General features: G+C 32.9%; 8 protein-coding genes across 15 annotated transcripts; 3 read left to right on the top strand and 5 right to left on the bottom strand.

Moving 5' to 3' along the window:
• The first annotated feature begins 1,180 nt into the window (after positions 1–1,180).
• LOC113865256 (endoglucanase 5) lies at positions 1,181–5,010 on the top strand. Its single transcript, XM_027499690.1, has 11 exons — positions 1,181–1,387; positions 1,684–1,896; positions 2,165–2,365; positions 2,601–2,687; positions 2,765–2,929; positions 3,156–3,279; positions 3,407–3,570; positions 3,820–4,162; positions 4,261–4,305; positions 4,589–4,630; positions 4,721–5,010. Exons 1-11 carry the CDS (start codon positions 1,181–1,183, stop codon positions 5,008–5,010), a joined length of 1,881 nt encoding a protein of 626 aa, XP_027355491.1.
• A 577-nt stretch (positions 5,011–5,587) lies between these two features.
• Positions 5,588–10,890, bottom strand: LOC113864978 (enoyl-[acyl-carrier-protein] reductase [NADH], chloroplastic-like). The gene is made up of 13 exons (XM_027499261.1): positions 10,713–10,890; positions 9,476–9,789; positions 8,902–9,011; positions 8,686–8,741; positions 8,525–8,609; positions 8,360–8,407; positions 7,416–7,490; positions 7,222–7,333; positions 7,075–7,126; positions 6,938–6,989; positions 6,752–6,809; positions 6,080–6,178; positions 5,588–5,984 (listed from the first exon to the last, which is right to left on the bottom strand). Exons 2-13 carry the CDS (start codon positions 9,750–9,752, stop codon positions 5,830–5,832), a joined length of 1,179 nt encoding a protein of 392 aa, XP_027355062.1. The 5' UTR covers positions 9,753–9,789; positions 10,713–10,890; the 3' UTR covers positions 5,588–5,829.
• A 4,021-nt stretch (positions 10,891–14,911) lies between these two features.
• LOC113864677 (nucleolin 2) lies at positions 14,912–21,379 on the top strand. Of its 3 annotated transcripts, XM_027498669.1 has the most exons (21): positions 14,912–15,114; positions 15,250–15,298; positions 15,603–15,754; positions 15,879–16,010; positions 16,144–16,374; positions 16,485–16,613; positions 16,739–16,870; positions 17,194–17,319; positions 17,436–17,534; positions 17,677–17,709; positions 17,803–17,910; positions 18,036–18,104; positions 18,366–18,446; positions 18,548–18,595; positions 18,685–18,776; positions 18,854–18,971; positions 19,326–19,414; positions 19,497–19,587; positions 19,711–19,802; positions 20,030–20,313; positions 21,066–21,291. In XM_027498669.1, exons 1-21 carry the CDS (start codon positions 15,082–15,084, stop codon positions 21,095–21,097), a joined length of 2,220 nt encoding a protein of 739 aa, XP_027354470.1. In that variant the 5' UTR covers positions 14,912–15,081; the 3' UTR covers positions 21,098–21,291. The 3 variants fall into 3 exon arrangements, with proteins under 3 accessions (XP_027354470.1, XP_027354472.1, XP_027354473.1); XM_027498671.1 differs by lacking the exon at positions 16,485–16,613 and having other exon boundaries at positions 14,953–15,114; positions 21,066–21,379; XM_027498672.1 differs by lacking the exon at positions 19,711–19,802 and having other exon boundaries at positions 14,958–15,114; positions 20,242–20,313; positions 21,066–21,296.
• Positions 21,380–51,025: 29,646 nt separating this feature from the next.
• Positions 51,026–52,084, bottom strand: LOC113865254. The gene is made up of 3 exons (XM_027499688.1): positions 51,845–52,084; positions 51,583–51,706; positions 51,026–51,501 (listed from the first exon to the last, which is right to left on the bottom strand). Exons 1-3 carry the CDS (start codon positions 52,082–52,084, stop codon positions 51,026–51,028), a joined length of 840 nt encoding a protein of 279 aa, XP_027355489.1.
• Positions 52,085–74,372: 22,288 nt separating this feature from the next.
• Positions 74,373–92,748, top strand: LOC113865618. 3 transcript variants are annotated; one of them, XM_027500302.1, is made up of 25 exons: positions 74,392–74,583; positions 75,590–76,198; positions 76,306–76,430; positions 76,569–76,663; positions 76,773–77,030; positions 77,668–77,755; positions 78,456–78,507; positions 80,279–80,344; positions 82,644–82,795; positions 83,596–83,666; positions 83,764–83,958; positions 84,050–84,088; positions 84,932–85,039; positions 85,690–85,779; positions 85,936–86,011; positions 86,952–87,048; positions 87,120–87,189; positions 87,436–87,612; positions 87,712–87,834; positions 88,807–88,890; positions 89,612–89,796; positions 90,245–90,383; positions 90,627–90,686; positions 91,978–92,049; positions 92,262–92,745. In XM_027500302.1, exons 2-25 carry the CDS (start codon positions 75,618–75,620, stop codon positions 92,373–92,375), a joined length of 3,117 nt encoding a protein of 1,038 aa, XP_027356103.1. In that variant the 5' UTR covers positions 74,392–74,583; positions 75,590–75,617; the 3' UTR covers positions 92,376–92,745. The 3 variants fall into 3 exon arrangements, with proteins under 3 accessions (XP_027356104.1, XP_027356103.1, XP_027356105.1); XM_027500303.1 differs by lacking the exon at positions 80,279–80,344 and having other exon boundaries at positions 74,373–74,583; positions 92,262–92,748; XM_027500304.1 differs by lacking the exon at positions 80,279–80,344 and having other exon boundaries at positions 74,397–74,583; positions 90,374–90,383; positions 92,262–92,714.
• A 727-nt stretch (positions 92,749–93,475) lies between these two features.
• On the bottom strand, positions 93,476–119,668 carry LOC113864564 (MAP3K epsilon protein kinase 1-like). Of its 2 annotated transcripts, XM_027498421.1 has the most exons (26): positions 119,264–119,668; positions 118,340–118,474; positions 116,630–116,650; positions 115,857–115,930; positions 115,656–115,746; positions 115,484–115,567; positions 110,129–110,230; positions 109,635–109,766; positions 109,352–109,423; positions 107,474–107,577; positions 103,871–103,958; positions 103,108–103,500; positions 102,190–102,525; positions 102,044–102,088; positions 100,937–101,116; positions 100,749–100,832; positions 100,201–100,292; positions 100,030–100,113; positions 98,166–98,591; positions 98,119–98,132; positions 97,765–98,064; positions 96,717–97,105; positions 96,495–96,629; positions 95,704–96,110; positions 94,724–94,838; positions 93,510–93,983 (listed from the first exon to the last, which is right to left on the bottom strand). In XM_027498421.1, the coding sequence occupies exons 1-26, from the start codon at positions 119,321–119,323 to the stop codon at positions 93,822–93,824; spliced, it is 4,125 nt and encodes a 1,374-aa protein (XP_027354222.1). In that variant the 5' UTR covers positions 119,324–119,668; the 3' UTR covers positions 93,510–93,821. The 2 variants fall into 2 exon arrangements, with proteins under 2 accessions (XP_027354221.1, XP_027354222.1); XM_027498420.1 differs by having other exon boundaries at positions 93,476–93,983; positions 97,765–98,591.
• Positions 119,669–126,383: 6,715 nt separating this feature from the next.
• On the bottom strand, positions 126,384–132,599 carry LOC113864565 (anamorsin homolog). The gene is made up of 8 exons (XM_027498422.1): positions 132,418–132,599; positions 131,329–131,476; positions 128,585–128,751; positions 128,437–128,508; positions 127,880–128,039; positions 127,656–127,789; positions 126,795–126,869; positions 126,384–126,688 (listed from the first exon to the last, which is right to left on the bottom strand). The coding sequence occupies exons 1-8, from the start codon at positions 132,466–132,468 to the stop codon at positions 126,650–126,652; spliced, it is 846 nt and encodes a 281-aa protein (XP_027354223.1). The 5' UTR covers positions 132,469–132,599; the 3' UTR covers positions 126,384–126,649.
• Positions 132,600–137,316: 4,717 nt separating this feature from the next.
• On the bottom strand, positions 137,317–141,244 carry LOC113864903 (GTP-binding protein BRASSINAZOLE INSENSITIVE PALE GREEN 2, chloroplastic). 3 transcript variants are annotated; one of them, XM_027499127.1, is made up of 5 exons: positions 141,135–141,244; positions 140,969–141,042; positions 138,976–140,507; positions 138,668–138,835; positions 137,331–138,110 (listed from the first exon to the last, which is right to left on the bottom strand). In XM_027499127.1, exons 3-5 carry the CDS (start codon positions 140,209–140,211, stop codon positions 137,727–137,729), a joined length of 1,788 nt encoding a protein of 595 aa, XP_027354928.1. In that variant the 5' UTR covers positions 140,212–140,507; positions 140,969–141,042; positions 141,135–141,244; the 3' UTR covers positions 137,331–137,726. The 3 variants fall into 3 exon arrangements, with proteins under 3 accessions (XP_027354930.1, XP_027354928.1, XP_027354929.1); XM_027499128.1 differs by having other exon boundaries at positions 137,507–138,110; positions 140,779–141,042; XM_027499129.1 differs by having other exon boundaries at positions 137,317–138,110; positions 140,779–141,216.
• Positions 141,245–142,517: the final 1,273 nt, after the last annotated feature.

Raw genomic sequence — 142,517 nt, 5'->3', positions numbered from 1 at the left:
ATAAACGAATAAATTAGAGAAATAATTTTCATATTAATGAGTAATTTAAAAATAAATTATGCAAATCAACTATTAATATGATATGTTGTTTCAAAATTAAAATTTATAAACTTTAAATTTATAGATATAAAAAATTTGATATTTTAACAATTAGGTAATTTGAGAGATTGACCGAGTTTAAGTAATAATATTTAAAAAAATAAAAACTAATAAAAGAAGCTACATAATGATTTAGAAGGGAGAGTAAATTGAAAAAAAAAAAGATATTATTTTAAGCTTGTTAAGCTTAAATTTAATATATAAAGATTGTTAATTTGACTAACAAGCCTATCAACATATATTATAATACTATATATGCATGTGATAAATAAATTAAATTGACTTGTTGGGTCTAATAAATTTTAATGATATAGAGTCTGACTTATTTAAAAAAAAAACACAAATTTCCTTTTCCTTAAATGAAATAGCCCAAGATAGTCGTCTTCATTTTTCTAATTACTTTTTTAAAGCATTTTTTAATCAATGTCAACCAATCAAAAATTAAATTTATGGGACAATTTTAAAGCACACATCGACATTCACCTTGTATATTGAGATTACTTACTAATCTAATTTTAAAATCTTCTAGGGACAACTTAAAAAGGCATTCACCTTGTATGTTTAAGGGAAGTAACTCTCAAGATGTGTTAGAAGCCAAGTAGTTAAACATGTTTAAAGGAACATTTGGGCCACCTATTACTGCCTACAGAAGCACCTACCTCGCAACCTACATTATAATTCAAATCTCATATATTTGACTAGGATAAGGAAACATTCTTCACGATTCACGGTTCAGATTAAATAATATGATGCAGCATGTCTTCAGTTTCGTACAGTTGCAGCACAGTATCAACACCCCTCAACCTCATGTATAAATACTATATAATATATATAGTTTACACATAGGCACGTCAAAACGTGAGAACCTCTTCGTACTTCCCAATTACCAATGTCTCCTTTGTCGAATGTCAACCCCAACGTGATGGCTACCACGTACACATAGTCACAAACCCTTTATTAGTTCTTCTTCTTATCATTATATATATATATATATATATATAAGAATTTCAATTTGGATTGCAATGCATGCATAACGGAAACCTTAGTTTATATCTAATTTCCGTGAGGTTGCATATTAACCATGATGAAGAACCTCAACATCTCTCTTTGCATGTTTCTTGTAGCTATTGTACGCTTAGGGGGTAGCGTACCCTTTGGCTTTTACTATGGTGATGCCCTTGACAAGAGCTTGATGTTCTTTGAAGCACAAAGGTCTGGTAAATTACCACTTCAACAGCGAGTCAAATGGCGTGGTGATTCTGCTCTCCAAGATGGTTTACTACAAGGAGTAAGTCCCCATGTTTCAATGAGTCGCAGTGTCTGCATAACTTTAGCCATTCATGGATTTTCTTACGCCAAATAATATCTCTCAGAATTTAGTTTTTAACCAAGTTTATATCCATGTATTCGACCTTGTTTAAAGAGATAAGGTTTTTTTGTTGCTTATGTTTTGTGTGTGCGTTATATTTTGGTTTTAAAAGAGATTTCATAATAAATAATATTTTTGAAAAGTTAGTTTTTGATTGAGTTTAACAGCATCATAATGTTGTTGTGTTTTTCATTTTTGTTCTTGTGTGATGTCAGGTAGACCTGGTGGGTGGGTACTATGATGCAGGAGATCATGTGAAGTTTGGGTTGCCAATGGCCTACAGTGTCACTATGCTTGCATGGGGAGCCATTGAGTTCAGTAAGGAAATCACAGAGTCGAACCAAATGGGACACGCGTTATGGGCCATTAAATGGGGTACTGACTACTTCATCAAAGCACACACTCAGCCTAATGTTCTTTGGGGACAGGTAAGGGTAGCGCAACAAACAGTGATTGAGTTCTTTTGTTTGGTCACCAATTTTCATCTACCCAAATTAATTATTAATTTACTATAGTACCATGCACAAGTTTCCTAGTTAATACCACATTAAGTTTTTTATTGTCATTTCACAACATTGCTATTATTTTTCCTTATTTCAAATCTATATCATTTGTTTTGAATGTATTGTTATTCTGGTTCAATGTTAAGGATGGTTATGTTAATGTAAGACATTTCTTTGCTCTGAGAAACTTCAGGTGGGTGATGGAGCTTCTGATCATTACTGCTGGGAGCGTGCTGAAGATATGACAACTTCAAGACAAGCCTACAAAATTGATGAAGCACACCCTGGCTCAGATCTAGCAGGTGAAACTGCAGCTGCATTGGCTGCTTCAGCTATAGCTTTCAGGCCCTACAACTCTTCTTACTCTAATCTCTTGCTAGTTCATGCAAAACAGGTATGCACTTAATTGGACTTGTTAAAAATCACTAATAGCACTTGAGAAAAACGCATGGAAAGGGTAATCAAGTTATGGTGAAATATTTAGAAATGAGGACTATAAATCTCAAAACATAACAACATGGTATTCAATTCTCTGATTGATAAAGTTTGAGTAACCGTATATATACAGAAATCATTATAATATTTTACACTCAAAGGAGTTGTTATTGATGTGCTTCTATTTGTTGCAGCTCTTCACATTCGCAGATGGGTCCAGAGGTCTCTATGATGACTCCATATCATGTGCTCAGCAATTCTATACTTCTTCCGGTTACTCAGTGAGTAAACATTGCTCTATTCCGCCTTTACTTCCATTGGTATCCAATCACAACTAAACCATCACTGCTTTGTGTAGGATGAATTGTTGTGGGCTGCAACCTGGCTGCACCTAGCAACTGGTGATGAATACTACCTGAAGTATGTAGTGGACAATGCAGTGTATATGGGTGGAACTGGCTGGGCAGTGAAAGAGTTCTCTTGGGATAACAAATATGCTGGTGTGCAGACCCTCATATCAAAGGTAATCATGACAAGATTTTTTTCCCATGTTTGCTAGCCAATTAATTTAAATGCATTTCAGAGGTAATAATAAATTAATCATGACTTTGTTTATGATAAAACAACAATTTTTTGTCTACATACACCAAAGTCAATTAGTTTATTTCAAGGCCGTGGCCTAAACTATTACATATAAACAAATTATAGTTCAAAGAATCATGCAATGAATGGTAAAACCCAATTTGCAGGTATTACTAGAAGGAAAGGCTGGTTCTTACGCTGCTACACTAAAGCAATACCAAGCCAAGGCAGATTATTTTGCCTGTGCCTGCTTGCAGAAGAATGATGGTTACAATGTGCAGAAAACTCCAGGTTAGATGCTAAAGTGGAACATTAGTTTAAAAATCACTTAAATTCCTTGTCAATTGGACTAAAAGAAACATTCATAGAAAAATATAATCATTTAATTTTATCTCTGCTTGTGTTTTCTGCTTACCAGGTGGCTTACTATACGTGCATGAATGGAACAACATGCAGTATGTTTCTTCTGCCGCATTTCTTTCAGTTGTTTACTCTAATTATCTCTCAGCGGCAAAAGCACAGCTCAACTGTCCAGAGGGACAGATTCAACCTCAAGAGCTCCTCAATTTTGCCAAGTCACAGGTATCCATTGGAATCTGTCAGATCCTTAGTTGTGTAATTCAATTATTAAACTAAGAGCATTTTTGGAAACACCAATTCACCAAATTTGTAAATAGCTTATTCTTCAAAAGTTCTATTTGGAAAATAACAAAAAGGAGCGACTGGTTTTTTAAAATAAGCTAAACTAAACACACTGATAAAAATAAGCAATTATTTTTCTAAAATAAGCTAAAGCAAACACACATTGAAACTGAATATCTGTTGACACAGGCTGACTATATCCTTGGTCAAAACCCAGCGGATATGAGCTACTTGGTTGGATATGGAACAAAATATCCTCTTCATGTTCATCATAGAGGTGCTTCCATTGCTTCAATCTTTGCCCTTCAGTATGAGGTTGGCTGTATCCAAGGATTTGAGGCATGGTATAACCGCCCTGAGTCAAATCCTAATGTCATATATGGTGGACTCGTGGGTGGTCCCGATCAAAATGATGACTTCTCTGACGACAGATCGAATTATGAACAAACTGAGCCAACACTTTCAGGTGCTGCTCCTCTTGTAGGCATATTTGCTAAACTTCAGAGTTTATATGGTAATAGCATAGGTGAAGGTGAGGAATAATCGCCATTCTATGGTAATCTGCCCTACTGTCTTCCTCTTCCTCTTCCTCTCTGAATCCTCAAATCATTTTTCTATTGCTTGTCACAGGTTCATACAATGATAAATTATCAGTGCCACAGCCAAAAATACCAAGTGAGTACTATAGTCAAAATGTATAAACTAGGACAAAATGGAAGGAAGAGTCTAAACATAGTTAACATACAATTTGGTCCCTAAAAGTTTAAACTTATATTGCTTTGATTTCTAAAAGTGCTTGTCTATCTAAATTATTAACTAAAAGTATCAGCTTGCTAACAAGTTTATCCTACCAACTTGTCTACTTGTACAAAACTTCACCCATTTAAGGATCAAAGCAACACAAGTCTATGTTCATACAGTCTTTGCACTTCTAGTCTAACATTTATTGGCTTGATAGGTACAAACCACTTGAAAATACCAGCATCTACAACATCAGAAGGTGAGATCTAATGACAGTGATCTTCAATCTCGTTGCTTTCCAAATTTTTTATGCAAACACTAACTGAAGATTGGTAATGTTCAGTTGCAGGTGCCCCAGTTGAATTCCTTCACTCAATTAGTAGCTCTTGGACTGTTGGAGACACAACTTATTACCGCCACAAGGTGATAATCAAGAACACTTCTTCAAAGCGAATCTCAGATCTTAAGTTGGTGGTTGAAGATCTCTCAGGCTCTTTATGGGGTCTCTCTCCAACAGAAGAAAAGAACACCTATGAACTTCCCCAATGGAACAAGGTGTTGAACCCTGGCTCGGAGTGTATATTTGTTTATGTTCAAGGCGGACCCCAGGCTAAAGTCTCCATTAAAAGCTTTCATTGATCATTTGAAAAGGCCACATTCACGAAAAGCCCTTTTTTCACACGAGTTATTTGACAGTTAAATTTCTGTCACTTCATGATTGTAAATTTGTTATATCAACATGTCAATCCAGTCCTTGCCTTACTTGCTATACTTATAATATTGTAGTATCAGCGTCTCAAAACCTCCCTATATCTCCCCCACAAGAAAATCCAACACACAATCACAAATAAAAAACTATAATCTTATGAACAGGTCATATAACTTAATTGTCAAGAAAAATCTATGGTAGACTTTATGTTAATTCAAATGAACTGTGAAAGTGATGTGATAGTGATTGAAAAATCATGTTAGTTTGAAGTTAAGAAAATTTGATTTTAGTAAAATTCAATTTGAGCCTTAAACTAATATGAACCATATATTTTTTTTTTATTAAAACGTGCTTTTTTATTAGAAAGTATGAGAATTAAAATTTTCAAAGTCAAAACAAACGAGCCCTTAGATTTCAGAACAAGATAGAATTTGCTACGGCACTGTTTCTAATGTCACAAATCACAATGTTCTTACCACAGGAGAGGGGGCACACGGGACTACATTTATATTGCCGGTGTAAATGAGCATAGATCAATGTAAAGATTCTCACATTCATAATCATACGACCTGAATTTCTGAGCACATTACAGAAAGAAATGTTTGAAAAAGTCGCTAGGGAAACAACGACGAAAAATAGCCTACAAAAAGCAAAGCAAATACTCAAAGTGGATGGAAGCAGTGAAACAAAAATAACATCATTGCTATACGAATTCCGGAGACACTAGTTTTTAAGGTAGTAGTTGCCTCTTAATGCTGGTCCTTGGGAATGTCAAGATCTTTAAATATTGGACTGTCAACTCCAACACCCATAGCATTCAGACCATTGTCAACATATAGAACAGTTCCAGTGATAGCTGATGCCAAAGGTGATGCTAAGAATGCAGCTGCATTTCCCACTTCGTCTGTTACACAAATTTTCAACTCAGTTGGGAAAATAATCACAAATTGAAAATGAAGCCTGTGTGTTACAAGGAATAATTCTGATGGAAATATTTACCTGCTGATAGTTCTTTCTGTAGAGGTGCATTGGCTAATGAATAATCAATCATCATATCAATGAATCCAATTGCTTTTGCAGCACGACTTCTCAGTGGACCTAGGGGCAAATTGTCAGTGTCAACATGTTAACAGGAAGAACTAAATTCACTAATATGCAAACAAACAACATCACAGGAAAATAGTTAACTTTATCAAGAAAGATGAAATTATATAAGCAATAGGAAAGAGACAACTATAAAATAGAATGAAAGAAACTATAAGATGCTAATTATACACACAGTACTGATATAACAGAATAAAATACCATTTAACCATATGGTATCAGTCCAAGGATCCAGCTGATAATAGAACATTGACAATAATGTGAAAATCAAACCAAGTCCAAACACAGGTGTCCAAATCAGCAACTAATATTTAACAAAACAGATGGTTGTAGCACTCATTTAACAGATACAAGATATCCATAGCATTTGATAGAACCTTGCACATCCATGGGATAGTCAAATTCTTCAGATTATGCCCATTCATGCTAAATGTCACAGACAAAGCAAAACACCTATTTCTCCTTGGCACAATCTTTCACATTAAGAATTATTGCAAATAAGGGGTCACTAAACCTATGAGGAGATCAAACAGATTGATTTAGATCAAAAAAGAAAGTTGCCAATACCAGCAGATATAGTATTCACTCTAATTTTACGCTTTCTTCCTGCTTCAAAAGCAAGCACCTGAAAAGGCATGAAATATGATGTAATTTTAAAAATCAAGGGACAAGTAACAAACACAAACAACTAAAAAAGAAACACACAATAGTCGATCAGTGAAATGGTGATTGGGCAGGGGGGTCAAAGCTTACTCGTGTGTCACTTTCCAGTGCAGCTTTGGCAGAACTCATACCACCACCATATCTGTACCATCATTAGATCATGAATATTGTCAGTCTAAATTATGAACATTGAATTATCAGAACTTTCTAAAACATAACCAACATACCCAGGAATGATCCTTTCTGAAGCAATGTATGTCAGAGAGATAGAAGATCCACCTGGAAAGTGGAAAATAATCAGAAAAGTAAAAAATAAAATGACAAGCCAAAGTAGAAAGCAATATAGTGGAAGCCATATTATATAAGGGACATGCCTGGGTTCAAGATTGGAAGAAAATGCTTGAGTAAAGAAACATAGGAGTAACTAGATGCAGATAATGCAGCAAGATATCCTTTCCTAGATGTCTCCAACAATGGTTTGATCACCTATAACAGAGTTAACTGCTTATTAAAGCCAAAGACCAAAGGCATACAGAAACTTCAGTGGTTATTACTGCATTTACAGTACCTCTGGTCCATTGGCAAGTGAGTGCACAAGGATATCTATGCTGCCAAAATCTTCCTTAACAGATTCAGCAACTTCCTGAAAAGTACAGCAATGAACAGAAGATATAACAAAATTATCTAATACAGTCAGGTAGAAGTCATTATAGCTTGCCGCAACAGTGTTCATATCCATAAACACCACTAGACTTAATACTTCATTAGAGTGCTTGGGTTCTTTAATTCCCACAAAGAAAATACCCTATGCTTAACTACCCAAATGAAAAAGTATTTGTTGGTAACGAATCATCTCTGTTGCTCAAGAATAGAAAGGTAATATAGCTTCAAGTCAGGCAAAAACTTGGCCAATAAGGGGGAGGCAGGAGGGGTCCAGCTTAAACATATTTGGTTATGTTGACATTAAAAACTTAAGCAGTGAAAGCATCAGTTGAATGGCTTATGCGAACTTATAACTAAAAACTAAAGTGTCACTGGATTGCAATAACTGATATTCATACATACAGTCCAAAATGGTACAAAACAAATTAGTTAAATACTAATAACTTATATCAAACTCATTAAACTTTAGCCTTAAAATGCAATTTATAATATTTAAGAAAATAATGCATTCACATTTACAAGGAAAAAAAAAGATAGCTAAAATATATAAGAACAAATTTAAGTAAGGATTCATATCATTTAAATGAAAACACCGAAGAAAATTATTTCTTCAATTTTTTGGGACTTTGGTCTCCCCAATTGCAGATGTCCAATACACTACAGCAACACGACAGTGTGACACCAGACTAGTTCCTTAAACAAAAGCTGCTGAAATTAATATTTAGCATAAAAATAAAATTATGATTTTCACCCCTAAATTTGTACTAAATTACAGTTTTGTAGTAGTCAACATTTTGATCCAACAAGGCAACCAAAAGAGCATTTTTAACCATACAAAAGTGTATATACCTGAACTGTCCATTTAGTGGATCCAGCATAGCGCTTGTTTGTTTTTATCTATAAAATTGTCAGGGCCCAAAAAAAAAAAAGAGAATCAGTATGAGGATATAAATTATGACATGCTCATACTTCATAACTTTGTAATAAAAAGGAAACTAGGCATCTCTTATTTACATCTTCTGGCACATCGTCAAGATTGTCAAAAACTGCATCCAACGGATAAACTTTTGTTATCTCCATCAAAGAACCATCTGGTAATCTGGAAAACAGTCTTTCTTATTAACAGTGTCATATAGTCTAACAAACTAAACAAGAAGCAGTATTTAATGTCTTACACGCGTGATTCATCAAATTTTCCACGTCGTAAGCTGGACTCAAAAATATTCAGAGCCTACAGAAATTGTTCACAATTAGTAAATGTATCAGTACAAAGGACTGGAATAATATGCACTGCAGGGGAGGCTGTTTCTAAAGTCAACAGACAGAAACTAGTGAATTCGAATATCAACTGATAAGTACCCATTTTTATCCAAAATAAAGAAATAACTTACAGGCACCCATGTGCCAACAAGAATTTCAGCTCCTGCTGCAGCAAGAGATTTTGCAATGGCCCATCCATACCCATTGTCATCAGCAACACCAGCAATAAATGCCCTTTTACCTACATAGAACACTATTTTCAGTAGGGCAGTAATTGTTCTCAATTCTCATAATCTATGACAAAGCAATCAACAAAATTTCAACAGTCAATAAGAAAGAAATCTCACTTAGAACTGTTCAACTTTTCAACAGAAATAGATAAATATGAGTATTAGCTAGCTACTCGTGTATTGTACTATTAATAAATGGCATCATTTGCAAAGGCTAACTTTCAATAGTTTTTACTTTTTGCAGCCAAATAAGCACCAGCTCTCATGTGGCTGAGAGGATACAAGTTTGAAAGTATGCTGACTTGTACACAAATATTGAGCACAGTATAATTTGGAAAGATTGAAGTAGTAAATAGGGAATGAGAAGATTTAATCATCACAAATATAACACTTCTACCAAACTGTAGTTAGATGTCATTGAGAAATATATGCAAATAGGTAATATTCACAAGGAGCGTCATAGAAAATGAACAACCTTTCAGATCAATTGGCAATCCTGAGACTGGATTTTTTACACTAGAGTCAGATATTGCCTTCGTAACACTTTTGACAGATTTTATGGACGATGATGAAAAGCCCCGCTGGAAAGGTTGCACTGAAGCAACATGGCATGCACTTGCAAGTTTATTGCATGATCCCACCTTGTACTTGCCACCAAGAACCAGAGCGCCTGCATCTGTGATCCTCTGTGATGAAGGAATACATGATCTTGACATTGCAATTTGCAAGCCAGAAAATGATGTTGTCGCCATCTTCAGTGGTTGTTGTATGGCAGAAGAGACCCAAAATCTACATAAGGAAACTAGCATCAATACCCTAAAAAAACAATGTGGATAAGACTTTACTGGTTTCTCATTTTTCAAATCCAATACTTTTACATGAAATAGAAGAAGAGAAACAGAAGGTTTCAATTACCTAGAGCTCGATTAAGGTTACAGTTCAGACAATAGAGGATGGCCAAGTGATTATTCAGTTAAATAAATTCATTGTAAAACTCAATTTTTCACCGAGTAGTTTGAACCAAAATTAACACAAGGAAATACCAAATTTATCACTTAAGATGGTTAAATTCATCTAAAATTATGGAATTCATCGAAAATAAATACATAAAATTTAACTGATTCAATAGTCCATCGTTGCTTCTCTGAATTCTTTAATGCTTTAACGAGGGAAAAAACAAATCCGACAAATTTGAGACAAAAGATCAAAACATCCAAAATCATAGGAAATCAGCGGCTTCAATGAAACATCAAAAGGTTTATCTATCTATAGTCAGGAGTTCAAAATAAGTAAAGCAATACTGAATTATGCCAACCAACTTGTTGAATTTATTTCCAAAATCTGCCTAAAGAATGCTAAATCTCTTTACAGCAGCACTCCCATAAAATCAGCAATCTAAACATTCTTATACAAATAATGAAAAAAAACGAGAACCACACAGAAAAATACACATTCTGGAGTGTTCAGCCATCTATTAGTCAAATCACTTCTGAAATCTCCAGTTTTCAGTAAATAGTAACTGAATCGTGACAACAACAAAGCCTGGTCCAGTACACAATGCAGCAAAATGCACCTCGGATCAAAAACATTCTCATGCAGACTGAAAAAATCTACATTTCTGACCAAAACACCTCACAAACATTTTTTACATGAAAATTCAGTAATTCAACAAGCAGAGAACGTTAACACAAGAAAGGTAAAGTGGGGTTTACCTGATGGGTAGTAAAAGAGCCAATGTGAGGAGAAAAATGAGGACTTGGAAGAGATGACGCGAGAGTAAGCAATGAGATTCTTGGATGTGCCGCTGCAGACTGCGTGGAGACTTTGGAATTGTCGAAAGCAGAAATGAGGTTTGTTTGTATAACCAAACCAAGTTCAGTTGCCAAGAAGGGCACGTGCACGCCAACACTCTCTCACGTACTGTGTAACGTGTGTTATACTAACTTGTTTGTTTTATAATTAATAATTATATTATTTTTAAGCAAGTTTTATATTTTGAGAGCTTATTATTTAATAAGTAAAATTATTTTATTTATCAATTATTTCATGTATGTTTTATAATTAAAATTAACTAAAAATAAATATTCATGAAAAATATAAAAATTATAAATAAATTAAATAATAATTTTAATATTCAAAGCTTAGAACGAAACTAAGCAAAAAAAATAATATTTCAGCAAGAGATAATATAATTTACATATTATTTTTAGTTTCTTTTAACAATAAGATATGTACATAAGAAACTATAAAAAAAAATAGTAGCTTAACTAAGGCTTCATTCTTCAAATAATATATTTTTTATTATAAAAATAAAAGTTAATTAATCATTAAAATTTAATTAAAAATTTTATTAGCTTACAATAAATTATATTTTAAATTTATTTAATTTGATTAATTATTTATCATTTTAATGCACACTATCGTAATAAGTTGAAGTTTTTTTTTAAGTTATCATTTAAAATAAATATATTTTTTATATATAGTTATTTAAAAGAATATAAATTTTTTTCTTTAATTATTAAATTATATGAATTTTTATTATAAAATAAAACACATATGCATTATACGGGATACTAAATTAGTAAATACAAAGAGAGATAACAAAATTCACCGAATTATCTTATATTATCTTAATAAATGCATAAATTAGTCTTTGAAATAATAAGTATTAACATATTAGTCTCTTATTTTTTTAAATTGTCTTGATGGTTTTTGGTATAACAGTTCATTAGATAATTACATCATTACCATTAACTAAAGCATAAAAAATATTAACTTTTATTGATGTGTCACGTTAAATAATACATACAATATTATTTTATGGACTATAAAGACTTGTTATAATCCTAATAATTAATCTTTATTGTCTTTATCATAATTATTGTCATCATCTTTATTGTTTACATGTTCAAATCATGTTACATTGTTTATTGCTTATTATCATTGTTGGATACTTCTCTACAAAATTTGCTGTTGAGAGTTTTGATTTGCCAAAAAAATTAGGTTGTAGTTGGGATGATTTTGCCTCTACTACAGGCTTCTTTGTTGTGAAAATGAATGTCAGTGGTAATATCAAATGGTTTGATGGCTTTAGTATCAATGCGCAAAATAAATGTAAGTGGCAATAACAAATTGTTTAATGGCTTAGGCATCAATGCGCAGGTAACACAAGTGGCTAGAGGAGGGCTTTGAATGGGGTTGCTTTGCAATCAAACAACAAAAGTTGTCTTTTGTTATAGCAACTTTATTGACAATTGCAGCTAAAAACATCACAGGTGGGAGGGAGGAAACATTGAAGATGACAAGAACTATAGTAACAAAAATCATTTAGATTAGTTTATTACATTGTGACGGTGTTATTGCAGTTAATAAAGAGATATTATACATATTACATAGTAGTAAAAGTTAATATTTTTATGCATCAATTAATGTTCGGACCTAATTATTTGATGAACTATCATGTCAAAAACTAAAGAAACAATTTTAAAAAAAATTAATGTATTTGATACTTACTATTTTAATAAACTAATTTGTAGAAATTAATGTTTATCGTGATTTAATTATTCATTATTATTAGTCCACTAAAACCCAACACACGCAGTAGTATGAATGAGCCAAGTAATTTGTTTTTCTAGTTCTACATTTTTTTTTACATAAAAAGATAAAAAAATTATACTCCAAAAAGACTCACTTTTAAAATTCTACCACTAAAGTTTGCCTATGTTACTTTCCTTCCTTTTTCTAGTTGGTAAATTTTTTGGAGAACCCAGTAGCTTCAATAGTTCTCATTACAGTCACTGAAATACATGTTTTCGTACTCTTTTTAGGTAAATAAATAAATAAAAAATCTTATTTAACATATACTGTTTTCAATTGCAATGAGTTGTTTCTTAAAAAAAAAGTTAGACCATAATAGAAAAAAATATTTTTCACTGACAGTTTAAGCACAACTATAGTTAAAATGAATGGCCAACTCCATAACACTGTTGATAACGATAATAGTAATTTTATAGAATATAAACAATGTATTCAATCCATCAACATTCGTAACTAGCTCATTGCTTTGATTTGGCACACTCATAGAGTATTATAGAAATTGTTAAAAATTACAAAACTTTTTATTAACATATGAAAGTTAAATAAAATATTTTGAGTATTTTTTTTAATCAATAAAAGTTAGATAAAAATACTTTCAGTGTTTTGTATATTGTTCTTTAATCAAAGTGGAGTTTTACACTATAAATCAGTGTTAACCTTTTATTACACCTATTATTAAGAAAAATAATAAAATTACACACCCGTTTAATTTTTTTAAAATAAAACTATGATCCAATAGACAAAGTGCAAAGGCAATGCACCAAATCAATGTTGTTGATCCATTTCCATGGTTCATCCAAAAAAAAAATAGTAATTGATATTGAAGGAATTAGAAGATAAACAAACTAATAATACACATCAAAAGGAAACATACAATGTTTTATTTATTTATTATTATTATTATTATTATTAAAGTTTTCTTTCATTTTCTTCTGCAACTGCAATGTTCCAAACGCAATTAACAAAATCAACACTGATATCTTATATTTAAAGTTTATTTTGATGAGTATCTTAGTTGAATACGTAAACATGATAACTTATATTATAAATTTGACTATAAAACTATTTAAAGAATTACACATTTAGATTTTTTTCAAGGAACTTATTTGAGTTAATGAATTATAATATATATATATATATATATATATATATCTTATTCTATGTTTAAATTTTCAATAAAACTTTAATGTGGAAAAAACATATTAAATTAAAGTTTAATTGAACAATTTATCTAATAAACAACTTAAGTTAAAAAAAACCGTATTTTGACAAATTTCATTAAAACTATTTTAAAAAGTTTGAAAGAAATAAAAAACTGTATAGATTGTTCTAGACACCTCATTAAGTATTAGTTTGACACAAAAATTAATTGTTTTGATATTTATTTGATCTAACCATAAACTTGAATTGACATACAATTCCATTTTTACAATCTAGAATTTAAAACTAATATAAATAAAAAATCTATTAAATTGTCAATGATTAAAAAGATCGTATTAATTAGGGTAAAAATCTATTTATTTACGAGTAAATTTTGATAATTTTTTAATACTTCTATAAACATTAAATTTCATCAATAAAATGTTCAATGGATTTTTTTATTAATTATAATTTTTTAATTTGTGTAATTAAAACTTGATAACATAGACAATATCATATATACTTATTATTTTTTTGCTAATCATATATAATTATTTTTCTCTCCTGTTTTTTTTTTCTTTGGTATACACATATTTAAAAAATAAATTTCAAATATATATGGAACACCTAAAGGTGTCCCTCAACCATACAAGAATTATTGTAACATTCAATATATAAAATTTATAATTTTTCATTCAATTTAAGAATTACTCAATATTTATTAGTCAAACTTTTTAACAGATATCATACATTTTAAAATATGAATAAATATTGACTTTAAGATACGATATTTATAAATATTTGATTTATTTAAATTTTGTTATGTATAATAATCAAAATATATATATATATATATATATATATATATATATATATTATTATCATATAATTACCTGATCAGATTTGTTTAATCTACGCTCCACAAAAGATTATAAATTAGAGTAAATATGGAAGATTATTCTTGAAATCAATAGATCCCCTTTCTCATCAATTACTTTAATGAAAGTTTAAATTAAATAAATTAAGGTTTTGATTGACAACGATTTTCACTGCAGACGGTAAGAGGAGGGAAAAAAATATCTACGTCTACAATTAGACAACGCAAAACGCACAGCATCATTAACACGCGTTGCTTGTGCCGAAACCCAAAACCCTAACCCCTGACCGAACACGCAGCGAGGCGCGCGTATAAAAACATAGCGGCCGTTGGTGCTCAAACTCACTCTGCTCTTCCCAAAACCCTAATTCTCTCATACGTAGGGTTTTGCAGAGCCTCCTCAGCTTTTAGCTTTCGTCCTTTACATCGCCGATTCCTCTCACTTTTCTTCCACCTTCGTACCTAACATGGGCAAGTCAAGCAAGAAATCAGCTCCCAAAGTACGCGTTTCGCTTGCTCGTTTCTATCTTTTCGTGAATTTCTATTCCGTTGAACAATTTTTCTCCCTTAGCATTTTCTTTTGTGTTCTCGCTGTCTTTCCTTGCTCATTGTTTTTTCTTTTCGTCTCGTTGAAGGTTGACGCTGCTCCCGCTGTTGTTCCGCTATCGAAGTCTGCCAAAAAGGGTATGAATATTACATCTATTTTGCAGCTTCGCGGTTATGTCTTGCTCACTATATTGAAATAATGTCTGTAGTTGTATAAGTTGAGTCTTTTTTATTATGGGTTCTCAAGAAATGATAGTTTTATCTTGCACAGTTGTGCAATTAATGTTTTAATGATTCTATGTTTTAGAGTAATTAACATGCTGAAAGCTTCTCTTGGGAACAAGAGAAGAATTAGGGCGTGTAATTGATTTTTTGGCCATTTTTAGGTTTTACATTCTTCTGTTAGTGAAATTTTCCTTGGTCTGTTTTGATCTTGATACAGGCAAGAGGCAAGCTGATGATGAACTCGAGAAGCAAGTGAGTGCAAAAAAGCAGAAGATAGAAGAGGTTGCTCAGAAAAAAAAGAAGGAAGAGGTGCAAAAGAAAAAGAAAGAAAGTAGTTCAGATGATTCTTCATCCGAATCTGAAGACGAGGTACTGTGCAAGACTCTTTTTTTTATGGTTCCGTTTTATAAAAGAACTTAATTACACGAGTGTAATGATCATTTTGAATGCTATTGTTATCTCCTCTCATCGTGGTTTTCTTTTTCGAGCTCAGAAACCTACACCAAAAATTGCTGAGAAGAAGAAGAAAGAAGTCATTGCTGATAAGCATAAGAAGGAATCAAAGGCACAAAAGAATAAGAAGGAAAGTAGCTCTGATGATTCTTCTTCAGAATCTGAAGATGAGGTATTCCATATGACTATTTATGGTGGAAACATGAATTGAAGAAAAAAGCTTAAATTTCAAGGCAGTATAATGATTGCTTTTATGCCTGCCATTGTTATGGCCTTTCTCATGTTTCCTCTATATTTTGCTTCAGAAACCTGCAGTTCCTTTGAATAAGACTGCTGCTAAAAATGGTGCTCTTAGTACCCCTGCAAAGAAAGGCAAGCCAGCTAGCAGTTCCAGTTCTTCTGAATCATCTGAGGATGACTCCTCTGATGAGGATGAAGTGAGTGCAAAGAAGCAGCAGAAGGGAGTGGTTGCTAAGGTGCAACAAAATAAGAAGGAAAGTAGCTCTGATGATTCTTCTTCAGATTCTGAAGATGAGGTATTACATCTGACTTTTTATGATGAGTTTGTAATATAGCTTTCTTAATGTTAGGGTTTTCTCTTTCTGTTATTGTTGTCTTATGGTTTACTTTTTTTGCTGGGAGTCAGAAACCTGCAGCAAAAGTTGCTGCTCCTTCCAAAAATCAACCTGCCAAAAATGGGACTACCCCAGCAAAGAAAAGCAAGCCTGTCAGTTCAAGTTCTTCTGAATCCTCAGATGCTTCTGATGAGGATGAAGTGAGTAAAATGCCTTTCCTAACAGGATGGAATTAGTTAAAACTTCCTAATTATTAGTGGAGGTTACATTATTGGCTGAAATATGTTGAATGCCTTGTTATTTTAATTATTGTGATTATTTTCAGGATCCAAAATCCAAGGTGGTCCCTGCTGCTGTTAAGAATGGACCTGCTTCTATGAAGAAAACTCGGCCAATTGAAAGCTCTGATGAGGATAGCTCCGAGTCTGATTCTGATAGTAGCTCTGATGAGGACGATGTGAGTTTCTATTTGCCATTTGACACCTGCTGCTTCAGCTTCTGACTTTTGTCTTATGCTCTGAAGAACCATTATTTGCCTGGAGACACCAGCTTGCTGCAATTGTTTTTGAATGTCACAGTTATAAAAAAAGTACTTGTTTGGTCTAGATTACTTTGAATTGCATATTCAGCTTCCCAAGAGTGTATGATAAAAATAAATGATTTTTTGAATCAAAGTGATGCAAAAAATGCACGGAGCTGTTCTAATTTATTTAGACCTAATGATTTGCTTTTTTCTCTCATGGAGTGTTTGTTTTTTAATTCCTGAAACTTTGGTATCAGAATAAGAAAAAAACTGTAACCGCACTGGGCAAAAAGGTGTCTGCTTCTTCAGTTACTCTGGGTAAGAAAATTGAGACCAATGAAAACTCAGATGATGAATCAAGTGAAAGCTCTGATGAAGACAATGTAAGTTGTTGTGGGTTATATTGGCTGTAAGGAATAATAATAATTGTTTTTGTTTTTTCAAAACAAAATTATGGAATGTGATTGTGATGTTTTATGCATGATACTTGGATATATAGGACGCAAAGCCAGCTGTAGCTGCTGTCTCAAAGCCTTCGGCTGTTGCTAAAAAGAATGTTGACAACTCAGACTCAGATGATAGCAGCTCTGATGAAGATGTAAAATTTTTAGTTCTTTTGTTCTTATACTATTTTTAGTTTACCTTGTTAAGTTAATATTAATCAGGATGTCATACAAACATTTAAAAATTCTGCACCACTCAATCTTGTTAATGGCTTATGTGAATTTGGGCTTCTACAGGAATCTTCTGACAGTGAATCTGAGGATAAAAAGGTGTGTTTCGACAATCTTATTGGATTACCGTTGTAACTAACGTATACTCAAAGTGACCAATATTCTGAGTTTGAATTCATAATAATATTGCAGAAAACTGTTAAGGTTTCTAATGCAAACAAGAAACTGGCACCTGTTGTGAAGACTGCTAAAAAGAAGTCTAATCAAAGTTCATCAGAGAGTGATTCTTCTGATGATGAGGTAATTTATAGCATAACAACGGCTGTTAGTCATTATATTTGTTTTTTGTGATTTGTACAAGTCTTCTACCTTGCAAACTGAAGGAATTGTTTATTGAAATGTAATATGTCATTTGATAATAACAGGGGAAAAAAATGGACATTGATGAGGATGATAGTTCTGATGAAACTGATGAGGAGCCACAAAAGAAAAAGGTAAAGATTCTTCTGGTACATGAAATAATTACTCTACCAAGTGAACTGTTGAACATAATTGGGACATTTGTCTACATTGATTTTAATTGTAAATTTTTTATTGGAATATGTTTTTTTGGAAAGTAAGATTTGTTTCTTTCAACTTTAAACCATATTAACACTTGTGGGGGGTAATTTTTTAGTTTTTATGTTATGTGAACACTGGAAAGCTAATGTTTATCTATGGAGTTGCAATTTGTTACCTTCCTTTTTTAACTGCAGCCTGTGCAAGAAAGTAGTGATAATTCTGAGGACAGTGAGGAAGAAAGTGAGGAGAAGCCCTCCAAAACTCTTCAGAAAATGGTAAGTATATCTTTCTCTATTTGCTTATATAGCTGCTTGAAATTCCATTTGGTTTAATGTTGTGATTTCCTGGAGTAATACAATTCACTCTTGCAAAACAGGCTAGGGATGTGGAGATGGTTGATGCTGCCTCAACTGGAAAGAAAGCTGTAATTTACTGATAAAATCTATATTTTTCCTTTCCTGCTTTAAAGATGTTCAAATCAGTGATATTATTTTATCTCTGGAAAATTCTCAGCCAAAAACCCCCGTTACACCAAAAGAACAGAGTGGTGGATCAAAGACACTGTTTGTTGGGAACTTGTCATTTAGTGTCCAACGAGCTGATGTGTATGTAACTTTTCCCAAAGCTCATGCTTGCATTTTTCAGCCATTTAATCTACATTTTATCTCATTTTAATGTTTAGGGAAAATTTCTTCAAAGATTTTGGGGAAGTTGTCGATGTCCGTCTTGCTACAGATGATGATGGGAGGTTTAAAGGGTTTGGACATGTTGAGTTTGCAACAGCAGATGCTGCCCAAAATGTGAGTTTTGACTTGGCTTTTTTGCCTTTTGGATATTCATGCATTTTAGTTTGCATATCTTTTGCTGAAATATTTTCCTTATTCTGTGCATTTTTTATTGGAGGAATTTATTATGGTCTTAGAACAAAGTTTTTGTTATTTTTCCTGCTTCAAGGGTTGGAAATTTTGTTGTGTTATTCAGGACATTAATCATAAAGCTATTCTATACCTGATATTTGTGCCTATTTTCTTTGTTAGTGTTTTGCTTATGGTACTATCGCATTATTAAGTTTGTCTTGCGTTTCTGTTAGTTTGTGACTATGTAATATGGATGTCAAAATTATATGATCGGGAAATCCTTTTATTCTATTGTAGGCCCTTGAGTTGAATGGACAGGAACTATTACAACGTGCCGTCCGGCTGGATTTAGCCCGAGAAAGGGGTGCATACACCCCCAGTAGCGGGTAATTTTTGTATTCAAAATTTGTTATTTTACTCCTATGCCTGTTGTTCACTTAATTTTTGTTTCCTTGTTAATAACTGTAGCAACTGGAACAACTCCTTCCAGAAGAGTGGAAGAGGCCAATCCCAAACAGTATTTGTAAGGGGTTTTGATAAATCCCTTGGGGAAGATGAGGTAGTTTTATCTCAAATCTATTGATTGTTGGTTACAATTCTAGCACAAATTTGTGCATCATCTGTAGCATATTTCATGTCTTTATTCATTTTAGCAGGAAATAATGTGACTTTCTTCTTTCAGATAAAAGCTAGTTTGCAGGAACATTTTAGTTCTTGCGGGGAAATTACAAGGATATCAGTTCCGAAAGATTTTGAGTCTGGTGCTGCCAAGGGGTATGTGCCTTTATTGTTTGTTAAAATCCCATTTGTATGCTGCTGTTGGTTATATAACGTGCCCTTAAAAACTCAACTTCCCACTGCCTTTTACCATTGTTCTTTGACCCATTTATCTCCCTTTATTTTCCTTGCCTAAATCCTTTTCAGGATTGCTTTTTATCCCAACATGCCACCTTTTTCTATTTAAACATGTTTATCTGACTTTTGTCTGTTAATATTTACAGATTTGCTTACCTGGACTTTAGTGATTCTGGTAGCATGAACAAGGCTCTTGAACTCCATGAAACTGACCTAGGAGGCTATACCTTGTCAGTGGATGAAGCCAAACCTAGAGGTGATAATCAGGGTTCTGGTGGTAGAGGTGGAGGTGGAAGGAGTGGGGGTGGGCGATTTGGTGGTGGAAGGGGTGGCAGGGGTCAGTTTGGGGGAAGAGGAGGCGGTCGAGGAAGAGGTGGTGGAAGGGGCCGAGGAACGCCAAATAGACCAAACCTTGCTGCAGAAGGCACTGGTATACTTTTATCTTTCATCAGGATTTACCATTAGTGTATTAATTTTTGAATGCTCCTACTTTTCTCCTTAAAATCTGCCTTTCTCCTTAACATCTTAATCATTGGAATATCTCACCGTTGACTGACTGATGTTAACCGTTTTTGAGGTGCAGCAAATAGTTTTGAGACCACATTAACGTTACTTTTATGCGTGCTATTGTTTTTGTTTCAACCAAGTGCTAAAACTTTCAGCTACAGAATTACTATGTTTTGAATTTTTTACTTACCAACTAAGGTCTTGCAATGGTTATTATTATTTTTTATCATACTATTCCATTCTCTTGTTTTGAAATCAACAAAGTGAAGCTTTTTATGCAATTTTTTTAATAAAAATTATATTTTTACTTCACACTTTTTTTGGTAAGCTTCTGTAGGACTATTTTGGTGAATGCTGCTATTACTCGGTTATTTTATGTCATGGCAATACTTGATAATACAATTTCCTATTAATTTTTTAGAAAATAACTTTTGCCAGTAGTCCTTTTCCAGTTTTAGCTTTCCTTTATACTTTGTGTACTGGTATACACATACTCGTTTTTTGGTTGAGCACCTCTATTCCTTAAATTTTTGCTGGTTCTTCATGAATACATTGTTTTTCTTCACATTGTTTTCTTCCATGAGTGTTTTGACTTTTTATTTTTAGCGTAGCTGTGTACACTTCTTGACTCGCCTTTCATTTTCTGATTATTTAATCCTGTGATTAATCATTCAGGAAAAAAGACCACATTTGCTGATGACGACTAAGGTGGCCCATCTTGCGGATACTGAACTATTAATATTTATTGCCCTTTCTTTTCCCAGTAGTTTTTGCTCAGTTTTGGTAATTGTTAGTATGGATTCGTAGAAATCAGTTGTATTGGCAAAATTTTGTGATCTAATACTGAGTCCCATTATATGGATCTGGATTATATATAGTATTTATGTCGCTCTGATGATTTGTGATTGATTCATTTTTTTTTAATCCAATAGAAATATAGATAATATGTACCTGATGCGATTAGTGGAAGAAAGAGGCGTATTGTTGTTTTGACCCCATTCTTTCAAATGCTATCTTCATTAGAAGTCCAACTGCCTTGAAATGCAGGCGAGTGAGCCTCAAACTTGATATGTTTCAAAATGATTGTTACTGGATAGGTAAATCTTTTTCGAAGGTTAATTTTTTTAGCATCGTGATTTTGAAAATAACAAGTTAATACCCATTTTTCGCTTTATTTTAAAATATAGGATTTGATAATTGAATTTATGAAAGTAAGGGATTTTAGTGCACAATATGGGAATATGGGAGTTTTTATGAATTGCCAGTGGAGTATTTCAGTTGGGGATCCTAAGACAGAAATGACATCTTTTACGTCAGCAAAATGCCATTTGCGTCTTATAGGGGCAGGGGGCGGATTTTACGTATAAAAACACGCTAATGGCGGTTATTAGGCCAACGATATTATATTTTATTTGCAAATTTAGTCAAAGGCAATTTTTTTTTTTTAATTGTTGAAAACACGCCATGGCGTTTTTTGGAGCTCTGTATAAGCTTTAGTTCGCAAAAATTGAGTTCAAATATAATAATTATTTTAATACTAATATAATAAACTTGAGTGAGACATTTAAAGTTTGAGAAGTTAATATTTTTTTTATATTTTAAATAATATATTATTTAAAAAATTATATGTTCATATATTGAAATTAAGACTAAAAATAATTTAAAAGTATAGGTGTTTTATTTTAATTTTTAGTTGTTTTATGTGTATTAAACAAATTCAAATAACAAGATAATTTTTAATAAATATTTTGAATACATAGTAATAATATTTTTTAACTCTTACTATTAAATTATATATATTTTAATATTTATGAACAAATTTGAGTTAAATTTTATTCTAAACATAAAATATTATTACTTATAGTATAAATAATAATATAAAAATAAGAATAGTTGCATTTATCAAACTGAGTTTAATGTCATGACTTAAATTATTTAGTTATGCACACCTTTCTTTATCTATAATTTTATTTGATATTTTAGTATTATTAATTTGTGTTAGTTCTTTATTTATATATATGGTTAATTAATTTTTATTCATATTTCTACAACTATAGTTATTTGATTTTTATTATCTTGTTTATTTAATATTTTGTCATGTTATCTTTTGTTGCTATTTTTATAAATATGATTATTTAATTTTTATTGTAGTATTAAATAATTTTCCTTTTTTATTTAATTTTTGTTGGTATTTTTACAAATATGATTATTTGTTTAATTTTAATTGTCTTATTAAATAATTTGTCTTATTTATTTAATTTTTATTGATATTTTTATAAATATAGTTATTTATTTAAATTTTAGTCTAATTAACTTATTTTTTTGTTTCGTAGGTCATTAGGTAGAGAATTGTATATCAAAATGTAATTCGTTGACAAATAAATTGTTATATGGACAATTAAACATTACATTCTCACGATGGGAGTAGATTTTAAAATGTTTAAGTCAAAACCACGTACATTTAATTGTATATGCATTAGTCAAAACCAAGTATGTTTAGAAAAGAATCAATATTATTTAAAAATTTAGAAATGAGGAAGGACAATAGGTCACACATTTGTATTAGGACATACATCATTTGTAGTCTTACATGAAATTGAAGTTGGCTCTATGGATGGATGTGTTTTGTTGCTTAATATGTTGCATATGTAGTGTCAGTAACTGCATTTGTTCGGTTAGTGATGTATTTGCAATGTGGCTTTTGTGGTGGTTGGCCATGTGCTATTGGTTGCTCCAGTGGTTGAGGGGCCTGATCTTCAATATAGTTGTGATCAATGTAGTTTTTGTTGATGGGTGACTTGATGCCTAAACTTGGTTGGCATTGCACCTTTTGATTTGCACACATTGCATTAATGAGTACTAGGAAACTTAAGGATTGAACTTCTCCTTTTTTCATTACAGAGCAGTGGATTTCATCTTATATAATTTGAGCCACATCCATGGTGTGTTCTTCCAAGATACAATAAAAGAGATGATAATATTGCAATGTCATGTTAGATACATGACTTTTGGGCACTATATTTCACAGCACAAATATCATGTAGATTTGAGCCAACATTTTCCTTGAATTCCTTAAAATCTTCATTGGTTTTCTATCTTGATTGGTCTAAAAGTTTTGGTGTTCAATGCATAAGCTCCTTGCTATTTCATAATCATCAAATGGTTCAGTGCGTGAGTTCTTTCTTCAATGATAATCATCTAATATGTCTCTATCCCGCTTATAGGAGTTACCTAGGAATGCATTGATTGCATCCCTTGAGTAACTTATCCATCTTCCTCGAACTTGAGATCTTTTGTCTGATTGTCTTGCACCAACTTGTGGATAAGCATTGGCATAGAATTTCCAAACAATGATGGAATCAAATGTCTCTAATGGGCTGGCTAGTCTTCTCTAATGCCAGTTAGTGATTTCATTATTGAAGGTTGGGTATTCATTTTCCCTCAACTTCACTGCTCTATCCTTAATAAAATTCCAAATCAGAATGATCTTAAATTGGTTCTGACTTTCTTTTCTTTGAAAGCGTTTGTAGTAAAAATCGGCTACTTGAGAAGTGTATCCTTCTTTTTGCTTCTTTTTCCTTGGCCCTTCGTTGATTCTAGAGGTAGTTTTGATCCTTCCAGTCTTGCAATATGCATCAATGACAATGCTTTAATCCAACATTTTAAGGGCATACCAATTTACCGTGATAGTTCTAATCATTTGGACAAGGTACACTCATAAAAGCTTTTTTTTTTATCAAACTCTTAGTATGCTCATTATCATTCTCAGCCACTATATTAACTAGGATATGGTTCAACATCAAAGAACTCCCTATTAATGTAAAATGACAACACACATTCAAATTGCTTAAGTCATGCATTTCATCAAACAGAGGATATACACAAAGGAACATGAAAATAAAAACCCTATCAATAGTTCTAAAGTGCGCTATTTACCAAAATTCATGCAATTTATGTGAAGGTACACTGCAACATGTATTTATTAGCAACTATCCCCCTATACACATGTATTTACCAGTTTGGGATGATGTGGTGGAGTAAAAGGGAAAAAATAGCAGATGAATTTAAAAAACTAATAGAGAAAGAGCACTTACCTTTGGCTCAATGTGGTGAAGATTGAGTGTTGAAAGGAGAAATTGTGTGAGAATTTGTTTGAAAGTGAGTAGGGGCGAATAACACTTGAGTTCTAAGAAAAAGAACAAGGTTATGTTTTAAATTTCTTTAAACCTTATTCTAAATACTGTCCCCGCGCTCTATCTTGTTTGAGCGAGAACGGGACTAGAGACACCTGGTGATTGTTGCTCTGTCTCGCTTTAACGACACATTTCTCGTTTGAGCGAGAAAGGAACAAAAGATTCCTGATGATTGTCGCTTGGTTCTTACTTAAGCGAGCTTTTTTTGCTAGATCAAGATTATTCTAGCTTGAGTGAGACTATGACATAGACAACCCTAGTTTTACTTCTTTGAATCGCTTGAGCGAGTTAGGGCTCACTTGAGTGAAAAGTGGTATTTTAGAACTTACCATATCAGTTTCTCCTTAAATATGTAATTTTTCATGCCCCTTTAATAACTCTCAATCAATTTTTCTCAACTCCACTTGTTACATTTGACCACATGCAAACATATAAACATAATTATACATATAGACATACTATACTGAAAGTTAACAACTAATCAAGCAAAACTAGAAGTAGCATGTACTAAACATTGGGTTGCCTCCCAGGAAGCGCTTGTTTAACTTCACTTAGCTTGATGCTTATTTCTTTAGAGATTGAGGAGATGGATGATAGTGGTGATTCTCTCAATTTTACCACCCAAACTTCAATCTTTGTTAGTTGACACCTAACTTCTATGAGTAGTTGGGTCTTTTAACTCTATTGCTTTGTAAGACTTGACATCTTTGACAAGGAAAGGACTAGACCATTTAGATTTCAACTTTCTAGGAAAAAGTTTCAACTTAGAATTAAACAACCAAAATGAATGTCTTAGTTTGAATTCTCTTTTGAAGATTTCTTGTCATGATATTTTTTCATCTTTTCCTTGTAGAGCTTTAAAGATTTATATGTAATGAACTTTATTTTCTCCAATTTTTGTAGTTGTAATTTCCTTTTTTCTCTTGCTGTCTTAGGATCAAAATTTAAAAACTTCAAGGCCTAGAATACTTTGTGTTTTAATTTCATAAGGAGATGACAAGCCTTCCCTATAGATTAATTGAAATGGAGAAAAACTAGTATGGGATTTGTATGCAGTCCCGTAAGCCTATATTGCATCATCCAATTTTATGGCCTAATCCTTCCTAGAAGCTATGATAGTTTTTTCCAGAATCCTTTTAATTTCTTTGTTGGAGACCTCAGCTTTACCATTTGTTTGTGGATGATAGGGTGATGCAACTTTGTGTCTCACCCTATAATGCTCTAGGACCTTTTGTAGTTGAGCATTGCAAAAATGAGATCCTCCATCACTTATGAGCACCCTTGGTGTGCCAAATCTGTAGAAGATATTCTTCTTTAAGAACTTTATCACAATTTTCGCATCAGCTTTTGAGGATGCAATCACTTCAATCCATTTTGATACATAATCCATTACTACAAGGATATATTCATTGGAAAATGAAGATGGTAATGTCCCATGAAATCGATTCCCTAACAATCAAATACCTCAACTTCAAAGATACTATTAAAGATATCTCATGCTTCTTAGAAATTTCTCTTATTCTTTGATAGCTGCTACAATTCTGCTAAAAAAAAGAGAAGAAGAGCATCTTAAACAATGTGGGCGTGTAAAAACTAGATTGCAGAACTTTAGCAATAGTTCTTTCTCCATTCAAGTGTCCCCTATAGGGTGAATTGTGGCAATGCCACATGATACTTTTTGACTTTGCCATTGTTACACAATATCTTAATAAGCCACCAACTCCTATCTTGAACAAATGAGGGTCATCACATACATAATGTTGTATATCCCTTAGGAACTTCTTCTTTTGGTGCCAGTCAAAATCCTCAAGAATCACCCATGTAGCTGTAAAATTTGCTATGTCTACAAACTGTGTCCTTTTTTTTGTATCATAAGAAGTTTTTCATTAGAAAACTCTTCTTGCATTTCAACCTCTTTACTGGTCACTTGATCATTTAACACTCTTGAAAGATGGTCAGCTATAAAGTTATCGCTGCCTTTTTTGTCTTTTATAACCAAATCAAACTCTTGCAATAGAACCCATTGAAGTAGTCTAGGTTTCAAGTCAAATTTAGTTAATAAATACTTAATAGTAGCATGATCAGTAAAAATAATTATTTTTGAGCCAATCAAATATGATCTAAATTTTTTCAACGTATACACTATTGCTAACAGCTTTGTTTTAGTGCTGGCATAGTTGACTTGAGCTTTATTTAAAACTTTGCTAGCATAATGTATGGAATGAAAAACTTTAGCTTTTCTCTATCCTAAAACAGCTCCAACTGCATAGTCACTAGCATAACACATTAATTCAAAATCAAGGTTCTAATTAGGAGCAACTATGACTGGTGCAGATATGATTGCATGTTTAAGCAATGTAAAAGCATGCAAACAATCAACATTAAAATTAAAAGGAGTGTCCTTATTAAGCAAGTTGCTAAGTCATCTTGCAATTTTTGAGAAATCTTTGATAAATTGCCTGTAGAATTCAACATGCCCCAAGAAACTTCTAATTTCTTGACATTAGTTGGTAGTAGTAGGTTTTTAATGACTTCCTCAGTGGCTTTGTCCACTTCAATTCCTTTAGATGAGATTTTGTGGCCTAAGACCACACCTTTTGTTACAATGAAATAACACTTTTTCTAGTTAAGAACCAGATTAGTCTCCACACATTGCTTCAGTACGATGTTTAAAATTTTCAAACATTTATCAAATGATGATCCAAAAATTGAAAAGTTGTCCATAAAGACTTCAATGCAGTTTTCCACCAAATCTGAAAAATTGCAAGCATACAACATTAGAATGTGGTTGGTGTATTACACAATCCAAATGACATTTTCCTATAAGCGAAGACACCATAAGAACATGTGAAAGCTGCCTTCTCCTAATCTTTTGAACCCATAGTGATCTAATTATACCCTGAATATCCATCCAAAAAATAATGGAAAGTCTGCCCTGCTAGTCTTTCCAACATCTGGTCCATGAAAGAAAATGGAAAATGATCCTTTCGAGTGGCCTGATTTAACTTTTTGTAATCAATACACATCCTTCAACATGTGATTGTTCTATTGGGATCAATTTATTGTTTTCACTACAAATTATTGTCATTTTGCCCTTCTTTGGACCACTTGAATTGGACTAACCTAGGCACTATCAGAGATGGGGTAGATCTTCTCGCATCTAGCAGTTTCATTACTTCCTTCTTTACCACTTCCTTCATTGTAGGATTTAATCACCTTTGGGGTTGAGCTATTGGTTTAAAATCCTCTTTTATGTGAATCTTATGCATGCAATAAAGATGGACTAATACCTTTGAGTTCGAACAATGTCCAATCTATGGCTCCCTTATTAGCTTTCAGAACTGAAATCAATTTTTCCTCATCTTCTTGTGACAATGCATTGCTAATCACTATTGGCTTCTGTTCATAGGCAAGTGTACCTATTGAAAAGTAAGAAAGAGTTCTAAAAATAAGTTCCCGAATTATTGTCCCTTAAGGAGATTTTCCAATTATTAAGAATTTCTTAATTTAATTGTTCGAATTTAAGAGATATGAAATTAAATAAAACAAGAATTCAAATATGAAAGTGATTAAAATAGAATTAAAAATAGCACAACCTTTGACAATAAACTAATCAAGAAGAGCCTAGGGCATATGGTTTCATCCTCATAATTCTTTATGTTTTCTTTTAGATTAATTATAGTTTCAGTTTTTCTATGATTGTCAATCACTCCTACTAAAGCTATTAACACCCAATGGTCATGCAATATTAATAGTCTTTTTCTAAAGCTATTACCCCCAATAGTCATGTAAGATAAAAGGAATAGAAAGCATAAATAGCCTTTGAACTGTTATTTTAATAACGATTGAAAGAGAAAGATTAGTTTGATCCACCCAATCCTTTGTCTCATTTTACCCTATAGATCCATTAACTATATGTGGTATGGTCGCCTACAATATTATTAATTATGATATGTTTAAGAGTTGTCAATTCTAAATATACAAATATAATGCAATAGAGTAAACATTAATCAAGAAAGGAAACATAAAATTATTATTAATAAAAAATATCTTATAATGTTAAGCAAAGAATTCACTATAGCCCTAGCTATGGATTTAGTTAGACATAATATAAAAGGAAATAAAAATAACACTAAATAAATCCATAGAACGCAAAAGTAAATGCAAACTAAATGAGTCTTAAATAGAGAAGAATAAGGAGAGCTCTTGATCTGATGCGTCCCAAAGCTTTTATAGTTGCCAACGACTGGCTAGTGCCAAGGTTGGGTTATGAAAGAGATGTGACAAAGGTGTGGAACGAATGAGATGAAAATCAAATGTGAAAGGTATGAAAAAGGATGCTTAAGTCGCTCCACATGAGATCTCTTTTATAGGGTTTAAAAAGCCTAAAATCTCTTCATAGTTGGACTTCTCGCAAGTTAGCACGGTTGTACAAGGCCATAAGCGCAGCTGTGCTTGTGGTCAAAGCACTTCCATCCTGGCTGTTAGGGTTTGGACGTGCTAAATTTAGCAAAGTCCTATTTTTCAATCAATTTGGACCCAAAATGTACAAAAAATTCAACTTGGCCTTATCATATTAATTTGCACAATAATCATAGAAATTAGTGCAAAACCCAAGTAAAATAATGATCTTTTACCAATATATAGTTTATAAAAATATGTCAACATACAAACTTATTAACTTCTTTTCCTCATATGCCAGGAAAACATATTTCAGATGTGAAGGTAACATTTTCAACTCCATCTTTTGATTTTCATTTTTCACTTCTTATGGTAATTTCTCTATTAGCACTTCCCTTGGAGAGATATTTTTCAGAGCATCAAGATTCTTCAAACATTCTTTAATCTCCTTTTCTTCTTATCTATTCAGCTCTTCACAAACTTTCATTAAAACTTTTTCTAGCAAATTAGACATACAATTGTTTCCTTTCTGCTAAAAAATTTCATCTAACACATCTATGTGAAAACAATGCTGCTTACCCTTTGGAAATTGCATGGCTTCAAAAACATTAAAGTTCACCTCATCATCTTGAACTCTTACTCTAAGCTCTCCATCATCAACATCAATAATAGCTTTGGCAGTATTCATGAATGGTCTTCCAAGGATCAAGGAGACTTCCACATCTTCTTCTATATCGATTACCACGAAATCCACTGGGAAAACAAACTTGTCAACCTTTACTAAGACATCCTTAGCCACACCATAAGGATACTTAATAGATCTATCTGCTAATTGCAACATCATCCTTGTTGGTTTGATTTCTAGGTCTCCAATTCTTTTCATCATAGATAAGGGCATCAAATTAATGTTAGCCCCTAAATCCAATAGAGCCATGCCCACAGTTAGTGTACCTACGGTTATTAGAATGGTAAAACTGCTAGGATCCTTAGTCTTTTGAGGCAATGACTTCTAAATTATTGCACTACAACATACCTCCAGTCCCACGGTTCCTTAAAAGAATTTTTTATCTTTGTAAGGAGTTCCATAACTTTCATAAAGGGAATGTTAATTTGCAATTGTTTGAATATATCTATGAATCGTTGATGTAACATATTTTATATTTACATTTAATGTTTTATTTTGATTAATAAACACTTTTCATATACTTTATTTTTATAGTTTTTACCACTTTCTACTTATTTGAATAAATTAGGCCTATTACAAAGGAATGCTTTTATTTCAAATTTTTGGTTATTTTGACCTCTGACTACTCTTTTGACCATAACTTTTTCTACATATATCATTTTTGGCTGATTCCAGTTGCATTGGATTCTACACATTCAAGGCTTGAAAATACATATATGAATCACTGGATTTGAATTTTTTTTTCTATTTTTTATGATTTTTTGAAGTCGAGGAAGATTTGCTAAATATTATTGTGGGATTGCATTTGGACCCTTGTCATTTAATAATTGTATTTGAGCTTTTAGATATTATTGAAGCCCACATTTTGGCCACTTAAATTACCTTAATCAGAACCTATAAATAGATTAATAAGGTTCTAAATTAGGGAAGAAGGATTAGACACTTTGAGCTTTTGAGATTAAGCCGAAATAAGAATCCTTGTTTTTACTTTCTCCCGAACTCTCTTGTTCATTTCTCATTCTTGCGTGGGTTAAGCATTTCGAGGGAAGGCTAAACCTCTCGTTCAATCTATGGAATCCAAAAGCTGTAGTTTTGACTTAAGTTCTGCGTTAATTACTCCGGGTTTGTTCTCTTTTTCTTTCTAATCTCAGAATTATTTATTGCGATCGTGATTGGTTTTTTTGTTGTTAGATTTCAAATTACGACTCGATTGATGCTTTAATTTGATAATTAATGCGAATTAGGTTAAATAACTCTATTCAATTAGGTTATTTGATTGAATTAATAATTGAATTAGGTAATTGTTCAAACGTGGATTTAAATCTTTAGATGCTGTGATAGTCAGAGTTACACACAATTGGTATTCTGTGGATTGATATTTCTTAATTTATTTTTTACTCACTTTAATTTTGTTCGTAACTTAATTTGATTAATTGCAATTTTTAAAATCCCAAAAACCTTATTTGCATTTTTTAAAAAAGAAAACCTAAAATTGAATTTGACTGAAAATGTGTCTCCGTGAATTGACCTAGGTTTGGCTCTACACTATAAAATTTTTAGAAAATTTAGTTGTTTTGATAGCGACTCAGCAATCGTCTATTAATCGTGCATACTGTCTCTCCTTGTCTTTGATGTAACATATTTTAGGTTTATATTTATAGTTTTATTTTAAATAATAAACATTTTTTATAGGCTTTATTTTTATAGTTTTTATCATTTTCTAGTTATTTGAATAAATTGGGCTTGTTACAAATAAATGCTTTAATTTTGTATTTTCGGTTATTCTGACCTCTGACTACTCTTTTGGTCATAACTTTGGCTACAAATATCATTTTTGGCTAATTCCAATTGCATTGGATTCTAAACATCTAGAGATTTAAAATACATATATGGATTGCTGGATTTGGAGTTATTTTCTATTTTTTATAATTTTTTGAAGTCGAGGCAGATTTGCTGAATATTGTTGCGAGATTGCATTTTGAACCCTTGTTATTTAATAATTTTATTTGGGCATTTATATATTATTGAGGCCCATATTTTGACTACTTAATTTACCCTAATTAGAGCCTATAAATAGACTAATAAGGTTCTGAATTAAGGAAGGAGGATTAGACACTTTGAGCTTTTGATACTAAGCTAAAATAAGTATCCTTGTTTTTAGTTTCACTCAAACTCTCTTGTTCTTTTCTCATTCTTGCGTGGGTTAAGCGTTTCGATGAAAGGGTAAACTTCTCGTTCAATCTACGGAATCCAAACGTTGTCAGCGAGGGGATGAAAGGGTCAGCAAGGGGAGGAACATGTCAGCCCTCATACAGCCCAATATGCCGCAGAAGTGCAAGGGTCCTGACACTTTTACTGTCCCTTGCACTATTGGAAATTCCACCTTCAGCAATGCATTACTTGATCTTGGTGCTTCCATAAATGTGATGCCTACATCAATCTACAGGTCTTTGAGCCTCGGCCCTTTGAAGCAAACTGGTGTAGTCATTCAATTGGCAAATAGGAGTATTGCATTCCCTACTAGAGTAGTAGAAGACGTGCTAGTGAGAGTGGATAAGCTGATATTCTCTGTAGATTTCTACATTTTAGACATGGCAGAAGAGTTCAGCATGCCTACACTGATCCTTAGTAGACCTTTGCTGAAAATAGCAAGGACAAAGATTGATGTGCACTCAGGAATTCTATCCATGGAGTTTGGAGACGATATTACAGTTCAACATCTTTAAGGCCATGAAGCATCCATCAGAGCTGCATAGGACATTTCATATAGATATTATTGATGTTTTAACTGAGGAGTTTTGTACTGATTTTTCTTATATTTCTAGTTGTACATGCACTGAAGGAGATTTGTGTAAAATTTTTGTTGAAATAGATGCATATTTAATAATTGATAATGTTTCATGTGATGCAGCAGTAGGTTTGGAAAGCTCGAGCTTGATGCATGCTGCAGATTAAAACTTCTTCACCAGGACACTTCCCTCTATTATGTAGCCACCTGCACTTGAACTGAAGCCTCTACCCAAGCACTTGAAGTATGCATTTTTAAAGGCTGAGAACAAGCTACCAGTGATCATTTCAGTGGATTTGGATGCTGCAAAAGAGGAGAAGTTGTTGCAAACTTTAGCAACCCACAAGCAAGCAATTGGGTGGACTTTGGCAGACATTCTAGGAATTAGCCCATCCACTTGTGAGACAGCCCCAAAGAATTCTACTAGATGAAGATATAAAACTTGTGAGACAGCCCCAAAGAAAGCTGAATCTCACCTTCTGGAGATAGTGAAGAAAGAAGTTGGTAAATTTTTAGCTGCTGGAATGATATACCCAATCTTCGATAGTGAGTGGGTGAGTCCGATCCATGTTGTACCCACGAAGACCGGCATAATAGTTATAAAGAACCAATTTGATGAGCTGATTCCGACTAGAATTCAGAATGGGTGGCGAGTCTGTATTGATTATAGGAAGCTAAATCATGCCACTCACAAGGACCATTTTCCCCTGCCTTTTATTGATCAGGTCTTGGAGCAGATAGTAGGAAAATTCCATTATTGCTTTCTAGACAGATTTTCTGGTTACTTTTAAATACACATAGCCCCAGAGGATCAACATAAGACTACATTCACTTGTCTTTTTAGTACCTTTGCTTACAGACAGATGCCATTCAGACTATGTAATGCACCTAACACTTTTCAGAGGTGTATGATAAACATATTTGCGGACTTCCTAAAGACTTCACTTGAAGTATTCATGGACAACTTTACTGTTTATGGGTCTTCGTTTGATGCATGTTTAGATAGCTTGTCTAGAGTATTAGATAGGTACATACACTTCAATTTGGTTTTAAATTATGAGAAATGTCATTTTATGGTGACCAAAGAGACTATACTAGGGCATGTAGTGTCAAGTAGGGGTATTGATACTGATAGAGCCAAGATTGATGTAATTTTTTTTTACCTTATCCTACTTCTGTGAAAGAAGTGCGCTATTTTCTTGGCCATGCAGGTTTCTATAGGAGCTTCATCAAGGATTTCAGCAGAATTGCGTCCCCATTATCTACCCTTCTCCAGAAAGATGCTGATTTCATCTTTGATCGGACCTGGAAGGACACTTTTGACGAGCTAAAGAGGTGCCTCACTTCTAGTCCAATCATTCAACCTCCGAGTTGGGAGATTTCGTTCGAGCTTAAATGTGATGCTTCAAACTTTGTAGTTGGTGTTGTCCTTGGTTAAAAAGTGGAGAAACAACCCCATGTCATAGCCTATACTTCTCGGACATTGGATAAAGAACAAACAAACTACACCATTACAGAAAAAGAACTTTTAGCCATTGTTTTTGCTTTAGATAAATTTTGTTTATATTTACTTGGCTCTAAAGATTGTTTTCTCTTATTATGCAGCTCTGAGATACTTGCTTAAAAGTCAGATTCTAAACCAAGACTAATTTACTAGATGCTTCTCCTGCAAGAGTTTGACATTGAAATCAAAGATAGATGTGGTGTAGAAAACTTAGTGGCAGACCATTTGAGCAGAATTCAGCAGTCACTGGAGGATTTCCCCATTAGAGACACATTTCCAGATGAACAACTTTACCACATTGAAGGGCATGATCCTTGGAATGCAGACTTGGTGAATTATTTGACTGCCAAAGATATTCCTACATACTTTTCCAAAGCTCAAACTGCCAAGCTGAAGAGTGATTCCAAATACTACATTTGGGATTATCCATACTTATGGAAGATGTGCAGTGACAAGATTATTTGATGATGTGTGCCTGAACCTGAGTTCCAGTTTGTGCTTAGATTTTGCCATTCCTTGGCTTGTGGTGGATACTTTGGACCTTAACGTACAGCCTAGAAGATTTTAGATTTTGGACTATATTGGCCTACAATCTTTCGGGAGCACACAACTTTTGTAAGACATGTGAGCGATGCCAAAGGACTAGAAACATCTCGTGCCAGAATGAGATGTCCCAACTACCTCTCCTTTTCTGTGAGGTGTTTAATGTATAGGGCATAGATTTTATGTGTAAATTTACTGTTTCATTTGGCTACACCTATATTTTGTTAGTAGTGGACTATGTCTCCAAGTGAGTGGAGGCAAAGGCCACTCGTACTGATGATGCTTGTGTTGTTGTGGATTTTGTAAAGTCACATATGTTCTGCAGATTTGGATTTCCTAGAGCATTAATTAGTGACCAGGGATCACACTTTTTTCAATCGCACAATGGCTGCCTTACTTCGGAAGTTTGGGGTTATGCATAAATTTTCTACAATATACCACCCTCAGACTAACGGACAAGCAGAGATCTTCAATCGGGAAATAAAGCAAATTCTAGAGAAGACTGTCTAACCGAACAGAAATAATTGGAGTCTACGCTTGGAGGAAGCTCTGTGGGCTTACAGAATCGCCTATAAAACACCTATAGGAATGTCTCCTTATCGGGTTGTTTTTGGTAAGGCATGTCATTTATCAGTAGAAGTGGAGCATAAGACATTCTGAGTGATCAAGAAATATAACCTAGATAAAGAGGCAGCTGGCTCGCATAGGAAGCTTGAATTACAAGAGTTGGAGTAGATTTGTAGAGAAGCATATGAGAACTCCAACTTCTACAAAGAGCGCACCAAGGCTTTTCATGAAAAGCTAATAGGGCGTATGGGATCTCAAAGGAGCTTCAAGGTTAATGGGCATTGGCTCAAGGTTTTTCATGAGAGCTTGGGGAAACATGAACAAGAGGAGGCCACTTTTGAATTGGCCACCTACCCTGATTTATAAGGAGTTTTCTTACCTTTCTCTCACTTATTGAATTGTTTGAATTGTCCTTATGCTTATTGTGTTTTCCATTGAGGACAATGTTAGTTTCAAGTAGGGGGGAGTATTATGTTTTTGGTGTGTACATAGTCTAATTAAGTAATTATTTTCAGGCTTTGATGGATTGATTGAATCATTATTCGGTTTGATAGGTGGACTTTGATATCTTGTGTGTTTGATTATTTGGGATAAAATATATACCTTGTGAGGTTTTGAGTCACATAGATGACAATATCATGCCATTTTACTTTCCTTCATTGTGTGATTGCACTCATGGTTGTGTGTCACTAGAACTTGCCTTGAGCCTTTTTAAGACTATATTTCTATATGTTTGCATTAACATGATAGAGGCATCATTTCCTTCTTGCAAACTACTAGCCAAAAAGCCAACCTTGCATTATTTCTATTGTTTAAGCCCCATTGAGCCTAATTGCCCTATTTATTGTGATCTTAACTCATTTCAAGCCAAAGGTGTAAAACAATAAAATGACCAAACCTTAGGGGATGCAAGAACTTTGTGGAATTATTTTGGGAATGGTCATAGAATAAGTGTGGGGGAGATTAATCTAGAAAAAGCAAGAGAAAAGAAAAATCAGCTACTTAAAAAAAAAAAAAAGAAAGAAAGAAAGAAGAAGAAGAAGAAGAGAAGGATAAATAAAGAAAATGAAAAAGTAAGTAATAAAAAGGAAAAGAAGCATTGGATGGTTAGCAAAAGTAAAAGAGGATTATTTTTGGATTGTATTAAATTATATCTTTATTTAGGGGATTTACTTTCATGCTTACTTTCTTTGGATTCATTCCCCATTGTTCTTATATCCTCTTTGGTTTTAGCTTAATTACCGTAGTAATTTTTCCACCTTCACTATGCCCCTTTATAACCTAGAAAAGTCTTCTCAATTTTTGTGTGTATGTGTGAATTCTAGTGGAGAAGTAGGTAATGGGTAAGCTTTGTCTACTCTTTTGGTCATAACTTTATCTACAAATATAATTTTTAGCTTATTCCAATTGCATTGAATTCTACACATCCAGGACTTGAAAATACATATATGGATCGTTGAATTTGGAGTTGTTTTCTATTTTTTATGATTTTTTGAAGTCGAGGCAGATTTGCTGACTATTGTTGCGAGATTGCATTTGGACCCTTGTTATTTAATAATTGTATTTAGGCTTTTAGATATTATTGAGGCCCGCATTTTGGCCACTTAATTTACCCTAATCAGAATCTATAAATAGACTAATAAGGTTTTGAATTTGAGAAGGAGGATTAGACACTTTGAGCTTTTGAAACTAGGCCGAAATAAGAATCCTTGGTTTTACTTTCTCTCAAAACTCTCTTGTTCTTTTCTCATTCTTGCGTGGGTTAAGCGTTTCGATGGAAGGCTAAACCTCTCGTTCAATCTGCTAAATCCAAACGCTGTAGTTTCGACTTGAGTTCTGCGTTAATTACTCTGAGTTTGTTCTTTTTTTTTCTCTAATCTCAGAATTGTTTATTGTGATTGTGATTGATTTTTTTGTTGTTAGATTTCAAATTAGTACTTGCTCTAATTTGATAATTAATGTGAATTAGGTTAAATTATTATTTGATTTAATTCGTAACTCTTTTCTATTAGGTTATTCGATTGAATTAATAATTGAATTGGGTAATTGTTCAAACGTGGATTTAAATCTTAAGATACTGTGATAGTTAGAGTTACACACAATTAGTATTCTGTGGATTGATATTTTTTAATTCATTTTTTTACTCACTTTAATTTTGTTTGTAATTTAATTTGATTAATTGTAATTTTCAAAATCTCAAAAACCTTATTTGCATTTTTTTTAAAGAAAACCTAAAATTGAATTTGACTGAAAATGTGTCTCCGTGAATTGACCTAAGTTTGACTCTATACTACAAAATTTTTAGAAAACTTAGTTGTTTTGATAGCGACTCGGCAATCGTCTATCAATCGTGCATACTGTCTCTCCTTGTCTTTGATGTAATATATTTTAAGTTTATATTTATAGTTTTATTTTAATTAGTAAACATTTTTTATATGCTTTATTTTTAGAGTTTTTATCATTTTTTAGTTATTTGAATAAATTGGGCTTGTTACAAATAAATGTTTTAATTTTGTATTTTCAGTTATTCTGACCTCTAGCTACTCTTTTGGTCATAACTTTGGCTACAAATATCATTTTTGGCTGATTCCCATTGCATTGGATTCTAAACGTCCAGGGCTTAAAAATACATATATGGATCACTAGATTTTGAGTGTTTTTTTTTTTTTATGATTTTTTGTAGCTGAGGCAGATTTGTTGAATATTGTTATGAGATTGCTTTTAGATCTTTGTTATATAATAATTGTATTTGGACTTTTAGACATTATTGACGCTCAAATTTTGGCCACTTACTTTACCCTAATCAGAATTTATAATTAGACTAATAAGATTCTGAATTAGGGGGAAGATTAAACACTTTGAACTTTTGAGATTTAACCGACATAAGAATCCTTGTTTTTACTTTCTCTCGATTTCTCTCATTCTCTTCTCATTCTTACATGGGTTAAGCGCTTCGATGGAAGAATATACCTCCCGTAAAATTTGCAGAATTCAAATGCTGTAATTCCAATTTAGTTCTGAGCCGAATTGCTCTAAGTTTGTTCTCTTTTTCTCTAACCTCAAATTTGTGTATTGATGATTCATATTTTGTACTCACTTTTATGGCCTTATGGCCTCTTCTAAAATACCTTTTTTCTCTTTATTTATTGCATCTAACATTTTTTGCATTTCTTGCATTAAATTGTAGTTTTCATGAATACTTGTTATTTTTACTTTATATTTCGTATTTTCTCTATTCTGAGCCTTGTCCACTATTTCGGTCATACCTTTTTTTTGGATGATTCTTTTTACAATGGATTTTTGACTTTTTGGGCATCAATTTGGACATATGGATCATGATGTTTAGATGGAGCTATTTTCTGTTAATGTTTGAAATTCAGACTTAAAATATACGTTTTAATTTAGAGTTTCTACTTAGGGCTTTTATTTTATTTTTCGCAGAGGCCTTGGCCCATTTCATTTTGTTTTCTTTTATGATCTGTATTTATTGGGGGTTAGAGGTTGACTTTCAGGGACCTAGCAATTTTTAGTTTTAATTTCCTTTTCATAATTTCGTTGTAGAATTTTATTGTTCCGTAAGGACCTTCTTTCCCGTTTTTGAGAGTAAAATTTATTTCATTCCATTCGCTTGCTTGCATCTTTTCGGATCCTACTATGTTCTCAATTATTTATTTGTCGCGAATTATCTCATCTCAAGCGTTGATTGCTAGATCGATTGATCGCTCTGAGCTTGTCTTTTTGCAATTCTTGATTAAGATTTGTGTATGCATAATTCGATTGAATTTAGTTTTTATTCTTGAATGTAATATTGATCGATTGTTTTATGTTGCATTTGAGTTTTGGGTAAATTCGATATTGTAATCTTTGCTTGTGTCTATGATTCGTGGGTTTAATTCGTATTAGTTTAATTGCATTGCATTCGTTGCCGTTTTCTTTTGTTTTCATGTTAAATTTTTGTTTTTAGTTTTTGTTTTTAATTTTTAATTTTTTTATTTTCATTTGTTTCCATCTTTTTTCATTTAATTTTATTTTAATTTATTTATTTTCAATTTGTTTCTAAACATTTCAATTCAGTTTTTAGATTCATTTTTAAATTTTGAATTTTGAATTTGTTTTTAGTTTTTAGATTGGTTTTCAAATTTTAAATATTATTTTTAAATTCGTTTTCAAATTTTAAGATTGTTTTTAGATTTGTTTACAAATTTTAAATTCGTTTTTGTTTGAAGATTGTTTTTAGATTCATTTTCAAATTTCAAATTTGTTTTCATTTTAAATTGTCGTTGCTTTAAATTGCTTTTGTTTTAATTCATGTTTAAATCATAAACCCCCTAAAGTATTAACCACCGTTGCATGTTTAAAAATTGAAATAGAATGAAGTTGTGTCCGTGTGAGATGACTTAGGTTTTCTCCGTATATTGCATGCTTATTTGAAAAATCTAGTTTTGTTTGAAACAATTACGACATGGTTGTCATGTATTGCGATCAGATTAACTTTTCTGTTTTTAGAATTCAAATTAGGATTCGATTGATATTCTAATTTGATAATTAGTTTCGGTTAGGTTAAATGATAATTTAATTTAATCCATGATATAGTTCAATTAGGTTATTTGATTGAATTAATAATCGAATTGGGTAAACGTTCAAACTCGGATTAAAATCTTTAGATACTATGATAATCAGAGTTACATACATTTGGTATTCTGTGGATTGATATTTCTTAATTTGTTTCTATCCAATTTTAATTTATTTATAATTTAATTTAATAAATTCGTAGTTTGCAAACCCCCAAATTTATTCGTATTATTTTTAAAGAACCTAAAATTGAATTTAACTAAAGTTGTGTCTTTGTCAATTGACCTAGGTTGAGCTCTATATTGCAAAATCCTTAGTAAAACTTAGTTATTTTGATAGTGACTTGACATCGTCTATCAACCTGGTGTTGTTTTCGGGGATACGTTGTCAGTTTTGATTTGTTTTAGGGTTTATTATTGCTTTTTCATTGTTTTGGTTTGTAGTCTTTGTTTTTTTTTGTTTCTGTCTCTATCTGCTATTTGGTATTCTTTTTCGTGTTGCATTAATTTGTTTGTTTAGATGTGTTTAATTTTTGTCATTAATAATATTAAATAATAAAAACAAAAAAGTTTTGTATTCTATTACTTGTTAAATTTTGCAAGTTAGTTCTGTCGCCTGTTTCTATTGTTAATTTTTGTTGTTTTAGTATTTAACTTTGAATTTTGAATTTTAAATGTTGAATTTTGATTTTTTGGATAATTGGATTAATAGGATTGTTGCAGAATTGTGTGACACTTAGGGATTTCGTAGAGATTTTGTGTAGATTTTGTAATGCCCTGAGTTTTGTAATCTATTTTAATTTTAATATAAATTTTAGAATTCTATTTGAATGTGTATTTGATGTATATGATGATGTGAATATATGCGTATATATGTGTAAATATGGGTGGATATATATATATATATATGTGTGTGTGTGTGTGTGTGTGTGTGTGTGTGTGTGTGGTTGAAAAGTGAATGTGGACTTGTGAATGGATTGGAATATAGGTTAAGTGTGTGATGCATGGACATTCTCGCTGTAGTGAGAGGATTCTAGCTATAGCAAAAAGGCCCTGGCCGTAGGGCATGAATCTGTTGCATTCTCGCTATAGTGATTGAAATATAACGTAGAAAATCGGTGTGCTTGATGGAAATTTCATGTTATTTGTAGTATAGTAAATATTGGATAAATATGCATGATGAGGGTGACTAGAATGACATGATTGTAATTGTATTGTAATGGAAATCTTGGTGTGGAATGTGTAACACCTTTATTTAATTTCCAAGTAATAATTTTGGAAAATAGAGTAATAAGATTTTCATTTAGATTAAAATCATCCCATCATAGAGTTTCATAAAACAGTTCAAAACAATAAAGGATTATAAATTTATATCAAAGACTGCTACAAGACTAATTCAGTTACATCTTAGTTTCAAAATACAATTTAAGTCCTAACAGTTCATCCCTCCTTCACTGAATCTGCTGCTGATCGTTTTGGTCATCTGAAAAATAAATGTAAGGGTGAGTAATCTACACTATCCGACACACATAAACATAAAGACTCACCTCAGATACTACACATTTATTAACATACTTAAATCATGCATTCATAAGACAAGCATGTCAATCTCAGTAACAATTATCATTTATTCAAATTCAAAACAGAACCGGTACACTCGCTGCACCAACATTTCACAGCCGTGCACTTACCACACCTAGCCATGCTCACTGTGGCACTGTGATCACAGTTTCACACCATGAATGGTCGCCGGTTACCTCTGCCTCACAGATACCGCATAGGCAGTCACGGGTCCTCAGCAAAGGTAGTGGTCTAAGGTTTAGTTTGGAGGAGAGTGTGTGGCCCGTGGTGCACCTACGCTCACTGTTGGTGTCACCACCACTCTCTCTTCTCCAAGGTATTTCTACTGTCCCCATCTTCCACACCTCCAGTGATCGCTGAACCATCAATAACATCATTAAAACGAAGTTGAACATGCCTCATTCACACACATTTTCAATTACACACAATATTCATATTCGTATACGGCATACGTTGCCTACATTTATTCACATCACACAACACATAGGCCCACATTCCATTACACATCATTTTCCACACATTCACATTTACATTCTCAATTGAGGGTATATCAACCCTGAAATCAAACCATATTATATTCAACACGCAATAATTTCCATCACATCACACATCTCCTACTCTCTATCTTAGCCACATTGTAACATTTAACGAAACAAATAGTAAATTAAACATAATAAGATAGGGTAAAGTCTCCCTTTACCTCAAATGAAGACCCACACACAGAAACAACAAGGTAGGCGCTCCTCCACATGAACTTTGTCCTAAATACAAGGAAGAATCCCATGAGAACCCTGAAAAATTGAGAAATCAGAGGAAAGGGATAAGAATCAAAACCTTAACCAGTAAAACTCACCTCTAAGCGTTCCTTGCACAAATCCAACCTTCAATCTTGCTCCTAAGCAGGTTGGAAGCTATTTAATCGGTTAAATAGGGTTTGTGAGTGAAAGAATCGAAGAAATCTCGAAGGGAAAGTGAGAAATGAAACCCCAAACCCTAACCCCTTTAAATCCTCTTCTGGTCGCGATACTCTCGCTACGCTACAACGACACCCTTTCTCGCTACAGCGAAAATCTCAGAGGGAATTGCATTCTGGTTTCTGCAGAATCTCGCTACAGCGAGACTGCAACCAAACTGTTGCTTTGTTGCTGCAGCGAGGGACCTCTCACTACAGTGAGAAGGCGACAGTTTCATGCCTTCCTCTCAGGACCTTCTCTCTACAATGAGAATTCTCTTGCTACAGCGAGAATACCCCAGAATTATACCCTTAACCTGTTTTTCAACTCAATCAATCCAATCCAATCATATACAAGTATATTTATACATGTCTCTAAGCATTTATACACACCAGCATTCAAAGTTCATCACACGCTCAAGTGCAAATTCCAATATCCATTCACATCATACCTATATATGTATTATGAATACACAACACGGAAAGGTCAACGCATACACTTATATTAATAATCAACCTATATTTCAAAACTCGGGGCGTTACAACTCTCTTCTCCTTTAGGGAATTTCGTCCCTGAAATTCAACCAAGTACACATAGGAGTTACACAAAAAAATCTGGGTATAACTCTCTCATTCTAATCTCTATTTCCCATGTGACATCTCTCTCATCACTTGAGCTCCATATCACCTTCACCAATGAGGTCTCCTTACCCCTTAGCTGTTTAACACAGTGATTCGCTATCCTTACCGGATACACGTCATAAGACAAGTCTTCTCTTACTTGAACCGGGTCAAGATCAATCACATGGGAAGGATCCAGCACATATTGCCTGAGTTGTGACACATGGAGCACCAGATGTAGGTTTGAGAGGTTCGGAGGCAATGCTATCTGGTATGCTGTAGGGCCAATTCTACTCAGTACTTCAAATGGCCCAATAAACTTAGGAGATAGCTTCTGAGATTTCAAATCTCTCCTAATCACGAGTGTCACGCTCGGACAAATTATTAAGAACCGAATTGCATAAAAATTATGTAGTAAGGGGTGCAATCCGAGTTGTCTCCCAATGATGATAATGTTATATGATTATGAATTTGGACGGGGTTTGATTTATAAAATAACACTGATTAGAATGAAAAATTAACAAGAATTGAAAACTCTAATCCAAGAATTTAGAAGAACTATGACCATTCTATCACTGAATTCCAATAAGATGCATCAGCCAACAAATTAGTGATTAACATTAAATTTGAATGACACCTCAATTCAAATCAAGTATTCACATGAAGACGCTCATGCATTTGATTAACACATAATCGCTAAAAGTTCAGAAACCTCTAAAACCTAATTGATTTGTGTTAATTTAATTCACCGATGCCATTAATCTTAGTTCTCAAACCTGAAAATCTAATTCATATTCCTTCAAAAATTAATTACATATATCAACCGAATAATATATAATCAAACAACTGCACAATTATCAATCCAAATGAATAACTTCAATTTAAAAATCTAATTAGCAAAAGGAAAACGAAGGAAAAGATGAAACCGGATTTGTTGTTGAATGAATTGCAAAGATGATCCTCAAGAATGCCTCCATTAATGGAAGAAAATGAAAGGTAAAAACATGAGAGAAGATAAGAGGCAAAGAAGAAGAGACAAAAACCCTAAAACTTGTATTATTCCTCTCGAAAAAACAACCAGCCCTTTTTTAACTTGCTGCCCTAATTTAAATAAAGGCCTTTTTAAGGGTCAAAACGTAAAAACTAATTAATAATTATTCAATTACATTAATCCTCTACTCAATAGCTATCTCTGGAATCCTTATTTGTTCAAGTTTGAATTTTGGAGGGAAAGTTATGCTTGTAATTGCTGCCCAGTATCCATGCTGAATCTGAGAAGATATTGTGTGGTATATTTGGCCATGAAGATCTATCCGTTTCTATTTCTGATATGAAGAGAAATTGTAGCCTTGGATGTTAGCTTAAAAAAAAAACTAGAGTGGGCTTAAAAAAACATCTGTGGACTGAGATATGGTCCAAATACTGTACCAAGGTCAGAAACAGCTAATGCATCTTTTCAACTTTTTCCAGGCCTAGTTCCAACATCTTATCATCAGAATTGATTTCTAACCTCTTCATAGGAATTGTGTGCCTTTCTCTCAACTTTCCTACAAATCAAGAATCATAATTAAATAAGCTCTACAACTCATGATATGGCCCAGAAACCAAAATAGTATCAAAATTTACCTAATGCTGGAAGAATTAAAAAAAGCCCAAATAAAATTCAAACATCATAAAATGATCCAATTCAAACCAATTAGGCATAAAAGATGATTAATGAGCTAGGAATGAGAGGAAATAAGATTGTAAAGATTCCAATTGATCATCTCCCAACTCCGGTCACAGGTGAGACCTTTAGAAACACATGGTCACCCACCTGGAACTCCAGAGGCTTCCTCCTTCTATCATAGCAGCTCTTCTGCCTATCCTGTGCAGCCTTCATTTTCTCCTTGATCATCTTGATCTGCTCATTCTGCTTCTGGATCATGTCTGGTGCATATAGAGTCGCCTCTCAAGTTTCATACCAAAATAATAGAGTTCTACACCTCTGCCCATACAAAGCCTCAAATGGCGCCATCTCGATGTTGGCGTGATAAAATGTTATTATACGTGAACTCTACCAATGGAAAACATTCTTCCCAAGTCCCTTACTGCTCAAGCACACAAGCCCTCAGTAAGTCCTTAAGGGACTGGATGGTTCTCTCTGTCTGGCCGTTGATTTGTGAATGGTACGGCAAACTAAGCTTCAACTTCGTGTCCAATGCCCTCTGCAGGCTTTCCCAGAACCTTGAAGTAAATCTTGGGTCCCTATCAGACACCACACTGGTCAGCACCCCATGCAGGTTGACTATTTCCCTTACATATAATTTTGCAAGTCTTTCCAACTTATACTTCATATTAATCGGGAGAAAGTGTGCAGCCTTAGTCAATCGGTCCATAATCACCCAAATAACATCATGATTATTTCTGGTCCTTGGCAAACTAGAGACAAAATCCATGGAAATACTATCCTATTTCCACTCAGGGATTTCTAACAGTTGCAACAACCCAGGTGGATACTGGTGCTCTACCTTCGTCTTCTGAAAAGTTAGGCATCTAGTCATATATTCAGCTACATCTCCTTTCATTCCATTCCACCAAAAACTCTTCTGGAGATTCTGATACATTTTGGTCGCACCGGGGTGAAAACTCATCTTACTCTTATGCGCTTCTTCCAGTATCATTTGCTTCAACTCATTCACTTGGGAAATGCACACTCAGTTCTAGAACTTTATCACCCCATTATCATCACAGTGGAACTCCAAATTCTTTCCCTCATTCTTTTGCCTCATCATATCTTGCAGAAAAACATCTCTCTGTTGCGCATCTTGGACATATATCAGGAAGTCATTATGACCTGTTATTGTTCCAAGATACAAACTCTTCAGTCTTACTTCCATGGCTAAGTTCATGTCCTGAAATTCCTCAATCAACTTCATCTCTTTTACTATCATTGCTGCCACGTGCAATGATTTCCTACTCAATGCATCGGCCACCACATTTGCCTTGCCGGCGTGGTAAGACAACGAGAAGTCAAAGTCCTTGAGGAATTCCGTCCACTGCCTCTGCTGCATGTTCAGCTCTCTCTGATCAAACAGATATTTCAAACTCTTGTGGTCACTGAACACCTTAAACCTTGCTCCATACAGGTAGTACCTCTATACTTTAAAAGCAAAAACCACCCCTGCTAACTCCAAGTCATGAGTTGGATAGTTGACTTTATGCGGGCATAACTGTCTTGAGACATAGGCAACCACTCATCCATCTTGCATCAAAACACACCCCAAGTCCTTGCCTGGACGATCACAATACACGTCAAACTTCCTCTCCGGGTCGGGTAGAACTAATACCGGCGTTGACTTTAACCTTATTTTCAGCTCTAAGAAACTAGCTTCACACCTCTTGGTCCACTTAAATTCCCTACCCTTGTAGGTCAATTTCGTTAAGGGCAAAACTGTGACACCCTTACTACTTACTAAGCAATAAATATAAATACAATCATAAAATAACTAAGCAGTAAGAACATCACATGCATGGGTATATATATATTTATTCAGATATAGTGAAATTAAATACATTACCATTACTAGAAGTCTTCATTTCATACATACACGTCATCTGTTAATTTATACAATCATCCAGTTATCTAAATATATACATAACTGAATTACATACGAAATAAAGTGGGGTCACGATCAGAGATGACAACCCAAAACAAAGACCTCACGAGCTTTCCCTTGGATCCATGATCATCAAAGTGCCCATTTCCTCCCAAAATTCAACAACGGTAAGGTTAGGCTTCCTATATACCCCTTTTTCTTTTCAGTCAAAAGTACTTACACCTACGTATATGTATAGATTATTCCTTACTCGACTCTATCCTACTCTCCTTTTCCACTAGATTCCTACTCAGAGGAGGTAAAATTAGGAAGGAGTCCTGATTGAGAAGCAGTCCTCTTCCTTCCGATAGCAGTAGAGGTGTTTGAACAGTGAGAAGAATCAGGAGAGTCTGAAGAACTAGAGGAAGACGAAGAGGAAGTGGATGAGATAGAGATAGGTCTTGCTAAAAGTGTGTCAACTAAACTAGTCCGTTCAACAGGTGGTAAATATGGTATAGAAGGACGTAAAGGTCTAAGAAAACCTGGGGGTAATACCGGGGGTGATAATACAGGGACAGGAGGTGGGGTAGGGGGTCACACAAACTGTACATCTGGAGGAAATGGAAAAGTAAGTCTCATGGGTACTCGGATGGGGATAGGGTAAGCTCGTGGGCCTGGCCCATTTCTATCTAACAAAAAGGTAATAGATCCAGTGTGGGTGAATCGTTGTTGCTCCCAGTCGTGCACCCATCTTCCCTCGGGATCATATCTGATCAAGACGCTGAATTGGTACGGTGGTCGAGCCATCAATGTTCTTACCTAATAAACATATTCACACACAACACACATAGCAATAAAAGGGTGAGACAATTCGATTCAATCTCCAGCAGCAAAAGACATATAAGGGTTTCAATCACACAATTAATTATCAACACCCGTAATCTACCAAGCAAATGCATATGCCATGAATGAGAAATGATGCAAGTCTATTATTATAACTTAGTACATTTTGACACATGCATGTGGGCCCAGAACCATTAATCTGTTTCTTTTACTCAGGGAAGGATCAGGAGTTTCACTGTTACTTAACTGCCAACTTTGTTAATCTCATAATACAGTAACAACTCTACTAATACAAGAATCTCTCGGGACCAGTCAGGATAGTAAAGTTTTGCAGTGAGAGTCCACAGCACAAGGTGGCGAGCCTTGGCCACTGTCAGATTCAATCACACGTCACTATCCCCAAGACTACCCTGGAGCCGCCCCTAGATTTCTTATACTTCCCTGTCCACTCATCACACTATCACATGTTCATGATGCATGTCTTCATTCCTAATTAATTTAATTAGAGAAAAAATTTAATTTTTCTTTTTTGTTAAGTACAATCCTTAACTTTTTCTTTTCTCAATGAAATTCGACAGAGTCTCCTCTGTAAATCAGATATTCCAAAATTTTCTTCTTCCTGTAAAACAACCAGAAAAAATCCAGAATACTTCTAATTCATTAAATTCCACCTCCATCACCTCAAAATCCAAGAAAATCGTATCTTCCCCTCTTTCTTTAAATATGTTTTCATGCTTAAAAATTGAGGACTTAATCATTTAAAAAAAAAATGATTCAAGCCTTCCAAATATCCAATACTACTTTCTCAGTAATATAATTTATTTATTTATTTTTATTAAATCCATTTTCCAAAGAAGTCAAAAGATACTTGTACTATATATAAAATACATAATTATATATATATATATATATATATATATATATATTTACACCTTAAAAACATATTTTCTTCTCTCCAACAAGTCTGAATGGACATTTAGATTATGTCAATCTATATGCTCACATCACATAAAACTAAATTACTTCCAATCTTTACCATTATATGGCATTCATACCAACAAGAATATCTACACAAACACATAATGAGAATTCAACCAATTATAAAGAAATAATTCAATACAGCACTTCAACCATAAATCATTCCAATACATTAATTTAAATACACAAAGGAGCTTACATATAAGGGAGAGTCCTTGTTCAATCAATTTCCTGGTCTAAGGCAACCTTTCATACATGTCCAGTACTATAACAAAATCTTCTAAAAATTATGGGTTAGCTCTAAAACAACCCAAATTCATTTTATTTGATTAGAAAAATAGAGAATTATTCCCTTATGGTTCTTAATGCCACCTATTGAAATAAAATCATCCCACCCCTTACCTTACAAATGTTCTTTGATGAAGGTATGGATGAATTTAATTTTTTTTTCTGATTCTTTAGAAAAACTCGAACAATCCAATCTTTGAAACGATTAACCTAATCAATTAATCATGCCTAAACATAATTAATACTAAGGAGATGCTAATTTTATACTCTTATATGTATATGTAAAAATTGAAATTTTCTAACTTTTGCTATAAAAGTCCGATTAACACAAAATTAGTTTCTATCATCTAACTAATATAAAAGGAATAAAATGGAAGTGAAAAACACTCACTTCACCTTCTCTAAAACCACATGGCAGCCAACCCTTGTGAGGGTTTAGTGCTTTTTAATCACATTTTTGAAAAACTAATTATGTAAACAATCTAAGCCATGCATAGTCTACATATAGTACAAAAGAAAGCAAGTTTAAAACCAATAATTTTGAAGCAAAGTAAGACCCATTTTTACTGTTCATGACAGCCAAAAAAACATGGAAAAATTAAAATTTTAATCGGATGAAATGATAATTAACAAATAATTAAGCTTAATTAAGGATATATATTAAAAACATACCTTAAAACAAGCTTAAATGAGTGGAAGAAAATAAAAATGGTGAAAGGGAGAAGAAGGGGTTATGGACTTGGAGAAGAAGAAGGTTCACGTAAGAAAGTGGTCAATTTAGTCAAATAGGTAAAGAAATAATAATATAATAATCAATTATTTTGCTATTTTAATGTAATTAAATAAAATAATTATGAATAAAACTCAAAAATAAAAATAATTGATGCCAAACAATTAAAATAATTATAACATAATTTTTGACATCAATATCTCATTGGTTATCACTTAAAAAGAAAAAGAAAAAGGAAAAAAACTAATCACACAGTTCCTGTTAACACATAAAACAGTATCAACCAAAATCTAAAAATAAGCAATAATTACCAAAATAATTATTTTTACACTCCAAATATTATTTCTAATTAAAAATATAAATTTTATTATTTAAAATAATTCTTCGTAATTATAAATGTTATTTTTATCCTCATAGAGCAATTTTAACCGGTATAAATGAGCAATTATTTTTTTTCCAAAAAAATTGAAGAATTATAATCTAAATTATAATTATATTAACAAATTAACTGTTTAGAAAAATGAGGATGTTACAAAAACTATCTTCGAAAATCCTTCAATGAACTTCCTGTAATAACCTGCTAGTCCCAGAAAACTGTGAACCTCTGTCACATTCGTCGGTCTCGGCCATCCAGCCACTGCCTCCACCTTTGCGGGGTCTACCATAATTCCTTCCTTCGACACTACATGCACCAGAAACTAGATCTCTGACAGCTAGAACTCACATTTGGAAAATTTTGCATACAGTTGTCTCTCCCTCAAAATCTGCAAAACAATCCTCAAGTGATTGGCATGCTCTTCTTGAGTCTTTGAATAAATTAGGATGTCGTTGATGAACACCACCACAAACTTATCCAAAAACTCATGGAAGATCCTGTTCATGTAATCCATGAATACCGCAGGCGCATTGGTCACCGCAAACGGCATCACCAAATACTTGTAATGACCATACCGCGTCCTGAACGCTGTCTTGGGCATATCCTCATCCTTTACCCTGATCTGATGGTACCCTGACCTCAAGTTAATCTTAGAGAATATCGCAACTCCTCTCAACTGGTCCATCAAATCATCGATCCTTGGAAGTGAAAATTGTTCTTGATCGTCACCTTGTTCAACTGTTAGTAGTCTACACACATTCTCATGCTGCCATCCTTCTTTTTCACCAAGAGCACTGGTGCTCTCCAAGGTGATACACTCAGCCTTACGAACCGTTTTTGCAACAAGTCTTCCACCTGCTTCTTGACCTCCATCAACTCCACAAGTGACATCCTATAAGGTGTCACAGAAATCGGGCTTGCTCCCAGAATGAGGTCGATGGAAAACTCTATCTCTTTCTCAGGTGGTAACTTAGAAACATCATTAGGGAAAACTTCCAAGAAGTCCCTCACCATCGGGATATACTCTGGCTCTACCACGCTTTCGGCCTCTATTGAGAACATAATCATAAAGGCCTTGGCATTCACTGTGTTTTCCATGCATCATGACTTAACAGCCTCAGAACTTCTGACATCGATGCACCAAAGATCAGTGTCTTCTCTCTACAATCCAGTAGCACATGGTTGGCAGCAAGCCAATCCATTCCTAAGATTATGTCTAGTTGAGAAAGAGGCAAATAGATCAAGTCCACCTCAAACTCCCTACCATGCACCATTATAGAGCATCCCAAGCACACCCACGACGTCACAACTAGCTTACGTGGCAAATCAGTCACATGCAGACTCAGACTCTTCACACAGTCCACAGAAACAAAAGAGTACGTAACACCCGAGTCAAACAACACATCTAGCAATCTGCCCTTAATTATACATTTATCTCAGATCAGTTCCTCAGATTGCGAAGCCTCCACTCCACTCATGGCAAAGACTCTATCTGGAATGCTCAGCTTTGGCCCTGTACTCAGCCCTATGCTCCCTCTGGATTCTGACCTCTGAGCTGTACTTGAACTGCTACTCCTCTTGGTGGCCCAACACACATTAGCAATGTGCCCTAATTTCCCACAGTTACTGCAGCATATCTTTGGCTGTGGGCAGTCTCTCACCATGTGTGGCCCTCCACACCTAAAGCACTTGATTAGTCCTCTGAAAGAGCCTGATTCTGAGCCACTCCCACTACTTTTCTCTTGTGATGAGCTCCCTCTAAACTGAGAATTACTCGAGCCTGAGTATGGCCCCTTGGAGAATCTAAAGGGTCTTCTATCTTGCCTCACTGGACCGGCTCCCCTAGTATCCACTGACTTGTCCCTCGAGTTAGCTTCAAAGATTCTACTTTTGCTCACCAGAATGGGCAAGTCTGTCAGCTGGAACACACTGACTACAGCTCAGATGTCTGGCCTTAGCCTGTGCTCAAACTGAGCACACAAGTCCTCCTCACTATCCTCATGTTGGTAGTGAGCCCAGTACTTCATCAACTCTTGAAATTTTGTTGCATATTTCCTCACTGTCATGTTTCCTTGCTTCAACTCAAGAAATTTACGGGCCTTCTGCTTCCTCAAATCCTGGGGAAAGTAGTTCCCTAGGAAGATCACCTTAAAGGTCTCCCATTGAATGTAGCCACCTTCTTGTGGCAATGTCTGATCGACAAATCTCCACTAGTCTTTCGCCTCCCCACATAGCAGGTAGGTGGCACAGTTCACCTTGTGTTCCTCACGGCACCTCATCGCATTGAAGACTTTCTCTGCATTAGCCAACCACCTTTGGGCTCCCTCAAGGTTGAATCCTCCCTCAAACTTTGGAGGATCGTGCCTAGTGAAGGCAGACAACCCTCGGTATTCGGCCGACTCTCCACCCTGGTTATGCACCAAGGTCTCTGGAATTTGAGCCATGCGCTCCATGAGGTCATTAGTATCTCTAACCCTTTTACCTCTACCAGCCATGTTTAATCTAAGCTATAAGGATTCAGCAAACCACAATTCAAACCATCAGGTTAATGACAACATTTATAATTCAGGTAAGCAAAACAAATCAACACTCAACTTGGTCGCTTTAGCCCGTTACCCCAGTCCAGTTTGAATGAACTGCTCTGATACCAAAATTGTAACACCTTTGTTTAATTTCCAAGTAATAATTTTGCATAATGGGAGTAATAAGACTTTCATTTAGATTAAAATCATCCCATCAGAGTTTCATAAAACAGTTCAAAATAATAAAAGATTACAAATTTATATCAAAGACTGCTACAGGACTAATTCAGTTACATCATAGTTTCAAAATACAATCTAAGTCCTATAGCAGTTCATCCCTCCTTCACTGAGTCCGGTACTGATTGTCTTGGTCACCTGAAAAATAAATGGAAGGATGAGTACTCTACACTATCTAACACACATAAACATAAAGACTCACCTCAGATACTACACATTTACTAACATAGTTAAATCATGCATTTACAAGACAAACATGTCAATCTCAGTCACAATCATCATTCATCATTTATTCAAATTCAAAACAGAACTGATACACTCGCTGCACCAACATTTCACACATGTGTGCTTACCGCACCTAGCCACGCTCACTATGGCACTGTGATCACAGTTTCACACAATGAATGGTCGTTGGTTACCCCTGCCTCACAGATATTGCGTGGGCAGTCACAGGTCCTCAGCAAAGGTAGTGGTCAGAGGTCTAGTTTGGAGGAGAGTGTGTGGCCCATGGTGCACTTACGCTCACTGTTGGTGTCACCACCAGTCTCTCTTCCCCAAGGTATTTCTATCATCCCCATCTTCCACACCTCCAATATATCGCTGAACCATCCATAACATCATTACAACGACGTTCAACATGCCTCATTCACACACATTTTTAATTACACACAATATTCATATTCGCATACGACATACATTCCTACATTTATTCACATTACACAACACGTAGGTCCACATTCATTTTTAACACACAACACAAGTGCCCATATTCCATTACACATCATTTTTTACACATTCACATTTACATTCTCAATTAAGGGTATGTCAACCCCGAAATCAAACCACAATATATTCAACACGTAATAATTTCCATCACATCACACATCTACTATCTATCTCAGCCACATTGTAACATTTAACGAAATAAACGATAAATTAAACATAATGAGATAGGGTAGAGTCCCACCTTACCTCAAATGAAGACCCATACACCAAAACAACAAGGTAGGCGCTCCTCCAGATGAACTTTGTCCTAAATACAGGGAAGAACCCCATAAGAACCCAGGAAAACTGAGAAATCAAAGGAAAAAGATGAGAAATCGAAACCTTAACCATTAAAACTCACCTCCAAGCATTCCCTACATAATTCCAACCTTCAATCTTGCTCCTAAGTAGCTTAGAGGAAATTTAATCGGTGAAATAGGGTTTGGGAGTGAAAGAATCGAAGAAATCTCGAAGGGAAAGTGAGAAATGAAACTTTCCCAAACCCTAACCCCTTTAAATCCTCTTCTAATCGCGACACTCTTGCAGTGAGCGTGGCTAACATGCAATGAGTGCACGTAAGTGTTTTATGTGAGTTATTTGATGATGCAGTGAGCGCACCTGTGCGTGAATAAGAATGGAATGATGAAATTATTACCTTACACTAGTTGATGCATGATTCAAATTATGTTAGAAAATGTGTGGAATGGGCAAGGTGAGACTCTATGCTTATGTATGTGTGTGTGATAGTGTAGAGTACTGATAAATTCACATTTTACCGTAATTTTTAGTATAGTTTTGTTAATAAATAAGTAGTAAAGTGCGAAGTAAACTTGGAAATATCATAAAAATTGCATCAATATTCATAATTGTGTAAATAGTTTTGAATTTTAGCTTTTTAGTCTAATTCTGAACAATTTGACTTAAAATGACTTAATCCTTGTGTAGAAGCTTGAGATGAAAATTTGAATTGAAGATTGAAGTGAAGAAAGTAGAGGATTTAAGCTTAAAAGATGAAGAATCAAGTGTTATATGTAGGGTGTAACCACTCTGAGTACATAGAGTTAACACTTTGAAGAAGAAAATCCAAGAAGACCAAGAAAGTAGCAACTCTAAGCGTACAAAGCAGCTACGCCCAAGGCCAATTCACTATGCACAGTGCGCGTAGCCACTTCAATTGTTTAGAGTAGCTATGCAGTAAGCACATAGCCACTCCAAGCGCTGAGAGTAGCTACGCATGAGGATCTTCCCATGAGAACACTTGCACGTAGACACTTCAACCACTTGAAGTGTCTACGCAAAAGTAACAGAATTTTAAATATCAATTCTAAGTATCAACTTTGGACGATTTGAGTTCCTAATTCAGTTATATAAGCTTCTAGAAGATCTTTTATGCTAGAATTCTCAGAGATTAATGTGTGGAAAGGAAAAAGGTGAAAAAAAACATTATAAATAGAAGTTAGAGGTTCAGAAAATGGGATTTTGGTTCATTTTTGTTATTTTTACTTTGTAACTGTTTTAACTTCCAGGGGAAGTCAGAGAGGGAGATTGGGAATGACTTTCAAGCTTCATTGCTAGAGGAATCAATGTGAAGATTGGGTTTTGGAAGATGTTCTTCTGCTTCTTGTCTTCTTTTTCTCTTACTTCTTGTAATGTTGTTCTAAACCTTTTTGGTTAGGATATATGGATCTAGATTTGATATTGTGATGTAATTGATGAATCCATATTTTTACTAGTATTTTACTATAGTTTTAATCCATTTGATAAGAAAAATATGTTGGAAAAAGCAGAAAAACTCATAAAAATAGAATGATTGAAGGTTTTCTTTAAATACAAAGTTATTTTAGCATTCATGTATTTTCTGTATAGAAATTAATAATTCAAGCATGTTTTTGTAGAATATCCTGAGCAAAGTTCATGAAGATGGAAGATCAATGGAAAGATAGAAGAAAAGTAGCAAGTCTGGACTCAAAGAACAAGGTTTAATGGAATGTAAGCTCGGCGTGATCACTATTGTCAGTGAAAGTGATCTTTCCAGAGGAACCCATTCACAACAAAGAGCACGTTACCACTCTTACTGGCGAAAGTGGATGTTCTAGAGAAGTTCCATACATAGCGAGAAGTGCGTAGTCACTCTTACCAACGAAAGTGAACGTCCCAGAGAGACCTTAACTTGGCAACTTAGCGTATAGTCACTTTTACTCATGAAAGTGAACACGCGCACAACACCATATAAGCCTCTGCGTGGCTACTCTTGTGAAGCAAAGTGATAACGCGCAGAGGCAAAAAAATCTTTAAATTGCAAAAATATTCAGATTTTACGATCTTTTGTTCATTTTTCGTTCTCACCTTGTTCCTTGGTGTGGAGAGAGTCTGAGAGAGGGATTGGGGATGAACACCGAACTTCAACCTAGAGGAATAAGATTGAAGATCGGTTGAAGATGCTTCTTCTGCGTTCTTTCTCTTCTTCTCTTTCTTTTTCTTTCCCTGCTGTAATGACTGTGTAATTTCTTCATAGTTAGAGATTGTGGACCCAAAATGAACATGTTGAATTGATTCTGGATCTGACTTTTGAGTTTTGGAATGGATTGAGTGATTGATTCTGCCTTTACATAGTGATTAAATGGAAATTTGATTAACTAATTACAGAAAAACTCTTGTCAATGAAAATTGAATTTGTTCTTCAGATTTGAATCAATTACCAAGATTATAGATGTCTTAGGAATAAGATAACTTGATTCTACAATCTTCTGGTTTCTAACACCTAATGCAACATTTAATTAAACCAAATCTAAGGAATTAGAGTGATTTGATTGAATGTTAGGTTCACTGAGTTAAGGAATTAACCTCTAAACAATACAACGTGAAACTGATTTTCATTCTTTCCAATTACTTAAAAGTTCAGCACCTTATTGATTCAACATTGAAGTTTTAGTGAAATAACTCCCTAATTATGGTTTCTACATCTATTTTCACACATTTACTTGTTCATTGTTCTGTTTTTCTTCTGATTTTAATATTTGTCAAGTTTAATTCCAAACACTCTCTGAAATTCATGAAGCTCAATTAATTGTGGCCTTGTGAAGTGGTAATTGAACAATTTTATTCCTTGAGATCGATACTTGGGACTGTAACACAGTTCTATCATTTTTATAACTTGTTACAATAACACTAGTACACTTGCTAGTTAATTCAACTTTTGTTTGAAGTGTGTAGTAATTGTGGATTTGGATCTTGAGATTTTAATTGAATTGAGTATATGATTCTATTCTTAATGCAGTTGTGAACTAATTCTTCATTCAATTGAATTTAGAGGAGTCTTCATCAATGAAAATTGAGTTTATTTCTCAAATCTGAATCATATGCCTAGATTATTGAGATCTTAGAAATAAGTATCATGATCTAGTAATCCTATAATTTTCATAACTTAATACAGTATTTGATTAAATTTCACCTAAGGAATTAGGGAGATTTAATTAGGTATTAGGATCAATGAGGCAAGGAATTGTCCTTTGGTTAAAGTAGTGAAATTGACTATCAATCAATTAAAATTCTCAAGAGTTCAGAACATGATTACATTGTAATTGAAAATCTAGTGAAGTGATTCTTAACTATTTTCCATATAGCATTCTTAATACAAAATTCATACTCTGTTTTTACAGAAAGTTTATTACCTTTTATTGTTCTTATTTCTTGCTTTTACATGTTACAAACCTTTCAAATGAATTATTTTGTTCAACTAATTGTTAAATTGTGAAGTGGTGATTGAAAATAAGATCCTGGTGGATGATACTTGGGACTCATATTGAATTCCAAATTTTATTACTTGCTACAACTACCTAGTGTACTTGCTAGTTAGTATCCCTTTCAAAATTTACGTAACAACAGCCAACGATCGAATCTAGGGTTTGATTTTCATTTTTTTCCTAGCTTTCTTTAATTCTTGCATTAATGTTGGTAATTTCCTTTTATTTTCATTTGATAATTGTAAGACCCATCCTCATGGAGGGCTAAACTCTTTTGTAATCCCTAGAGAGTTCATTTAGACTCTTGAATTCCTGGGTTTTGAATGTTAATGTAATTCCTTTCCTTTCATGAATTTCTTCTTCCTAATCTCTTGAATTGAATTAATAGGTGAATGAGGGGAGCATTGCATAATGAACCCTAATTTGTTTTAATGAAATTCTAAATTTGAATTGCTTAATTCTTGTTAAATTCTAAGATTATGTAATCAAGGAATGAGAGATTGGAGTTCATTAGATTGCTTAATTCATATGAAAACATAAGGTTGATTTTCGCTTGTTCAATTAACTTAATTATGGGAGGAGAGGAAGAGTATTAAAATCTTGAGAGGAATGAGGATAGAGTCCATATGGACGAACTAGGGATTACTACTTTTTATTAATCTAACTTTATAATTATGCTTCTTGTTCTTAATTTCAACCTTAGAACTACACAAACCCCCTTAATTAATTGCTTTTGTAATTAATGTTTTTAACATGTTTGATGTATATTCTCGACCATTGTCGTTGGAGTCGACTTAGGTCAGCACCCTAGTATTATATTAATTTCTGTTTATATTTTGATAAGGATTCGTGACAAATTTCTTTTCATCAATGCTTGATTGATATATGACATAGTTAATGTACTTGAATAAAATGGAAAATGATGAACAAAATATTATTATGGAAATATCGAGTTAGAGTTTGATGAGAAACATGAAAAGAAAAGTGGAATGAGAAAGAAAATGATGAGGATAAGTATGGATAGTTTAGAGATACACTAGGAGTGTAGAAGATAGAGGTGATTGAGAAATCTTGGAGAAATGAGGCTGGTGAATGCTTTTCTTAAATTGCACATAACAATTGAGAGAGGCCTCACACTTGTTTTCTAACTTGAACTCCTGACCACATTTTTGCTAAAAGGGATCGGGTCTGCACACGTTGTATTTGTATAACTATGGCTATCCAACAACTATCTATGCTAAGGAAGACCTCAAGGAATCCCAGGGGCAGTGAAAGTGTGAAATGAGAACTCCAAGTATTAGTACAGGAGAAATGTAATAAACTAAATAATTAATGATTTTGCATGTATATGAATATAATTTTGTGACATGGTTGATTGTTGTGTTGCCTTGCTCGTATTGTGTGACTTAATGGTGGATCTATGCTTGGTAATGAGAATAGAGGCTCATTCTTACATAACCTTTCAAGAAACTAGTATGACAGCACCCAGAGAGAGAATTAGACTTATAGATAGTTAGTTCTGTACGATGTAAGTTAAATTATGTATTTAATGAATATCAAAGGACTTGTCATTTTAAATTTGCTATACATGTAGACGATATACCTAGGAATATTATTATGATGGAAATGGAATTATACTATAGTATGCCTTTAGATTTTTCTGTAAACAATAAGATCCACCACACCTATGTATGTAGCTTTAACAAGGCACAGTTAGAACCCTATCAGTTGTGACCCATTTGTTCACTTATCACGATCATGACCTTCTTAGGAGTTTAACTCAAGTCTCCTTTGAGCAAGTTTTGGGTGTGGAAGTCGTTGCAGACTCCAGAGATATCTATCTCAAATCAAATTATGATCTCGATCCCAAAGACCTTGTTGAGGTAAAAGGATGGCATGGGGACGACTAGTATCGTCTTTAGTCTTGTAACATCCTCATTTTTAAATGGTGTTAATAATGGATTATTAATTGATGCTGGATAATTTTGGAAGGTATTTGTCACTCTCTCAACTGAAGTAATTTTGACTAGCAAGTGTACTAGTGTTATTGTAGCAAGTTATAAAATTTTTAGAACTATGTTTGAGGCTCAAATATCGTCCTCAGGGAATAGAATTCTCAAATATTACTTCACAAGTTCATAATTAGTTGAGCCTAAAGTAATTCATTTGGAATTTGTAATGTTTGAAAGCAATTAAACCAATAAAGAATGCAGAAATTGCAGCAAAGAAAAAGATACGAATTTCTATATGGAAACAGATGTATGAAACATAGTTAAGGGTTTACTTCACCAAAACTTCAGTGTTAATTCAATCAAGTTCTGAACATTCAAGCATTTGGATTGAATGACAATCAGTTTTACGATGTGTTAATCAAAGGTTAATTTCTTAACTCAATGAATTTAACATTCAATTCAATCATTCTAATTCCTTAGATCTGGTTCTATTAAATGTTGCATTAAGCATTAGAAACCAAAAGATTGCAAGGTTACGATGTCTTATCCCTAAGAAATCAATAATCTTGGTAATTGATTCAGATATGAGAAACAAATTCAACTTTCATTGATAAAAGTTTCTCTATGATTAGTTAATTAAATTTCCATTCAATAACTACTTAAAAAGAAGAATCAATTACTCAATCCAATCCAACATTCAAAGTTCAAATCCAAAATCAATTTAACACTTTTATTTCAGATCTATAAATCCCTAACTACAAAGAGTTTAGAACTCCATTACAAAATGAAAAGAGAAAGAAAGAGAAGAAGATGAATGAATAAGCATCTTCAAGCCAATCTTCAATCTGATTCCTCAAGATTTGAAGCTTTGTGTTCGTCCCCAATCTCTTTCTCTGACTCTCTCAACACCAAAAAACAAATGGAAAGTAAAAAATAAACAAAAGATCCCAACAAATATGAGCTAACTCATATTTATGGAATTTTTTCCTTTTTGGCGTGGTTACTATTTTTCACTATAGTAGCCACACAGAGGCCTTTCTGTTAATCTTCATGGCTGAAATGATCACTATTCTTCATAAAAGTAGTAACGTAGAGGTTCGTGGTATGCGCGTGTTCACTTTCGTGAACAATAGGAAGCACGCGCAGCTTGCAATGATGAAAGGCTCTTTGGAACAATCACTTTTATGAACAAAAGTGATAATGCGCAACTTGCTTTCCTAGAGGCTTCTCTGGAACGATCACTTTTGTGAACAAATGTGATAACGCGCAGCTTGCTTTCCTAGAGGCGTCTCTGGAACGATCAATATCATCAGTGATAGTGATGACGCGCATATTACTTTGATGAAAGCTTCTCTGAAACAATCACTTTTATGAACAAAAGTGATAACATGCACCTTGCTATGCTAGAGAGCTTTCTGGAAAGATCACTATCATCAGCGATAGTGATAACGCATAGGTCATCCTTCAATATTAGGCTTTGGAACAATCACTTTTGTGAACAAAAGTGATAATGCCCAACTCATGCTTCACCAGACCTTGTTCCTTGATTTCAATTTTTGCTATTTTTCTTCTATCTTTCTCTTGATCATTCAGCCTTATGAATTTAGCTCAGAATTTTCTACAAAAATATAATTGAATCATTAATTCTTACACAGAAAATTCATAAAATCTAAACAACTATATATTTAGAAAAGACTTTAAACATTCTGTTACTTTTATGAGTTTTTTAGCTTTTTCTAACATGTTTCTTTATCAATTGTATTAAAACTAAGGTAAAATACTAGTAAAATATGGATTTATCAGTATTAAGGAAGATTTTAAGTGTTTAGTAAAGTTCTGGTGCAGGGGAATCTTGCTCAAGCGAGACATGCCTTGCTCAGGCGAGATTGAACGCCCAGGACCATTCCTTTTTGAAGCATTCTCGCTCAAGCGAGAATAGATCAGGATGCCTCAACCGTCACCTTGCTCAGGCGAGATGGAGCTACGCGAGTTATCGCAAGAAAATATGGAGCTCTCTAGACACCTTTCGCTCAAGCAAGAATATAAAAAAATGCGTAAGGAGCCACTGTCTGCACAGCTCATCCAAGCGAGATGTGTCTCGCCCAGGTGAGGTACTCCTTGCCCAAGCTAGAATTTCTCGCTCAAGCGAGAGCGCCCAAACTGAAGGTTATTTAAGAAATTTCCAAAGTGAGATATTTCATTTCACTTATTCCCCATTTCGATTTCTCTCATTTTTTTTGGATTCCTACTCTCTTTTCTTCGAAAAATGTCCTCCAAACTTTGATTGTTAGTCGAATCAAAGCTTGGATGCCTAATCCAAGTAATCCCAAGTAAGTTCCTTTGAGATTGTAAAGTTATGAGATGTGTGTTTACAATATGTGAGTTCTAGCCAATTAATTGATGTGATTATGATACAGGTATTGTGACACATTGACGAGTGTATTCACAATATATGTATAGTAATACATTGAATTATATAGTCATAATACGTGTATTGTAACATGCTGATATGTGAATGGTGTATGGATTGATGAGAAAGGAATTAGTGTGAATAGCTACAACATACACTGGGAGTATGGAATATGGAGCTGATTATGGAAGTCTGAAGAAAACCTGTGTGTGCACAATTTATAAAAATGCGAATGCACCATATGGCCACACACTCGTTTCCTAACTAACACTCCTGACTATACTTTTGCTATGAGACTCTATAAATGTGTATGTTATATTCGTATGCATGGGTTAACCGGCAGCTATTCACATATTGTGTAAGACCTCATGAAATGCTGGAGGCAACTATGAAATGTGATCACATTGTATGATAAATTGTCGAGCTAAAAATGAAGTGAATTGAATATGTTATTGATATGTGTAAGAGTGGTGATGTGATTGGCTCATAATTAATAACATGGTGTTTTATTTGAGTTCGATATAGGTGTTATCATAAAAATTGATGTATTCATCCTTGTATATAAAGATGTAAATAGGTTTACATATGCATTAAAATATATCTGTTATTTATGTTTTAATGATGAGGAAGGAACTCATCCTTACAAAATATTTTAGGGAACAAAAATGACGATTAGGATCAAACTCTCAACATTTGGGCATGGATTATAACTACTCTAAGAAGAAAAAAATTTCTCTTATTTTTGGTCATATAATGATGTATTCTAAATCAAACATATATTTGGGTTAACAGTCTGTAAAAAGTATACTTTTAAATACAACTTAAATTTAATACTGGACACTCAATATTATTTAAATTTAGTTGTTATCATAAAAGGGCAGTTAAATTTCAATTATTTTATTGTTTAAATTCATTACGAATTTATTCAAGCAAGAAAAGTTTCAATTTCAAAATATTTATACTACTTGTTTTAATGAAGAATCGATTTAGTCCTTTGGTTTGCAACAAATTACTATTTATTTTTAGAATTTAAAAAGTAGGGTGTTACAAGTCTCTTGGTGGATAAACTGCTCATTAGGACTTTTAATATTTTGCATTTTGTAAATGATATAGATGAGTCTTAATGTATTTTGAAGTATACTTTGCAAATGTTAACCTCTTGTAAACTTTTGAGAACAATGTATATTAATATTATTTCACGTTCCTTTCTAACTTTGTTAAATTCTCATTACTTTGTTATTTAAATTTTTATAAGTTGAGTAAAGTAAATGAAAGGTTTTACAATCCCACACGTTGTATTTGGCTCACAAACGAATTTAATTTAGTTTTTCCTTCCTTACTCTGAAATTATTTTCTTACTATATTAGACAAATTAAGTATGTTATAATTTGGTATAAACAGTTCTTCTAAACCGAACTGGGGTATAGGACTAATTTATCTATGCTATGTGCTCTTATATTCTTGTTTAATAAGAATGAGTTGATTGATTGTTAGAATAGCTTGTTTGGTTCTCCAAATAGGAATGTGTGTGACTTGTTTGCCTTGATTATTTATGCCCACCGACGCGAATAATGGTTGCTGATGAGTTTGATTGACTTCTTTTGATATAGAATCATAGGTTATAGAGGTAGGCCCACGGGAGTCACGAACGAAATCCTGAACCGCATGATTCAAGTACTAGAAGCTTTAGTACAAAATCAGGACACTGAGCCGATAGAGTACCGAGGACTATTGTCCTTCACAAAACACAACCCTCCATGATTTGAGGAAAAGTTTGATCCTAAAGGAGCCCAAAGGTGGATCCCCAATATAGAGAAGATTTTCAATGTGATGGGCTGTCGTGAGGAACAAAAGGTGGATTATGCCACTTACATGCTGAATGTTGAAGCAAAAGACCAGTGGAGATTTGCTAGCCAAACCTTGCCTCAAGAAGAAGGGTATATCTCTTGGGAGGCATTAAGGACTTGCTTTCTGGGAAACTACTTCCCGAGAGACTTACAGAAGTAAAAAGCAAGAAAGTTCCTTAAGCTGAAGCAAAGAGATATGTCAGTAGGGGAGTATGCGACCAAGTTTCATAAGTTAATGAAATATTGGCCCCACTTCCAGCACGAAGGCGATGAGAACGATCTGTGCGCTTATTTTGAAAATGGGTTGAGAGTTGACATCCGCACTATAGTGAGTGTATTCCAAGTGGCAGACCTTCCTACCTTGATGAGTAAGTGTCAGGTCTATGAGGCCAACTCGAAAGGGAAGTATGTGGACAATTGAGTTGGAGGACCAATGAGGCAAAACAGAAGGCCTCCAAGATTCTAGAGAAAACCTTACTCGAGTCCAGCTTAATCTCAGGAAAATGGGATCGCACCTCCTAGAGGTGGTAGCTACAACTCCAACATCCCTCGAGAACCATTAAAATGTTTCCAATGCGGGGAACCTCATATGATCTAAAACTACCCCCTATTTTCTGTATATAATACACACTATATGTTTGATATTTAGTCACTTACCCAATGATTTCTGGGAGGACGGCTTAGGTTTCATGGCAATCATATACTACATGTGAGCAATTCCAAAGAGCAGGAAATGTGATCACATGGAAGTAGCAAATGCCCCCACAACCAATGTTGTATTGTGATATTTTTTATGGCTAAGGTATTGATTTGATGGGCCCTTTTCCATCCTCTTTTGGTTTTCTGTACATCTTGCTTGTTGTGGATTATGTTTCAAAATGGGTGGAAGCTAAAGCCACTAGAACTAATGATGCTCGAGTTGTTGCAGACTTTGTTCACACTAATATGTTTTGTAAGTTTGGTATTCCTCAAGCCACTATTAGTGATCAAGGTAGTCACTTCTACAACAAAACCATGGAGATTATGCTGAAAAAGTATGGGGTAAAGCACAAAGTATCTACAGCTTATCATCCCTAAACCAATGGGCAAGTTGAACTCTCTAATAGAGAGATTAAGAAGATTTTGGAAAGAATTATGCAGTCTCATCGGAAAGACTAGAGTTACAGGCTTGATGATGCTCTTTGGACTCATAGGACTGCTTACAAGGCACCTTTAGGGATGTCTCCATATAGAATCATTTACGTTAAGGTTTGCCATCTTCAGTGGAGATAGAGCATCTAGCTTATTGGGCAGTGAAAGCTTGTAATTTGGACTCTAACCAAGCTAGGGAAAAGAGGAAATTGCAACTGCAAGAACTTGAAGAACTTCGCTTAGAAGCCTATGAAAACTCCAAAATTTACAAGGAAAGAACAAAGAGATATCATGATAAGTTGATAACTAGGAAGGAGTTTTCTATTGGTCAAAAGGTTCTGTTGTTCAATTTTTGCTTGAGTGAGACATGTCTCATCACCCCCTGCACCACACCTCTATCAAACAGTCATTAAATCAAATTAAAACACATTCAGATTAGACCTAATATCAAATAATTTATCAAAAATAAATAAGTAAAAAAAGGGTGTTACACCCCTTGTCATAATGGTCTTCATACCATTTTCTTTAAGAATTAGTAAAATTTCTAGTACCTTTTATTTTTAATTTTGTTTTAGATAGCTTTCACAATCCTTCTAAGATTGTCGCTGTCAATGAAAATATGATTACTCTAATTCTGAAATCTGATAGCCTTGAATATATTAATATTTTTAGACCTATATTCTTATGTAATGTTAGTTACAAAATTATTACTAAATTAATTGCCAATAGAATTCAAGGATCTCTAATCCATTTAATTTCTCCTAATCAAACTAGTTTCATTCTTGAAAGACAAAGAGTTGATACTTTCCTGATTCTTCAAGAGTTAGTTCATTCTATGCATAAATTAAAAGGTAAAAATAGGTATATGATTATTAAATTAAACTTAAAAAAAGCCTACAATAGACTAAGATATAAATTCATTACTAATACTCTTATTAAAGTTGGTTTTAATGCTAATTTGGTGTCTTTTATCCATCACTACATTTCTTCTCCATTTATGTTTTTAAATTGTAATAATAATATTTTTGAATCATTTAGGCCTACTAAAGGCATTTGCAAGGGACCCTATGTCCTCTAAATTGAGAGATTAGTCCACCTAATAAAAAAAAAGTCTTGAGTAATAATTAACTTCCTTTTTCTTTTAGTAATAATGGCCCTAAAATTTCTTATTTATTTTTTGTTGCTGATATTATCTTTATTCTAAAGCCAATTTACAACAAGTTTCGGTCATTAAAAGTATTTTAAATACTTTTTGTGTTGTTTCTAGTCTTAAAATTAATTCTAGTATGTCTTCATTTTTTTCTTTTCTAAAAATATTGATTTTGTCTTTACTCAAGCCATTAGTGAAACTTTGGGTATTAACCTATCTAGTCAGCTAGGCAGAGATCTTGGTATTTCCATTAATCATCATAAACCTACTAGAAGTGAATTTTCCTTTCTCCTTTATAAGATAAGAACAAAGTTATCTTTATGCAAAATGAATTTCCTATCCTTAGCTGAGAGGTTATTCTTGCTCCATCTTATCCTATGAGTATTCCTTCCTATATTGTGCAAATTATTAGTATCCCTAACTTTGTTTGTAATGAAAATGATAGTATTTGTAAACAATTTATTTAGAGCTCTTTAGGAGGTAGAAAGTGCACTTAATAGATTGGCAAAAATATTGAAAAGCCAAAGTTAAAAGGTGGTCATGGTTTTAGGAATCTTAAGATGCTAAATAGAGCTTAGTAAATGAAGCTGTTGTGGAGATTAATTACTTCTCCAACTACTATGTGGGTCTAAAATTTTATTAACAAATATAATTTTGCTCTTGGTAAAAACCCTTAACCTTAGAAAGAGTAACAATTTTCTCATATTTGGAAAGGTTTTAGTTTCTATTTGGCCTTTATTTAATCATGGGTAATAAATTCATATTTTACTAGTATTTTAGTTCAATTTCTAGTAGGTTTTTAATAAAAAAAAAATTGAATAAGAAAGCTAAAAATCCCATAAAATGCTAAAATATTCAATTTCCTTTACATAGTCTAGTTAGTTTAGGTTTTATGCATTTCTGATATAAATTACTGAATTGGAATAAATTTTTGTACAAATTATGAGCTGAGAGTCATGAGGCTGAGATTCAAGAAGAGAAAGTAGAAGAAAATGGCAAATCTGGACAAAAAGAATGAAAAATCCAAAGTTGTATATTGTGAGTAATCACTATTGGCGTATAAAGTGACAACTTTGAGGTTGAATTAGTAAAGAAGAATGGACATGCTCACTATTTCTAAGGGAAGTAAACACTATAGAGCCTTTTGTCCAGAAACATGAATGAATGTATTCACTATTTCCAACCAAAGTAAACACTACAAAGCCTATATCCAGGATAGAAGTTGTGCGTGATCACTTTCTGTGTATATAGTGATCATGCATAAGCCTGTTAGAGGAAACAAAGTTACACATGACACCTCTCTGCACCTAGAGTAAACATGCGCATCCATTCAAGCCAAGCATAATCATTTTCTGCATATATAGTGAACACTACAAAGAAGCATGACATGAATAGAAGTTGCGCGTGATCACTTTCTACATACATAGTAAACATGCGCAAGCCAATTTCTATGAAAACACTTTTGTGTGACCACTTTCCATAGATAAAGTGATTACTTCAGCATGGAAAACTCATAAGAAGCCTTTTGCATGGTTACTTTTTGCAAAAATAGTAACCATGCCCGAAAGGCGAGAAAACTATAAATATGAACTTAACTCAGAGATTTAGGATCTTTGTCATTTTTTCGTTTTCATTTCGTTTTCACTTCTTAGGAGAGTTAGAGAGAAAGAGAGATTTGAAGTGATTTCCAAGCTTCAATTCTTGAGGAATCATATTTGGGATTGCATTTGAAGATAAACTTCTGCTGCTATTCTTCTTCTCTTTCTTTATTTTCTCCATCTGTAATGTTGTTCTAAACTCTTTTGTTAGGGATATGGATCTGAATTTGAGATGTTGATTTGATTTGGATCTAAACCTTGAGTTTCTGGTTAGATTGAACAATTAATTTTAGTTTTAATGCATTTGTTGGATGACAATTCAATTAATTGAACTTAGAGAACTCTTATTAATGAAAATTGAACTGGTTTCTTACATCTTAGTTAATTGCCAAGATTAATGGTATCTTAGGGATAAGTGCTAATAATCTTGTAATCCTATTATTTCTCACTCTTAATGCAATGTTTAATTGAATTACACATAAGGAATTATGGTGATTAAGTTAAACATTAGGATTATTAAGTCAAGGGAATGACTTTTAGTTAAAATTAAGTGAAATTGATTATCAACTAACCAGAACACTTAAGAGTTTAGAACTTCAGTAAATTGTCATTGAGAATTTGGTGAAGTAATTCCCTAACTACATTTCATCCATTTCATTCTAATACAAAATTTGTAGCTTTGTTATACTTTAAGTTCATAATTTTCTACACTTGATATTTCTAATTTTTATATAATGCAAACGTTCTAAACATTCATATGGCTCAACTAGATGTTAATTTGTGAATTAATACTTGAAAAAACCAATCCATGAGGACGATATTTGTGACTCAAAAGTGATTCTATATTTTATAATTTGCTACAACGTCACTAGTACAATTGCTAGTTGATTTTGAGTTGCATTCTGAAAAGTAACAATGGGTTAAGCTAGACTATTGGGGATGAAATGTCTATAAAATTCTTAATTGATAATTGGAACCCTTAGTTTCCTAAGTTGTCTGATCTTTCTCAGTTCCATGTGCCTGAAACTAATATGGATATTTCTGTAGTTTTCTTTTCCTCTAATCGGACTTAAGTTTGGGTCAAAATAACTAATTTTCTTTCTGCTCAAATTTGTTAGGCTATAAATCTTAGAGATGTTCATGGATTGGATTTCCAAAAAATCAATCTAAATCCATTTAAAATCCAATTATATAGATTAGATTATAAACCAATCTATTTTAATTTTTCTAAAAATCGGTTTAAATCCGGTTTTAAACCGTTTTTACATATGGTAAAAATATACTATAACTATTTTTTAATTATTATATTAAAAAATATTTAAATTCTATAATAAATAATATAACATTATATATATATATATTTGTTAAGCATCAACATTTATTAAAGATAACATATGAATATAAGGAGTATTCTAACCTATTACATTAACAATACATGTCAAGAGAACATATGCGTATATTTTAATTTATTAATAATATTTTTTATTTTTATATTTTATCAAAGTAATAAATATTTAGATATATTCTACTTTTTTATCATCTATTCATCACACAAATTAATTATATGAGTTGAATTTTAAACTATTTTATTTTATTTTTTTAATTGGTTCAAAAATAGTTTTAAAATTTAAATTTAGTTTAAAATCAGTTTTTAAATTTGATTTTTATTGAAACTAGTTTTAAATTTAGTTTTACGTTGAATTGGTTTTAAATCTAATTTTAAATTTAATTTTTAACACAAAATTGATTTTCAATACATTTGTGAATTATATTTTTAAGGTAAAACTAATTTGTTGTATAAAATGTTGCATTAAATTAGTGCATTTCAAAAAGATTTTAACAATATTTATTAATATATTATATTTTATAGAAGTATATATGTAACACCTTAATTTAATTTTCAAGTAATAATTTCGTAAAATGAGAGTAATAAAATTTTTATTTAAATAAAAAGATCTTATCATAGAGTTTCACAAAACAGTTCTAAAATAATAAAGGATTACAACTTTATATCAAAGACTGCTACATGACTAATTTAGTTACATCATATTTCAAAATACAATCTATGTCCTATAGCAGTTCATTCTTCCTTCACTGAGTTCGGTGTTAATCGTCTTGGTCACTTGAAAAATAAATGTAAGGGTGAATATTCTATACTATCCAACACACATAAACATAGAGACTCACCTCAAATACTACACATTTACTAACATACTTAAATCATGCATGCACAAGATAAGCATCTCAATCTCAGTCACAATCATCATTCATCATCTATTCAAATTCAAAACACAACTGGTGCACTCACTGCACCAACATTTCACACATGTGCGTGTACCACACCTAGCCACGCTCATTGTAGTACTGTGATCACAGTTTCACACCATGAATGGTGGCCGGTTACCCCCGCTTCAAGGATATCGCGTGGACAGTCACGGGTCGCTCAGCAAAGGTAGGGGTCAGAGATCTAGTCAGGAGGAGAGTGTGTGGCCTGTAGTGCAGCCATACTTACTGTTGGTGTCACCACCACTCTCTCTTCCCCAAGGTATTTCTACCATCCCCATCTTCCACACCTCTAGTGTATCGCTAAACTATTCATAGCATCATTACAACGGCATTTTCATGCCCATTCACACACATTCCAATTTCACACAATATCCATAGTCTTTAACATTACACGACACATAGGCCCATAGTCGTTCGCACACACGGCACAAGTGCCCCCATTCATTCACAGTATACGGCCTACTAGCCCACATTCCTTTACCACACATGACACACACGCCATTCCATGCACACAACATTCTGACACGTCATCCATATTCGATTATCAATTCTTCATAAAAACTTACTCAAAATCAACTTTCAAATCATCACTATCATACCCACCACACATTATCTATCAAAATACATCAGCCTACATATTCTACCTCAATCACATTACAAAGCATAGTAAATAAACAGGTTTTCAAGCAAAATGAGATAAGGTAGAGTCTCCCTTACCTCAAATGAAAACCCACACTCTGAATCAACAAGATATGCGCTTCCCCACACAATCTTCGTCCTAAGTACACGGAAGAACCTCATGAAAACCCAAGAAAATCAAAAAATCAAAGGATAGGAATGAGAAACCGAAACCCTAACCATTAAAACTCACCTCCAAGTGTTCTGTACACAAATCCAACCTTCAATCTTGCTTCTAAGCAGCTTGAAGGCAATTTAATAGGTGAAATAGGGTTTGAGACTGAGAGAATTAAAGATATCTCAACGGGAAAGTGAGAAATAATCCTTCCCCAAACCCTAACCCCTTTAAGTCCTCTTCTGGTCGCGACATTCTCACCACAGCGAGATATTCTCGCTGCCCTCGCTGCAGCGACATCCTCTCTCGCTACAGCGAAAATATCAGAGAAAATGCACCGTGGTTTCTGCAGAATCTCGCTACAGCGAGACTGCACCCAGAAATGCACCCCAAACTGTTGTTTTATCGCTACAGCGAGACACTCTCGCTACAACAACAAGGCGACAGTTTCACGCCTTCCTCTAGGGCCCTCTCGCTACAGCGAGACATCTCTCGCTGCAACGAGAACGCCCTACACCAGAACACTTAACCAAATTTCAGTTTGATTCCGGCATACACATGTATTCTCATCACCCTATATATATATATATATATATATATACACACACACACACACATAATAATTAATAATAATATAAGAAAGTCAATGTAAACACTTATATTAATAATTAAACTATATTACAAAATTCAAGACGTTACAATATAAAATATTTATTATTTTTTAACTTATTTTTATAACAGAGTTTATAGTAAAAATTTAAATTAAAACCTATAAAAAAATTATCAATATAAATAATAATAAAATTTTTATGTTATAATATTTTAAAAATTAAAAAATAAATATAAATATAAAAATAACAATAATAATTAATTTAAAAATATTTGTTATATTGTAATATCTTTAATTATTTTTAATATTTAATTTTAATTATAAGAATTAAGATTAATAAAAAAAATATTAGTGATAAAATGTAGTTACAATAAAATTTTGTAAACTAATATAACGCCAAAATTTAATAAATAAAGATATAAGATTACTTCATACATATGGATTTAGATAACTAAAAAAAATTCAGTTTTAGAAAATGGATTTAAACACTAAACTGGTTACACAAATATAGTTAATAAAAAAATCAATTTAATATGGATCTAGATTTTTAAAACCAATTTAACATTGGTTATGGATTAGATTTATAAAATTAGATTTTTTGAAAACCCCTAATAGATCTTATTACTTGTCTTGCTAGACCTAAGGGTCTAGATTCAGTTTTCTGGAATAAGACAAGTAATGGTATTTTTTTTTTAATATAAAGTCAGCTTATTAGATTTTGTATAGGTCTACCCATGATCCTAATTATAGCCATGAGGTTTTTAAGTTAATACTAATTATAGCCATGAGGTTTTTAAGTTAATTTGACTTTAGGATGACACTTATAAAATAGTTTTTTTTTCCTTTGGAAAATGGATTATGAGAAACTTCTTACTAACAAGGAAAGATGGAAAAAAAAAGCATGACTAATTGTCCTATTTATACTAGATGTGGGGATGTTCTTAAAACCATTATGCATGTTCTTAGAGACTAGTTTTATGTCAAAATAGTTTGAGAACATTTTATCTTTCCTCAATAATGGGTGTATTTATTCTAGTAAAGGAACAATGGATTTGTTATTATTTAATTTATCTAATTGACATAAAATTTTTGGGATCATTGTGTGATACTTATGGAAAGATAGGAATACTTTTATTTTCTAAAACTTTTCTCTTCAACCTAATTTTCATTGTATGTTTTCTTGCTATAGAGGCAATCCAAATTACCTTCCTACGTTGGTGGATGACCAAACAAGAGTCAAGTGGATGTTTCCTCCTCTTGGTCATGTGAAGCTGAAGCTGGATGGTGTTGTTTCCTATCTCATGGTGAAGCTACTTATGGAGGCATGATCCATGATAGTAAAGGCTATTTTTTAATCAGTATTTGCAGCAAAATTGGCCACTATCCTCTCCTTGAAGCTAAACTTTGGAGCATCTTTTATGGGATTCAACAAGTTATAAAGAAAGGCTACCATATTGTTTGGATTGAGAGTGTTTATAAGAAGAGTATTTGTTTAATTTGAAATATTCAATCTCAGTCTCATCTTTTATTTGAGGTGCTTAAGAAAATTAGGGATTTGTTAAAATATATTATTAAATTCATTAAATTTGGCCATATACAAAGAGAGACTAACCAATGTGCTTATAATTTAGCCAAATTAGGCCTAGAGGAGTCCTTGTAATTTTCTTATTTCTATGAGGTCTCTCTTCCTTTGCTTTCTTTTTTGTGTCTTGATGCACTGGACATTTGGACATATAGGTCTCTTTGTATTTGTAGTTTATTCTAGGTCGTTTAGCCTCTTTAAATAGCAAACTAATAATAATAATAATAATTACTATTATATTTTATTTACATTAATTTTTATAAACTTAATCTATTAAGATAAAATCTATTAGGAACTTTTAAATTAATATCAAATTTAACATATAATTAAGTAGTTTTTATGATAAACATAATATCAATAATAACATTAAAAAAATTAATATAAAAATTAATAGTTCTGCGGTTTGAATCAAAAAAATTTTAAAAAATATGTGTGCAAAAATTTATAGTTGAATATAAATATTTTTTTAAAAAAATTTTCCTTCCTTTTGTTACTAAAAATTTTGCCTTTTTTTTTATGAAATTAAATAGATTTTCTTCTCTGTCATTTTCTTAAATTTAAACATAATTTTTTCCTCTTTACAATTTCTATTTTATTTTTAAAATAAAATACATTTTACTAATTTCTCTCTTTTGTCTTCTTTCTCAAGCTCTTCATTTCTCTCCTTTTGTTCCATATGACTAGAGCCGGCAAAATGGGCTAACTCGATAGATTGGGCCCAAAAAATCTGTTAAATAGACGGGTTTGAGCTCTAAAAAATAAGACTTGAAATTATCTTGGGCCATTTTGGCCCAGTCCGAATAAGCCTGGTATCCAATAGGGCTTTAACCGGGTTGGCCCATGCGGGTAAAACCCTAAAATTACAAGTCTAAATTATATACTTTTGCACCACTACAAAAATAATTAAAAAAAAAAAGAAATCAGTGGCCTTTTACAACTTAAAAAAATAAATAAATAGTATAATACAAAAATTGGACATAAAAAACGAGTGGTCTATTAAATTCTTGCAAAATTAGCTTAACATGATATGTTACAAACACTAAAAATAGTAATAAAAATAATAATTTGTTATTATAAAAACAGTAAAAAAAATGACATGTTACAAAAATAAGAAAAAAAAATTATTTAAGTTGTCGGGCCAACCCGTAGAAGTCCATAGCCCGCATAGGGTAAGGCTTGGGCAGTAAAAATATAAGCTCATTTTTACCTTGAACTAATTAAGCCTGACCCGTTTGAGCCCGCTACCCGTATTGGGTCAAGCCTGACCGGGCCGGGCTGCCCGTTTTGACAGCTCTATATATGACATATATAAATTATATAATTTTTTAACTATTAGAAATTGATGTTTATAAAATTAATTTTAATTGATAAAATATTAGTTATTAATTAATATAAATTCAAATGATAAATCATTTAATAAATTTAGTAGGCAAAACTATTAGTAATTGATTGACGATAATACATTTTTATTAATATGTTAGGTTAGTATTATTTTAATTTTTTTCTATTGTCAACTAATCTTCTGTATCTTTCATTCTTATAATAGTCATGTATCATATTATTATTATTATTATTATTATTAAATACAGTATTAAATATTTTTTTCAATTACTCAATGATTTTTTCGTTACTTATTTTGTCTTTCTCTTTTAGTATTGTATTTCTTGCACTCCTTTCTTTACTTCACAACTTTTTTGTTATTTTTAATCAATTTCTTTGTTTCTAGGTGACTTTATCAGTTATATCATTTGATCAATTAATCTTTATAATTATAAAAAAAATAGCTTATGATAATATAAATAAATAAAGAATTTAGAGCATTGATTATAAAATTGATAAAAAGGAGAGTCAACTTTCAAATATGAGAAAAAAATGTAATTTTATTTCCTTTTCCAATTTTAAATATGAGAAAAAAATCAATTATATAAAAATAGTATACATTATAAAAATTCTATTGTTTTTTGGGTCAACATAGATTTCAATTCTTAAACAAATGAAAACATGAGTTTATGAGATGTGGTATCCTCATATCCAAATTTTAATGTCATAAGAATAAAGCACTTGACCATGAGTAAATACGGGCCTAAGTTGGGCCTCAACTGAAACCGGGCCAACAACTTTCTAAGACAACAACAAACCTACGACAAACGAGGGGAAAGAGGAAACAGTGGAACACCGCACACGTTGTGAAGTTAAGTTTTGCACTCATTAACGCAAACGCAAAATCACAACACCTTCTCTTTTCCAACTTCTATCTCTTCTCCACGCTCGTCTCGCACATTCTTTCGCTCCCTCTTTTACCGTCTCTACACTTTCTGTCTTATGGCCACACTCTGAGCTCTCCTTCCACGCTAACACATCTAATAAGGTCTTTTTCCCTCTCTCCCTGTGTTTTGAGTTTGATTGGATCTTGTGTTTTCTCTTTTCAATTTTGACGTTCATTAATTTCTTTTTATTACTCATGTCTTATGATTGAAAAAAAATATTTAATACTGTATTTAGATCCTTTAAATTGAACTCTACATAACTTTTGGCACTTCTGGAGTGCATTTTTTTTTAAATGCAAGGTCCTTTTCTCTCTCTATCTCCTCCGCGATTGCTTTTGTTTTATTTTCTGATAATGTTGTCGCTGATGGCTTATTTTGATATGGAAATTGTCGGTGTTTACTTTGCATATGTTTGATTCTTATACTATCAGCGTGTATGTAAGAACTGTATTAGCCTCTTTCAGTTGCAATTTAAGCATTCGCTATTTCATGTGTCATGTGAGTGGAGGATTACTAAATGCGTGTTGGGATTCACGTTTTCTTGGCCACGGATTCATATTTACTTTAATGCTACTAATTATGGCTTCTGCATTGGATCCGCGTTTGTAGGTTTTTCAATGTGTTTCCAAACACACACTAAGAGTTGAATTTTGTCTTGTCATTGTGTTGTTGACTTAGAATTTGGCAGTTCTTTAATTTGGAAAGAGAGTGGGTTTGCCTTAAAATCATAATATATTATTTCCGGTTATATTAGACTTGATGAAAAAAAAATAATGGGAATTTATTTTTTCACTCTTTGTGTAGTCTTATGCGGAGAAAAAAAGAGAATATTAGAGCATGTTTATTTCCCTTTTTAAAAGCAGTTTTCTGTTTATATTTTATTTTTAAAAACAGAAAACTGATTTTAGAAAGGAAAACAAACATGCTTAAGTGTCTAAATGAGTTTGTTTCTCTATTTTAAGATGTTCTACGCTTTTTTTGTCTTATAGAAATCCGTTTGATGCTGTGTTCCCATGCTTTTAATTGCAGTTTGATTGTTAAAACTGTTGAATAATGAACCTTGGATTTTATGACTAAATTATCTAATGGATGGGAATACTTCTGCAGCACAAGTTGGAGAAAGACAATAATTTCAATGTACTTGAGGAGAATACAGTGCAGAGATCGGAGATGGGCCTTAGTGTTGCATCCATCAAAATACTTCTTTAGGCCAAGATTCTTTGATCATCCATGCTTTAAATCTTTGTCCCCTAAGACCACTTTGAAAGATTATTCTTCACATTGCAGTATCATCAGAAAACATCTTTTAGGTTCAGATTCATGTAGGCATACTTCATCTAGAAATAGTTTTACTGGTCTGGACAAAAGGAGTAGTTTATGCCTTAAGTGTACTCAGTTACATGCTTATAGTTCTGAAAGTGATGGAAGAAATGCAAGTGAGGATAAACACGTACATGTTAACAATGGAGCTAACTTTGATAAGGGACAGAATCAAGAGAAGTTAGGAAAAGATGTCAAGTACTGCAACACCCATGCACGACTTGGAGAACAGGAACAAGAGGAATGGCTTAATAATGAAAAGCTTGCTATAGAAAGTAAAAGGAGAGAATCACCATTTTTGACCAGAAGGGATAAGTTTAAAAATGAGTTTATGAGAAGAATTATTCCTTGGGAGAAACTAAACATTTCCTGGGACACATTTCCTTATCACATTCAGTAATTACTTATTATTCGTAGTCATTGTGTTTTTTTCCTTTTCAATTTTAAAGTCTTCTCCTATCTGAAATTCATTCTGGATTTATGTCTTATGTTTCCATCTGTAGTGAGCATACCAAAAATCTTCTTGTGGAATGTGCTGTTTCTTATTTGAGACATAATAAATTTGCTTCAGCTTTTGGCACTCGCCTCACATCTTCAAGTGGGAGAATATTGCTTCAGAGCATTCCCGGTCTGTCATTAATTTCATGAATTTTTCCTTGTTATTCTGTTTAATTTATAATCTTTATTTTGGATGCCTTTTCAACCAATATCTATACCCCAGAATTTTTATTATTGTCCCAAGTTGATGTTGTCTTTTTATCTTCAGGGACTGAGCTGTATCGTGAGAGATTAGTTAGAGCTCTTGCACAAGATTTACAAGTTCCTTTGTTGGTGCTTGATAGCAGCATCCTTGCTCCTTATGTAAGTCTTGGAAGAATTTATAATTTTTAACTTATGCAATGATTTCTTAGAATAATAGCAGTGGTGCCAGAAAGCAAAAGAAAATTATATTGTTTGAATTGTGATGCAGGATATTGATGATGATTTATCATCGGACTATGAATCTGATGGTGATAATGCAGAATCTGGGGAGGAGGGTTCTCTGGAGTCTGAAAATGAGGATGATCATGATGCTAGTAATGAAGAAGAGTGGACTAGCAGTACTGAGGCAAAGTCAGATGCAAGTGATAATGAAGATGCAGTAGCATCTGCTGAAGCACACCTTAAGAATGTTAAAGCGGCTGTTCTTCGGAAACTTGTCCCTTACAATGTTGAAGAATTTGAAAAGGTGTATATACAGTGAACTTTTTTAAGGGTAATGGGTGTTTTATTTGAATTTGTGACTGATAAAATTTAGTATCTGGTAACTGTGGAAATTTTTACTCAGTGCTTATAACAGAACTTAATGAATATCTAAAAAGTGTTATTCTAATGCTAATATTAAGGCAAATCTATTTGTTTGTTATTTTTAAAAGTCACCCAAGGGTCTTAGTTTTATTCCATCAACACAATGATTGTATTTGTGTTGTTTGATTGCTAGCAAAGATTATTAAGTTTCCTTTCTATATGAGTATCTTATATTTGTACTGATAAGGTTATGAAACACATATTTCTAATTTTTTATGATCATATGTGCTAAGTGAGGTTGAAAAAGAGTAGATCATTATTTTTGAGGAAGGGAAAGTTTGCTTGTGTTGTTGTTGCATTATACTTAAGTAGGAGAGTTGAAGTTGATTTTTGGTATTTCAGTGATGACAATTTTGTCTAAAGTAAATTTAAGGATAGATTTTTGGTAGTTATCTTAATTGAAACATGTTATTCTTCTCTCAAAAATTATTAATATACAGGAGTATAAATAAACTTTGAACTCATTTTGGTACTACAGATTGTTTGATATCTCATCCCTACCCCAAATTTTTTGACAGATAGTGTCCGGAGAATCTGAGAGTTCTGAGCCAACCACGTCTAATGATGTCAATTCTACTGACAAATCTGGATGCCAGCTAAGAAAAGGTAACATGTTCATCTAGCTGGAACTTTGATAATGCGTATGAACTTGCTAAATGTGATTTTTAACTTTATCTACTTGCAAGAAGAACTAAGATGTCAATTGTCTTCATCCTATCCGGAATTATAACTCTGCTAGTTAACCAATTATTATGAAATTTAGACCTCAGGCATGGTGAACTGTTTTTGCCTATTCTTTATTGATGTCTTGCAAATAGCAAAGTCATTTCATTATTAAATTTGAATAGATTTACTATGCATATAAGTTGGAGAATGCTAAAGAATGTCCTAAAGACATTGGTTAAGGAATAAAAAATAGAAAGTTTTTCTTTTGAAGTATTATAAATGCACTCTCACCATGATACCAATGCATCTTAATTTGATTTCTAATAAAAACTTTTTATAATCGCTTCTTTAATTAGTATTAGCCAACCTCACCTATTGAGATAAGATTTAGTTGTTGTTGTTCTTTAACTAGTGTCCGTAGGCCACTTTTTACAATGCCCGCCCATAAATTAATTATATGTTGCAGCCTTTTTTTTGCTGGAAGATAACAACATTTCTATTTATTATGCTTATGATATTGAATGAATTGAAGATCTTGCAAACCTTTAACTATTCATCTTCTAAGCTAGTTACTTTTATTTTCCCATTTGTATTAGCATTAATGTGAATATCTGCGTTACTGCTTTGTTACATTTCTTAGGTGACCGTGTGAAGTACATTGGGCCATCTGTTCGTGTTACAGCTGATGATAGGTATTAAAATGATTTCCTTCTTTTTCCCGCTTATTCCTAATATAGCCCATACTTTGTGATCCATCTCTTCCACAAAATTGCATTTTGTGGAAACATTTATTTGATTTATTGAGTAAAGTGTGTCTTATAGTGTACATAAACTTGCTTACTGTGCAATTTTGTGGAAACACTTATTTGATTTATTGAGTAAAGCGTGTCTCAGTGTGCATAAATCATTGTGTGCATAAATCAATATGACTGATTTTGATAAATCATTGTGGAACATTTTTCTCATATAACTATATATTTTAAACATTCTGACAGACAATTTGATGATGAGAACAACAAAAGGAGTAGAAATGAATAGATTATTGCTTCAGTTTTTTAGAAAGAAGAAATGTTAATAATGCAACTGAGGGATGATAAATATCTTCATGAATTGAAGAAATGAAAGAAAATAAATAGCCAAAGAGGATATATAATATATAATAATATATTCACTATTTGCAAATCAGATGGTGAAGTTCCTTTGAAACAGAACGGAACCAGAACACCATAGAAAAGGCCAAAAGGCATAAGCACAACTGGATACAAAAAAATATGTAATGACAATCGAGTAAAGAGATCCCTCGTTAATGCAGGCATTTATACACCATATAAATGCATAAACGATGCACTGCCAATGTCATAAGTGATGCTTTCAAGGATTTGATTTGAGGGCGTCAAATGCGAGGAGTGAATGGGATTCTTAGTTCCATTCTTCCAAAAAATATAAAAAGGAATGGATTTTTGGTTCATTAATAAGACATTTAATATTACACAAATAATGACAATGATCGTGGGCCTGATGTAGAGATGATTATCATACTGTTTACACTTTTTTGTGCTTGTGGCTATGATGGTGGATTGGTGGTAATTGTAACAGACTAACAGTGGTACTATTGGTAATTATAAAGGAGGTAGTGGTGATGTTGGATGGGGGTAAACTTGACTTAATTGGATCCCAAATCTTGTGAGATGGGGGCTTTTCTTTTTCAATTTTATGCTGTTGGAATTCTTGAATCTGCAGAGTAAAATTGGAAAGTGGAAACAATTTCCCATGGGTTTTTATATACTGATTTCTTTCCATATATTAGGATTTTAGGAAACTATATCTTGTACTTATGTATTAAGATTTAAGAACTTGTGATTCATTGAAATCCTTTAGAGAACCAAAAATAGAAGTTCTTCATGTGATAATCTGATTTCTGAGTGGCCAACTTTGATATTTTCCTCTGTCATCAGAGAGAAGTATAGAGTACAGTTTCTTTTTATTAGATGTCTTTGTTTGTCCTTGTTGGTTTATCTTGGGTGGAATTATATATGCCATATTTGGTGAATTATTTTATTTTTTTCTTTAAACAATGTTTTGCCTTTTTATTGTTATAAGTTCTAAGATTAGTCACTTCAGTGTGTTTGATGCATGTGCTCAGTTAGTGGGTGCAAGTCATATAACTTTTGCGTAATATGTAGTTATGGCCGAGTAACTTTGAGGAATGTCTTGGGACATGGTGCCTAAGTAATTATAAAACCCACATTCTGTCGAAAATTAAAAAATTGAAACCATTGTACTGAAACTTGAAATATAATATAGTTTGAAAGAAAGCCTCTAAGACAACAATTAGCAGGTTGTCAAATATTTTCAGAAGTGCTGGCTGGTTCTAGGAGAGTTGCCTCAGCTGTTTCTTGTAAAACCATTGTATCATCCCCATTTAGCACTCACCTGACATTGGCATATATAATTTTATCACAGGATCTTACTGGGGAAGATACTGACATCTGATGGTCCTACTAATGCTTATACTGTTATACATGGCAGGTGGGTTGGTAAGTCATCTGTATGTGTAGAAGTCAAACTGTTAAATGCCTCTCACCTTTCGCCATTTTCCTGAAGCCAATTTGTTTCAAAATATGTAAATATTGATAATAACACATGAAGTGGCTTGCATTTAATTTGAGCTTAAACCTGACACGTAGCCTGACCTGGAAAAGCATGTAATGTGACCCTACAAAGAATCCTACTGTCCTATAATCACTATTTAGATTGTACAATGTAGAGTGTTGTAAGTCCTTGTAATTTGCATTAGTGATAGTGAATTTCCTCTCTGTTCTGCCCATGGACGTAGGCCTAGTAATCCGTATAGGTTGAACCATGCTAGATTTTGTATGTTTTCTCTTCTTCCTATTCTCTACCTATGCAACTGGTTAAAACACAATTCTTATGTGCAGTCTGTCCTTGGTCATATTAATGCAATGTAAATGTCAATGTTCAAATGATTTCTGTTTTTTATTTCTATCTTCTAATTGTCTAATAATTATTTTCTTGGGCTGTCCATTTTATTTTCCTTTGAATTGGGAGATATCTGCCTGCTATCATTATGTTTCTCTTTTTATGTGATTAATGTGAGAACATAATGTGAGTTTCTTTATGAAGTGATGAAGCATGGAATTGGAGTAATAATGGGTGTGTGGACTAGGAATAATTGGATGTATTTGTGTTAATTAGGATTTTACTGTTAATTGGTTAGCATTATATTTGTCCTTTCACAACACCGTTTTCTGAGGTTTCACAAGAAGGAAGGAGGATAAGGTATTGTGGTTGTGCTTTCTTTGTGACAGTATGTAGTAATAGGTTTGAGTTAAATGCAAGTTCAGGCAGTGATTTCTGCCCATAAATCTCCTTTGCATAGATAGTTTCCTGACTTCTTTGTGGGTTTATTTGATTATGTTCATAGCTGTTTAAGGGTTTTCTTTGTCAGATATTCAGAGGGATTGAGTGCTCTTTTAGGTTGATTTTGTTATTTCTATTTCCATGTTTCTTCTGCAGTAGGAGGATTTTGGTAACTCCTGAATTTTTTATTAATTTTTACATCATCTGACCGCATCTGTGGGATGGTTTGATTATTCATTTTGTAATTTTTTTAACAGGGGAAAAAGCCCAATCAATGGCTTACTTGCATTTTGATGTGTATTGTTGACCATGTGTATCTTTGTGTATAAAAAAGTATTTAAAGTTCAGAAAATGAAATGTGGTGCCTCAAATGTAATGTAGCATTCCCTTCTATGTGCTTGTTGCAAAATTGTAATTATCATAAATTGTGATCTTGTGTGTTTTTTTGCTGGTCAACTAATTTATTTTTTTCCAGGCTAAATTATGTTTTTGTCCCCATTTGGTCCCTCATTTCTAATATAGTGTTATTTATTCCTAAAAGTCTTTTGGTTAAAATATGTATTTGGTTTCTATAGTTGACACTCATTTATGAATTAGTCTTTGTACCTAAAAACCTTATGTTTTATTCCTTGGTTCATTCGTGAGTATTTTATGATACTTTTGTCCCAGTCACTGTAACAGTGTTAGAAAAATGCTAGTGTCTCAGTAATACTGAACTTAATGAATAATATCTTTTCTGATGGTCTTAAAATGGTAGGAATTAAGGCATCACAAAATACCTGTATATGGATTAAAATGTTTTTTTTTTTCAAGGACTAATTTGCAAACAAGTGTCAATTATATGACCATATGAATATTTTAGCCAAAAAGTTTATATGCCCATGCAGTCACTCTGTTAGACTTTTGTTTATTTTACCCATTAAGTGCCCATATGACTCTTAAAAATGAGGAATCAAATGAGAAACTCATGGTATCTGGAGGGACCAAATGAAAAGTTGTGATAATTTAGACGGAGTGGAAAGTAATTAAAAAATAATTTTGTGCAAACAACACTGATAGAAGACTAACAATGCAACTGTGAAAAAATGAAAAAGTTTTACAAGAACTAGATTAAAACTTTTTAACAATGAGGACCAAATGGAAAAATATTATATGTTGAGGGTTATAAAAGTTAAACCTGTTTTCTACATATATTTTTTATTGTCTTTTTTTGGTAGTTGATTTTTATTTCTGATGCTGAGGAGTACTGTTAATTGTTAGGATGTCTAACATTCATTTTTTTGTGGTGTGCGTAAAAATATGGCTTGGTTTTCCTTTAATGTTATTCTTCAAAATATTTTGTCACGTACACAACATATTGGGTGCGACTGAGAATTATGTTTTAGAGATGCTCATAATTTGCAGGTCATTCTTTTTACCACTTTAATCAAATGTGGATATATTGCAGGCCTTTAACTAATGGTCAGAAAGGAGAAGTATATGAGGTGAATGGAGATCAGGTTGCTGTTATCTTGGATATTAATGAAGATAGGGTCAATGACGGTGAAGTGGAGAACCTTAGTGCTGATCGTACAAAATCCCCAATTTATTGGATAGATGGTACAATTTTTTTATTCAAAAATGTCAATTTTCTAAACTCTTAAAGCTAGCTCCATATATATATATATATATATATATAGTTGATTGTTGATATATTTTGTTTTCATATTTTATTTTGAACAATTTAACTTAGATCTTTATCAACTAGACCATACAATATGGAATCATCACACCATCTCTGAAATCAGAAAATGTCCTTTATCTTCCTGAAGTTGTAGAATTTTCTCCTGCAGGCTTAACTGTGTTTCTAGTTTCTAAATTTTACTTATGTGCAATTTTGGTTTTCTTAATTTTAATAATTAACAAAAATATATTACAAATAAGAATTATATATATGTGTGTGTGTGTGTGTGTATGAAAAAAATGGATTTAAGATGCTTTTGGATATACAACTTAATTAGATGCTTATTTAATATTATTTTTAGATGATATCTTTTCTTATGAATTTAACTATGAAGCACATTAGGATAAGCTGAAAACAACTTATTTTGATAAGTTATATCAAGAAATTTATTGAAATAAGTTAAAAAAACTTATGAGTCATAAACTACCTCAATAAGCTTTTTCAAACAGGCCCTTAGTTGTTATAAATTATAACTTATTATCAGCGTTGATGTAGTAGTTTCTGTTTTAGGACTTTAAAGAGAGTTTCTAGAATAATACCTGTGAGATTTAGTGACTTTGATATGAGTATGTGAACTTGAGCCCCACCCACCCTCTCTCTTCTCTTTGATGTGAAAATATTTTAGTTCTTTACTTCTTTTGACTGTAAGTAAACTAAGATTTTAATTTGCAAACAGTTAAGGACATTGAGAATGATCTTGATGCTCAATCACATGATTGCTACATAGCAGTAGAGGCTTTATGTGAGGTATAGTGTTCTGGAATTTTTCAATTTATGTGAAATCTCATATTAAGATAACCAAGTCTTGTTTTACTGATAATAAACCTGACTGTTGCTCTCCCAGGTTTTGCATTGCAAACAACCTCTTATTGTCTATTTTCCAGACAGTTCACAGTGGTTACATAAATCAGTTCCAAAATCCAACCGAAATGAGTTTTTTCGCAAGGTTGAGGAGATGTTTGACAAGTTATCTGGCCCCATAGTGTTGATTTGTGGGCAAAACAAAGTCCAGTCAGGATCAAAGGAAAAAGAACAATTTGTAAGCTTCAATTGTTATTTTGAGGTGCATTTATGTCCATTTTGCAAATGGTAATTTTATTTTGATTTTAATCATATGTGATGCTTGACAGACAATGATACTTCCAAACTTTGGCCGTGTTGCTAAGCTGGTAATTATGTTTATCTTCCTACAAATTTTATCATTCCCTTAAATTACTATCCATTGTTTTTTCCTGGATCCCATTGACCTTTAGTATGTTGCTAAATGTAATGTCTCTGAATTTATTCATGATTGGAATTGATGTGAACTTTTTCCTCCCCTGAAATGCACATTCTTTCTTTCTTTCTTGATAATACACGTAGGATGTTGCTTGAGTCTCTTTTAGAGTGACTATAGATATAGTGGTAAATTTAATTTCATTGGAACTTTATATTTTTCCTTTTACAATATAAAAACCATCTGCTTTGATGTCATGATAAAATTGCGTTCATGCTCCTGTGCAGCTGACTTATGGTAATTTGTTTGCCATCATTTTTGTTAGTCTGTGAAAATATAGATCTTATGGGAATTTTTGTAGGTATTATATGCTTGATGTTTTAGTGAACCTTGTTTTTTTTGGAATGCATTAGATCTGCTTGAGGTCTTCTCTTTAGCTTTTCTTTCTGTGACAGATATATGCATCATTGATACCTTGCTTATTTTAGAAGAGAGCTATTTCAGTTAGATACATGATTCTTCTATGGCTGTATGCTACAGTTGCAAATGTTCTGGTATTATTTTTTTATTTGTTAATTATCTTATAAGATTCTTAAAGGCCAATTCTGTCGTGCCTAAGTGCACTTGTAATCTGCCCTCATGTCTGATTTATTGTCTGTTGAATTGAATATGGATACTGAAACAAGTGGTCAATAAAATGCTAACAGGACAGTTTGGTGCACTTGGGGCATTGTGTAAATAAGCAAATGATTTTGTATGGTCCGATTATTGAATTCTTTTTATTATCTGTTTACAGCCTCTTTCTCTGAAGCGGTTGACTGAGGGATTTAAAGGGGAAAAGACATCAGAAGATGATGAAATTAACAAGCTCTTCTCTAATGCTGTGTGTATACATCCACCTAAGGTAACCAGGTTGAATCACGGAAGGAAATAGTTTTGTCTATACTACTACAAACTACTACTGCTTCAAGGATTCTAGTACTTGTCAAAGAGCTTAAGTATGAAACATTTAAAGATTAAACATCTCAGGCCACTATCCCTGCCACTACTATCAGAACAATAATGAACAGTAACATTAAATGACAATATGCAAGTCTTGCTGAAGATATTTTTATTCATTAAGACTAGTCATACATATATTAGGAATATTATCGTAATAGAAAAGTATGTGGCTTATGTGTGCTATATGCATATGTTTCTACATATATGGTTTTATATAATTTTTAATATATTTTTTTGCTCATCTTGTCGTTGGCTTTGTAAATTTGGATGCTTGTATTCATGACAGATTTTTTCTCCCTTCTTCTAAGCATGATATTGACTTATCTTTCTCAAAGGCATACTTTGAAAATCTTATAATTCTCCTTGAAATCAAAATATAAATGTTTCTGGTTTCACATATGATTGGCTGTATGGTTCCTTTTAAGGTTTTTTGTTGGGAATTAAAAAGCATCCAACTTCTGTACACTTTGATGAAAATGATTCTAATAGCTCTGCACATCAATTTTCTCTGTTTGTATTTTTTCATCTGAAATTATGTATGTCACTTTACAGGATGAGAATCTGCTTGCAACATTCAAGAAACAGCTTGAGGAAGATAGGAAAATTGTGACTTCACGCAGTAATTTGAATGTATTACGGAAGGTAGTTCTCTAGTTTTTGAAGCACTTATTGTTACCTGCTGATGATTGGTGATATATATACTTGTATGTCATGCATGTCACCCTTGAAGTATGCTATTGTGTTATGTATTTTACACAATCAATATCAATAATTTGTTGCTGAATTTTCATCTTGCAGGTGCTCGAAGAACATCAGCTGTCATGCATGGACCTTTTGCATGTAAATACTGATGGGATCATTTTGACAAAGCAAAGTTAGTTCCACTCAATATCTTATATGTTATAGTCTTCTCTTCATCAACCATTGTATTTGCACCTTTTCTTTGTCCATAATGTATTTTCCTTTTTGGATTGACATAACTTCAGTCATGCTGAATGTGGTGGTTGATGTGTGAGGCGGAACACAAATCTGAAATTGAGAAACTAATCTACAAAATAGTTTGAATTTTGATTTATTGGTTTACATTCGAGGAAGCTCATATAATTGTTTATGCGTTATTTGATTTAAGTGTTAGTTATGCATTTAATTGGTTGGTAGATGATGAAAGAGGGAAAAATAGATTTTAAGTTTTCTTCTTGTTTTTATCCTGTATTTTATGTCTCTATATCTTTTAATCCTAATCTGCTCCTACTCCTAATTGTTTCCACTATACAACTTGCACCCTTTCTTTTGTAAAGGTGTTATCCCCTTAAAGAACCTATAAGAACTGTGGTGGTGTTGGGGACCCAATTAGGGGGGAACAATTTGCATAGGCTGAATAGAGCCTTTGGTGTTCTTTTGCAATATTGTCAAAAAATGTTGGAATAACGTTGTTGCTTTAATCCACATGGAGGGAAAATAATTTGCACATGTTCTAATCATGTTGATGTTGAAAACAGTTTGTTGCATTACAGTTTTTATTTTGCTGATTTCAATGTTTTTGTAGAACACGCAAATTAGTAACTTAATATTATCAAGGGGTCATGCTGACAAGTGCTCTTAAGGAAACTGATTAAGCAATAAAAAATGAAAAGTATTTAATGAAAAGTATAGCATTTAATGTGTTGGGAACTTTGAAAAGCTTTATATTCATTTAATACTTTCCATCTCTGAATTGTTAACAAGTGCCACCCCTTGTTATTCATTAGCATTTGTCATGATTAAAACGTGTTTACATGTCATCATTTTTGTGCATTATGTGCTTTTGTTTTCAGAAGCTGAAAAAGTGGTAGGCTGGGCAAAAAATCATTACTTGTCGTCATGCCTCCTTCCTTCTGTTAAAGGAGAAAGATTGTGCTTACCTCGCGAAAGGTATACATCATATCACTCTAATATATATGTTGGGTAGAATTTTAAGGTTCACTTGTTTGTTCTTTGTGTAGTCTTGAAATTGCAATCTCAAGATTGAAGAACCAGGAAACTATGTCACGGAAGCCTTCTCAGAGCCTCAAGGCATGCGTTCTTTAACTGTTACTATGTGTTATTTGTTGTGAATTAAAATATAATTATGCACGTGATTAATGTGTGTAGGGTATTTGTGTTTGTCAGACTATATTGTATTATTGTGCTAGTGCACTTAAAATACCGAGACTTGTACCCACATAGGGTACAGTTTCCCAAACATCTATTTTCCTATTCATTTTAAGTTCAAGGGATTTTTGTCTTGTGTTGATTTTGTTCATATGAATATTTTAACAGAACCTTGCAAAGGATGAGTTTGAGAGCAATTTCATTTCAGCTGTAGTACCTCCTGGTGAAATTGGGGTGAAGTTTGATGACATAGGTGCTCTTGAAGATGTGAAGAAGGCACTTAATGAACTCGTTATTCTTCCAATGAGGAGGCCAGAGCTTTTCTCTCATGGAAACCTGTTGCGGGTAATGATTGTTGTTTCTTGTATGTATTCTCAGTGTTGCCAAATTGATTCTGTTCTCTTCCTTTATTGTGTGTAATAAATTGGAAAAAACTTTTTCCAGCCCTGTAAGGGAATACTACTTTTTGGTCCTCCTGGAACTGGGAAAACCCTTATGGCCAAGGCACTTGCAACTGAAGCTGGGGCAAATTTTATCAGCATAACTGGTTCGACCCTTACTTCAAAGGTAATTTTGATTCAGGCACATTTATCTCTTTCAGTTGATAAGCCTCTTGCAACTAAAAATTTGGGGGTTACTTTACACATACCCAAGGATTAGATTGTAGCTGATCTGGTTGTTATTGCTTTTCTTCTATAAGATCCTACCCTAATTCTACCTAATACTCAAGATATACAAAATGGGAGAGGGATAACATTGATGAAGTGCACCCATGTCTCTATAGAAGTTTATATGCCACTAATCATTGCTACACATCATATGATATCTTGGTTCAAAAGGGATTTACCAAAAATTTGATTTTTGATAAGTTCAATGGCACTGATTGATCCATATACCCAATTCCACTTAATGGGATAAGGCTTGGTTATTGTTGGAGAAAAACAGGATCAAAGAAGAGCATGTCAGAGTGGCTCCAAATTGTAACAGACAAGTCCAATCTCTTTGCATATTAGTAATAGAAAGATATTGTTTTCAAACAAACATGCCCAAGGCCTCAAGAATCAATGAGAAAGTAAAAGCACAATCGAATTTTATGACAAATGTAAGGAAAAGAAACAACCTCGAAAATAAGGCATCCCACTACAAGTCTACAACCAAATACATTGGGGACCTGTTTAAACAGTAGCTTCCTTAAAATCATAGCTTTCTTCTTCTTGCCAACAATTTTTTTCAAAATATGATGAGAAACTGCTGAAAGGTACAAGGGGCACACCCAATATTTCCCATGAACTAAATAAGTTATTCCATATCAAATCTAAAATGCAAATACTTCAATCTGGATTGGAGGATAGATGTGTGTAATTAATTAAAAGCATATGGGTCTATAATTCACTAGTCTTTCTAAAATCAAGTTCCTTTGAAGTTTTCTTTCCCAAATTTATTTTCTTATGTAAATTGTTCCAATAGTTTAAAAGTGTATTTAGTTTGTTCTTTTGTATGTGATATCTTATATATATACTTGTTTCTTTGCTGATGCAGTGGTTTGGAGATGCTGAAAAACTAACCAAAGCGCTTTTCTCATTTGCCAGCAAGCTTGCACCTGTCATTATTTTTGTTGATGAAGTGAGTGTCTGAATACATAACTTTTGTCATATTTAATTTTCCTTTTAAAACATGCATGGGATGCTAGAAATATAATGTTTTTATATTTCTGTTATATTGGAATTTGCAGTTTTTTCAATCCTTTTGTATTGTTTTATGTTAGTTCCACGTGTTAAAGTGTTGGTGCAACTGAAAAAAGCAAACTGTGATTTAAGAAATTCTATAACTATTTGTGAGGATTAACCACTTCTCTTCTCTGTGACAAGTCTGTGCTCTTGAATTGATTTAATTGAAATCAAAAGCTCAAATATCTTGCGCACAAAATCTGGCACTTTGTTAACATCACATTTTTTATAAGATTTCTCAGTGCGTAGGAAGAAAATGGCACTAAGGAATTTAAATTTCAGCTTCTCATAAATTTTTTTTTTTGGTTTTGGTTTTGGTTTTGGTTTTCTCTTCACAGATGGTTGAAGAGTAAAAGTATGCTTTAGGATTTTAAAATTCATTATTTCTCCATTTTATGAAATAAATTTTTCTCTAGTTAATTTATTTTTTAATCAATGTCAAACCACTTTCCAGGAATGCACCCTCAAAAGTTATAAATAAATAAATTGGAAAGTCTAAAATGTTCTAGCAATTTTCTTTCCTTCTTTTGTTGACCAAGTTGTAATAAGTCTATACTTTATCAGTTTGTCTTAACCATGGCTTGGAATCTTGGTTTCTGACTAGAATATGTATACAGGTTGACAGTTTGCTTGGTGCTCGAGGCGGTGCTTCTGAACATGAGGCCACTAGAAGAATGAGGAATGAGTTCATGGCAGCTTGGGATGGATTGAGGTCAAAAGAAAACCAAAGAATCCTTATTCTTGGTGCAACAAACCGGCCATTTGACCTTGATGATGCTGTTATTCGTCGCTTACCAAGAAGGTAAACTATAACATTCCTCTTTGAAAGCTAGAATTATTGGTTGATGAGTTCTAAGGCTTATAGCCATTATCACGTTTCTGAATTATAATTTTCCACTATGTCTGATTTTCTTGTAGCTTGATATATTTTGATCCTTGTCTTGTCTATGCTACACAGTACCCATTACTTGTTAGGTTGGATATGTGAATAGTTCATAGGATCTGATGGAAGTGAATCATATTGTCAAGGATCGACTATCTGAAAGGCCAAAAGCTTAAGCTATTAAGTGGTGACTCATGAATAGTTTTATATACTTATATAGCTGAGTTTAATAAATTGTTTAATTTTTTCTTACTGCTAGAGAAAATCTAATAAAAATACCTACAAGTTGTACTGATAGTGTAGAACTTAAATTCCAAAGTCTACATTATTTGCTAACTGAGCTTTGTGTTGCATTACATTTGTCTAGGATATATGTTGATTTACCTGATGCTGAAAATCGAATGAAGATTTTAAGAATATTTCTTGCACAAGAAAATTTGGATCCTGATTTTGAGTTTGACAAACTGGCCAACTTGACTGATGGATACTCTGGTAGTGATTTGAAGGTAAATATTGCTGAGTGAAGCTGAAAAGAAACTGCTATATGTTAGGCACCACTATGCCAGATGACATTAGGAATGTGTGCAGGGGATCAAAGGGAAGTTAAGGTGGAGGGCTGGGAATGCTCCCTTGTTCCCCCTCTCATCTCTCTCATTCTCTTCTAGTCCAGCATAGTTGTGCCTAACACTGATTGTCATGCTTTCTTACAAGTAATGAATCTAATGCTGTTTCATGCTTACTTTTGGCAGAACCTATGTATTGCTGCAGCATATAGACCTGTTCAAGAACTCTTAGAGGAAGAAAAGAAGGTATGGGGATCATAAAATTGATCTTTCTTAATTGATGAATGTGCAATGAATATGTGAAACCAGCTCAGATTTCTTGCAGCGGTTTCTGCATTTTGTGCATTGTCTATTATTTTAAAAATTTTCACAATAACAAAAAATGCAAATTCGTTGCACAATGGTGATATTTGGTGACTTAGATTCCCATATCCATGGAAAATATTAGATGAAGAAAGCAGAAACCTCTAATATAAAAATTATTGTTCTTGTTAATGCTGTAAAATCTCCAGGAAAATATTTATAATATCTATCTATTCTTGCTATATTTGTCAAGCTGTTGATAATGCATAAACATTCAGACCCAAATAATTACTATTGAAGCCACTATGCTAAGAACTTTATATTTGCTGCTACTTCTGATAAAAAAAATAGGAAAAAAATTATGTACATATAGCAGTCGAAGTAGTGTTCCTGTGTGTAAAATGATGGGGACTGAGGAGAAGAAAATCTATGAAGCTTCAGCCAAGCCCAAGGATTGGATAGTGTATGTGATGAAAAGAAAGAAATTAGGAAATGTTTGAGATGTGCTGAGTTAGTTATGGAGAGAATAGTTTTTTATTAATTAAGCATTTTTAGCCGTGAGTGGAAGGCAGTTCTTTGGTTTTCTGGAAGTTGTGGGATAGTGTCCTTTGGCTCTCTGTAAGGAGCATTGCTCTGGAGCATTAGAAGAACCTTTCTTCTTCTGCATAGTTTCCTTTTTCTGTTGCAAATAATACAAACTTCTTTTATTCTCAATATTGCTGTTTCTACCCTATATATCGTTTCATACATGTAGAGGAAAGTAGTCCCCCCACTGAAAAAGATGTGTTATGATAGATATTTTTTAATTATTCAGTGGAAAGCAACAATAACTGACAAATAAACGGGTGTAGGCATTAGCAGAAGAGTAATACGTTTAGTTGTCAACAAATGATAGAGCTAGCTTGAGATTATTCCTTGAGATGCCTTAAATTCCTGAGTACAAAATAGTATTTTCCATCTTGATGGGTTATTTTTTGTTGTCTTGTCATCAAACCTGCAATTCCTCTAATATCAAATGTTGGTTTGTATGATTAAACCTTTGTTTACGGTTATCTGTACCAGAGAAAAAAAATTGAAATGATTTCAAAATTATTTTTACCAATGTGGATTCTCTTCTTTCCACCTGGATTGTTGCGAGCCGTTTAAATTTGTAGCTGCAACGTTTTAACCAACTCTTACTTAAATTGGGTTTGTTTCCCTGCTCACGTGGTGCTATCTCTTCTGGTTTGCACAGGAACACAATGATAGTACAACTTCTGTGCTAAGGCCTCTTAATTTGGATGATTTTATTCAGTCAAAATCCAAGGTATATAATATTTTATTTGTTCATTCTGAATAGTTATGTGCTTACGGTAAGTTAAAATACTTTCAATGTGTTTTTGTAGACTAATTTTACATGTATTTTTTTAATGCATTTTTTTGGCATCTGTTATCAGAGCTTCTCTTTAAACTGAGGGTTTGATTTGAAGTTTGAACCTTCATTTAGCTTATTGTGCTCTTCACTGTTAAAATGTGTAGGTGGGTCCATCAGTTGCCTACGATGCAACAAGCATGAATGAGTTGAGGAAGTGGAATGAAATGTACGGAGAAGGTGGTAGTAGGACTAAATCACCATTTGGATTTGGGAGCTGATTTTGATCACTAACTCATCGCCAGTGCTTCGTGGTGAAACAATTTACCGTATTACGCTACACAAAAACGTGGCAAAGAGCTTTCGATCGATTTCACATTATAGTTTAAGCGGCCTCTGCATTTCCATCTTTGGCCAAACTGTTGGGTATGCGCATTTGGTATAATTTATTCATTAAAATCGTTTCTGTTGTTTCGAAGTCCATTTTGACCTTATACAAGAGTAATCAGTTTACTGTATTGTAATGAAATGTAGGTAACCTCTAATTTATAGGGAATATCCAATCTCATGTTTAACAATAGGGGTAATTTCCCCAATTATATATATTTTTTCTCCCGTGTTTAATAATTAAACATCATCGGCCGCTCTTCTGATCTTGAGGCATTTATGCTGAATGTTCGAAGCTCCCAACTTAATTGCTGTTTTAATATGTTCATTTCGTACTTGATGTTTGGATTAATTTTAAAATTGTCGTAGTTAATTCGTACTACATATTAAATAAAACGTTAGCTTTAAATACATAATTATCTTAATATGTTAAATATTTTTTTTCTTTGCTTTAAGAGAATATAACAATGTTATTCTTTTAATCTCAATGATGACTGACGTTATAAAAGTTAATGTCTGAATAATCGATGCAATAAACTGGCATTTTGATGCTATAAAAGTGATTATTTGTCTTAATTTGAAAGCTTTCTGTTTTTCTTTTAAAACATTGCTTGCTGCTTTAGCATATCCAAATATACAAGTCGCGACGATTAAAAATTCTAGTCCAATATTAAGCTTAAAATGAATCCAGATTAATAAAATAATTGTTTGACTATTTGCCAACAATTTAAGTTACGCATATGGAGGTAAAACGTGTTGCAGGCTTATATGAATCAAACACGTGTAAATCCGTTAACAATTTCTCAAGATGTCGAAAAATAATTTCAAAATAAATCCAAACATCATTTTTTCAATTCAAGTTGTTTTTAAAAAACAATTGCATATTTTATCAAGTTTCTAGTAAAAAAAACTTTTTTCCAAGATTAATTGTTTCCAGACATGCTATAAATACGAGAAATTTTATGCTTAAACACTGTGTAGGACAATTAATATTAAAAAACAATAAAATGACATTTACTTGTTTTTCAAGAAAAATAATGAATAAACCAGAGTTCGTGAATGTAGTAGCTAGAGATTTTTTCACCTCGTATCCATACATCAACAGCTATATATAGTTGACTTGACAGAAAAAAATCGGCCATTGAAGCCGAAAGATGAGCCACGTGCTATAATATAATCCAAGAATCGGAACGCATACGGCCTATCCTATTTTTCTTTCACTCAACCGAACGGGAAATAAAATAAGCAAACCAAATATAGGGGAAAGTTATATACAACGACAAATATTTCCCCAATAAAATCAAATATACATAAAACAAAATTAAAAATAAAATCTAAATTTACAAAACGGTGTTTATATGTAGAGCTTTAAGTAATGAAGTAGCCATCTGTTTGACCAACACTTGTCCATCTCTCCGTTCCCCTATTAAGTTTTGAAGCTTTTCAGGTAGATCGTTCTCCACAATCAACTTCTTGGGCTGAGGGTGATGCTCATAAACAGCCTGCCAGAACAATTAAAGAAATTCACAAGTATTATTGCTGCTGGGGCATGCACATTGTTCAAACACAAATTTGCATGTTGCATTCATACAAATTTTACACCGAACCATGTCAACTTGAAAACAGAATTACCATGTTCCATTCTATGAATCGAATTAGGTGATGATATGAGATGAAACCGAGCGTGTCTATTCAGCCCACACATTTAGTATTTATGCTAAGCTCAGTATAATTGCAAGATGTAATAATCAATAAGTGTATAATGAATAATAACTAACATAAATAATGTGCTGTGAACAATTAATTTTAACAATATCCACATGTTCGAGATGGATCAATTCGTTAGGATCAAAGGATATAACTGTGCGCCGTTACTTGTTACCCAACATTTATAATGAAACATTTAGTCTTTGAATTTCAAATGATAAAAATGTCTTCCACAAAAAACTTGAAACCATATTTTAGACACCAGATTATGTATAAATAGATGCGTAGATATTTGTCAAATGAAGCTCTAGTAGACTTATTGTAACACTATTAATGTCTTTAAGATTTTTTAGTTCAACAAGTAAATCCTGTACCCAGTACATCCATCTTAGTTTTCACATCTTGTTTTGGTGACTGAAAATTTTAACATCTCTTGATTAGGCAACCCAAAACCTAGTTAACCTATACCGTGAGAGGTATGGTATTACACAGGAGATTTTACTATATGTAGCAAACATCATATATGCATCCATACCTTTATTAGCCTGAGTAAATTAAGACGAGCTATAGCATCCTGATGATCAAGCCTTGCAATGAGCAATGGTGTTAATCCATTAACAGCCAATGTGGTATTGATCCTTGCAGATTTTCTGCAATATAATTATATGATGACACTGATTACATAAAAATCCAGTAGAAAAGAAACTAAGAATGGTAACTATCGGATATGAAAGTACAAAATGATATTCTAGTTACTGTGCCTGCATCTAACATAACAAACATCCCTAGGTACTTCTGGCAAGGAAAATGATTATCTTTCTCATCAATAATCTCTTCCTTAAAAAAATATTTTGTGCTAAGGATAAAATTTGACTTGGATGCTATTCCTTGTGCATTCTATGGGGAGTTACAACAAGGTTGTGGTCAATAAAGAAGGGATCACCAAACCATCCAATGCAAAAAAGGTTATTCGAGCTGGTTATCCAGATACAGAAACCCCATAGGCTTTTGCCTTTTCTATCATGTGTACAAAACGAGCTCACCCTTACAAAAATCCTGAAATCTGTTTAGCAAGCTAGATATAGATTCAACCCCCCCTTCCAATCAACATTATACAATATCTGGGGCACTAACCTTAGAAAAATATTGTTTTTTCTTATATTTAACAAATAACTATTTGGCCTATATGGTGGGATAATGTAAGGAAAAATAAGAAGCTACCAACATTCACATTGCTCCCATCTAGCTTCTAATAAATCAGTTCCAACAAATAACCCAGCCCCTACTTGGTAGAATCCTTCTCTCTACCATCCATTAGTTAACTAATAAAAGTGTAACTCATCCATTGTACACCTGTACCACTTCACAAGAGGAAAAGGGGCTTGGCTGCAGTAAACCTTTGTCAATAACTTATTCATGCAACTAATTTATCAAATAGTTAAAGCATTAAAGGAAAAACAAAACCAAATACTTGAATAATTGGATAAAGGATGAAAAGGATTAAGAATGCTATACGTGATGATTTTCAAGAAAGGCTCCAATATATGTACAAAATGCTGCTCTGGACAGCACTGGAAGAACTTCACAAGCTTCTGGACTGCATCCTTTTTCAGCAATGCTTGTTCAACCTTTCTATTATCATTGTCGTGGGCTAAACAAACAGCAATAGAGTCTAGCGCTGTCCCAGACCAAATCTCATCCTCAAGAAGGTTCAAATATACATCCAAACCACCATGAGCCCTTAACTGCTCCCTTGAATTGCGAGATGCATGAGCCATGTCACATAGCAGAGGCAATGCATATTGTTTCAAGGGAGAATTTGACGTGATGAATTGCATCAAATGAGGAATTATTCCATTTTCAGCTGCTTGTTCTTGTCTCCTCTTATTTATCTTGCATAAATTGAACAGTGCGTTCAGGACCTATAGAAGAGAAATGAAAGATGAGATCCAAGCCAATTTTAGATATCTACCACCAAGCAAGACAAATAAAGGATAAAACAAATTATAGATAATTACACAAATCTAGAAAATCAAAAGCAGTAGTGAAATGAAATTGAAAATGTCAGTCCAAAAGCCCAAGCCCACTATATAACATGCTAGAGTAGACTCATAGTACTATCTGCGCTCAATCCTTTTTTTTTTTTTTTTGCATAGAACATCGTAATTACTAAATGATCACAGCAAAAAAAAAATGTGTGAACTTAATACAAACAAAAGTGAGAAAGCATGGTACAGAAAGTTATGAGAAGTACATGTACTCCTAATAAAAATTTTGATAATAGTAAGAAAATCAGCAAGACACACCTCGTGATGTATCTCTGATACAAGAGACCCTTCTTTGAGTTCAAGATTTGGTATCAAGTATTTTATTGCTTCAGCACGCTGAAGACTTTCTAAGCAATTTGGATCCGTTGACAGATGATTAATACACTTCAGTATCTAGAAAATATGCCAATACATAAATGGTCAAAAACTAAAGTTGAAGGGTACAAGCTAAACTAATAAAAGATGTGTTTTGTGTAACACCTTCAACAGAATAGGAGGCTCCACCCTATTAAACATCTGAAAAAGTCGACTGAGCAAGCTTTGGCTACACATGAAAGACTTCACTGTTGTGTCAGCTTGTGCAAACTCAAGCAGAAGATCCGCCACTTTCTCCAGGTACTCTCTGGCAACTTCGGCATTCAGGGATGATACTGTGTGGGAAAGTAGCCCAGATGAAGTAGCACTACCGGGTCTAGCATTTAGAACACCTGATCCAGACAGTACACCCGATGCCGTCTGAGATACAATCCCAGATGTGGAAGCAGTTCCTTCACTGGAACCCAAAGTCCCTAATTTCTTGGGAGTGACTTTGTGAGACACTCTAGCACTGGAGTCAAGATTTCCATTTTCCCTTCCACGTTGAGAAACATCTGCACAACCACACAAATACTGTGCCATTCATACAGAGACACAAATGACAACCAAACCACACAAACATAGCAGAAAAGTTAATGTTACAAAAAGAACAGAATAAAACACAGATTTTAGAATCATCTATGTTTTCAAGCTATGTTGCTAGAGAATACATGGTGAAAAACTATTTCAGGAATGACACTGGGCAGAACTAAAGCTCAACCTGCATTTGGACATTAGAAAATAATGAAAACTTTTAAAAACCAACAATATATATAACCTGAAGTCCTGCTCTAGACAATAACATACCTGAGAAATCATTCAGAATACCAGACTCTAATTTATAATTAGTCCAATTCTTACAATAATAAAACCTAGAAGCAACGAAGCTAGTTGTGCACTGCACTTTCACTATAAGTTTGAAGAGACTCACTTCTTTGCTAAGAGAACCTATTCTTGTAAACATAATTATTATGAGAAATGAGTATGCCAAGTAAGGTTGAAGGATCTTTTGATGGCATATCTTAAGGGAATTTAAAAGAAAAAAATTTCTAGTCTACAAAAAAGTGTTATAAATTTAAACTGAATTTTAATGATTTTTATATTATTTGCAAATTTCTGTTATTTATCCATGTTAATATATCTTCATCAATAAAAGCAGATAGATCATTATTACCTGCAAATTCTGCCATCAAAAAGTCTAGTTCACCATTTGTTTTCTTTTCAGAGGCATGTAGCAAAGGGAGTACACTTTCATGTCTTTCTAATCCTGACAACTGACGTACATACTCAAGCTGTCCAGAAAAACGGCCAGAAGGGGGCTCTTTATCCAACAAGCTAAGAAGAGGCCTAACTTGCTCTTGTTGTGTAGCTCCAGTTACTGATAACCCATTCGATGAAGGTTCTGCCGATTTAGGTGGCCTATCTGTTGATGTCCTGTTAATTGAAATACGCTGCTGTCTGGATTCAACATCCGCTCGAGAAGGATCAGTTTTCCAACGATCCATATTCTCCCGCTCTTTAAATGCACCTGCTGAAGATTCCCTGGATGCTAGGGTCGAATTCTTCTCTAGTGACACAACATCCCCTGCAGCATTGCTTGATTGAGGTCTATCAACATCCATGGGGTGGTTAGCATCTGATCTTCGAGGATTGGAGGATGAAGGATGTGAAGATTCTAAGTGATGATCAAGTACTCCACGTCTCACTTTAGGGGGATCTTGCTGATCTACTGAAGAGAGAACTGTTTCATTCTGATTGATAAAAGGGTGTGTTGGATCCAAGATACCAGATCTTGGGCGTTGAGCTGAACCATCAACTGAAAATCCACCCCCAATAGAGCTAGAAGCTAGTCGAGTTGACTCATTTAAGCTATAGAGTGTATTTATAAGCCTGAGAAGTATTCCATTCTTAGCAGCTATCCGACAAAAATCATTTCTAGGTGTTGACTGCTGAAGCTTAAACACTTGCCACATGCCATCAATAGCAAGATGAACCATCTCCCTAAAACATAAGTTGTGTAGTCAGTTTTTACCATACAAATTTCCAGAATACAAAGTACAAGCATATGCTAATGCAGTGTAGAAGAAGCAAATAGAAAAGCATAAACATTGATTTTTGCTCATAAGAAAGGAACCATATTATATATAGTAAGTAATCAATCATAGAGATGCAAACATTATCTAAAAGCTCAAAAGTTCTAAAACATCAAACCATAATAATCTACAGCTTAGGCAGTTTCGAAAAAGAAGAACCCTAAACCCTAAGCTGTTAGGTGCAAGCCAGGGAATGGCTTTTATGTGTGAAACAAACCCTCACCCAAAAGCCCTAAGGCCTGACGAAGGGAGAAAGCACAAGTTCATAACGTTATGAAATTTTATTTTATGTAGAATGGGCCTGGAAAAGACCAATCTCCCGAACACTTGGTCAAAAGGCATTGACATGATGCCAAAGGTCAACGCTCCTTAAAACCCAAGAACTTAGGGGCAGGCCCTGGAATGGCTTCAATCTCTAAGACTCTAGCAGGCAATCAGACAATATCTAATACAAAGAAGAAAAAAAAAGTACAAGGAATTTGTTTATAAGGGACCCATAGAGAGAGACAAAGCAAGTAAAATAAAACAAAAGCTAAATGAGGAATGTCCATGTGAGAAGGGCCCATCCTTCACATATAAAGCCTATCACCTTATCTATATAGGGAAAAATAACACTTTGAGCCAATGATGAATTCTTCAAATACAACCATTTCAGTCCAACAAGGTGCACTAAATAGTAGAATAGATTGTCTGTTACAATAAAAAGTTAGGTTCTATACTTTTGCTTTGGATAGAAGAAACAATTCATTAAGATGAAGAGAAGGAGGTTACAAAAAGTCTGGAGGACATGAGATCCTCCTTAACATGAAAAGAAAGCACCAACAACAAATTAAAAGACCATGTGTTTTAATACATAATACCTTTTCTAAAATCAGCTGACGTACCAAACAAAGAAACCTTCATAAAGATGCAATGAACATATTCCAAGTTCCAACCAAATGCAGCACAAAATGTAAAACAGAAAGCACATTGCCATAAAAATTAATTCTATCACAGCTAATCATTAAGTGGTCCAAAGAGGTAGGGTAGACCCAGAATTCAGTAAAAGGTCAAACAATCTGTTTCGTATAGATAAAGAAGCATGACAGTATAACAACAGATATTGAATTCCGATCAAATCACACATGATACCCATATTAGGGAAAGAGATTTATGTATCCTTCAAGATAATCATTCACAAATCTAGAAACATTACTCTCAAAAAAAAAAAAAAAAAAGAATCAGTCAAATGTATGCCATGTCTGGTGCAGTCTTTATATCTGCCAAATCTTGGCATAGTCTTGTAAACTATAATCCGGTGTAAAAGGGAAGTAATCCCATATAAGCATAATTCACAAATTACTAACCTGTACTTGGCATAATCAGCCTCAAGAAATCCCACCAAAACAGGTATTCCACGGCAAGCTATAAACATTTGTAACGTCAAAGAACTGCATCAACAGTTAACAATTAATTCTATGCTTTATTTTCAAAATATAAAATTCAGGTAATAATAACAGATAAATTACATTTCAGACCTTGATTGACAAAGCTGCTGTAAAAAATAAGCTGCTTCCATACGAATCTCTCGGGGACGATCAGGTACTGCAAAGCTCATGACTGCAGGAATCTGCCATGAAATTTTGCATTAAATATAGCCAAACAAGGATATATAAGGACACTCAATGATACAATCAAGCATGTAGAAAGCCTAAGTTTAAGGTAGTCACGTATCAGTGTTTTGATACTTACATTTTTGGGCCTGATTTTAATATTCCAAAGATCCAGTTGCTGATTATTTTTTTATTATGTGATTAATATTTTTTATTTGCTAGTTTCCTCATTTAGGAGACTGCTGTATCGTAGGAAATCTGTGTATCTCTTAGATTTTAAGATTTCTTTCCTTTTTCATCAGTATATTGTATGTATACATTGTACATCACAGACATGCATTTTTTTTTAAAAGAATTTTAATGAACCAATTAATTAGACAAATTTTAATATAGAATTTCAAACCCTATAAATAAGAATAAGAATAAAAGAGAGAGGGAGATTAGAGGAACATAAAAATTTAAATAGGACTTACCAATCCAACAAGACATGCATTTTCTTGAAAATCAGTGTTGTCTTTAATTATTTGATTTATAAGCTGAAGCACAGAACATATGACCTGAAATAACCATTGAATTCAAGATTTTTATTGCCAGTTATTAAATTGTCGGTATGCCTATCAAAAATTAAAAATTAAATGAAGTGCCAAAAAGGACAGCATACACGTGTTTTAGTGACTTCTAGCAAGTCTGTTAGAGGAAGTAAACCATGCTGCGTAACAAAAACAATCTTCTGTTCTGGACGTTGGTGAAATATACCAATAAGTTTCTGACATGCAGAAACAATCACATCTTCTGGCTCCCCTGCTTTTAATGAACCAACTAGCCTGCTGAACTCAACAGCCTACAATATTATTGTAAATAGATCATAAATACAAGTCAAACATAATGCACTTGTAAAGCAATTTCAAAAATTTTCAGCAGGGAAGCAACTTTGACATGCAGAGGATGATTGTTAAATGTCTGAGGCTAAAATGAGAACAGGTAGAATATCGCCATAAAATCAAAGAAAAGGTAAATGAAAAGACAAGCAGTGGCTCTTAGAACATTTTGAAATCACCATGGTATCATACAATTACTTTTTTTTCTTTTTTCTTTTTCAAAAGAAAATTTTCAAAGCATCTTGGTAATGTAATAATATATGGAGTTCAAGTGCGGGGAGTTGATAAAAGAAGCCAAAATGCAAATTTGGCTGGCCAAAAAGCAACTTGAGTTACATTACAGAATTATGGTAACCCATTAGACCACAAAGACATGCACAAGGCAAAGTACATGAGAGGTAAATCGGTTGGTCATATTGATGAAAATAATTAAAATAATGGACACCAACTGCATGCAATGGACATAAAAAAAATTGGGGCAAATATGTGAATTTAATGCCTTTTCCCTCCCTCCTCTCCTTGGTCTCTTGCCATCTCTACCTTCTTCCATTCATTGGGTCATGGACACCAAAGATATGATCTATGTGACTGTAATATACAAAGAGAGGATAAACAAAGAGCATATCCAAGAAATTACTTCCATGGCAAAGCTGTAATATACAAAGTTTACAAAAACATGGGCCAGTTTTGTAGAATAAGTGTTTTCTACCTCACATTCTATAAAGTTAAGGCCATGTCAAACAACAATCTACCAGAACACTCAATAACATTCCAAACCTAAAATTTAAACCAAGAGATAATATATGAGATACCAGAAAACAAATAGAACAGACCACATTATATGAGCGAGGCGCATGTTATACAGAGGACAGATAAAAAACCCTTGGTACCTGCAATGGAAAAAGGTTTTCTCCAGGAAGTTTTTCATCAAAGACCTGATAAAACAAAGAGATGGAAAGAGACAACGAACAGTCAAAAGAATAAAAACATGGGATTTTAATAGAAAGTGTGTAAATATCAAAAGTGATTAACTTACCAAACCATCTATATCAATTACATCATCTTTTAGAACACCTATCATCACTCGGTGTAAAAGGTTCCCACCATTGTTTGCCTGTCCACTTTCCTTCTCCCATTGTTTTCGAGCAATTGTAGCTCTCAACTCTTTGGCCAGGTCACTTTTCCCACCATCAATCATAGATGCATTACCTTTAGCCGTATGTGAAGTGGATGCAGATGTGGATGCCTCAGCCACAACCTCCCCAGGTTGTTTATCCAATGGATGAAATAAATCATCTAAGCAAGCATCTCCTGGAGGGTCACTAAATCTACTCAACTCATTTCCTTCCACAGAGGTTGGTATCTTCATTGCCTTCAGATGGCAATTACACAAGTTATGAGATTTTGTCTTTCTAATAGCAAAACACATAAGCAACCCTCAATTGACTCTATCTCGTCTCATGTCTAGAGACAAACAACTATTGTTCAAAAGCATTTAATGATTTTCTAATTTCCATAGCTCCCTGCTAATGGATAATTCAAAACCCAAAATTTCAGAAGTAACAATACAGAAGCGGAATCTCTCCAACCTTATTATTATACTATGGTGAATAACATCAAAAGAAAGAGAAGAATGTACTAAGAAAAAGAAAGTGCATGAGAGTGACAGAAACTCATTGAAGGTGGTTCAGCCAACTGAGAAGGTCAATGGAGGCCTAATTGCCAAAAATGGATCGAATGGAAGATCATTTATTTAAATCATTGAAGTGGGAAAAGAAAGACTGAAAAAAACACTGGGAGAAACAATTAAGATGGACAAAGACTTGTTTTTAGATATTTATTTAAATCAGAAGAAAAGAAAATATAGTATATGAAATATACAATAAATAAATAAATAATACCTAAGTCAATGATAAAAAAATGTTACAAACCAACAAAAATATGAAATGCTTACCTTCATGGAACCGGTATCTTGACCTCTTGGTCCAAAAGCAAATGATTTGTTGCCATTATTTATTGAACTGTCTTTTCCTCCAACCTTATTTGCCATTCCTCTTGATTGTGGAGATCCAACTTCTCCATTCATCACAACTTCATGAGGGTCCTTAGCATTTGAAATTTCATGATTGCTAGAAGACTCAGAACTAACCATTTCTCTGTTAGAAGACAGTTTGCCAGAACCAGTTTGTAGTAATGACTTCTCATTAATGGCTAAGGTAAGAACCTGATCTGATGGAACATCATCTGACTTCTCGGTTTTTTCTTTGGGAAAATGGGAACCTGAAGCATTGTCTTCAAGAGATTTGCTGCTATCAGCAGCCACAGTTGAAAACTCTTTTGCAGATTCCTACAACATGCAAATTGTAATTTTATTTTATTTTTTACAATTATACAAAAAAATTTACATATAGAGTGAGGATAAAAAATTAAATATTTACACTAAAACTACAAACATTTGTTTATTTTCACAGGAATTATAAAAGAAACAATTCATATGTCATCGCAATCATATTTTTTGGAAACATCAGTTCATTCTTTTAACTTATTATTTTCCATTACAATAAAATTATATCCAAATAAAAATATAATCTAATTGCCCCCACTATGTAGATTCATCAGTTATGGTTACCAGTTCCAATTCTTAAAATTATTAATTCCAGCATAAAAAGATGGGATAGTATATCCTTTTACATCTTCCAGTCCCCATCAACACTAACCTCTTTCTCCATAGAAGAGCTTTGATTAACACCCTTATGATAACCACCAGAAACTTCACTATCAGCAGAATCATCTTCCTCTATATTTCTGCAAGAGGTAGCACTCTTTGTTCAAATAAAAAACTACAAAAAGCACAGAGCTCTAACAACGACATTTTAGCATAATTTAAACAAACAAAAAAATATTAACCTGTAAATAAATGCAAGAACGAATACACATTCCATTTCTTAAAGCAAAGAAAATTTATCTTCAAAAGTAGGACCACTGATTGGAAGGTAATTAGTGGAATTATAATACAATTCCACAGTGTAACACTTCTTGAAGAATTAGAGGACTAATTAAAAGTTTATGAGCAGCTATTCAAAGAGGAATAGCAATGCAGGAAAATAAATTAACAGGGTTATATTAAGATGTCCAATATTAAACAAAGCTCAAAAGAGGATGGAGAATGGTAAAGTGGTTGACCCCAATAATATCCCTACAACAGTTTGAAGAAGTTTGGAAAAACAATGATTGGAGTGGCTCACTAAGCTCTTTAATGAGATTTTGAAATCTATGAATATGTCGAATGAATGGAGGAGGAGCATTTTGGTTCTTATATACAAGAACAAATCTATAACAGAAGCTATATATCTTTTACAAAAGATAATGAAAAAATATCGCTACAAAGAAAAATACTTGCACATAATTTTTATTGACTTAGAAAAGACATATAATAGAGTACCAAGAGAAATATTATGAAAGACTTTAGAAAAGAAAGGAGTTTGTGTAACATATTCAAACTATACAAGACATGTATAAAGACTCTTCAATTGGAAGAGGTTTACATAAAAGCTCGGTTTTGAGCCCTTAATTGTTTATCTAGTCTTAGAAGTGCTAACAAATGACATAAAAAATTATTCCTTCGCGCATGTTCTTTGCAAATGATATAGTAATGGTTAAAGATTCAAAAGAAGTTAATCCTCAACTTGAGTTATGGAGGGAGACTTTAGAACTTAAGGATTTTCACTTAACTAAAAATAAAACAAAATATACACATTGTAAGTTTAACAAAAAAAAAAAAAAAGGATCATGCATTGAAAGTTAAAACTGAAGATAATATTATACCGCAAATTTCCAATTTAAGGTACTTGGGATCGATTATACAAAATGTTGGAAAAATTAATGATGTTACTCACAAAATACAAACTGGGTGGTTAAAGTGGAGAAAGACATCAAGATTTATTTGTGACCGTAAAGCATCTATCAAGCTAAAAGGAACTAAACATGAGAAAAAGTAGATGAAAATGTGATGGTGAATTGAGTGGACACACAAGAAAAGACAAGTTACAAAATGATAGTATACGAGAGAATATTGAAATAGAACTTATAGTGGAAAAGATGTCTGAAAATCATCTAAAATGGTTTGGTCATGTACAGAAAAGACCTTTGAAAGCACCAATAAGGAGAGTAATTACTTGACTCTTAGTCCAGTAAAGAGAGGTTGATGGGAAACCCAAAAAGAACATTAGACAAAGTTACTAAAAAAAATATTTTTGATTAACTAAATTTCTGAAAATTTGGTTTCTAATCGAACTCAATGACGTCGTATGATCCATGTAGCCAACCTCACCTAATGAGATAAGACTTGGTTGTTGTTATTGCATATTAAGATATCCAATATTGGCTAGAAATATGGTTGGAATCCATATAAGATTAAGGTCTAGTCCATGTCTTACCACACCCCTTATGCTACACCTAGACATCCACAGAGACCCAATATCAAGATTAGATAGGATTTGATATAGTATTAGAAATGGATAGACCTACCTTAACTTTTAAAGACACAAAATATAGAAGAATAATAAATACAGAAAATGAGATAATATATGCATTATTCCTCAAAATGAAATAGAAATACAACAGGATGAAAGTTCCTACTACCACAAACAAGCTCCTCCAAAGAGGTTAACACCCCTTGGTTATAACAGAATTCCAAAATATCCAAAGATGTCTCTCTCTCCTCACTCTCCCTATATTCCCACTACTACTCTCACTCATTAGTTAATTCTCTTACACCCTTTGCCACCTCAGCATTTCTCTTCACACCCTTGTTTCTCCTCTCATACACACTCAAATCTTGGGCCTACCTTCAAAGTTTAAGCCCACATTCCCAGTCATAACATTAACACCAAAACGTAAGGACAAAGTGAAAGAAAAACAGTTAAAGAATACCATAAAGCCCTCCAATCAGCTTGGATACCAGAAAAGGAAATTTATTTAAAAAAATTGTTCCAAGAGAAGCCAAATATTCAACTCTTTCACCAAGGTAGAATGCCTCTAATTTTCATTCCATTATAGTTTAAGCTTGTACCATTCAACTTAAGGAGATTACTTTCTACACTACCTTTATTTGCCATTTGCATCACCTCTTTTATTAACACTTCTAGAATTTAAGTTCCAAAAGTGTGTTTAATATGTTCCAAAAATTAAATTTGCAGAAGTCATCTACAAATCATTTCTGGAAATAATTATTTACCTGTCAAAAATTAACTCATAAAGTGATTTATAAATGACTTCAGAATTCAATGTTCAGAATGTATTAAAACACTTCCAGAATTTAAATTTAGAAGTGACAATAAAAAAGTGGTGTGAATAGAAAAAAAAAGTGCAGTAAATTGCAATCCACTCAACTTAATCCAAGCACATTATAACAAATAAAGCATCATACAACTTGGGCCACCATTTTAAAATCAAAATTCACATATCTAGTCACCAACATGAAGCATCCAACACCACAAAGACTTGAGCCACCGAACTAATATAGGATAAATGGTACTTCAAATCTGAAATTTTTACATATCTCAGGGCACTTGGCCAGTTTACTTGCAACAGGTCATCCACTTTATTCCAACGAAGTACCACAGATATCCATAACCATAAAAGCAATTTTGCTCACAAATTCAAGTTGTAGGTCTTTCATTTGTACCACACAACAGCACCATAACCTTTCTTGTACTTTTCAGGCAGATAAATACAAAGAGATGAAATCTGTTTTACAATTCTCAAATAATGCAGATTAAATTTTAATAATGTGGGATCAATTGACACATTACAGCTAGATCAGAGGTTGCCTATGTGCAAGTAATAGGCTATGGCTTGCAAAAGAAAACATTCTCCTTACATCTTGTACAGTAAAAACACCAGATGCATAAGATTGGAGGTAAATTCTAATAGTCAGATCCAAGCCAGCAAAAAAGTAAAAGAGAAATGGAAAAACATTGTTCCTTCCCTTATTATGATCATAAATGTCCTGCAAGACTATGAAGGAAAGGCAATATTTTAAAAAATTTCTGAGTGGCACATGGTTAAGGACTATTTTTCTGTAATTTTAGAAGAAATAATATTAGAAGGGAGGAAGTACAAGAACAGAGGATATGATCAACTTGTGACTTTAAATATCACTTGAAATAAAATGGGTAAACAGGGTAGCAACACTCGCAATTAGTACAATTAAATTAGAAATCATGCAATTTTATAGATCACAATATTCAACAAAATATTTAGTTAGATTCTACTGGAAGAAATAATATCACAGGGAAATAATATCTCATGCAATCTACCTTAGTGTTCCACTATGACGAAGAGAAGACTGCAGGGCACGTCTACAGTTTTGAATCCAAGGGTGAGATAGCAGCGTTTTAGCATCAGGCCTTTGTCTGGAATCCTGACATGTGCAACAAAATGGCTTATCAAATGAGATTTAGTCATTAGTTTCATCTGAAACAATTAAAAGTCTGGATTCATACAAATATCTATCTTGCCTGTCCTACAAATGTAGAACTGCAAAACTACGTAGACAACAATGATAGCATCATTTTACTTCAATCTTGAGAGACAGATATAAAAATAATGCAGTAGCATTCATCAAACCAAAAACATATTCTCAAGATTATTTCCATTCATAGGACATGGTTAACATTATAATACTCTTGTGCTATGGTTTAACCATGATTTTATTTTATTTTTTCTGGATACATTTTGTTCAAACTTTTGATGAAACAATATATATTAGTGCATACATTCCGCTAATAAAATGAAGAAAATAATAACATTTTCAAAAGAAGTAATAGAAGCATGTATATATAATCAAAATGTCTTCCAACCATTAATCCCTAACTCAAAGAAATACACATCCAGCTTATTGCTTAGAGTTAATTTTTCAACAACATACACTTGCTCATTCTGTCAAATATTCATATATTTTTATGTTGGTTCTAGACATGCTTAATATATACAAGAGACTGTACCACAGAGCATGCATTTTGCAGATGATATACTCTTAGTAGGAGAGTTGAGAGAAGAAAAAAAAGAAGAGTAAGAGACTAGGAGACAAGCCTTCGAAACACACGACTTCCACCTAAGTAGCAGTAAGACAATACATGAAATATAGTTTAGCAAGAGATGTATTAACTCCACCATGAGATTAAAATTGGGGTACATATAATGCCACAGGTCGCATGTTTTAAGTACCTTGGGTCTGTCATAAAAAATGACAGAGATACAAAGTGATGTCAACCAACCAATGGATCCAAGTAGGGTGGATGAAATGGAGGATTGATTTGGGCATGATATGTGATAGAAAACTACTGATCAAATTTAAAGGAAATTTCACTGCAGTTCTGCACAACTATGAGACCTACAATACTATGTGGAATCGAATGTCAAGTGATAAAGAGCCAATATGAAAGTAAGCTTAATGTTGCAAAGATGATAAAATGTTACTATGGATGAGTGGTTACACATAACATGGTAACAAGATACGATTAGGAATACTATTGTTGAAGATAAAGTTGGGGTAGCCCAAATGATATAAAATCTGGTTGGGTCTGGTTTTTAGATTGTATGGGCATGTGTGGAGAAGACCCATAGAAAGATCAATAAGGAGGAAAACAGTGCAATGATGAGAGGTAGAGGGAGATCAAGGAAAAAATATAAGTCAAACCATTAAGAGAGTTTTGGGAGGCAAATGATCTATATTTACACTTAATACAAGACAAAAATTTATGGCTTTGTATAATTCCTGTAGCTGACCCCACTTATTGGGAAAGACTTAGTCATTTTTATACCTAACAACTATTTCCAATTGGAAAGATCCGTGTTGTATAACCACTTCTCTCCTTAACCATTTTGTAATCAATGGATATTCTAAAACAGACTACATGCTACATTTTTTTTTATCAACATGCTACAAAATACTAAAGAATAACATATCATCATTCATCACTCAACCTTTTTGTCTTATATGGAGACTACAGAAAAGGCCCTAAAACATAGAGCAAATTTCCAATAATGTAAGGAGGTTGGTAGGGACAGGAACAGGAAGCAAGATAGAAGGAAAGGATGCACAAAAAGAAGTGATACACAACCACAATAGCATCCTAATTAAGACAATATGCATTAAGAAACATATTCCAAGCAATAGTTAAGATCCAGCTTACCTTCTTAAAGCATTGAAGCAGAAAATCGGTAATGTCTGGTGAAAGGCTATCTGGAATTGGAGGATGCTCATCCTGAGAGAAAAGTCAAGGGATATAAATTAAATCATAGTAGCATGTTGAGTATATCAAGGACACAAGGTAAAATAAAATGCACCAATTATGAACTTACTAGTTAAAACAATCAAAAGTGTAAATGCCATTATCTAGCAAAATACTACAAAAAACTCAAGTCCAAGGAACCTTCATATGTTGAAAAGCAACAAATTGTAGCATGTAAGCAAACCTGGACAATACGGAAAAGAGCTGGCATAGGCTGCAAATCATAATAAGGAGGTACACATGTAAGAAGTTCAATAACAGTACAGCCAACACTCCAAATGTCAGAAGCTGCACAAACCCCAGACATTTCTATAACCTGAAAATTTAAACTTACATCATCAGTGAGAGCCCCTAATAAAGCCCAATACATCATATTAGAAATCACTTCTTTAATTCACAATCCACTTTATTAAGTTCAATAAAATGTCCTCAAGGTGCTCAGCTCAACAAATAAATTTACTCATTTTATTAGATTAAACTACATGATATGAATGAAGGGACAGTACATCTGGGAGAAAACACATGATCCTCTAAAACACAAAGTAAATAGCAAGCCAAAGTGACTCAAAAATGCAACAAAGTAGTCCAATCTCTTTGCATATCATTATGGTGTTAACAATTTAAAAAATTAAAAGCTCTAAGCAATGGTTTAGCAGAAGAATATCACACAATTAATACCTCGGGGGCCATCCAGTAAGGTGTTCCAACAACTGAATGAGTATTAACATCAGCCTCCGTTAATTTTGTTGCAACACCAAAATCAGCAAGTTTGACAAGACCCTGAAAGCAGAAGTCAAAATGAAATTAGTGAGAAATCAAGCAAATTTTCTATATCTAAACCAAGAATAAAAATATAACCAAAAACTAGGACGTGGAAAAATGACAGGATCAGAGTGATGTTAAAGGAAAACCATGATGATACTGTAATAGAAATATAACGTAGACCATGGGAAAAATTGTGGATAAAAGAAGATAGTTTATTTGAGACAGAAGATCAAGAGGTTGATTTGGCTCCTCTAAAGTGAGTCATTCACTTAGAAGGTAAAAAAGGTTACAACCACTTATAGAAATATCAATGGTGAGAATATTGTAATCAAATGCATGCTCTTGTATAACTGATTTTTCAATTAACGGCAATAATCCCTCAATTTAGAGAAGTCAAATATGCAACAAAAACAAAAGGAGAGAAAAACTGAGACAAAAAAGGGATATCCTAAAAGAAAGTCCGTGTAGGAGATTTTTCCAGTCTTTCTATAGCAATGATTACTCTTCCTATGTGCTGTTTTATTTTTCCTTTTTTTCATTAAGGAGGATGCCTTTGTATTCCTTGTACTTTTCTTCTCTTCATTTTCACAAATTTCTTTTTTTAATTAAAAATTGCATATACAAGGTACTGAATAAAATGCAAAATAGCTAGCACAATAATGCTCAAAACAACTAGGCATGGAATGGACTCCCTCCTTTTGTTTTCTAATTTCCACTGCCTTAATTTGTAAGTGTTGGAATCATTTAATTATAGTAATATTGTAAATAAGGAAATTAGTATCTTTATAATTACAGTAGCTTTTCATTATGTATCAATGGTCCCTATTATAAATATATGTTCCAATGTGTAGTCAAAACACATGGATTCATCCCATGTTTCTTGTTCTCCTTTCTCAACATGATATTTAGAGCCTAACATAGGATAGTCCTAATTTGTGTTACTCAATGGGCTCACTACTCACAGATGCAATTTTTTTTTTTCCAAAAACTGTTCTTCATATTCAGTTTTCGGCATTTTTTTCCCAGCTGTTTGGACACTGAACCGCTGCATGTACTGTTCCGGCAACTTTTCCAGTGCATTTTCCGATGCTTTTTTTTTCCAGGGACCACCCTTGGATCTGGTTTTCCCTGCTCCAATCAGCCTGTTCCCAAAGTTTCGCACCAAGCAGAGGTCCCATGCACCCTCACACGCGTCTTCTCGTCTTTGATTTTCTCTCGCCTCCTTGCACCACTGCCGGCATGTGGCAATGCTTCCGACACTATTTCCAGCCGCCGCATGTTTCATCAAATTTGCTGCAAGCTACTGTACTCCAATCTGTCATTTATTCTTCAATCCAAGTTGCGGGTCCCTGATTTTTTTACATTTCCAGCCCTGTTTGGTACTGTTCATGCTGCACCATGGCCGCCTCTACCCCTCCGAAAGCAAACACTCCTATTTTCAGCAACAACATGGCTGCCCCTGGTCCTTCACCCACATACAATGACTTTCTTCAATGGTTTGAGGAGTGTCAAGCCTTTGATCCCACTACCTCTATTGTGCACACGAGTAATTCTTTTGTTGGTGTCTTTTGCTCTTCCTCCCTTGGACCATGGGTCCTTGATTCTGGGGCCATTGACCACATCAGTAGTAATAAATCCCAATTCTCCACTATTTTCTACATCTGATTATTTATCCTCTATCACAATGGCTAATGAGTCATAAACACAATCTCAATTGGTACTGTCCACCCTTTTCCCTCCCTCTCAATTGATCATGTTCTTTATGTTCCAGGATCCCCTTTTAATTTACTATCTATTAGTTATCTCACCCATTCCCTTAATTGTATTATCTCTTTCAAGAAAGATTTTGTTTACCTGTAAACCGGTGTTCGGGAAGGATGATTGGCACCAGATGTGAGTCTCATGGTCTCTACAATTTAAATACTGCTGCTCATGCTGGTTTGGCACTTGATTCACCTCTTCTCATCCATGCTCAAATAGGACATCCCAATTTAACCAAAAGTTACAACAATTAGTACCAAGTCTTTTCAAGTTATCTACTTTATCCTGAGTCGTGTCAATTAGGTAAACATACCTATAGTTCTTTTACTAGTCAAGTCCATCGTCGTTCTCCTTCTCCCTTTCTTTAGTTCACACTAATGTGTGGAGTCCAAGTCATATTATATCTACTTTAGGTTCCAAATATTTTATTACCTTGTTGATTATTATTTTAGATGTACTTCGCTATTTTTAATAAAAGATCGTTCTGAGTTAATTTTAATTTTGGCTTCTAATGGTATCCTTCATCAAATCTCTTGTACCCATACTCCACAACAAAATGGAGTTTTTGAACAAAAAAATAGACATCTTATTGAAATTGCTCGTACTTTATTGTGTTATAGTCAGGTTCCTCATTGTTTTTGGAGTAACGTTCTTCTTACAGCATGTTACCTTATTAATAGAATGTCATCCTCAGTTCTTCAAAACCAGCCCTTCACCCTTTACCCCCTCGAGCATTTGGGTCCACTTGCTTTATTCATGACCATAGTCCCGTGCTTGATAAACTCTCACCACGCTATCACAAATGTGTTTTTCAAGGTTACCCTAGGTTTCAAAACGGTTATAAGTGTTACTCTCCCCAATTCTGTCGCTATTTAGTTTTGGCTAATGTCACTTTCTTTGAAACTATTCCTTTCTTTACACCTAGTCCTTCTATTTTAGTCTGAGTCCCCTACTTCCTCTCCTCTAGCTTCTATGCCTTTCCATTATCTTCCACCAAAACCCTCCCATGCTTCCACAGCAACACCTCCTTTGTGTCCACAGCATGTGTATCATCGTCGCCAACCCCTTTCTGTACCGCTAATGTCTATTGGTCCAACTTCTGACTTGCTTTCAATGCCACTCACCCTCTCTCCTCCGAGCTTGCCTCCTGAAACTAATCTTGTCATTGCTCTTCATAAAAGTATACACTCTACCCATAATCCCTCTCCTTATTATGTTTTTCTTATTTACCATCATTTGTCCTCTTTCCATTATACTTGTTTGTCTTCCTTTTCCATTGGTTTTATTCCTCAATCTACACATGATGCTCTCTCTCATCCTAGTTGAAAACATTAATGATAGATGAAATGTGTGCACTTCAGGATAGTGATACTTGGGACCTTGTTCCTATTCCTCTTGGAAAGTCTCTTGTTGATTGCAAGTGGATCTATGCAGTCAAGGTTGGTCCTAATAGTAAGATTGATCGCCTTAAGGCTTATTTGGTGGCTAAAGGTTATACACAGATATTTGGTTTGGACTACGGTGACACTTTTTTCCCTGTAACCAAAATGGCATCCATCCGGCTACTCATATCTATGGCTACTATCTGTCATTGGCCCTTGATATCAAAAATGTTTTCCTTCATGCTGATCTTGAAGAAGAGTCTATATAAAGCAACCTCCTGGTTTATTGCTCAGAGGGAGTCTTCAAGAATTGTTTGTCATCTCCAGAAATCCCTTTATATTCTTAAACAATCTCTCCAAGGGTGTGGTTTGCCAGATTCAGCATGGCGGTTCAACAGTTTGGCATGACTCAAAGTGAAGCAAATCACTCCATCTTTTATTGTCATTCAACTTCTGGTTGTATTTACTTAATTGTGTATGTAAATGACATTGTCATTATAAGAAGTGATCACCATGACATTGAACAAGGTAGGTTGTCCCTTTGTAAGCACTTTCAAACAAAAAATCTTGCCAGACTTTGATACTTTTTGGGGATTGAGGTGGGACAACCAAAAAGTGGTGTTGAGATTTCCCAAATGAAGTATGCAATAGATATCTTAGAGGAAATAGGATTGATGGGAGCCAAACATGTTGATACTCCTATGGATTCTAAGACCAAACTTCTGCCAAGTCAGAGGAAGCCACTTTCAGATCCAGAAAGATATAGAAGACTTGTTGGAAAATTAAACTATCTGAAAGTTATTCACCCAGACATCTCTTTTGCAATCAATGTAGTGAGTCAATTCTTTAACTCTCCTCGTGATGGACATTGAGATGCAATAATCTGCATTTTGAAATATATTAAAGAAGCTCCAAGAAAAGGTTTCTTATTTGAAGACAAAGGACATACTAAGGTTGTAGGGTATGCAAATGCAGATTGAGCAGGATCACCTAGTGATAGGAGATATACATCTGGCTATTGCATCTTTATTGATAAAAATCTAGTTTCTTGAAAAAGCAAGAAGTAAAGTATAGTTGCAAGGTCTAGTGCAAAAAGTAGAGTATTGAGTCATAGCTTTATCTACTTGTAAACTTATTTGGCTTAAACTACTCAAAGAATTGAGATTTGGAGAAGTCAGACAGACAACACTTATTTGTGATAATCAAATAGGCAACTTTACATATTACATCAAATCCAGTTTTTCATGAGGGGATAAACATATTGAGATAAAATGCCACTTAATTAAAGAGATTTTATCTGAAGACATCACTACTAGCTTTGTAAATTCTCATGATCAACTGGAAAATGTCCATACCAAGTCTTTAAGAGGTCCTCGAATTAGTTATACATGGAACAAGCTTAGTACATATGATTTATATGTTCTTACTTGAGGGAGAGTGTTGGAATTATGTAATTATAGTAATATTATAATAGGAAAATTAGTATCTTTGTAATTAACGTAACTTCCTATTATAAATAATGTTCTGATGTGTAGTCAAAACACACAAATTCATCTTATGTTTCTTGTTCTCCTTTCTCAACATTAACAAGAAAAGGTTAAATTCAAAACTGACTCACTCCCAAAATGTTCAATTGCTTGGTACATCAGTTCAGCTAACTGAACAAGCAGCAGCTAAAATAAAATAGTTAGCTATCTTTATAATTATAAAGGACAAACATCATATCGACAAAAAAAAAATCACCAGAGTAAAGAAGCACGAAAGAAACAATGCTTTAAAGAAAAGCAAAAATGTGGTAGAACATGAAATAGAAAAGCAATGATGATGCAAAATATAATTCTACTCTAAAAACCAGACTTTCAGTGCTCCATAATGCTAAGCATTGATTTTAATTTCTATGGACAATACATCCAAATACAAATAATTAAGTACAAACAAAAGAAAAGAAGTTACAATAAGAAAATTCAATTGCATACAGATATCATTTTGCATATACACAAGAATAGCCAAAACACAAAAGTCCTAGTAACATCAACCACCACCAAGCGTTATCCCACTAAGTGAGACTGGGTACATGGATCACACAACGCCCAAATATATGATAAGAATAAAAAAAAAGGCTTGCCTCTTTAGTTGTCAATATGTTTGCACCCTTAATATCCCGATGGATAACACCCTGTTCATGTAGATAAACCAAGCCTTCCAAGACCTGTCTCATTATATAAGACATTTAGTGTAAAATCAAATAATAATCAAATCCCAGAAAAATATGAATGAACAATCTTACACCAACAAACCTGGGCAATATAAACTGCAACCAGTGATTCCGGAAAAGGTCCAAATTTATTTGGCTTGATAATATTTGCAAGTGAGCCATTCTCCACATACCTATGATATCATCAAAAATATGAAACAAAATCCATTAATTCCTCTAAACACCCTTCAAATGATGCTATGATTAAATCTTCTTAAGCTGTGAAAGAGTTCAGCCCACTTACTCAAGAACTATGTGCAGGTGACTCCTTGTCTTTAAAGATCCAAGATACTTTACAATGTTTTTGTGGTTCAAATTCTGCAAAATAGTAATTATTTTACAAACATGGCATCATATAATAAGTCTATACCCATTTCACAAGTGCTAAGAACCTTGATCTTTTTAGTGTAGTTCCCAAGATTAAACCAATAACCTATTCATTATTACACATTAGAAAACATCGTAAGGTAGCACAGTAGTCAACCAAGGAGTGCCACCTGTTGTTTGAACTCCCCACTACAACCACCAGCACATCAGGTCAGTTTTATCTGTTGCAGTCCTCCAGGCCTGCTATCACAGCCATTTCATGGCCACTACATTCTACAGGACTTTGCCACTGTTGTCTATGGTTCTCCACCCATTTTTTTTTTTGGGAGAAGTTTGCAATTCCCCATTTAAGTTCTTGGTACAGGGTTTTGTCTTTATTCATGTTCAAGAACATGCATGGGGCATGAATAAGAATTGAAATCATGGATATCATCAATTAATAGCTAATTTTCCCAACTCAGGGAAATAGACCATGTTCCATTAGGTCCAATCCAAATCTATCAGTTTACAAGTATATTTTAGTGCAAAAACAGCTATAGGATGTTGTTCAATATCATTGCCTAAAGCTTTTCATGTACAATATATACATGGAAGAAATGGAGCAGATGATACAACAGCAATTGAGCAAAAGAAAGATTCAATTGATAATGTAGTGCAAAATGAAAATCCAACATTCAGGAATAGAAGTACCTTTAACAAATCAATCTCTTGCTGAAAACATCAAGGCATCCATTAAAGGACCGCAGAGCACAGGCAAAACAGCACCCAAATTAGTGAATCGAGATAATGAAATATCAATTATGAAAGTAAAGCAATAATATAAAGACCTTAAGAATTAGAATGGTATTGAATTTGCTAGTTGTTTTATTTCTTAGACAATATATGTTGGTAATTCAAGTGTGCTACATAAAATACCAGTGAAATAACCAGTGAACCCAATGACAAGCATGCCCTATTTTTGGTCAAGCTTTAGTGATTTTGACAGAATTAAAGAGGTAATTATATTTTTTATGGCATCATGAAAGTTCTGCTACTATCTGGTCGGTGGCTAGAAATAGAATAACATATAAAGATAATAAGCCCTAGAGCCCCAACTTAAAACCTTACTCTTACTTAATAAAGCAACCCTAATTCCCACAAAAAATACTTACTTAAAAAATATGTGCCCTTCAGCAGCTCACTTAGTATTCTGTTTTCTCCAGTCAGTCACAACATATTAATAAAAATCAACCCCAAGAACTAATCAAAGTTGGGCTTTGGCAAGTCCTAAAACTTCATTGTCTTCAAATTCCATACAATGTGTGTATGTATATAAATAGTGAAACATCCTAGTAACACCATTTTAACCCCTACAGCCAGACATTTTTTTTCCAAAATAATAACACAGTAGAAAAGGTAAAAACCAGACTCTCAATCCGACACCACAAACACCAGAGTGCCACTCTCATTTTCAACTAGGACCAAAATCAATTTCACCCCAAAGATGCCATCAGACATCAGCTTTGAAGCATAGGGACTCAAAAAATGGAGGCATCAAGTATCAGGTATGGGTACTGAACAGGTATGTGTGGGTACAGACAGGATATGTATTAAATTATTCAAAAATTGGGTACTGGAGCTTAGGTACAGCTCAAGTTTGGCTACGTGAAGCTTGGACAAAACATCATTTCAACAGCAAGCTAGGGCTTCTTTTGCTTTGAGTTGTCATTCATTTCGTTCTGTTCTTCAGTTGATTAGTTCACTTCCTCGTGTTGTCTCCAACTGGCAAACATTTCTGAGTTCTGGCTGCTAACAATGAGGTGATATTACTCACCTCTAGTCCTCCCTATCTGCATCTGTGCCAGCATTTGCATAAGGAACAGCATCTACTCATCTACTCCGGTGGTCTGTTTCCACTTTGCACCTGACCACCTGTGTTTGCTCCTCTGCATCCTCTCTGTATCAGCCTACCAGATGAGCAACAGCCAGATATTATCCTCTTCCAGAGCACACCAGCAACATTCTCTACGAATGCTATTTGATTTGTACATACATGTGTTTCGCAATTTGGTTTGCCATTGCCCATTTCTAATGCTTAATGTGTAATAATAAGATATAATGCTTAGTTTGTAATTAGTTAGTGACCAAAATACAATCTATGGAAGTGTCAAAGCAGAAAAGTTTGGGTTTTTATCTCCTATACAGTTACACACAAACAGACACACTAATGTACCTGTACTTCAGATTTTTTTTAAATGCCATATCCCGAACTGATATCCATACTTAGTAGTTAGTACCAGCACCATCCCAAATCCGCACAACATAGGTCATGAGTCTCTAAGCTCTCCCATTTATAATTAATTGTTAATATAAAAGTTAAAATTAAATGAAAAAGGAAAAAAGATGATACACATTTTATACCATAATGATGTTGAGATCCTCCTGAACAATATTCTCCAAAGAAACTTGTTTAATGGCAACAAAGTCTCCATTCTCCAGGTCCAAACCTTTGTAAACTCGACCATAAGCTCCTTTTCCAATCTCATCTCCCAGCATCTGCTCCAAATCTCACATACAAACAAAGTGATCAGCCAATCAAAAAAACTAGTTAATGATCCAAATCCCATATGCAACTTCAAAAAAGAAATAAGACAAGAAAAACTAAACATTTGCAAACGAAATTTAAGAATTAAAGCAGTGAACTCCCTTCTACTTGCAAGCAAACACAAAATAATAATAATAATACTAGAAATGCCAAGGACCAATTAAAAAATGAAAAACTTAAAAGCATTTAACAGCCAATCCTCCACAGGACAACATCCAGCAACTGCCACCGTCCAATTCAGCAGCAGCATCCTCCGCGTCAGGTTCATGTCAAAACTACCTTCAAAACCAACATAAGCATTATTTCAACCTCATTCATACAACCACCACCATTATTTTCATTTCACTGCTTACCACGGTTCCACATTACCTCTTCACCCTAACACCACCTCCGGCCCAGCCCAATGCAACTAGCTCACCATCATCTTGCAGTTACAAATGTTACCACTCTTCACAGAGTCATCGTAATTTCAGGTTTTAACAATTACAGTCGAAGCCTGGCCTATACTAAGGTTTCATTGAGCATCTAATTTCACTAATAATAAAGTAAAAATCACCGAAGGTTCTTTAACCGCATTGAGACGCAACAATAACAGAAATCTAAAGCTAAAGCTTCTACTAATAGAAACCACTGCACAAGTACAAGGACTTGACAAAACAACGACAGTAGCAGCATTTTTTTCCTCATTACCAAAACGTTGAGATCGAAGGAGAAAGAGAGTAAATGGGAAAATGGCATACATATTTGTTGTCGAGGGTCTTTGATTTAGTGAAGGCAGACGACGTCGTTTGACGCGACATCTCTGCGAAGCGGTGATCGGAGAAAGCAAACCCTAGAAAGAGAAAAGGTCCATGGAATCCAGGGACGCCGGAGTGAGGGACGCTCACGCTCCGATTGCGTTAATTAATTAATTAATGAGAGTATAAATAAATAAATAAATAAATTATAAAAAGAAAATGTGTGTACGTTAATGAAATGAGAGAGGGAAAGGGCACGAATACGATGGATGCTTTGTTGTGAACAATGGTCAAAATGGAATGTGCTAATTCCTATCCTCTCTCACACTCGAGGCTCGCTAGCTAGCTGGCAATGTGATGTCAGAACCAGTTCATTTCTCAACTTTTTTCCCTTTTGCGTTTCTGAAATCTTTTTGGAAAATGAAAGTTTTGCGTTTTCTAACAATTGTATTGAACGGTAAAAACAATCAATCAATTACACAAGGATATTTAATGTTTATTTGGTAATGAGATTATTTCACATAACTATCATTTTGTTTAAAAAATTGAAGATTAACGTCAGTCAGTTAATTTATTGTATTATATGATTTATAAATAAATTAATAAAATAATTTGCTATAACAAATGTTAAAAGTTGTGGTATTTATATTTTAATTTTTAATAAATTTTGTAACTTAAAACAAAATATTAGACATTTAAAACATGTCATATAACGTATTTTTTAAAACAAATATTCTTTAATAATATAATTATAATAATTTTAAAAGTAAATTTTATATTTATTTACTTAAGATTTTATTTTATTTTCTTAAATCTATTTTTTTTCTTTTCGTTTTTGAAGTTAATTTAAATTTTTATTTATATTTTAGTCACTAATTTGATAGATTAAAATTTAAAGTTAAAAATTTAAAAACAATATATAAGATAAAAGATTGAATAAAATTAGATAATCTTTGTTTAAAATAATATTATGAAAATTTTTTCAATTTTCTTTTATCATGTTTCACTTTTTCCTTATTTTTTTATTGCATGTAAACTTATTTTTCAAATCTAACAACTTAAATAAGCATAATTTATTTGTCTACTCATACTTTGAATTGTGATCTTTATAAATATAATTAATTAAATTTAAAACATCATATATACATCTTAATTTTCTTAGCAATAAACAGCTTAACTGAATCAAAATATAAATAACTGACTAAAGAAATGCAATTGAACACCAAAAAATGCAAAAAAAAAAAAAAAACCTATAAATTTTAGTCATACAATATTTGCGTAAACTAATTTTATATAGTAATGATCATACAAAATTTTGTCAATTTTCACTTAAGTCATTATTTTTTCGCTTAAGATAAATTGCAAGATATTTGTGTTTGCTTAAGCTAAGTAAATGTTGCTTTAGGTAATAATATCATGGCTTAAGCGAACTTTTTATTACTTATTCGCTTAAGCGATATTCATCCAATGAGCCTTTGTTTTCTTGCAACTTTCACTTCAACATGTTAAACAAATTTTACATATATTATGCTAAATAGATGTGACAAGTGTGCAAGAAGGGCATAGAAAATATCTAAGATAACATTGAATAATCTATTAATTCAAAATAAATTTTTATTATAAATTAAAACTACATCACTGCATGTGAAAGATTTTATTCTTAAAATCACTACTTAAATAGGGATACATACGCGATTTCCACGGTAGAGATCACATATTGCTATTAATAAAATCTTATAAAGATCTAAAATAACAAGTTTTGAAGGTCAAAGAGTAATTTTATAAATTTTTATAGAGTACTAAATCATAATATATGAAAATTGATATTATTAAGTAAAGGTAAAAAATATCCATGGCCGGTAGAGTTACTCTTGCCCAGTCTTGTATAATGAGCATTCTAACCTATATAATGCAGATCATGGTTATCACTAACTTTGTTTGTAGAAAATTTAATAAGATCTACAAAAATTTTATTTGAAAATCTTTTAGTAAAAAAAAAATGTCATCTCATTGGCTAGAGTAAAATTTGTTAGCCTAAATCTAGTGGGGGTCTTAGATTTAAGGATTTATCTCTTCTTAACAAAGCTTATATGATGAAACTTCTTTGGCATCTAATCAATTGCCATAATGACTTTGTGGGCACATGTTATATGTAACGAATATAAATTTTCCTTGGACAAAAATCTTAGGTTAGGCCACACTCAGTAGAGTTCTCACCTATGAAAAAGTATGATTTCTATCTAGGATCTTTTCTCTAAAAGGTTAGGATGGTCTGTTAGAGATGGGTTATCTATTAGATTTTGGAGAGATAATTGGATACCCCATATCCACAAATTAACTTTGTATGCTTTGCACCCTATCCATGAGGAGGACCTTGATTTTCCCGTTATTCTTTATTCTGATTAGGGTGCTTGGGATAGGGATAAAATTAAGAAAATCCTCCCAAACCTCATCTATGATGCTATTTTTCAATTTGACTCCCCCTAATAGTTCTAAGGGCCAAGATTTTACCTTTTGGAAACAGTCAAATAATGGATTGTTTTCTATTAAAACTGTTTATCCAATGTTAATATCTTCTTATCATATACATGAACCTAGTGACAGAATCTTTAAAATAATTTGAAAATGGGTTGGCCCCCTAAAATTGATTTGTTGCTCTAAAAATTGGCTCATAACAGGCTGTTAACTAATGACGAAAGCTTTTCTAGAGGCATTGCTTCCTCTGTCGTATGTCCTAGATGTAATGAAGCACCTAAATTAATTATGCATGTTCTTTGTTATTGCTGGTTTGCTCAATAGATTTGGAATTATTTCAGTAGTGGTCTCTCTAATTGGTTGTTTTATAATTTATCCAAACACAATCACCATCTTATTCCTGATTGGAACATATTATTTGGTATTATTGTTTGACATATTTGAAATATTTGGAAGGATAAGAATGTTGTTGTCTTTCAAATTTATGGTGTTTCTGCTAAGTCTAGAGTTCATAAAATTATGTGTGAATTTGATTATATGAAAATGTGTTACAAGGATTATCAAATTTCTAATTCTAGCAGCTTTAAGGAGTAGTGTATGATTAGATGGTGCCCCCTTTCTAGACAAATGAAGCTCAATGTTGATGGTGTTGATCATTACCTTAGAAGTGCTGGTTGTAGCGGATTGATTCATGATAGCTATGACAAAGTCCACTCTAGTTTTTATAGTAGCCTTCCTCCTTGTTCTCCCCTTGGAGTTGAGCTTTGGGGAATTTTGTTATGGATACAGCTTGTAATCCAAGCAAAACATCCGCCTTATTTGGATTGAAACTAATTCTAAGGAGGCTTTATCTTTAGTTTTAAATTCTCAATGTTGTAATCATCCCTTATTTTATCTGATTAAGAACATTAGGAACTTGTTGAAATGTATTTCTTTTCTTTGATGTAGTCACATTCTGAGAGAAGTTAATCAATGTGTTGATAGGCTGGCTAAAATAGGTATAGAGGAGAGGGTCCACTTTTACTTTTTTAATAAAGTTCCTCCTTCCATTTGTCCATTCATAAGTTTAGATTCTTTAGGAATCTCAACTCCTAAACCATCTATAGGTTTTCCTATTTTTTAGGTTGTTTAGTCCCTTTGATTAGCAAAAAAATTTAAAAAAAAGATATTGGCAAATTGATGTTTTCATCCTCTAACTTTAAAATAAATTTTGATTTTGTTCTTTAACTTTTTTTTTTTGTTCACTTTAGTTCTTTAACTTTTACAAAAGTTTTAAATAAGTTTTTTTTTCAGTTAAAAATATTAATATTTTTTATCTTTTTCTAGCACGTGTACTATTTTGCACTGTTCATCATGATTTTTTCCTCAAATCTTCAATTTTGCTTTTCTTCTCTAGTTTGTGCAATGTTCCATAAATGTTATGTAGGATCATTTCATGCATTTGCATCATGCCACTATCACGTTCATGGCACCTCATTGGTGTAGGCATCTTGTTCAATTTGTGGAAGAAAAATGAATAACTAAAGAGCCCTTCATCTACCTATTGAAAAATCAAAGCATGAAGTCATTCCTTCTTGGAAATAAATTCACACTTCACATAAAAAGCATTAAGGAGTAAAGATTCGTATATAAAAAACCATGAAAATGAGAACGACAATTTTGTGCTTAGACGATGCAAGTGATAGTGTCATGATACAAATGTAGAAAATGACCTCATATATCATTTATGGAACATTGCATGAACCTGAGAAGAAAACCAAAATCGGATATTTAAGGGGAAAAAAACAACAATGAACATTGCAAAAACTTGAGGTTGAAGACAATGAATAGTACAAAATAGTATATGTGGTAGAAAAAAAATAAAATATTAATGGAGTTAATGTTTTTAATAGAAAATTCCCTATTTGAAACTTTTGTAAATGTTAGAAAACTAAAATGAAAAAAAATTAGAAAATGAAATTAAAATATACTTTAAAGTTAAAGGAAGAAAATACTAATTTGCCAAAAATATATCTGATGGTTTAAACTTATTAACCCACTAATATACCACTTAATTACTTACTTGTTTTAACTTGAGCTTAAAAAATAATTAAAAAAATAGTTAAAATAACTAAAATAATACATACTTATTTGGTATATTATATGACTCATAAGTAAAATAGCAAGATGACCTAATATAACATGTTTTAAAAGTTATAATATTTATCTTTTAATCCTTAATAAATTTTATAAATTAAGATATTAAAATATTAGATATTTAAAACAAGTCTTTTAAAGTATTTTTTTTGGAAAATATATTTTAAAAACATAATTGTAATAGTTTCAAAGGTGCTTTTCTTTTTCATTCACATTAAATTTAATTATATTCTTTCAAACTCACTTCCTTTCACCTTGTTTCTAAAGTTAGTTTAAACATTTCTTCTGTATTTCTAATAGTTAGTTCAATAGATTTTATGACTTTAAATTTAAGGTCAAAAGTTTAAAAGGGATATTCAAGGTAATAAATTGAATGGAATTAGATAATCCTGTTTAAAATAGTGTTATAGAAACTTTGTTCATTTTCTCTTTATCCTACGTCAGTTCCTCCTTATTTCCACCTTATTGCATGCAAACTTGTTTTCTAAATATAAGTACCTAATATTGTAAATTGTAATATTTACGAGTGAAATCAATTAAATATAAAAATATTGTATACCCATTTCAATTCTCTTAGCAACAAACAATTTGGCTAAATCGAAATATAAGTATTGGCTAAAGATGTAATACTCTAAAATTTTTATTATTTTATTTATTGCATTTATTTTAAATTTTTTTATTATTGCAATTTATTTTCAAAATGAAAGAGTTCTTATTTTTGAAAGTGCAACATTTCTCGCTCAAGTGAGATTAATTGACTTAGAAGGGGTGTCTCTAGAGCATTATCGCTCAAGCAAGATAAATTCTCGCTCAAGTGAGAATGGATAAGAACACCCCAATTGTCCTCTCACTTTGGCGAGAAATCCTTCGCTCAAGCAAGAAGAGGCAACAAAATCTAAGCTTCAAGTCGTGCTAAGAGGAGTCTATCTTGCTCTAGCGAGATTATCAACAAAGGTGTAAAAAATTTTAGTTTTGTTGTTTCACTCAAGCGAGAATACGCTTACTCAAACGAGAGAAGCAGCGACCAAAAATGGTATATTAGTAACTCCAATGTTTTAAAACTTGGATTATAAGTCAAGCAACCATTTTCATATCACCCTCTATTCTCTCACTTTCTTTTCACAACTAAATTCCTGAGAACTCCAAACCTCTCTCAAATTCTCTCACTTCCTTTAAATTTAACTATTACAATTACACGCTACTTTAAATTGCTCGAAGTGATATGTAGTTAAGTTATTTAGTTCATGTCTATTTTTTTCATTTAAATGTCAAATTAAAGTTATGTCTGAAAACTAATATACTAAAAGAATTATCCTATATAATCAATTTAAACATAAATATTTTTTAAGAACAATATTTATAAAGATAAAGTAATGTATAAAATGTTGTAAATAGCCTTAATTATACTAAATTATTTTAGGAAGTGAAGAGTTTCTATACACTTCAATTATGAACCAATGGATTAATAAAACGTTTTAACGTAGTCGTCTTGTATGATTATTAACTATTAACTATATAATCACATGCATTTCTATTAATAACAACTGGAACTCACAAATTTGTCTTGAACGACTTTATATTGTCAAGATCTAAGGATAGTGTTTAGCATATTATTTGACTTGCAAAACTTGAAAAGAGCATTGTAAGTTGTAACTTTTGTTTTGATTCATTCCTCAATATAGTATGAACAAGTTAGGTACAACAATGCATGGTTGGCATGGCGATGATACGATTGGGTCGCAACGAATGCATGATTGCTATAACAAATCTAGCAATGCTCAAAGTTAATTTATCTATACAACGCGATGTCAACAGACACAAATTAAAGACCAGACATCTGCGTTATTGTCAATGATTAAGCACGTTTGAAACAAAACCAATGTTGATCATGCGCGCATTTTTTATGCAAACGCTACTATGAGTAGTGTTAAAGAGATGCACGTTTAACCTTTTCAAGAGCAAAATCAAACTCACGGCAATAAACAATAACCATTTTTTCTAATTAGCAGATCCATTGTTACTTCATATCAACTGTTACTGGCCAAATCATTCCCAATTATAACCTGTGTTAATTGATTACAGGCCGTTAAACATCAGTATATCGCCAGCAAGCCTCTTTTAAACTTTAGCTAAACACATAAGATATTTAACTGCTTAAACTTTTGCTGATTCAAGAGGAGGCTAAAGGTGGCTGATGAAAGTAATTTCCGATTTCATGGCTGGGTAGATCAAGAGGGTACCTAAACCCTTTCATTTATAAGGATACTGGAGCAATGCCCATTATTTTAAGATTATTTAACCTATGAATTGATTACCAACACGAGTATGCACCCCTGCCCTCCCACATTAATTGTAAAATTTTCTCTATAAAGGGGCGTATAGTTATTAGTATTAGGTTTTTGCTTGTGACATTTAAATTTAAATTAATAGCTAGAGCAGAAAGGTCAAGCCAGAAGGGTTAGGAAGATGCGCACCACCTGTCGTTCGCTTCTCACCAATTAAATTAGATTACATGACTGAAAGCATAGCCGGATTCAAAATTTATAGGTTGGGTGCCAAAAACAAATGTCAACGACTTTGTGATAAAAAGGTGGGATTTCATCAAGGAAACACGAGAGAAAGCAACAATGAGATTACAGCTCTAAATTAGCTCGAAATTGTATCAAACAACTCGGATGAATGGCTCTGCTAGCTTTAAGATAACTGATAACTATCCCGTACTATCAAAAAAATATATAATATCATTCCCTTGACAAAGAGTAATGCAACATTATCCATTTATATGTCTGCAGCAAGAAAGTTACCAGATAGTGCTACCTGCATAAAAATAACGTTGACTTATGCAATTAATTCTACTGGCCATACGCCCATACCAAAGAAATAACACCAAACAGTTCAAGAGAGGAAGAGAGAGAGAAAGTACCTTCTCGCCTAATCTGAAGGGAGGCAATCCCTTGTAAGGGCAGGTATTGCACCTGAAAGCGTCCCCTAGCCCACACTGCGGACCAAACACAACTTTGAGAGCCATGCCAATTGGAAGAGGGGGGAGGGGGGTGTCTGAACAGTTTTAAAGAGGATAGATTGATACAACAGAGGTAGCTATTCACAAAGAGCTATTCACAAGAGAATTGTATATTCTTATTATACTAGTCATGCTGACCATAATTCAAACCAATCTTAGAAATTCTTGTTCCATCAAATGTCGGAATGCTGATTAAAGTTAATGTTCAATACAGCTTTTGCGATATAAATAAATACTGTAATATGAAGAAACTATGCTTTTTGAAGTGCAAGATACGAACATGATGCAAGTGGGTTTATAACCCAAACAGAAGTCCTTGCCCATTTGGTGAGGTTGGTTACATGTATTTATAAAACTCATTCAAAAAATCACAAACAGAGCCAAGCTTCCATAGCTAAATTAAAAGAAATGACTGTTGTAGGACATCAGCATTACAACCATTTCTTCCATCCATTATCCTCTAAAAAATCCATATTAAAAGCTATAAGCAACAAAAAACTTGAAGAGTCTGCGATGCAGCACTACACTAGCTCTTTCATTTCATGAAACTAATTTACCTGACATTAACTGAGGGAGGGGGTGTTTCAACCCTCTAATGCATCTATAAATCAACCGAACTAAACAAAAAAACTATCTAACCAGACAATTGTAAAGCTATAAAACAACTTAGAACTTTCTATCAGAAATCTGCAGAAAGCAAAAATGAATTGTAATTGAACACAGCCTTAGAAAGCATACTGCACAAGAGAAAAAAAAGCATACATTGCCACAAGCTGATTGAGGATTATTAATCTGTTCTGCAGTCAATCCTAATTTGAAGACTTTTTCCTCTTCTTGAGCCCTCCCACAGGTGCAATTTTTGCAGGCCTTTCTTGTACTCCCAATTTCACAATCACCTAGTGCAGAAATATGTTAGCTAAGAGCCTAATATAGTAACATCACACAGAATACTAGTAGAGGACAGAAACTAAAAAAGTAATCCTTACCAGGTGGCAGCTGAGGTTTCTTTAAATCTTCTTCAGTCAAAAGACTATCTTCATCAATTAGATCCAAATCAACATCAACTTGCACTTTAGGTGAACTCTTCACTACCTTCTTTATCGCAAACGATGAACCAATTTTCCATGAAGGCTTTTTAGCTTTGATCTATGTGCAATTCAAAGAATATTGATCATTAGAATTTGTAACATGGTCACAGCAGTTACTTAGGAAAGAAAGAAAGAAAAAAGAATCATGACTCATGGGCCATATTCCACTCATCAGGCATCAGGAAGACAAATTGTCCAGAAGGACAAAGGAGAAAAAATTATGATTAAAAGCCAAAAAAAAAATATATATGGCTGAAATTAGTGATCGTGCCATATATATGAAAAACCATTAACTTGACAATGATAATTGTCAGATACCAGTAGACTGGATTTCAAGACACATCAGCTACTATTTAACTTGTCCGACAAATTTCTATTGACAAACCAAACACAAGCAAAGAATACAAAATGATGAATAGATATGGCAGAGGCAGATACCAGCTAGTGAAACTTACCCCAGTCGATTGTAAAACTTGTGATTCTGAAAAGCCTGCCAACAATAACTTGTTCCCAAGATCAGATATTATCTGGAAGTACAACAGGAAAAATCAGATCATGTAGGACAATAAACATTCTCCCAAGCAAAATCAAGGTTGTTATTACCTTATCGACTGAACCCCCAGCAGACTGAGATGACTTGCGAATAAGAACTGTCCCACCAACTTTTAACACTCTAAGACTTTCTTGAATCAGTTGGTCCATGGGGCAATCAATTGACAGCCAGATTAAAATCACAAAATCAATAGAGGAAGATTCCACCGGCAACTTGCCTGAAATTTGCAATAATAGGCAATAAAAAATGGTTTCTTCAGCAACAATACAATAAAATATGATAATACACAAAATGGAAAACCAACCATTTACAAGGGAAATAGAAACTTCCATACAACTTCTTTAAGAAACAATAAGTATGGGTTACATATGTTCTAAGGAATTGGACAAAAGGCAGGCAGGACTGGCTATTATCAGTTTTCTCATAGTTCAGGCATTTCATTGTTATAACCAAAAACTGAACCAGTGATATGTAAAAGATCCAAACTTGAAGTTGATAAGATGAAAATTGAAATTGGTCCCCATTTACAATTACAGATCAACTAAACAAACAAATAAACAGCTGGGCAAGTGAGAAAGAGGAAGAAATGAAAATGCAAACATGATATACCTATTCACAAGTTATAGGGCCATAAGTTATACAAAATAATTCATGCTGAAGCAAAAAATATCAACTTACAGAAATATACATTCATCACGTAAAAACAATCCATATCAGCATGTAACCTCTCTTACCAAGATTCCCTAAGTTTCTGAGGTAAATGAAACATAAAAGTATAAGCAAAACTTGATCATTCCATGTTGAATAGAATTGTCATTGTATACCCTTCTCAGGAAAAGACTGACTTCTCATGGAAGATTCTATAAATGGTATGTAAAAAAATCTTTCATTAATAATCATAATCTGAACTAGAAAATTTCCTCAATAGATGAAGCATGTTTGTGCTGAGTTTTCTTACTTGAATGAACACTTAATACCCATCACAGACCAACCAATTCCAAGAATTAAAAATCAGAATCACAAGCTATCAAGCATAGTAGTCAATAGCGGCCACTATTGCAGACGTAAGGAGCGGAGCAGCAGGGTGCCGCTATCTCATCATTGTCTCGTTGCATTTCACTATAGCGGCTGTCGCACTGCAAATCACGGCCAAGTACAAAGCAACTCACAACTGCTATTTTATCCTAGATCCAATCCCTACTTTACCCTCCCTTTCTGAACATTGGGTGATATTTAAAGGGGACAATCTTGGGATTTCACCCCCTTTTTATATTTTTGATATTTTCTTCTCCCTTGCAACCTAGCCCTAAGCCCCTTTTACATTTCACCCTCCCATATTAGCTCTCTATTTTCTCTTGCTTCCAATGTCTTTCTTCATCTCCAGCGAAACTTCTGACACAACAGAGTCATTCTCTGGTCATCTTTTTCATCTCCGGCGAAAGCTTACACCATGACCTAGACGTTTTCCAGGTCATCTTCTTCAACTCCAACAAAGCTTCTAATGAGATCCCGACATTTTCCAGTATTCTTCATCTCTAGGAAACTTCCAACAAACCTAAACATTTTCAGATGATTGACCATTTTCTGTTTTCTATTTTCCTTCTCTATTTTTTATTTCCTTCTTTGTTTTGATTTTCCTGCTCTGTTTTGTTTCAAATTTCAATGCCTAAAATAGTTGTCATCTTACTATCCACTATCCCACTATAGTGTTTTTGGGGTCAGCCTATCCAGGATTGACTACTATGCTATCAAGCATGCTCATCCATTGCATGTTGGACATGAACTTCAAGAAACGGGAACTTGAGCTCCAATTTTTAAAACACCAATTCAAGCTATGTATTGTAGCCTAGCTTGTATATTAACTAGTAAAATGCATCTTTTGAACATTATGCAACATAATAGCTGAGCAACATGTGATGAGAATCAAAGAAAGTCCATTGAAAAAAAGGCTTAAAGGCATTAGAAGAGGTTCAAGAATCAATGACAAGGGTAAAGACAAAGAGAATAAAGAAAAACTAAGAGAAAATGATTGTTGTCCTATTTAAAAGTAATTCAATTTGGAGTTAGAAGAACCAAGATGATCAGTTACACATGCTTAGAGAATTTAGACTCCAATGCGTCTCATTAAGATTTAATTACTATATTTAGTTTATTTATTTATTTATTTTAATATTAGTCGTTACTTACTTTGAGCTTATATTTAGGATAAAAACATGTTGTTTTATTTAGTTTATTTGAATTTAGGCTTGTTAGCACAAGAAACTCATTAGGGTTGTGTTTGTTTTAGTTTATAAGCATTAGATATATATAAACTCTTATAAACACACTTTTAATTAATTTTGAATGCAATTTGAGATTACACACTCTTTTGGAGAGCGTGTGACTCTAAGTTATTGAGTCAATGTTCCTTGATCTTATCAAGAGGCCAAGACTCTTGTAGTGATCATTCTTTTTGACTTATCAATCTTGCGATTGTATCACTATTTTCTTCATTTTTATTCTATTTTTGCTTTTATTATTTTTCTTCTTGTCTCAATTCTTGTTCTTATCCTAATAATTTTATTTTTGTCGTTTGCAACTCAATTCAAGATCGTTTAATTTGGCAACACATATCGTGTTTATCATCAGCATGTAAGCAATAGCAAAATACAATTTATTGGTTTTTGGAACAAATTCATTAAATTTAAAATGTAAAGTAACCACCCCCAGAGACATATTGTATGTGCAAAACCAGCATAGATAATTAAAAACACATGCAGAAACATAAATGCAATCAAAGTAGTGTGAGAATTACTTAATAGTGATGCCGATGTAAGAACCAGAGGATCCCATTGTTCAACCCCTTCATTCCCAAGCTCTCTAATTGCATCAAACACTTGACTGACAGAAAGAACTGCTCCATCTGTACATGCCAGCACAGCATCATGCTTCTTTGCACCATCCTGCTATATTCAAAAACTATGTTTAAAATGCTGCTAGCTATGCATGAGAATGGTGTTCTTTCCCCAAAGAAACGAAGACAGAAAAAATTTTTAGCATGTGCATGAAAAGGTGAGAAAAGTTGAAAAACAGAAAAATTTGACATGTAATCGGAAAATAACAATTGCTATGATTTCAAGTATTCCAAAAACAACAGTAAACCGTCTCCAAAAGAAGACATAAACCAAATTTCATCCAAAACATAAATTATTATTTTTAAAAAATAGTTTCTCTAATATTTGCCCAAAGGCATACAGTAAGAACTTATATATAATAAGTTTTCATTGACAATCATATAATTCAATCCTTTGATAAAATCAAATTTTGTGATCCCCAATAAAAACTTACTATTTATTAATTTTTTAGTATGTACCCTTAGATACACGTTATGTAAACTGTAAAAAAGAGAGCATCATTTCAGTCTCATTCTAGCAACCACCATTCTTTTCATTTCACGGCATACTGTGGCTCCACATTGCCTCTACACACCCTAACACCACCTCCATCCCAGCCCAATGCAACTATCACACTCTCAACCAGCAATTACTAATGTTACCACTCTTCACAAAATCACCGTAATTTCAGGTTTCAACAATCACAGTAGCAGCCTTGCTATACTAAGGTCATTTTGTAGTTTCATTATGCATATAATCTCACTGATAATAAAGTAAAAATCACCCAAATTTCTTTAACTACATTTAGACGCAACAATAACGCAAACCTAAAACTAAAGCTTCCACTAATAGAAATCAGTGCTCTATTAGAGAGTATACGGAACGATAACTTAGCAAAAGGGACTTCACATTGACAAAACAGCGACGGGAACATTTACAGCAGCATTTTTTTTTCTGATTATCAAAACTTGAGATCGAAGGAGAAAGAGAGTGAAGGAAAAATGACATACGTCGAAGATCTTCGATTTAGTGAAGGAAGACGACGTCGTTTGGTGCGACATGTCTGCCAAACAGCGATGGAAGGAACGAGAGAGAAAAGGTCACGGAATCGAGGGACGCCGGAGAGGGTGACGCTCCGATTGGGGTTTTCAACTTTTTCTTTTCCCTTGGCGTTTAAAAAATGGTAAATTCTAGTGTTAACGAGGGAATATTCATACACTTATAACTGTTAATTTAATTTTAGGGACAGAGTTACTGATATGTTTAGAAAAGACGTAAATATCATTCAATATATTAATATAATCTAAAGAGAATATTTAATACACTCTTAAATTTTACAATACCATATTAAGTACTTTAAAAAATCTCATAAAGAAAAAGAAAGTTGCACTTATATTATTTAATTTAAACAAAAAAAATTATCAATTATTTTTAAGTAAACAATGAATTCATGGCATAAAATTACCTAACAAAATAAGTAATATTTTTAAAAATAAAGTAAATTAAAAATAGGTTCAATTTTTTCTTTGTATATTTATGAAATACTCATAAATGCTTTATTTTCAAATTAAAATAAAAAAATTAATATTATTTTTTAAGTAATATAATGTGCCCATTTAATTGATAATTATATTTTTTTCTCAATATAAGATAATAGCATTTTTTAAATTTTTATGTAAATAGCTTAATCAATCTTTGTATTACAATTAAAAGTATATTATTTAAAAAGTAAAAGATATTTTCTCTCACAGTTTGTAATATATATATATATATATATATATATATATATATATATTAAAATTAACTAAAATTTATATGTAAATTATATTACCTTTCATTATAATAGTATTACTTTTTATTTATATTTTTTAATTATGCTCTAAATTATAAAAAATTAAATTATTACTTAACTTTCTCTTTTTATATAGTATGAATTTTTAAAATGTTGTAAAAACTCATTGTTTCATTACAAGAAAAAAAAATATATCATTCAAAAATAGAAATGGGTTGAGTATCAGTATACTACTATAGTACTCATTTTCATACTCATATTTTAAAAAAATATTTATACCCAATTCTATACTCATATAAATAGTAATTTTAAACTTCATATCTTTATCTTTTGGGTACTCGCATATTAGTAAAAATACTCTTATAAAAAACTATGTTTTTATAACTTTATATAAATAATAAAATAATATAAAAATTAAATACATAGTTGTTGAACAAAGTCTAAACATAAAAAAAAATTTTAAATATTACAAATGTTAAGTGTATTTCAATACAACATCTCTTTTAAACTAAAATGACACATAACACATTTTTTTCTTTTAATTTTTGAATCTAAAATTCAAAAAAAATTTAATTAAAATAATATAATATCATATAATTAATAATATATATATATATATTTAATACGTGCATTGTACAAAAGTATTTTTGTCAAAAATAAATTTTTTAAAAAATAATTTAATAAATTAAATATTTATAATGTATATAAATTTTAAAAAAATAAATTTTGAATAAAAGATAAATGGTTATAATAAAATTTTGTAATGAAAAAGTTATACATATATACAAAAAAAAATTATACTTTTTTACCTCAAGAAAAAATTATTTAATAGGTAAATTATAATGAAAATATATAATCAAATTAGTAAAATAAAAAAAAGAGAATTAATAATATTTTTATATTTTACAATTTTTCAAAAATTTCTTTGAATATAAATAAATGATAAAAATAATATTATTTAGTTGTGATAACACACATGTTATATAGAAAAATATTATTTTAAATAAAAATTTAAATATTATAAATAAATAATAAACCTACTTAACAGTAGGTAATTATAAAATTTATAAAATATTTATAATATATTTATTATTTATTTTATAATTTAAATATTAATATAATTTATTTAAAAAATTGTGTGAAAAATATTTTGTACGTATCATATATAAATAATTTTTTTTTTAAAAAAGTCAATCTCATATAATCATGTAATAATTAAATTATATTAGCCTAATTAAACGATATAAAATAATAAATAAATTTTTATATTATAAATATAAAAAAAGTAATTTTTATCTCATACTTTAATAGTGAATATATTTTTATGTTAATCTTATAAAATAATTATTTATATATGATATAAATATTTATTTCTATTAAATAGATTTTTATATCTTTATATGTATTTTTTTTAGTAACATAAATATTTAAATTAAATTTTTCAACATCTCATTTTACATAGAAAAAAAATTGAAAATAAAGAATTATAAATTGAAAGATAATATTACTTAAAATAGAATATTTTTCTATTCATAATATAAAATAATTATGTCCTATAGAAAACATAAGATATTGAATCATATAAAATAAACAGTAAAATCTTTATCTTGACCAAAATTTCACAAAAAAAACCTCTAGAAACTTTTTAAAAAACTAAAAGTGAATTAAGTTCTTATTTTTCTAAATTTTTAGTTATTTCATTTCATCATTCTCTGCCATGTAAATAAAAAAATGTTAATTATTTGTTGTAAAATAACATGTAGACAAAATTACTCTTTTTATCCTTTAATTTTAAGGTAAATTATTTTTCGTCCTCTAACTTTTTTCGAATTTATTTTCTTCCTCAAAGTATTATTTTTTTCACGTCAGTCATTTTTGTTAATTCTGTTACATAACCTAACAGAAATGTCCTATGTGACGCTAAGATGACATTAATGTTGTTTATTTAATCTAACCTGAATTTTTTAATTTAAAAAATAATTAAAAATAGGAAGGTGACGCTGAGATGTAACTTTCTCTTCCCTTCTCCCTCTCCTTCCTTTTTCAGCAGCCCATTTCTCTCTCAGTGAGTCCCCTTTCTCTTCCACAATCTTTCTTTGTCCTCCCGTAGCTTCTCCTCTCTCTCCCCTCCTCTTCCTTCTCTTATTGTTCCATCACCTCTTTCCCCTCAACCCATGAACTCTATCTTTTTAGCCTTGTCTCCTCCTTCCTGCATTTCCCTCCTTTTCCTCCTCTGCAGCTCCCCCAACCCATCAACTTTGTATTTTTCTTCCCGCAGTTCCCCTCCTCTCTCCTTCCTCCTCCCGCAGTTTCTTCCACCCCTTTCCACAACCTACCAACTTTATCTCCTCCTTTCCGCAACCCCTTTGATTTAAAACTGCAACTTTTTACTTTATTGTTTATTGGGTTATTTCAGATTTTCATCAAACTCCTTCTCTCTTTGTGAAATATGAATCTCTCGTTATTCTGTTGTTTATTTGTATTGTTAATAATGCTTCACTTGCGGGAAGGGAAAACGGAGGCTGCGGAGGAGGAAACAAGATTGATGGGTTAGAGGGAAGGGGATGACGAAGCTGCGAGAAAGGAGAGAAATAGTTGCAAGGAGAAATGAAAGTTGTGAGAGGGAAAAATAAGATTGGTGGGTTGGGGAGAAAAAGTGTTAGAGCTGTAAGAAAGGAGATGAAAATTTGTGAGCAAGAAAAAATGGACTGCAAGAGTAGGAGGTAGGACTAGTGGGTTGGTGATTTGAGAGGAAAGAGGTTGAGGAGCTATTAGGAAGAGTGCCACAGTTGTATTTTTTTAATTATTTTTTAAATAAAAAAGTCCATATATGATTAAACAAACGACTTTAAGATATTTAAGTGTCACATATGATGTTTTTGTTAGGTTATATAATAGAGCTAACGGAGATGATTAATGTGAAAAAAAAAAACAATACTTCAAGATGAAAATGAATAAAAAAGAAAAGTTAGAAGACGAAAGTAAATTTTACTCTAAAATTAAGAGATGAAAAGAATAATTTTGTCTAACATATATAAATTAAAATAAAAATAATATTTGAAAGGATAAAGTAGAACAACATTTCTAGTTACTAAAATATACTTTGTAAGGAAATTCTCCTTTTTTATAACACATATTGACATTATATTTTAAAATTAAATATTGGTATCCATTCATTGATTTTCTTTGATATTCACACAAGTAAATTCTGTTATTAAAAAATTATACTGAAAATATAAAAAAATATAAAAATTATACAATATTAATAAAGTATTTTATTAGTGTTGTATAAACAAGAAATTGTTCACATTCTGCCTAAAAAAGAAACACAATAATAAAAAGAAAATAAAATATAATTTTGTTGAAAATAACTTAATGGTTAACATTTATTCTTACTAAATAAAAAAAAATGCATAGCAAAGATATGAAAGCAATAAAAAATTAATGAATCATGAATGTTATACATTGTACAAAAAATAAATCAATATATAATTACTTTTATATATATACTTTTTAACACAATACTTACTATATCTATATATTAATTTTTTTGAGATATATATCGTAATTGATTTAATTTTTATTAATATATTATATTTAATTGATTTTATAATCATGCAAAATTATGTTTTTTTTATCTTTCAAATATAAATATTTTTATGACATCTTTACAATATATTTTGATGTTTTATATTTATAAAATTTTATTCTTTAATTATTAAATTATATTATATTATTTTAAAATAAAGTACATGTGCATTTCTAATTATTTTTCGTAAAGAATAAGATCGAAGTAGAACTTTTGATCACTTTTTCATGTATATACTTAGATTTATTTATTGAAAGAATCAGCTGTTATATAATTAAAAAAATTAATCATTACAATTAAATCTGCATCAATTTACATAAATAAAATATCACCCCAATAAGAATTTTACTATTCAACAGGTAGAGTTCATTTAAGATTTTTATTAAAATATTATTATTAGTTTCATCAACTAATAGAAAAATTATATTTTATACAATTATTTAAAGATACTTGATAATAAAAAATTTAAAATAGCAATAAACTCCCCTTTCAACATCTCTGTTTAAAAGGAATTTGAAAAACAATTTAAAATTTGAATTCTCACGCAAGACCCATTTGAATTATCAACTTATTCAGCTCATTAAGCAAGTTCAAGCAACCTAGATGGATCTAAACATTGAGGCAATGCTAGTCTAAAATAAATACGGAACAGAAAACGCAACAAAAAACTATTCAATTAAAACAAAATTAAGGCATCTCATGGAAACTAACAAAGAACAAGATACAACCAGATGACTTAGTTTAGGTTGAATTTTGGATGAGATATATTTGCCAAACTATCCCATGCCACACTTGACCCTCATCATTGCAAAATCTGTTGCTTGAACTTGAGATTTTAGTAAACTTGATGCTATCAATTTAGATTCTTGATTCATCTCTTGTATTGTAAAGAAACTAAATGGCAATATTTTTTTCTTTCTCCCAAATTGACACCACAATTAGATGCCTCCATCAGAAGTCAATAGTGATGATTTAACAAAACTGGTGGGCGCTTTTGAGTCATTCTCCTTTGCCTTTTTGTCATTTCGTTGACGTGACTTATTTAAAGCTTGGTCAGATTGGGAGACAATCTTGGATACAGTAAATCCTGCAACTTCAAAAGTGTGTGATCTATAGGGTATTAAAGAGTTGCGAAGAACAACATCAACTCCTTCATATGTCCAAACACCTAATACAGCATCTCCTTTAAGTCCAATGGCAAACCAACCAAGGCCACCAGCAGCAATGTCTACAGAACTTGAGTCCCAACTGTGCCCACTAACATGAAATTCCCTTCTCACCCAATTCCCCAGTTCTTGCACTCGTTCTTCTCCAATTGGTGGCTTGACAAAAACAATTTAGACCGATGTTATACAAGAGGAAACAGTAATACACGATTAATAATGCTTATGAATCAAGGAGCAACTAGTGTTCCTTTCTTCTATAACATAGAGGTTTTATGCATTTTGCATGGTATGATAACTTCACCATAAGCATATTACAGTAACAGCATACCTAGATCTTACTTAAGTTCACAGGTTATTCTCTGAAAATAGTTCCAGTAAATTTTTGAAGAGCACTGCCAAACCATCTGAAGGGGGAAACTAAAATGAAATAAATGCTGCTAAATCCTATGATCAGGTTAACATGATTAACAGATTTCAAGGTCATTTTAAAAGCTTTTGGTACAGACCTTTTTTCAGTTTGGATGCCACCTCTGGATCAAACTATAACAAATATAAAAGTACAATTTTGTAATGATTAAAATACAAATCTATTATTTGTAGGTCACGTCACAAACCAAGACAATATTTTCAGAAGACGCTTTATTATCAACTATAAGCCTTATGGACAAGGAGATGCTGAATAAGTAGTCAACTAAAATAAGCAAAGAGAATACCTGTAACTGGCGCCCAAAATGATCTTGGAACATTTTACTTGCATTTTCTATTTTACCCATATGCAGTGGAAGATAAGGAGATGCCCACACTGTGACATAAATAGTATCCAGGGATGTTTCTTCTATATCCAATCTCATTAGACCAGCTATGTGAATTGAATGACCAGCCTACCACAATAATTGGAAAGAAAATGTAGTACAAGTTTAACATGAAACAAAAGACAAAATATGAACACAGCAGCACAAATTAGCATATATGATGATAACATTAAATTCAGTACCACAAAATAACATTTCAGTGCACTAACCTTAATTCTGTATGTTCTAGGTTTCAACTCCTTGCTCATGTGAACAAGCTTTTGCTCTTCCCTCACCAACCTTGTTGTAATCTGGTAAGGATGAAGAAGGCCAGGTGTATCAAATAATTTTGCTTGACTTGGAAGAACACCCTCCACTCTAACAATGCCTAGTGTGGTCCCTGGTACAGGTGCTTCTGTCAGATGTGTAATCTTCCCTCTAATATACTTCCCTATAGAATTTATTAATGTACTCTTTCCTGCATTCTGTGCCCCAACAGCCCACACATTTCCTCTAGGTCCAGCCAATTCAACTACATTATCCACAAGATTCTTCAGTCCCCAATCCCTCAACGCACTCACCATGTGCAAACTGGTAATCTTATTAATTCCACCTTCTCTTGCTCTTTGCCTAATCCAATGTTCCAGTCTTGTTGGTGACAATGTGTTAGGCAATAAGTCAATCTTTGTTACTACAAGTACCACTCTAGGAATGTTCCCTGACTTACCCTGCTTCCATGCAGCGGAATTATCCTCAATTGTCTTAGAGACCAACTTTGCAACCTTCCTGGGAAATGACCCATCAAAATCCACCACATCCACTACCATTAGCACTACTGACCGAGTCCCAGATGTTGATGCCAACTTCCTGCCCACTGTATGATCAAAGTCAAAGTCTGGTAGCAAATTTTCCACTGTTGGGTCCTTCACCTTCCCATAGTGCCTCAGTGAATGACAGCGTGCACATACCACTGGCTTCTCTGGTTTCCTGATCAAGTTTGCATCGCCATTAAGCTGTTCTGGTTCAATAACAATTCCCTGTTTAACTGAATTAGAGAATTCAGGCTCTTGTGCAACAGGTTCAAGATGGGTGTATAATCTATAATTCAGGTCCTTCTCAGAGGGTTTAATAAAATAACCAGGGTGTTTTGGGTTTGAATCCTGCATATAAACCCCACAACCAGGGCAGACATGAAGGGGCTTGGAAGGTATTTCATCATAATTACCTTCACGAGAGAGGGGTAAATTTTGGTTTGTAGCTAAATCTGCAGGTTGTGAAGAGAAAGACCTAAACAAACTAATTGATGATTGCGGCAAAAACTTTGGAAAGCTTTGGAAATGGGCCTTTGAGCATGGGATTAACATTGAACAGATATTTGCCTGAGCATGGTTTTTGCACTCAGAGAGGAGCGATAAATAAAACAGTGGCTTAAGTTTTGAAGGGGAGAGATTTCGAGCTCCAAGCATTTCTATGTGTTGTTTAATCTGAATCTCAATAATGGTTCAAGACTCTGAAAATTAGAGGTGACTTATCAATCTTCCACTACAAAGATCCAAAGAAAGAAATCCACTGAAATTCAAAACACAACATTTTAGGAGGCAAATTTAGCTGCTGAAAGGTGTTCTAGATATAGAATCTCTTCATGAATCAATCAATAGGTTTTCTGATTAGAAAGGAAAAATATCCAAATTGTCACAATTCCTCGTCACTCTGAACTTTGCGTAGGAGTTCAAATGTCTCATCCTTTTTTGTAATAATTTAGCTGCAACATTAAAACAAGTTAACGATATTAGCTCTCAAATTGTAACCACCATAGTAATGTAGTTAAATTTCAATTGACCCAAGTATTATTATAATTCAATCCCACTAATTTCACTTAGCAATGGACATGGAAAAAATAGTGTGAAAGAAGATACAAAGGAAAGCGGGAAAAGGGTAAGATAGTTAAATTAAATAAGTTAATAACTCATGTAGTGGACCTGAAAACCCCTTCCTTCCCACTAAATAAGGAAAACCTTTGCAATATAGCTTACCTAATTACCTGAATACACTTGTGCTGCACTTAATGCTCAATTATGACAAACCAAGTGATGAATTTTTGACTCACTAATTTTATCGAACACCATGTAAACCACCTTTCTGTCTGTCCCTTAAATCTTGTTGCATAATGAAAAAACAGAAAATTTTTGTGTGTAATCAGTGTATATACAGTGTGTAGTATACCATCCAAGGTTGCATGTCAGCGACGTTTTGCATTCCTTGACGCAGTGATGGGAACCCAATCTTCGATACAGTATCTGTCACAAATGGAAAAAAGGAAAAGGCACGTCTCTTATGAACCAAATCACACAAAGGATAACAAGAACCGATGCAGAGAGAGGAGAGGAACCTTCAACTCATGGAACCCTCTTACGGTGCTGTTAGGCAATGGGTTTTGGCGTCGCAATTTGATAAACCCCTCGTTTTTCCCCTCTAATGGTTGCATACGTTCTGTAATTTTTATTTTTTTTTTGGAAAAATAATATTTACAGTCTTTAAAGTTTTATACGATATTTTATATTTTACACTATTTTTATTATTAATTTAATGTAAATAATTTAAGGTTTTAAAAAACATTATAATGTAAATGATATAACTTCTAAAAAATAATTTAACAGTGTAAGCCACTGAAGTTTAAAAGAAAAACAAAATTTTCATGCATAAGAAAATTTTTAAAATTACTTTTATTCAACTATACATTATATTTAAAAGTAATATATACACCACTTCAGTTTTGATTTTTTACTATATGATTTAGTTATAAATAAATAGTGTCTAAATAGTCCTTTAGTTTAATTTTGGTTTAAATACTAATCAATTCATAATTAAATTAATTTATATTTAAATAGTTAGTCAGATAAAAATGTCAAATTAGATTAAAATTAATATAAACATAATGTTTGTTTGTATAACTAATGAAATTGATTTTAATTGAAGAAAAAAAATTGATGTTAAATATATATAGTATTTTATGTGTGTCACCATTTTTATCATTAATTTTAGACACTTTATTCTATAAATGGATAGCCAACCAAACTCATAATTGATGACTACTTGTTTAATTAATGATAATAGTAACAATATAGTAACGCTAAGCTTAAATATAATCTCATAAAAATATAAAGACTAAAGATACATTTTAAGTCAAGGATATTTATATAAAAGAATTTGACATTGAATTTAACTCAATCATTTAAAGTTAGTTTATTTTTTTGAGGATGCATCATTCAAGCAATTTCTTGAGTTGAGCTTAATTAGCTCAGTCAAATTTATTCTACTTTAATATTTGAGGATTTATAGCTAATTAACAAATATTTGAGAATTTATAATTTAAGCAATTCAAAATATGCATCTTGCCTTACTACTTTCATTTGTTCTCTTAATGTGTATTTTTCATTGTGTGTATATATATATGTTTTGTATAGTATGTGTTCCTTCTCCAACAAAAGAAGAAAAGAAAATGTAAATAGATAAATAAAAATAAAATAACTTTCAAATACTTTTTTCCTAGTGTATATATTTATGTTTTTCTTATTTTAAATATATACACTAGAAAAATAACATTTTTGAGGTTAATTTTTATTTTTATAACTAAAAATATTTTATCACACATTTTCAATACATTTTTTTTAGCTGAATAAGACTCACCTAATCACCTAAATCATGCAAAGCACACTACTTAATTAACAAAACTTACATAAAGTTTATATAATAGCTATTTGTTAGAGAGGCA

The sequence above is a fragment of the Abrus precatorius genome, unplaced genomic scaffold (assembly GCF_003935025.1).
Source record: "Abrus precatorius isolate BTA unplaced genomic scaffold, Abrus_2018 Scaffold4, whole genome shotgun sequence".
NCBI lineage: Eukaryota > Viridiplantae > Streptophyta > Magnoliopsida > Fabales > Fabaceae > Abrus > Abrus precatorius.
Note: the sequence above shows the minus strand (reverse complement) of the source record. Positions and strands in the feature narration are given on the sequence as shown.

Bases quoted from the DNA above. Each gene is read 5' to 3' on its own strand.
- LOC113865256 (XM_027499690.1), top strand. From the start codon at position 1,181: ATGATGAAGAACCTCAACATCTCTCTTTGCATGTTTCTTGTAGCTATT. The intron at 2,366-2,600 runs GTATGCACTTAA...TATTTGTTGCAG, and splicing joins TGCTAGTTCATGCAAAACAG to CTCTTCACATTCGCAGATGG. The intron at 4,631-4,720 runs GTGAGATCTAAT...GTTCAGTTGCAG, and splicing joins AGCATCTACAACATCAGAAG to GTGCCCCAGTTGAATTCCTT.
- LOC113864978 (XM_027499261.1), bottom strand. From the start codon at position 9,752: ATGGCGACAACATCATTTTCTGGCTTGCAAATTGCAATGTCAAGATCA. The intron at 7,334-7,415 runs GTACTGTAAATG...ACTCTGTTATAG, and splicing joins CACTTGCCAATGGACCAGAG to GTGATCAAACCATTGTTGGA. The intron at 7,127-7,221 runs GCATGTCCCTTA...TCCACTTTCCAG, and splicing joins TCTTCCAATCTTGAACCCAG to GTGGATCTTCTATCTCTCTG.
- LOC113864677 (XM_027498669.1), top strand. From the start codon at position 15,082: ATGGGCAAGTCAAGCAAGAAATCAGCTCCCAAA. The intron at 16,614-16,738 runs GTGAGTAAAATG...GATTATTTTCAG, and splicing joins ATGCTTCTGATGAGGATGAA to GATCCAAAATCCAAGGTGGT. The intron at 18,447-18,547 runs GTAAGTATATCT...CTTGCAAAACAG, and splicing joins CCAAAACTCTTCAGAAAATG to GCTAGGGATGTGGAGATGGT.
- LOC113865254 (XM_027499688.1), bottom strand. From the start codon at position 52,084: ATGGCTGGTAGAGGTAAAAGGGTTAGAGATACTAATGACCTCATGGAG. The intron at 51,707-51,844 runs GTGAACTGTGCC...TACTTTCCCCAG, and splicing joins GGTGCCGTGAGGAACACAAG to GATTTGAGGAAGCAGAAGGC. The intron at 51,502-51,582 runs GTGAGGAGGACT...TCCAGCTGACAG, and splicing joins TCACTACCAACATGAGGATA to ACTTGCCCATTCTGGTGAGC.
- LOC113865618 (XM_027500302.1), top strand. From the start codon at position 75,618: ATGTACTTGAGGAGAATACAGTGCAGAGATCGGAGATGGGCCTTAGTG. The intron at 76,431-76,568 runs GTCTGTCATTAA...TTTTATCTTCAG, and splicing joins ATTGCTTCAGAGCATTCCCG to GGACTGAGCTGTATCGTGAG. The intron at 80,345-82,643 runs GTGGGTTGGTAA...GATATATTGCAG, and splicing joins TATACTGTTATACATGGCAG to GCCTTTAACTAATGGTCAGA.
- LOC113864564 (XM_027498420.1), bottom strand. From the start codon at position 119,323: ATGTCGCGTCAAACGACGTCGTCTGCCTTCACTAAATCAAAGACCCTC. The intron at 100,833-100,936 runs GTATGCTGTCCT...TGGTTATTTCAG, and splicing joins TAGAAGTCACTAAAACACGT to GTCATATGTTCTGTGCTTCA. The intron at 100,114-100,200 runs GTCTGAAATGTA...CTGTTGATGCAG, and splicing joins CAGCAGCTTTGTCAATCAAG to TTCTTTGACGTTACAAATGT.
- LOC113864565 (XM_027498422.1), bottom strand. From the start codon at position 132,468: ATGTCGCACCAAACGACGTCGTCTTCCTTCACTAAATCGAAGATCTTC. The intron at 128,752-131,328 runs GTAATTCTCACA...TGCAAATTTCAG, and splicing joins TACATCGGCATCACTATTAA to GCAAGTTGCCGGTGGAATCT. The intron at 128,509-128,584 runs GTAATAACAACC...TTGTACTTCCAG, and splicing joins CTGGGGGTTCAGTCGATAAG to ATAATATCTGATCTTGGGAA.
- LOC113864903 (XM_027499127.1), bottom strand. From the start codon at position 140,211: ATGCTTGGAGCTCGAAATCTCTCCCCTTCAAAACTTAAGCCACTGTTT. The intron at 138,836-138,975 runs GTTAGTGCACTG...TTATTGTGGTAG, and splicing joins CTAGAACATACAGAATTAAG to GCTGGTCATTCAATTCACAT. The intron at 138,111-138,667 runs GTATTCTCTTTG...GTTTTTGTCAAG, and splicing joins ATTTTGGGCGCCAGTTACAG to CCACCAATTGGAGAAGAACG.